Source organism: Passer montanus, unplaced genomic scaffold (genome assembly GCF_014805655.1).
Source record: "Passer montanus isolate IOZ18808 unplaced genomic scaffold, ASM1480565v1 scaffold26, whole genome shotgun sequence".
NCBI lineage: Eukaryota > Metazoa > Chordata > Aves > Passeriformes > Passeridae > Passer > Passer montanus.
Window position 1 is genome coordinate 1 of NW_024367261.1, and position 118,440 is coordinate 118,440.

General features: G+C 43.1%; 1 protein-coding gene across 3 annotated transcripts; it reads right to left on the minus strand.

Annotated features, from left to right (window-relative positions):
- Nucleotides 1-6,664: 6,664 nt before the first annotated feature.
- On the minus strand, nucleotides 6,665-117,644 carry SLC22A23 (solute carrier family 22 member 23). Of its 3 annotated transcripts, XM_039711975.1 has the most exons (11): nucleotides 117,051-117,644; nucleotides 100,377-100,480; nucleotides 94,994-95,148; nucleotides 41,763-41,931; nucleotides 36,279-36,406; nucleotides 29,776-29,865; nucleotides 24,039-24,141; nucleotides 20,903-21,135; nucleotides 18,243-18,275; nucleotides 16,322-16,445; nucleotides 6,665-11,026 (listed from the first exon to the last, which is right to left on the minus strand). In XM_039711975.1, exons 1-11 carry the CDS (start codon nucleotides 117,579-117,581, stop codon nucleotides 10,675-10,677), a joined length of 2,022 nt encoding a protein of 673 aa, XP_039567909.1. In that variant the 5' UTR covers nucleotides 117,582-117,644; the 3' UTR covers nucleotides 6,665-10,674. The 3 variants fall into 3 exon arrangements, with proteins under 3 accessions (XP_039567909.1, XP_039567910.1, XP_039567911.1); XM_039711976.1 differs by lacking the exon at nucleotides 29,776-29,865 and having other exon boundaries at nucleotides 10,675-11,026; nucleotides 117,051-117,581; XM_039711977.1 differs by lacking the exons at nucleotides 6,665-11,026; nucleotides 16,322-16,445; nucleotides 18,243-18,275; ... (1 more) ...; nucleotides 24,039-24,141; nucleotides 29,776-29,865 and adding an exon at nucleotides 35,560-36,054.
- Nucleotides 117,645-118,440: the final 796 nt, after the last annotated feature.

Below are 118,440 nucleotides of genomic sequence, written 5' to 3' on the forward strand. Positions count from 1 at the left end.
GGGCCGGGCCGGGGCTGCGGGGATGCGGTGCGCGCTGCCCCGGCCGCAGAGCTGCACTGCTGCAGGCCGCGCCTGCTTCCATCCCATCGCCGAGTCACTCGTGTTTTCCCATCCCTGTACGAGCCTGCGGCTCCTGAGTCAGCGGCCTTGCGCACGCTGTGCGCTACCAGAAGTGAATTGTTTGGTATCCTTATCCTGGCTTTGGGTGCGAGGCAGGGCAGCACATGCTGCACCTGTCGAGTGGGGTTTCAAGTGACCTCCTCTCCGTAAAGCTGTGACACTGCTGTGCTGGTGGCCGTCATGCCAGGCACCTGCGTTTTACCTGAAGATGAAGCCAACCTTCATCACGTCTCGCACCTTTTAGCCCCCACATTCCAAGAAGTTCTGGCCTGGGAAGCCCAGGGTTGTCTCACACATGCCTGGGCTTGATGTGACTGGCCCAAATGGGCACTGCTCAGGATGCTTCCTTTTCCATCATGTGCAGTGTGCTACAGCTACTGCAGTAGCTGAAATCCCGAGTCTTAATGACAGCTTGCAAAGTCCCATGTCCATACTAAAAAGATTAAAAATACACGGCCTAATCATCCTTGCTCCTTCTCAGCTCTGACGGCTGTGTCATGCTGGTTGCTCATCATCACCCACCAGTGGCTGATGCAGCTCCAACTGGTGAACTGCTGATGGTCTTGTTACCAAGTTTTAAAAGCAACATGCTGAGCTGCTCGGTCTCACCTTACTTCCTCTGTTTCAGATGGAAAGGCCGCAGAATTATTAATGATCTGTGTGCTGATCTCCATTTCAGACAGTATGTCCTGAGTTTGTACTGTCAGGCACTTTCATGAGTCTACACCTTCTTCTCCATAGCCTCATATAAAACAAGGAACGAGAGTTCTGATTAGAAACTTTTTACGTGTTAGCATCTTTTCTTCTTCCCAGTAACTTCTCCGTGAAAGAGACTGTTTTAGTCAACCCCGGTGGCACAACTTTCTCTACACACTGAGTTCAATCCATTCCACCTGAAGTAATAATTTTATGGGGTACTGTGTAACACAGCTTCTTTATGTGTAATTAGTGCCTTATCCTTAGGAAGTCACCAAAAGTGCAGTCAGAGAGGATTTATTTGGGATAAAGTATAATAGTTTATTCCACTTTCCATTTGGTCTCCTTGTCACTCCTTTCTTTGGAATCTCTCTCTAATGTTCTGTGTAGCATTGCAGCCCAGCTGACAGCTCTAAGTTATCTTAATGATTGCCATACTCCTTTTGGGTTTTTTCTCTTTGTACATGTGCTTGCTATCTCTCTTAAAGGATTTATTACACGTTTCATAGCTGAAGTTCATAATAACTTGCCATTTCTTCCATTAGCTCTTTCAGTGTTCTAGGACAGAGTCTGCCTGAGTCATCTGACTTTCCTCCTAGTGAGTTGTCTCAGTTTTGCTGCCTTTTCTTCTTTTTTTTTTAAGGTGCTTTTATTATTTGCACTCCTAATTTCCCATACTTTGTTACTGAGAACTGATACTGCTGCTTGGTACTGGTCTATAGGTTACTCTTTATCCTTGGACCATAATGCACCTTCCTCTTTTCTTTTTCTTTGTGTGCTTTAGGTGTCTTTTGTTATTTCATTTTAAATTTCTGAGCCAGTTGTGGCCCAGCTAGGCTTTTGGTCCGTGTTCCTCTGTGTCCATGACATCTATCCACTGGGTTGCAGGTTTCCTTGCCAGTCAGCTGCTTTCATATTATTTTTATATACTGTTCTTCCTTGTGTGATCCTGGTTAAAGTATATTATTTTGGAGAAGGCCTATAGACCTTTTTCACCTTTGGTTCAAAGGGGAAAGTCAGTAATACACTTATGGAGTTGAATAATTATGTGATTGCTCTTTTCCTGAGCTTCTGGGAAAAGAAATATGTATTTTTGAAATCTTACACCAGTCTTTAGGCTGGCTTTTGACAGTCCAGCAATTTAGGTCAACTCATGATCACTTAATCCAAATTTATTTATTTATTAATCTATTTTATTTTTTATTTATTTATTCTGAGAGCAGTGGATCTGAAAGATCATCAAGAAGCATCCCTTATCTTTGATTCACAAAGTGCTTGGTAAGGAAATCTGTGCTCTGCCTCAGCTAGAAATACCCAGCTTTGCTGTTGTTGGTGTTTAGTTTTTCTCTGGGGATTTAAATCCTTGTTACTCCCACACAATCTGTAATAGCAGAGATGCTATTCACAGCCAAGTCCGACTTGTAGTCGTACTTCCAAGGTAGCCTTTTAACCATCCTGACATGTGATAACCTTCAGGCAGGCAGTTTTTCTCCCCTTTCCTCCCCCCATGCTTGTCACCATTTTTTCCGTGCAGTTCCTTGTCTCCACAGGCACTAGCAGGAGTAGCATGCAGTGCCATTTGCACAGAACTATTTCTGTTTCTTACACTTGCCAGTCACATTCCATCATCTGCCCTGTGTTCTGCAATGCCAGGTTTCCTGCCCTGGAGCAGGAGTTCCAGTGCTGTTGTGCATCACAGTGCACATATTCTACTTTTGTTTTCTGGGTAGTTTGGTAGGGGTCCTAGCCACAACAGCTACATTTTGTGTGTTGGCTTTATCTCCTTCCTTATTTCTGCCTTTATTTTTTTCCTGTTGCTGAAGACACATGCACTTCATTCTTATTCCTCTTTCTACAAATGTCTATATCTGCATTTCGTGTGTCGGCTCTATCTCCTTTCTTATTTCTGTTTTTTTTTCTCTTGCTGAAGACACATGCACTTCATTCTTATTCCTCTTTCTACAAATGTCTATATCTACTTTTATGGGGTGCAGTTTCCCACCACCCTGCCCGATCACTTTGGCACAAGATGTGTCTCACTAGTCAATGAATCCAAATTCTAAGAGTGTTTCCTGTAGGATATGGGAGGCCAATTCTTGAGAAAGTCCTTGTCCATTTGTGTGCATATCCTGAAATCACAGTGCTTTGGGCTGCAGTACTGATTAGTGCCTTGTCTTCAATCTTCCTTCTGTAGGGACTGGCAGACTCTCGGTGAAAATCACCTCAACCTTTTCTTTGAATATTTCTTGCCTGGGCACTGGTCACTGTCATCACCTCTTTTCCAGCATAAATAGTCTACAAATATATGTCTTACATTTGTCCTGCCTCTTCTGCTCGTGCTGGGCTCCTCTTCAAGTTTTGGTGCTCTGTACATGAAGTTGTGGGAGCAGATCTGTGCTGCTGTAGTTTCCCCTGGCACTCAGCACATCCTGGACAATGGCTGTCAAAGATGATTTTCCTTCACTTTGAAGAGCCAGTGGAACAGGGGTTATTACCCAGGCTGCACGGGAAGCAGACCTGCTGGAGGGCTTTTTAGGTAAGCCTTGTCCTTTGCAGTTTTCTGCTTTACTCTGAAGCTGCAGATGGTCTTCCACAGGGACATAAGATCTGCCCTCTTTTGTCCTTCCCGCAGGAGTGCACGTGTCCAACTGAATCCTCAGGAAGCAGGGACAGAAAAGGTCCCCCTGCCCCTCAGAGCTGGGCCAGAGCCCTGGGAGCAGAGGTCCTTGGCACAGGCAGCCCAGAGGGACTCCCAGATTCACACTGTTCCTGGGAACTGGAGCAGCATCCCAGAGACTCTATAGGCAAACAGAATTAAGAAAGTTGAGTTTTGACACTGCAGTGCACTGTGTAGTTTTGTTAGCTAGGATAATGGCATTAATTAGTTCAGAATTAGCATTGCATTCATTTAGGGCATGATGATGAAGCACTAGTGCTTACAAAACATGCTGCTTTGTACCACAAAAATCTAGTGCCAGGTGCTAATTTTTGCAATCAGAGCACCATGCTGCATTATATCAGCATTTTGTAGTGCCAAGTCTTAAACAGCAAATGAATCCTTTCATTGCAGAAGCAGTTCTGCTTTCTAAGTCAGGAAGCTGGTAACCTGTTAGGACAGAAAATAATAAAAAAATCATTTGCATAATGACAATGCCTTAAAGGAGTTTTTAACTATATTTTATACATACATACATATGTAAGGGTTTCTGTTTTTAACTGCTTAGTTCCCTATTTAGAAAGGATTAAAATCTTAGAAGTCTGTGTCTCTATTTTGAAGTGTTAAAAATTCAGATGACTTTTTTGAATATTGAGCAGAACAGTCTGATTTGTGTCTGGGGTCATTAGCTCCCAGCTCATTCCCGGACAAGAATATCTCGTGACCCAAATACTATTTCTTGTCTTGTATTTTACACAACTCAATTTAAATTTAGTGCCTAATTTTCCTGTATGGTGCTTACATTTTTCAAAAAAGTTTAGCTTCAGTAATATATAATGAGAGCCACAAATTTGCCATATTGCCGTGGTAAAATTTAAGTAGGGTAGCATTTTATTTATAAAACACTTCTTGGTGTTATCTCTTCTACTCTGATAATTAAGTCTTCTTGTCCCATTGGACAGTTTTTTTGTCACTGTTAATTAGCTCTGTCATGGAAGGCAGATCTTAATTTTGTAGCACCTCTCTCTAGGTACTTGTCATTACAGTAGCCTGGAACTTGTGCTTGGCTTCATCTTGTTCAGCAAAGGCTCTCCAGCCTCTTGGAGCATTCATGGACACAGTATGGAAAAAGGTTAATAGAAACAAAATTGATAGCAAGCTTAGAGCTGGTGAATAGATTTTTGGGGCCTTTTAAGGCTTATGAGCCTTTCAAGGTTCATTAAAAAAACAGAATTAATTTGGACCCAATGACTTTCTTGAGCACTTTCCCTCTAATGTTTTACACAGCACAGATTTACAAACTCTGAATTTCAGTGCTAAGGGTCCAGTACAGTCTGCGGTGTCACTTACAATGTAAGATTTAAGAAGTGTCCAGAAATCCACTACAAGCTCTGCAAGGCTCTCCAGTGGCTAGTGGTGTCTTGTGTCAAGTCAGAAACTAGTTGACAGTCACCAGTCTTACATTGTTCACTTCTGTGATGTGCAAAATCTTGGCCAACTCCCCAGTGGTCAGAGACTTGTTCTGCTTTTCATTTATAACTGCACCCAGCACAGCAAGAGTGGAGAACATCTTAGAAATCTGCATGATGTGGCTTTTCAAGAGGCTTGCTCAATACCATAATCGCTTTTATGTAAGAATAAACTTTGGCTGACTACTCTGTTTTGTGTTTTAGCCAGCAAGACCAAAAAGCAGATATTTGTCAGCTACAATCTTCAAAACACAGACAGCAATTTCACCTTACTCATAGAAAACAGGATCAAAGAAGAAATGACAGCTTTTCCAGACAAGTTCTGATTGTGCATCATTGTAAAAGAAGAAGAAAGTTTTGTTTCAGAAAAACTGATTGCAATTGTCATTCACACTGACATTTAGTATATTTCTTTTGTATTGTTTTGATTGAATTTGTGTTTGTTATTAAATATAGATACACTTGACTAGGATTTTCTTTTTTTTTCAAATAGAATTTGAATTTTCAAAGCAATTTTTTTTTTGCTACCCTGCCAAGTAGGATAGCAAATGAATGCTGCAATGGATGAACATGATTGAAAAAGTGCATGTGGTGTGTGGCCTGCACACAGTACTGGGATCTGATGGCAAATCAGTTCCAAATGCTACCTGTACAATTAATCTCTTGTGTACTAGGACTGAACATAGTATAGCAGCTTTTAGTGTTCAAATAAAGAAACCCCACATTTTTGTATGGTAAAGCTGTGACATGGGTGTTACTTCTGTCCTTTTAGCCCCTTTGGTTGTAGTACTGGTGCTAAACAATGGATTTCCTCCCATCCCTTGGGCACTTAGAACACGAGAAGGGTTTCACAAAGGGTTATTTATGCATCCCTGAGGACTACATAGCAGGAAAAAGCACAAGGCAAGTTCTGGAGCAATAGATAAATCTGTCATGCTGCTGGAAGAGCATCACATGCAAATTGAGCATATACATAAAATCAGAGAGGTCTACTACCACGACCACCAGTGAAAAGCATCCTGCTGCTACATCTCTGGGCTTGCTTTCAGGTAGGATGGGTATCTTTTCAAAGGCAGATCCATTGGCTGTTTTGTTTAATGAGATGGCAGCCAGGAGTTAACTATCCAGGTTTTCCAGGGTTTTGGTGTTTGTTTTTTTTTCTTTCATTCTGAATTTAGCCCTGACTCGAGCTGAAGCATCAGCTGCTGATACAAACCAAAACTACTAAATGGCTGGTCCTGCCCTAGACAAGTCTGTCCTAAGCACCTACAGAAAGTGATGGATTTACCTTGCTGTGGTGCCACAATCAGCAATTAAAACCTGTAACTGAGAGGCTGCTGCATATGTAGAAGGCACGGTGCAAAAGGGTTTGAACACCCAGTGGCTTCAGTGTCTCAGATTTGGTGTGGATGCAGAGGGCCCCTCCTTACCTGGTGGGAACAGCTGCCTGTCCTTGGCTGCAGTTCAAGATCAGAATAGCAAAAAACAACTGTTGAAGGGTATTTTCTTTTTAATTCACACCACGAGGAAACAGAGTCAACTATGCTTCTGTAATTGACTGTAAAGGATAATTACTTGCAAATCAATGTGCTGTTTTAATTAGCCTGATTTACAAACAGCTCATTCTGTTTGTAGAGCAGGGCAGGGCTATTTGCTGAGGCATCAGCTGCTGCTGGGTGTTTGAGAAGTCACTGCAAGGGAGCCAAATCAGGGAGAGCAAATGGATGGGACAACGTCATTTTATTCTGTACATTTACATACAAAGTTCTTCTCAGTAGGTACAACAGATGTAACATCATGCAGACATTTAGCTTGTAAGACTGTTTTCAGTACTTGATTTAAGCTTGTGCTATGAGGAAGCACCACCAGACTATTCATGATCAAAACATACAGTAACACGATTCTTTAAAACTTCATCAGAAACTGAAATGGGGAGGGAGATCTCGCCCACTAGACAAAACACACCGTACTCCTTTCCCGAAACATTTTACACAATACATTTAAAATGAGGTTTGTAATTTCATTTTTGTATTAAAAAATAAAATAAAAAAAAGTTACAGTGGGGGAGATCATCTCCCCACTCAATAGTGTTGTCTTATGTGCCAGCTACAGGCGCAACTTGACTTGACATTCACAGAGTTCAGTTAATGGCACTTCTGCTTCCAATTTGGTGACCAATAACGTGTTTGTCTCCAGAAAGTGGCAACAGTTAAGTACTTCCACTAAAAAGGATGACAACAAAAAAAGCCTACTCAGTGAAACCCAAAAGTAAATCACACAACTCCCTTTCAGAGTGGCCACAAAACACTTGCAAACAGGTGTTATCTGTTTGCAGCGTGTCTGGCAACAAAAGCAGTACTGAAATCTTACAAGGGCGACAAAACCCCCAAGATCAAGCATAATGTCACTTCACATTTTTGTTGGAACTTACAAAGATGGAGAAAGCCCTTAAATGGTAAACCCAAAGAAAAATCTACTGATGGGCTTAGAGGTTACTGAAGGTTCACAGAAAAAGGCCAAAAATGGACAAGACAGCCTGGACTGCTTCCCCTGTTGTGGTGGCCAGAAAGAGCCGCCTGAGAAAAGCCTTTCCTGGTGATGGCTGCAGAGGAGACATGGCCAAGGAGCCAATGGTGCAGCAGGCTGGGACCGCAGCAGAGAACCCTGCCCCACTGCAGGACTAGACAAGGCAGGGCAAGCATCCCCATGCTTCCTTTCTGCCCTGCTGCATCCCCTGGTACCTGGCTCCTCCACACTAGATAGGTTTAGTGAAAGCTTTCCAACTCCATGAGCATGTGTGGAAGAACATAATCATCACAGAAGTGTTCATGTTTTCAGGAGCAAAACTAGAACTGCCAAGGCAGGAAGTTAGTTTTTTCTTTATTGTTGTGACAGAGGCAGAGGACCAGACTGACTAGAGAAGATGGGGCTTCTTTCACTGCAGATCAGTACCGACTACCTGGTTTCAAGCAAAAAAGCAGCAAACCAAATCAACTTCATAAGACTTTTTTCTTAACAAAACAAAAATTGCTGCATGTTCCTGTCACCTAATGTATTTATTATCTAAATGTTGATATGTTTAAATATTCTTTTCCCTGTGCCTGTCTGTCATCGGAGAGCAACCACCAGAATAGGAACCGATAAAGCGCTGTGGACATCAGCGGTGAGCTGACCAGGAGCACTGAGAGTGCTGGAAGCAGCTGGGTGTGCAGGCCTGTGCATGCTCTGCGGGAGCTGTACCGCAGCTGGAGCCACCAGAGGACCACGAAGGAAGGAGCCACCAGCTCCACAGCACGATGGATGGCAGGGCGCTGCTTTCTGCCTCTGAGCTCGCACCTTCTCCTCTCTCAGGCCCTTTCTCTCTGCCCTGAAGCCTCGTTTTGCTTCTTCAGCTTTTTGTCGTGAACCCATTTCTTTCGTCCCCGAATGTGTGTGGCTTGCAACAAGCATCTCACATCGAAGGCAAAAGGCATTGCACAAATTTAGTGTGTGAATACTGCACGAGTGGGGGAGGGCTGGGTTCTTTCCTCAGGTGAACACAGACTGCAAAGGTCTCGGCACAGAACAAAAAGAAGCAGCCGCACTCAAGCCTGACAATAAAACTCGAGTGTAAGGAAGATCAGGCTCTTGCTGTCACAGCAAGTTTAGCAAAGGTGAAAAAAACCAGTAGTGTAACTCTGGGCAAAACTACCATCAACTGGTCCAGTGTTTCTTACCAGGCTCAAGAAGAACCCAAATGTCCACATCATCCTTTGTAAAAATTAGCAGCTTTAGGACAACATTGTTACTCTGAACACAACCCCCTCTGTTGCTTCTGCAGGTCTGCCTGTCCCCTTGCATCCATCAGCGTCTGAGGCTGTGCTACCTTACTGCATGGCCTGCCAGGGAGCACGGGTCTCTGATTTATTGGGAACTGTAAGAGGACATTGGCAGCCTAATGGAGGATGGAAATTGTTAGGTACAGTAGTTAATCGACAATATATACAGCAAGGGAGGAAGGGAAGGGAAGGTAGAGGAGGAGAGTGCGAATGAGCACTTCCCCTGCATATAAACGCAAGATGTACATCAAACAAAGTGGCAATCATACGGACAGTCAGTACAACATTGACATCCTGCTGCTCTGCTTGAACGGCTGCACTACTGAGCAATCACAAATGGATGGCCTGAGTGAGAAAGGAGAAGAGGGAGGGACAGAGGGGAGAGTTAACTACAATGCAAGAAAGGTATTCACAGAGTCCTTGCATTGAACTAGATCCTCACGTTATTCTCTTGAGTGAGAACCAAAAGCCAATGGCCAAAGGTAATAATTTGGGGGCTGGAGGAGAGAAGTCAAGTGGCCACTATCAAAGTGCCATCTGCACAGCGGGAGGTAAACTGGCTGTTCACTTTGTGTAGAATTAATCAAATTTAAGTAAACTTTTTTTTTTCCTGAACTAAAATCTTACAAGAGCAGTCAGGAAAGTGAGGAAATAAGGGTGAGTTCATTGCATATTCTTGGGTCAGAATCAGAGCACATCTCTGAGAGCCCAAGACAGCTCAGTAAGCCATTATTCACAGGCTATCAATTAATTCCTTTCCAACAGTCATTTAAGCAGTTTTCCCACTTAAATTGAAAACCCAAACCCTGGTTCTAAAAACACTTAAGACAGTAAATACCAGGACACTCATTTCTCAGGAACAGATATCCCAGCTGTGCTGCCTTTTGGAATAAAGGTATATATAGATCATTGCCCAAGCTCCTTACTGTTTATCACTGCTGGTCTGTGCTTTTTTCCTGGAGCAGTCAGAGATCCTGGGCCACCTGATAAGTATGACCATTCTAGACAAAACTCATTTTTGCATCATTAGTCAAATCATTTGCATCATCTACATTACAATTAAGGACCAGTGGCAACCACCCAAAATAGATTAATATATTCTTAAAATGCAGAAAGCTGATTGAAAAATCAGCTTGTTAGGGTAGGATTTTCTCCAATGCATTCAGTGAAAACAAAAAGGGACTAATTTAGAAAGTAACTTTTAAGTGCATATGGGCTATAAAGACAAATAAAAGCTGCCTAAAATGCAGTCAGAGTTTGAGTCACAACAGGTTTTGCTTTTTCTTCTTTTTTTTTTTCCTTTTTCTTAGTGTATACAAACACAGCAGGCGATCTGGGCACTTGGACTTTCTAGACAGGCAGAAGAATGTTGCACAAGTCTAAGTTTAAGTCAATTCAACTTTGCAGTGAATCCCTCTTTCCTTTAAAGAAACACAAAAACAAAACAGAAAACAACACTCCCCCTCCCCCCATGGTTTCTTTCTTGGAATGGCTGCACCTCTTAAAAGATGGCTTCATTTTTGTGATCTATGAAAGGAAAAGGAAATAAAGTGCTTCTTGAGAATAAATCAAAATAAATATACATATTTAATGGCAGGAAAAAAAGAGTTCTGAAGGGCTACTGCCAGCCAGGTCTTTTCTCAAATGAGTCTTTTTCCCCCAAAACTTTTCAAAAGTAATCTGCACAACTGTTGAAGATGCCAAAATTTGCTTTAGTAGCAGAGTTGAATTCCTCTAAGTTTGTGTCTGCTCCATCACTGGTTTGTAAAATCTGTGCAAAACACCTTTGCCCAAAGTGCAACTCCTCCCGCACAACAGCATCAAATAAAATACAAAAGGAAGAGAAGAAATAGAAGAAGGGGAAATAAAATAATTAAAAAAAAAAGGAGAAGGAAAAAAATCCACCCAGTTCCATCTACTTCATCCCGTTGGCAGTGGTGTTCTCGGAGATGCCGTCACTCACAGCGGCTGAGTCATGGAGGCCAGAGTAATCCTTGAGTTCAGAGTTTGTCAGCAGCAGCGGCTGCTCCCCCTTCTTGTGCGGCAGCAGGGGCTGCCGGGTGTAATGTTCCCCATCCGGGATGTTCTCAGGCAGGTGCTGGTTCTTGCTCTCGGGCAGCAGCAGGATGCAGATGATGCAGATGAGTGTGCAGCAGGCGAAGATGACGTGGTGGAGGAAGTAACCCTTCTGGTTGTGGAGCTCCATGATGGGGGCGGTCAGGCGGCCGAAGCCCGCGCTGGCCAGCACCAGCCCCAGCCCGCCTCCCCTGCAAACACAAGCAGGGGGCAATAATTACACTCAATATCATTTCACACCCATTTAACTGCCCCCACATACTCATGTGAGTGTGTAGACAGAACTCTAAAACACTCCCAGTTCCAAGTATTCCCACATTCAGTGAGGGAAAACCAGGTTTTTCTTAGCATGCCATCCTTCTCCACTTAGACAAGACGCACCAAGGAGCAGAAAGTGCAGAAGTCAGTTTTGGCTGCCTCTAAAGTATCTGGCACCACTCAGCACTGGAGGCAGGAGATTAGACTTTACAAGCCACTGCCTTGATCCATTATACCAAACACTGAGTGCTGGAATATTTTCTACAAAAAAATCATGTTATGGCTGGAACTTCTCAACACAGTGGAGATGTAACAAAATGCATAATTTTCAGGAAAAAAAAAAGTGTGAAAATAGACTCATCTTCCTCTAGCTAGAGGCACAGAAGCTGCTTGTGAAAGGCCAGTTCAGTACTGTCTCCTGATGCTTGGCTATACAAGCAAACTCTCTTGCAATTCCTTGTCTTGCTCATCAGCATCTCCAGAGCCTGGAGCAGGAGGCCTGGCACACCTCACAGTCCTGGTCTGTCTCTGCTGGGTGCCCCCACACAGAAGTGGCACTGCAGGTGTTTCTTTGGGGCAGGCTATTCCCTCCTGCTGTGACACGACTGAGGTCTCCTGCCAGCAGAGGGCTGTCCTTAAATGACTCATTTTAACAAAATGTGACAGTCACAGCTTGTCCTTCCTTTTCCAAAGACTCTGCTGCCTGCAGAGGGAGATCTCCTTGCACCCTGCTTCCCTACCAAGCCTGTGAGGGCAACACACTTCCTACACTTCCTCTGGGAGATGCCATTTATTCCCAAACCCTCTGGAGATCAGAGGGGTTCAGTTCCTGGCCCAATGCACAGCTGTTACTATCAACACAAACTGGCCCTTACAGAAGGGCAAATGGACTGCTTTATGCCAAATATTTGGCATAAAACCAGTTTCCCTGACTATTAAGCATCCTGGAAATCACTGTACAAATAAACCTACAAATGCCAAATTCACTCAGCCAACCACAGTGTTAAAGCTAATCTTCACTCAATCCTTTCCAAAATCCACTGCTGCTTACTTGACAGCTGAGGGACAGCAAACATGGGCTTCAAAAGATGCTTTTGGGACACTGACTGGATCAAAAATTCACGTATATATGTTCCAGTTCTTCAGACTCAGCAGAGCATCTTTCACAGACAACAGTGACTTCCCCAAATGCTGCAAAAGCCCTTATTAAAAACTTGCCAGCTTTCCGATGGCAATTTAGAAACCCAGCTGAATGCAACTATTGTGCCACTGGCCTCCCTGCAACTTCATTAATACACTCACATGAGTAATTGACACAGCCAGTCCCAAATGCATGGCAGATCTCTCTCCAGGCTGGCTCTGGAGCAACAAAAGCCTGGCTCATTTACATCAGTGATTGCAATGGCTAAATTGTATCTCAACCCCCCTGAGAAGGACCTGAGGTGAGTTTTAAATGCTGCTGTAGAAGGACATCAAGCAAGCTGAAAGAAAACGGGAAAAGGCAACAACAAAGACGGCTCTGTCATTTATGGGTCAAGTGGCTTCAGATTTACAGGGGGGAGAAAAAGTTTTTCCGTATGACGTCAGTAATTAGAGTAGGCATTACTTTTTCCAGTGCCATCAAAACCTGGCAGAGGAAGGCTTGAAAGTACATTTTGGAGTGTCCTAAAAGGGGTTTCTTTAAGGTTTAACTGCACTGCAGATGTGAAAATGTGAAGGGATAAAAAAAGAGAAAACTGAGAATACTGTCAGGAATTTTTTGTTTCCATGCACATCAGGAAAACAGCTACAGGGCAGAAGAGGCAGCACGCTCATGATTCCCACTGTTTGTGCAGGTGACAAGGGTCAGCAGGTGGAAAAGAAAATAATTCTGAGTGCTTTGGGGCATTGCTCCTCCTCAGCACAAGGAACTCCACGGCAGGGGCCAGCGTCTGTACTTCAAACACTCTCCAGATGCAGAGTGGAGCCTGGAGAGGGAGTGTGAGTGCTGCTGGCACCCACAGCGAGTCCCAGCTTTCTCCTTTGCACCTCTGCCTGCCAGTGGCTGCTCTGGGGGGGCTCTCCTATGGCATGGCCCCATGGATGATCAATCAGGACCACTTTTCCAAATCCTGCTCCCCCACTGACAGTGGGGAGGGATGGTTTGCATGAGGTTTATGGTCCCAACGCGGCAAATCGCAAAATTCAGAATTCTGTCCTCAGAAAGGTCCTGCTTGTTCATGGGGTAGAATTTCCTTGCTTGCCTCCTCAGTGTTTTGCCAGAGAGCAGCAAGACATCCTCAATGACATTCTATGGGAAGGGTCTTGTCCTCAGCACTCCTCAGGAGAGCAGGGAATTGTTACTCCTGTCCTCAGACAGCCACATCTGCATTGAGCAAATGGGTCAATACACAACATGGCTCAGAGTACAAGGGAGCCAGAGAGATGCCCAGGCTAAAGGAGGCTTTGGCAGAGCACCTGGTCCAGCCTCCTGCAAAAAGCAGGGCCAGCACTGAAATCACACCAGCTCAGCCACTTCTCAAATTCAGCCCCTGAAAACCTCCACACCTTTTACCTGCCTGTACATAAGGGATATTTTGTGCACTCAGTCCTACGCCAGAGATTGAAGTAATACACCAGCACATCCTTGGCCTCATGGAGCAAGCACCACCTTTGAGAAGCCAGGCCTTATTCAGGTCCCAGTAAACAGTCCTGCATCCCACTGTGTGAGGAATACATTCAGTGCAGGTAGCTGGGTGGGCAAGGTGTGCTGTCAGCTGCAGATAGAGCTCTAGGGGGTGGGACCCCAAGACAAGAGGAATGGGTTCAGAGCCTCTGTGTGAATGTGACTGAGCCAGAGGCTCCTGGGTGGTCAGAAAGGAAAGTTTCCTCAACAACTGGAAATTTGGCTTGAGACAGCTATTGATGGGAAAAAACCCTAATTCAGCCGTCGCTGCCCCGTCTTTGGCTGTGTGGGCACAAAAGCAGGACACTGAGAGAAAAAGCCAGAACCATCTTCCACTTGATAGTGACTGAGAATGTGGAGGATGAGGAGAGGACATGCTGTATTTTGTACAGCCTATTCCTATTTAGTAGACATGCAGGCTGTAGTGGTATGAAGATTATTCCATGTGGATTATCAGTGACACTTGGTGCTTTAATTCAGCATTTGCATGGAGGTCTGCACTGAAGTCCTGGGTACAAAGAAGAGTAGCTCCTGATGAAGCCCCTCTGCCTACTGCCAGGAGATTGGGGTGCAGTGCACAGATCCCAAAGACCCCTCTGTGACACATGACAGTGTGGAACATTCATATTGCTGAGCAGATGTGACCTCTTGGTGATGAAGGTCTGGCTGCTCTCCTCCTGGAACTGTTCATCTCAACACCACAGCAGCAGAGATGGGTGGGTGCTGTGGGTTTGCTGTCATGCCACTGCCACCCTAGGTAATGGCAGTGCTGTTTTCCATCTCAGGGATTTGCAGACAATGGATTTGGATCAAGGAAACCCCAGAGAAAGCCACAGCGCTCTCTTTGCCTTCCTTTTCCTCACGGTTCCTTGAGATCCAACAAAAGTATCATACAATGGTTTGGGTTGGAAGGGACCTTAAAGATAATTTAGTTCCAACTCCCAAAGGGCATCCAGGGTGGCATTTGGGAAAGCAGGTTATGAGGGAGTAGCCAGATCCCACCAAAAGGCAAGGCAGAAGGGAGCTTAACCACGTCTCTGCATGAGACAGGTTTATGCACTATCCTGACTTACACCTCCTAATTACAATCCTGAGGGGATCTTACTGTAGTGGTAGGATCACAAAGCAGTGCAGAGTGTCATCATTTCTATAAATAAACAGGGACCCTGAGGCATATCTAGCTGTTGTCACTTGCCTGGTGTCACCCAGCAGAGTCAGGGGAAGCAGAATTTTGGCTCCCAGCCAGGACTTTGTCCCTCTCCCTGTAGCAACTTAAGTGATTTAAGGGAAAAAAGCTTGCTAAGTTCAGACTGCACATCTGACCCTACTTGGCAGATTCTCTTCTGCCTGACATGGTCAATTCCTTATCTGCGTGTCTTTCAAACAGAGGCAAGAAGAAAATTAAAAAGGCATAAATCCACCAAAGTGATTGACACACATATAAATAAATAGCTGTTGGTGTTTCAGGCTGCTGTATAATCTCACTCCTCACACTGCCTTTTCCTGTGGAAATAATGTTATCCATAAAATACATTCACAAATTTAGACAGTCTGCAAAAAAAGACCATGGAGCAAGGAGACTCTGGCTACTCAGATGACAGTTCTGCAATAATACTTTTGCAAAGTAGTTGAAAAGGCATATAATTTGGAGGGGACAAAAAAAGAGCATCCTCTTTCTTCCACTCCCTCTCACCCATTTGACCTACATTCCTGGGAAATTTAGTGAAGTCAGAGCAAACTCCTGAATTGCTGTGGCATTGCTGAAAGCATAATCCAGAACACAGAAGCACAGCCTTTGTGCTGTGAAAGATAACAGTGCATGTACAAAACGATACAAACCCCTGACCACACAAAGATGTGCTATGGGAAACTCTCCAACAAAGATAATTTGTCTGATTTCTTCTATTTCCTGGGATGAAAGTGCTGCTCTTTAGAAAAACTTTGAGTCTCTGCTAAGATAGGTCTTTATATGAAGAGAAAGACAGCTTTATCTGCAATGAAGGCAGAGAGGCAGGCTTGCAGAGGGCCTCTATGCACCAAAAGCTTTTACACCACATGTCTCAACACATTCCTTCCACTGAAGCACCCCTGCAGCTGTCCTGGTTAACCTGCCCTATGGAGGCAGGGATTGCTGGCACCTATGCCCTCCTCTGCACAGTCATGGAATTCCTCCTTTAATATCAAGTTGCAGACTCACCTGACTCACCCCTTGAACAAATCCTGCAGAGTTAGTGAAGCAATGACAATGTTCAACCACAAACTGCTTCAGCTGAGTATTTAAGACCCTACCAAGCTGCAATTCATGTGCTGCCAGGCCTGCTGATCATCACCACGATGGGACACAAGGTGGAGCCGTGGAAAACAAAGCCTCTCTATACACAGACACGCATTTACTTGCACAGACAGACTGCAGCCACTGCGAAAAGCAGCCCCCAAGTTGCTGTGAGCTCTCCAATTACATGGGGCTTCCCCTCCCATACAATGTCTTAAGTTACACAGCCCATTATCAATTAAATGAGGATAATTTTGTCCCCATCTTTTGAGGCGGGCTCCAAAGTCTCACCTGATTACTGTGGGTGTGATTTCAGCACAGAAGAACACGCTGAGGCTTCCAACAGCATGCGAAGAAAACATACCCACGATGGAAAACGCAACAGAGAATTTGTCTTTGACACTGTCACTCATACCTGGCAAGACAAGTGCATTGACAAAAGGTAAGAATGAGGTCAACCTTCCAAGGAAGAAAACAATCAATGAAGTTTATATTACTCTTCTCCCTTTTGAGTAATTTGAGTAATTTGAGTAATTTGAGTAATTTTGTAATACTAATTTAAAACCGATATTTATAAAATCCATTCTCCAAGCACCTGAGATGCAAACACACATGAAAAAAAACCCATAATGTCATGCCAAAAAATGGCAGTGATCTCTGATTTTTTTATGCTCAGACACCACAGAAAAGGTAAAACCCATGAAAAAACATCTTTGGCCAGTCTTTTAGTCACTAGTCTCTTCCCTCTCATATTTGACCGATAAGTGGAGGCAGAGAGTGTTCCTCAAGCTGCCAGATTTCCTGTACAGTGGGGCTTGGGCACTGGAGAGGCTTCCAGGACAAGAGAGGAAAGAACTAGAAGTGCTCCCATCTCTGTGCTAAGCCTCTGCATGTGATCAGTCTGCAAACTCTGTTGTAGCTCCCAGCTTGACAACTCCAGGAGAACACAGCCGATGCCAAGGACGGCGAGGCACTCCTTAAGTCAGGGCTGTTTGCTCAATCATTTCACAGCTGGATGGCAGCAAGGTTTCCAGGAGCAAACAGCGTCTATCAAGCACTTGCAGAAACCCCAGTAAATCTAAACAAAGTTCAAGGAAACTGTCTCTGGCCATGATGACAGTACATGTCTCACTGGATCCCTGCTTGTCACCTTCTGTGGGCAGGGCTGGGATCTCTGACCAGGGCTGTACAAGCTCACGTGGCCTGTCCTGGCCACATCACTCACAGGCACTATTGCACCATACAAGGGGAACACATCATGCCTGACAGGAGCACTGGGGAAAGGCCTGGAACTTCGCAGCCAGTGCTCCCTCACCCTTCTACACACGCATCCCAAACCCTGCCTGAAGAAAGAACTGCTTTGTGCAGTCCCAAGCAGGCATACTGTCTGGCTTGGATCCAGTGAAAATTAATACCTGCTTTTGTTCTTGTTGAATATATCAGCTGTGAGGAGAGCAAAAGGTATTTGGGAGCTCTTTGGTTACATCTTCTGAAACATGCTACAGCCTGCTCCGGGCTAAGCTCTTTCTGCTACACACCCCAAGTCTGGGGGAGAGAGCAAATTCTGCCAGCTGATGAGGATGTGGGCACAGCACCTTGCAAACCATGGGTCTCTGGCCACTCTTGCATAGCAGGTGAGGCTACACCATTGACCCCCTCAGGGAGTCGTGGCTGCTCAGCAGAACAGACCTTGGAAAAGCTGGGCAAGGACAGGTCCATCAAATCTGATACACAAAAGTAAGTTTTGTTCCCCTGTAGTTTACTGCATTGCTCTTACAGTACTTCAGCTGGGGAAAGTATGTTTTAAGGTGTTTAACTCCCCTTATCTAAAGTGTCCTTAAGGTGTTTTAGTCCCCTTTTCTTTTCTGGAAAAAAAAAAAAAAAGAAAAACTGAGATTCTCGAACTGGGAATGCTGCTTCTCAGAAGGAGACTTTCTGAGAGAGCCTCACTCTGTATGTCAAACTTTGGGGACCTCTGCACCCTCCCTTGACATGCAGCCTATGTGGAGGGGATGCTAGACGAAGAAGCTGTGCATAGATGAGCAGGCCTGCCTGTGAGTGGGGTCTCAAGGCACTGCACAGAAGGGAACTTTCCCCCTGCACCCCTTTGTGGCAGCAGCTCTGCTCTGGGTGCTTTGGCCCAGGCCTTTTGGATCTACCTGCTCCTGGGGGAGTGCTTCCCACATGATGCAGATCTGTCTGTAAACCGTACCTGAGTCTGGAAGTTGACTGTATTTTCCAATCACTGGATCCAAGACCATGGAAGTCAGAGAAAGATAAAAAAGAGAAAGGGAGAGAAAACAAGAACACACAGTTTTTATATGTTTATTTATCTGAAAAAAAAAGGGTAAATCCCACATGCCACCCTAGCCCCAGCCTCTGACTCCCAATTCTTTCCCATGCCAAAACCATCACATCTTTCCCTGGCCACCAGACAGGACATGCTGTTTCCAGGCACATCTCAGCTGGAGGACAGCATGCTAATGAGACAGTGATAACAAACCAGCAGTAAAGCATATTTAAAAGCCCCAGAATTACCACTGGGTATAACACAAAGGCTTCTTTGTTGTTAATGAAGGGGGAGAAGAGAAAATGCCCTCCTGCTGCAGCTCTGAGGGAATGGCCAACAGAAGCTTGGGTTAGAGACCAAAATCTAGGCATCAGTGCTGTCAGACTGGTGGGAGACCTATTCCTCTCCAAAACCACAAGCTGGTGGTCCATGTGCCACACTAGCCACCAATCCTAACCATACAGGAGCACATGGCAGCACTGGGCAGCAAGTGGAAGAGCATCAGCACAAGCTGGGCACAGCTCTGCTGGTCATCTCCCACCCTGATTCTGTGACTTTCCAGAGTTCTGTGACACTCCAGAGTTCAGAGGAGGGGTCAAACAAGGAGAGCTTCAAGGTCTGCTGCAGGTTTGTGTCTGCTGGAAAATACCCTCCTCTCTCTCTCTCTCTCTCTCACCATTCTCAAATTCTGATTTCATTTTCTAATTCCAAATTCTGCTAAATTAAAACATGTGAGATGCTGTGACAGATTTCATAATAAACAGGGTCACTGCTCTCCAAACAACATCTAGTTCTTCTGAGGAAGAGGTGTCCATGGTCAGAAGTGAGGAGAGCTGCTCTGAAGTTTGAGGCTGCCTTTCCCTCCTCTTCTCACAAAGAAAAGAGTGGAGTCAGAAGGGCTGACGAGCACCGCATTGAGAGTCCCAATATAGCACAAAGCACCTAAATCCATGCCTGATCTTAGTTTTGGGAACTTGTCTCACAAAACCACCTAAACCTGTTATGGAAAAGGTTGTAATGAGTCCTACAGGGTGCTGCCTCCCACCTCCCTCATAAATTTTTTTTGGAAAAAATGCAACCAGATTTTCGTGGCTCTGGAGCACACTAAGTGCTCTGGCATGCCATCTATCTCTCAACTAAGCGTGTGTTTATTGCCTCAACAAACATCTCCCATCCTTAAAACAAAAATGGGCAAATTCAGTGTAGAGAGACCCTGATGGACACCCTCAGAAGAACACGGAGTTTTGGGAGGTTGCACACGCCCACAGTGTGAATCTGCATGTGAATGGTCTCAGTCCATCAACAGACATGGTGAGGTGCAGCCATGGGGCTTCTCCCACCCTCAGCTGGGATTGCTGGACATGGTAAATATGTGCTCAAAGGGAATGTAAACATCTGTGCCAAGCTGGGAGCAAACACACATGATGCTGGAGTTTCCTCCATGTCATGAAAGAGGTTCCCTGTTTCCCTCCTACACTCCCACAAATAGCTTGTTTGCTAAAGGCGAACTCAGTAAATGCCTCCAGGAAACAAAGTCTGTAAATATGAACAATTCCTGTTGGCTCGGAGCTGCCCTCAGTATGCAAGAATGTGAAAGCTTTCCATCCTCAATGTGAAAAGCTCTTTCTTATTAAGGTTCTCAATTACTTCTAAACTTAGAAATTAAAACCAGCAATAGCCACTGTTCTAGTGTTTGTCTCACATCCAGTTTGTCCAAAGTATGTCTCAACCCTCTTCCCACTTCCTTGGGGTTTTATGGGACAGGGGTCTAATGATTGGCAACTGTGAGAGTGGCAAAGCACATCCCATATTCCCTCTGCTTCCACACCTCTCTGATTGCTCAAGCTCAACCTCCTCAACCAGCAAAAAATGAAGAGAATGAAATAAAATTGAAAAAGGAAAGGGAATATTTCTGTAGAAGTTTTAATAGCTGAAGTGGCTCAAAAGGGCCAGACAAAAGTTACTGCCTGCAAAGGAAGAGGTGGGACACTCTCACTTTTTGCAGGAACAGTCATTTGAAATGCTGTGTCACTTCCCAAAATCATGTGTATACATTCACATGGACACTACATACACAGCGTGTTAAAAGTGGGGTCTCTCAGCTGCATGATTTCTGTGCTACCTTTTTATCAGATGTTCATAGCAAGATGATAAGAGCAGGCAGAGGACATACATCTACTGCTTTAACTTCTGCATGGTTTAGAGGCCACTTGAGAAGCAGACTTGGTTAGGAAAGTTTTCCCTTCCCAATCTTGATACAGCTCTTTCCCTGGCGGAAGTTTCACTAAAACAAAATTGAAAGCGTTTCTTGTTTCCTTGCTTGTTTTCTTGGTGACTACCCCGGATATAGCACCAAAGCTCAATAAGCTTCACCATGGGAATCATCCAGAATACAATGCCTTTTGTTAATGAGCCTGAGAAACAAGTGTTTGGGGAAACCGTCAAACAAATTCAGATTCTAAAACTATGCAGGTGTATCACATGACAAATCTGGGAAAGGCAAAGGAAATGCTAGTATTTCCTGGTCCCTTATTTGCATGTGAAGCTTGCATGGTCCCGAAAAGCTCTCAGCTCCAACTTACAGTTGAGAAGGCCCAGCTGCAGAAGTGATGCCAAAGCTGTAAGTATCATGAAGAGCAGGAGTCCTCCTCTCCTCCCCAGAAACCCGACCACAGGGCACATGGCCAGGCAGGATGCCAGCGCAATCCCAGCCATGGTGTAGTAGTCCGCATAGAAGTTGTGGGTAATCGCCATCTTCGCTTCGTGCCCCATCATACTTTTTGCAAAACAGTGGTGTATGCCATAACCAGTCAGCCTGGGGGAAACAGGAAAGGGCAAGAGAGACTATTGCTGAGAGGGCAGAACACACACTGCAATGTTATTCAGTGTGGGGAGGCATTAATGCAGGAATACAACACCTTATGTTAAGAAACTTATCTCTAGGTGCCACTGTGAAAATAAGCATTGATAAAAAGAAGCAAAAGAAAAAAAATCTCCATTCAACCAAATATTTCCTGACTTTATTCATACAGCTGCTGCTCATGGTATGATCAAGGCATGGGGAACTTCGGAAGAACTCCTAGTGTGTGGCAGGTTTTCCCATTTTATTTGAGAAATCCCATTCCCAGAGGAGCACATCTCTCTGTTCCCCGTGCACCTGCTGACAGTACAGAGCCAGCACTGCTGCGATGAAGTAGCCTCTGTGCTTGGACAGAAAAACACCAGGAACACCCACCTGCCTGTGGCACTTGGTCATACTAAATACAAGCATTACGCCTCACTTCCCAAGCTAGCCCATTAAAACTGAAAGCCCCTGAGAAAGGAGTATTTGAAATTGTATGTGTTGCAATGATTATTACAATTATGAAACGATAATCTCTAATTCAGTCTACACATTTACACCACCCTTCATTGTGATGTGTCTTCTCCTCTTAAAAAAAATTTCTTTGAGATGCCACTGGTCAATATCTCACCATCACATTTCACACATCTTTCTCCTGTCTCACCCTGTGCCTCCAAAAAATAGAGAAGAAAAAAAAAGGAAGAATGAGAAGGGGGCTGAAGGTACAAAAGTCTGATGAGAAGCCCCAGCTTCACCCCTGATGTGGTACAAAATAGTGGCAGGGGTGCAGCAGGAGAGGTCAATGCTCTCAACTGCACCCATCACAGCTCAAGTACCTCTGCCAGGAAGAACCTCCTGTCCCTGGCACTTATACAAGACAAATCTCATGGCACAAATTAACAGTGCCTGAAAGAGTGGAAGGCACAGATCCAGGTCTCAAAAAAAAAAAAAAGGCAGGTGCACTACACTGATACACTTCTATACTTCTGAAGTTCAGGAATTTGAAGCTGTCAGTGTAAACTGGATATCAAAATAAGCATAGAAACAGCTGTGGGGATATGCAGACCCGAGTGCATGACAGCCCACAGCCTGAGGAGCTTTTCTTTCAAACTTGTGAATCAATGCTCCAGTTCAAAACCCCACACTCAATACCAAACACATTGCCCCTGATAAAAACCTAATACAAGTCCTTCCTGTTACACAAAAATGACATTTTCTTCGTATAACTAGATTATAGCTGACTCCTCCCATAAGAGAAATATTAACCAGCAAAACAATAGTAATTAAAAGGGCAGAGTTAACCAGCTTTTCTTCTGTCTTTCTTTTCTATGCATGCAAACACAGTTGCAGAAGTTGCTATTGAGACCATGACCTATAAAGTAAATTATTCAATCATTTGTACTTTGCTTTCCAGCCTGTTCCCTAAGAATTACTCCATTCTCTTCACTTGGTGAGCAGCTCAAAATAGTTACTTTTAAAATTAAATCCTTGTCTTCTTTAGTTTCTTTTTTGTTCCCTGCAAAAGGTTCTTTCTCCATGAACTAAAAATTTAGCACAGCCCTGTCTAACAGGAGTAACAGAAGTAAAACTAAATATTTTTTTCCACCTATTAAAAACAAACATGAAATCTATTTCCTCAGATGTACATCTGCTTCATGCTCTGCTTGGATGCAAACTGCTTTCATGTGCTAATGCCAGAAGTTATTTTTTGGACTGTCGAGATATGATTTAAGGAATTTCCAAATATGCAAATTAATGTGGGTGAGGGAGAAGGGGAGAATCCCCCATGCAAACAGTTTTCACAAATACATTTAACGTTGTCTACTAAATGTACTTGGTGAGCCTTAGAAGAAAGCACTCTTTCAGAACAGAGGTAGTCCCTCACTGGTGGGTGGAAGAGAGACACAAAACTCATAAAACCAGATTTGATTCTGAAGCCAGTAACACTGGAGACTGACCCCTGAAGTCTGTGTTCTCCTGGGGACTATTTGCCCAGCATGGGGGCTGTCCCCTCTGGGTGATGACTGATCCATAAGCCTGCTAACAGAAGTGAGGGCTGCAGAGCAGTGTCCTGAAGTGAGGAAGAAAAAGCCACAAGAGAGCTACATACTTTGAAACCCAGCACAGAAAGGGGATTCCCAGCCTTCTCCAGCCCCACCTTCCATTTGAAAAGAAAACCATGAAAAATTCAAATGGGCATTTTGCAAGATAGAAAAATTAGAAAATGCACTGCTGGCGCCCTTCCAGAATTTGCAAGCCAGTGTATTTCCTCTTTACAAGGTGTTCTGTTCTGGACAGAAGATCTCAGAACCTGTAACCTGCAAAACCCTCAGGCTGATGCTTGTTTTTGCCCACATGAGCATGTCCAAACTGAAACCTTAGGAGGCGAGCATCCCATTGTCCTGTTGGGGACTGCACGTTCTCCCTGTGGCCCCCTGCACACAATTTGGGAGTGCTGAGACACTTTGTAATCTGCCTTTGAAGACCCACCAAGCACAGCTGTTACACAAGGGAACAACTTGTATTTACTGGCAAGCAACCTTTTCCTCTGCACCACAGCCCTGTCAGATGTAAACAACTTGAACCGGTACTCCTGGGGCATGAATGGTTTCAAAGCTCCCACCTGGGATGCCAAGCAGGTGTCAGCACGGTGCCTGAGAAGATGCGGTTCTGCTGCCTGAAACAGCCAGCGAGCTCCTCCACGTTTGCCATAAAAAATACAGTTCCAAGCAACGTCTGGTGTTTTTCCAGTATCATTTATCAGAGATGTTAGTGAAGGGTCCCACAGAAGGGAATAGTGGAGCTCCCTCATCACTTCCCATTGCTGCTCCAGTTCACTGACCACACAACTCTTTAAACAAAGAGATTGGACTTACGAGTTCACGCACAACACTACGATGTTTTTCCACAGGTTCCTTGTTCCCACCACTTTAACAATGCAGACTTTCTTTGGTCTCCTGGTGATTTCCTTTTCCAGCTCTGAAACAAACCAAATTAGAATTATCACTTCACTGAGGAGAATGAGAAGATTTACTTTTGAGCTAAGATATTCTGAGGGATGTTCTGGAGAGCAGAACACTATTGATTACATTTACAGGAGTTATAAAAATGCTGAACTACCTGCCTAAAGTCCAGCACAGGTTCCTCCTTTTCTTCCAGGCTTCCCTTCATCTTCTTGGGGCAAAAGAACTAAGAACTCCTTCATACTCCAAGCCTCCTCCCAGTTAAAAACGTGTATGTAAAGTGGGAGCAGTATGGAGCTTGACCCCAACAAGCATGATAGCAAATTTCTGGAAGAACTTCAGGATTCTGTTAATTTTTAGAATCCTCCACAGGGAGGACTGCACTTGTGCAGCTACAGGCTCTGCTCCCATTGTGCAATGCATACATAAAAAGTAATGGAAAGGACTAGAGCTCAAACTCATTTTTCATGGGTCATCTTTTGAAGTTTGCTCAAATGCAAGTTTGAGAATGAAGTGGCTAGGACATTATGTCAGCTCATCCATCTTCCACTCCACTCCCTTTTCAGATATTTAAAATTTTTCTGATGGATGTCCTAAACATTAAGACATTTTCTTAAAGAAAAATCATGGGGCATCAGCAGCTGTGATGTCTTTGCTTTTCAGAACTAAAGCCCCACCATGTCCTTCCAGTTCTGGGCAGCTTCAGGCGATCTTTTCTTTGCAATGCTGAAATAACACACAAACCTTACAAATGTTGCCTCTGATACCCTTGTTGGCACGGGACAATAATGAAGGGCACTGTTTGTTTTCCAATTACTATTAAGCTGGAGCTTGAACACCTACCTAAGCATGCCAAAGCAGCCACTGTTTCCAAGCTACTGGATCAGTGGGCAACAAGTCCAATAAAAGCAGGAGAAGCTGTAGCTATAAAGAAGCATTACAAAAATTATGCCCTCCAGGAGCACAGACTAGGTCTGTTTTCTGGGGTAAAGTCTCAGTGCTGCTTTCTAGCCTGACTGTGTTTAAAGGCAGCAGCGTGGCCCTGTTGTGCATGAGTTCTCTTCGTGCATATGCAATGAGCTCGGGTGTCCTCAGCTGCCCAAACTGGCCTGGCCTGGCCTGACCTCTGCCTTACTCTGCTGAATAGCAACTTCCTAAAGAGATACAAGACAGGAGAAAATAAAAGCAAGCTGCGGGAGGTGGGGGACGGGGGTTTAAAAAAGCCAGCCACTTGAATTTACAAATTAAACAAAAGCCACATTTGCCAGCTATTATTTGAAAAGTGCATCACAAAAATAATAAATGAAGCAAACACTATTTACATGCAAATACTTGATCTATTAACTGCTCACAGGTCACTCCTGGTCTTCTCTCTAGTGTAATTACTGGGAAGGCTTCTGACAAAAGCAGCAAAATGTATCTTACATTAGTGATTGTATTTAGGCAGAATATTGCTATACTACTTTCCTAACAACTTGATAATGGCCATTTCTCCCCAGAATCTATGCAGCATGAAGCACACAAGAGCAGAAAAACTAAGGTGGAGGAAAAGAAAAAATTAGTTAAATTAATATTTGTATTACAATCCCTCTTCAGACTCAGCAATGGATTTGGGCCATATTAAAATATAAGCAATAAAAAAATTGGAGCCTAACCTCAAAGAACAAGGTCAAAATAATTTTTGTTGCAAGATTCTTGGAAGGAATAAGTGGGAACAAAATAGTTCAGAACATTGGAAGCAGTAAGATAAAACATAATTGTAAAGGCCATGATTGAGCCCAGGTCAAACCTTTTACAGCAAAAAAAAAGTCAAAGCAAGCACTAGAAGAAGCACAAGGGTTCTGAAAGGCTGTTGGTGCGTGTTTATTATTTCAGCTGAAGGGCGACAATGAAAATCATAACCCAAACAACACATATTCCAAACCTTATACAGCAAAAAAAAGTCAAAGCAAGCACTAGAAGTAGCACAAGGGTTCTGAAAGGCTGTTGGTGGGTGTTTACTATTTCAGCTGAAGGGCGACAATGAAAATCATAACCCAAACAACACATATTGCACACATTTCATGTGGACAAAAGGGTTTACTCAAACTAAGAATGACCAGATCTGGACTATAAAGTAAAACATCTCATCCTCTGTCAGCAGAAGGTACATATGCCATATTCTTCAGATTTTCTTAATCTGATAAGGTTTTTTGTTTGTTTATTCCTCAGAGAAATTTTTACTTTTTTCTTTCAAGACAGAGAGTAGACTTACTTGTAAATACGTGCTGTACTGAGCCACAACTCAATAAAATCAAGAGAAGCAATGATCAACTTGGCTACACTTTTCTTTGCAACCAAACATTATTTTGCCCTCCACTCCTGCTTTGTTCATACATTAGGTCTTCCTATAATCCATATGTTCTTGGTTTATTGTCAAGCATCCTTCTCACCTGCACTCAGGCTCCCCTTTTAACCTTTCTCATAAATCAGTGCTTCTGAACCAGTTCCCACCAGTGTTTTTCACTGAACTGTTGTTCTGCCCTCAAGTAAAGGCTCACTTGGTTATGTGAACTGTCAAACAGCTCCTGTGTCAGCTGCAGTGAGGATCACTCACGACAGGGGAGCTCACCCCTTCTCTACCTTACTCATGCAGCAGTCTTTCTGCAGTGGACCCTTAATCTGCTTTCATGAGGGTTATGCTCCATGGACAAATCACAGCATTATACAAAAATGTCTCAATTCCAGCATTACAAGCACTAAACAAAACAAAACAAAACAAAACAAAAAAAAAACAAGGAGGGGAAAAGAAAAAATATGAGGGGAAAAAAGAATCTGGTCTCAAACCTTAAACCTTACACCAAAGAATGCAAACAGAACCTGGCTTTTTATTGAGAGCCTTGTGACTCTACCAGCTATTTACACCTCCATGCCTCTATGATATTGTTAAAACTTCAAATCTAAGTCACCTGCTTTAGATGAATGACTTGTTTCCAAGTCTCCAACACAATTCATCCTACTGATGGCTTTCTCCTTCCTTTGCTTCTATGAATACTAGTGAGATATTCACCAAAACTCCCCACTGCACTGCAAATTCAATTACCTGCAATAACTAAAATATCTTTACAATAGGAACAAATAAGCTATGTGACTTGCAAAAAGGTCATAGCTACAGAACAGGCCCTCGTGTAAGTGACCTGCTGTCTTTGGAGCGAGCCTGTCTGCATGCTCTGACCGACTTTGATGAGCACCAGGAGAGTGACAGCTCTCAGGCTGACTGACTTCATAGGTCAAAGTTAAGATATTAAAAGTAAAGCCAAAGCCTATTAAAACCTCATAGAAGCAAAGTATTTCTCTCTCAGGACTAACACCAGAAAAACTCCCTGTACCCCCAGCTTACTCTTTGATTTTACACTGAAGTCACCAGTACAGAAGGAATTTGCATTAAATGTTTCAATTTTGATTTACCAAAAGGGAGAGTGTGGAACATAAAAATATTTCTATCCATTTATTCAGAGGCCCCTAATAAGTTTTCCCATACTCCAGAGCCCACACACACTCTAGGCTTCCTATTCAGGGATTCAGTAGGAAAACTGTCAACAAGCTAACTCTTTATATCTCAGTGGAAATTAGAACTATTCACTGGCAGACTTTAAAAGTCTCATGGGAAGGGGAACTTTACCAGCTCCCAAAGCTCCTGAATTCTCATGGGACCCTCTGCATTTCAGGAGCATGCCTTTCAAAATCAGAAAGTATCTTTAGAGCCTTCAGATGAAGCCACCCATCTCTGCATCACTTGGCACAGACAAAACAGACAAAAGCCCAAATCAAGCCACATAAAAATTATGTCCAAAATGACAAGTGTCCTGTGGTGATGGACTTCTGCTGGATTTTTCTGGCTGCTAAACGATACTGTCAGTAGCTCTTTGAACATGAAAAGATCTATGGAAGCCTAGCACAGAGACTTGATCAATCCTCGGAGCATGACAGCTCTGCAGCAGGAGGTGGACCAGTCTGAAACACAGGGGTGAAGCAATCTATTCTCAGGCAGGCAGAGTTACTGGCACACAGGTTTATTTATACCTTCCAGGACTTTTGTCCAGCTCTCAAGCCATATATAGAAATTATGAGGTAGGTAAAACACAGACTGATGGGCAGAGAGTGATAAGGGATAGAAAAATAGAAATCATCAGCGGATGGCAGGACATTAGTAGTGGGATGACTCACCTTATTAAAAAAAATAAATTGTTTAATAATCTGAGTAGGGAGCTTGGCAAAAACCTCCGAAACGTACCAATAAGGTCTGCTGGTGATAAAGTGAGGCACTACCTTACTATCAAAGGTAAGTACAATGCAAATGGGCCATTGGAGGGAACTGGGTGAGCTTGAGATCCAGCATGTGGCAAAAGCAAGTGAAAATGTGAAATACAATGCAAAATTCTCAGTGATTAAGGGGGAATGTTCCTGGCGGAAAGTAAGCAAAACCTGTGTTGGACTTGGTTATGTACTACTTGAACACACATGACTACATGACACCAGTTCAATGCAGCCATGAGGTGTTTGCAATTCACACAATGAAATACTGGAATTCTTTTACAATTCTGATCATCAATATTTGAGAAACTAAAGCTCTGGCAAGCTGGAGTATTGTATTTATAAAAAGAGAGGAGACAGAGGAGAACCTCATCTCAGTACAGGAATAGGGCTGCTCTCTTTGCATATAGCATGAGGAAAAAGAAATTTAAGATAGGCACAGACAGGACCAAATGGGAAAACAAAAAAAGAACAAACCTAGACAACTATAGTGTATTTGAATTGAATGCTAAAATGTATCTGTAGTACAAGAGGAATATGGAGACTGGAATGGCTTTCTAACAAAAGCACTGGACATAAATACTAACAGCATTTAAAATGAACCTCCTTTCAGGAGAGCAACTCTGTAACTCTAGGACTATAACAGCTAAGGACTGACTGTAATAATTTATTTCAATCATCTATTTCTAATTACTTTCATAAAAGATTGAAAAGTAAGACCTAAGGTTGCTGTTGCAATCTTCAATTGCTCATGTGCATTATGATAGAGCATTTTGATGATCACACATTAGTTTTTCCCCTGGAATGTTCACTGCAGTCATCCAAGGGGCAGGTATTAAAGACATCTCTGCCTTTCCCATTCAACATGTACCCCTCAGCCTCATTAGCCAAACTTCCCAGTGAGTACAAAAACTCATAGATTTCCTTAGAGACATTCCTACAGTGCTGTCAGAATACACATGCATTTCATAAATGCAAACGAAATCATCCCTACCACCTTCTTTTAAGAGTAAGGGCAAAGATTACTCCTGTTTTGCAGGCAGGGAGATAAAATAGAGAGGACTTGTGTCCAGAATGAGAAAAAGTCATGCAGCAATAACCCTTGTAGGAGTTGATATAAATGCTCCCATCTTTCTACAAATCAAGCCCCACAATTACATGCTAGAGACAGACACTGAAGAAATTGTGATTAGTGACAGCACTGGAGGGGCCTGATTCCAGGGAAATCTTCATCATCGTACAAGAACATCCCTGACAATCCCAGAGAATGAGTACAGCTCTTCAGGAAGTATTCAGCTTCATTTCCCCAACACTGTCCTTTTGCCTTCTGTAACCTTCTGCCTCATTCACTACACACCTTCCAAATTCTGCAACAAATGAGGAACAGACAACAGCTTCATTCCCACATCATCGTCCATCCTATGCACTGATTCGTCCATCCTATGCCCTGTGGAAAAAATAGGTTGTAATCATGTTATTAAAGGCTGTATCATCATGCCTTCATGCCAGGAGGCCAAGCAGGGGTTGCCCAGGCAACCTGACTTCTTGCATTTCCCAGAGCATGACTTGTCAATGCTTTCTAGCATCATCAGTGTTTAAAAAACCCCAACAACAACACAAAGAGCACCTCCAATGTCCTTGTGTGGAGCTGAGGCCATCAGGAGGTTGCAGGTACCCACACATGCATTGCTGCTCTCTGTTGTGGGAGCTACGGTGGGAACCTCAGCAAGCTGAGCAAGCGAGTTGGGCAGCAGGGAGGGGTGAAGCAAACATTTTAGGAGTGGATTTTGCAAAAGAAGAGTTCTAAGAACGAATGCTTGGGCTTGACAGCTTGCTCTGGAAGGACGGGGAAGCATATGATTGCAGCCCCTTTAGTCTCCATGCTCTAGCTCTCTTCTGTTCTTCCTCTACAGAATGTTCTTCCTCCATTGCTTTCCCCCAGGCTCTTGCTGCCCTTGCCTCTCTAAATCCTCTCCAACTATGGTCCCACACTTTTTCAAGTGTCTTATTTCCTCTCTTCTCTGGCCACTGGTCCCCTCTTACTGCTCTCCACTTCCACTTGGTCCTCCAGGTCTCCCTCCTACCCTTCACATCCACATCCAGACTCACCAGTCCTCTCCCCTCTGGTGCCCGTGGGCTGGGGAAATGCCAGCAGCACCAGGGCTTGCTGCCAGCCCTCTGCACATGGTTCCTGCCCTGGAAAGCTGGCTCCTCTGGGAGCATAGGTAGCACTGTGCACAAAGAGCCAGTGTGCCAGCGGGGCACAAATCAACAGGCTGGAGTGCAGCCAGCAAGAGTCTGCAGAGGACTCAACTAGTGAGAAAGAATCATTCAAACTGAAATAGAGGATGACAGCCACCTCTTCTTTCTTTCTTTTTTTTCCCCTTTAATTTTTTTAGCATATTTGGCTTTTCCCAGTGGCATCAAAAGGCACATTCTCAGTAGGCACATTCTCACCCTTTTCCTCCTGATCCCTCCAAAACCTGATACTGTCAGATATCACTGCTACCTTTGCCAAGGATACAGTCACAGCATGCATGGGCTCTCCTCTTCCATTGACATAGACCCAGCCAGGAGAAGACAGTTAGGTAAGGACCTAACTGACCAGTTTTGCTCTTGTTAATCACTATCATGTACAGCACATCCTGAAAGAGTTGCTCAAACTCCACAACTGCTACTGAACAACAGGGGTCCAGCAGGAGAAACCCAGACCCTCCTGAAACTGATTTACAATATAAGAGAACCACAGAAATTACTGGCTGGGTTTTTTATTTATTTATTTATTTTTATTTTGAGATAGAAATCTCTGTGGCTGACACACAGCCTTCAAGCAGCACCTTGAACTGTTTTAACTGCATTTCCCACATTTACCTGACCACCCACCCTCTGTGAGCTGCATGGAGCATTTAAGTTTAACACCATTAAACACCCAAGAAACAGGATCTGGCAAAGGAGGTACTTCACTATCACATGGAATCACCTGTATTATAGATCCAGGAAACTTGTTTTTCTTCTCCAGCTAATACACTCTTTATCTATCACAAGCTTTAACCAGTAGTGAAAGAGGCCGACTTTCAGACATAAGGCATTTTCACCCTTCCCTCTGCTATTTTCCCAGTGGAAAAGGAAAATGCATATGATTACATAGATTCAAGGCTCATGCTTTGGGAAACAATATACATAGCAAAACAAAACAGAAAAATAGCTTATGTTTAAAGAAAAATAATGGCAGCATGTTGTTCAGCAGCAAGAAAGGTGAAAGAGAATTAAATTTTTTTCTTCAAAGGGAAACTCCTTGAAAACCACACCTTTCCTGACTGCAATCCACACACATACACACACAGAGTACTTATCACCACCGTGCCCCTGCATCTTCTCCATGTTGTGCCCTGCATGCTAAAGTACTGGCATCTATTTGGATGCTTTACTTTTGCTGCCCACCTTTTGTGATTACATCAGTGTTATTTCTCTAAGCTTAGAAGGGAATTTTGGGAAGGAACAGCTATAACCTCTCTGCCCACAGGAGTGCCACTGGTTTGTGTTTCCATCCAGAGACAAGCAAAAAGGGAGCTTTGTTTTTTCAAAGCTGGCCAAGCAGTTATTTTCATGTTAGGGAACACCTGAAATGTCTCCCCACACAGGGGAAGCCAAAGAGAACTGCCCAGGGCTGGGTTTCCAAGGGAGCATCACATGTGACACTTGGGTAGCTGCTGACACAGTAGTGTCTCAAGTGGAGCATTTCCCAGGACACCCAAACATGGCAGGGCTGGGTGCTGGTGCAGCCAAGATCAGCTTGCAGCAGAAAATCTGTTCCAGGCAACAAACAGCCCCTTCAACCCCACACAAAGAAAGAGAATGCATTCCATAAAAACAATGAAAGCTACCCAAAGTGTAACACACCTCTAAAAGGTGTAAGGATAGTTGCTGCTTTAGGATTTCCAATTCCCCTGAGCACTCTTTTCTCCTGTTTGTTAAACAATCTTCAATATCATTTATGATGCTAAAGTCAAAATTACTGTTCCACAGCTTCACTGAATTGTATGTTTGCTTTTCGTTCTACAGAGAAACAAGGAAGAGATGGTGAAGTTTGTGGAGAAACTGGCAGGGAAAATCTGTACTGAATTAATATTATCAAAATATTTAATTTGCTCATGATTGAAGCTGACTTTTTTGGATAATGCTTTGAAACATTTGTCAACAAAATTCAGCAAGCCTGTTTTAAAAATGAAATTTCAATACACAATAGAATAAAAATAATTTCCTTGATGCAAAAACAGATTTAAACTTTTATTTCTAAAAGAGGGCAAAGTTTAAAGCCAATTGGTGAAATTTTGAGTCAAAACATCCTAGGGACAATTTAACCAGGTCTAATTCACCTATATTTCTTAAGCATTAAAGAAGAAAACGCAATCAGATAAACCTAAAAATCTCATTATAAAGGCAAATTATTCCTGCCCAAAATCACAAGGTACACCAAGCACTCAAAAATAAAGCTACTAAAAGCTGCTGTGGAAAAGGGTCCCTTCATGCAACCAACATCAGCCCTGGGACAGGCTGCTTGAGATAAGGGCAATGTATATTTACAACACTGTAGATTGCTATGAACACCCCTTGTCTCACTTTAATTTGTTTCCCATGTAAGCACACTCCCACTCCATCTTGCTGGCTGGGCATTGCCCATCAGCTGCCCATCCTCATTTTCTCCTGGCAGGGTTTGTTATGGCAGCTGCTGGACCTTTCAGCTGCAGCTGGATCACTGTCTGGAATTTCAGTTGTTGTCTTCAGAGACATCTCCCAGGAGAGCACTGGCAACCACTCCAACTCAAAGGACTGTCAAAAACAACAGATAAATTTTGCTTCCTTTGCCCCCCGCCCCACCTCACACATGGGCCACCTCCCCATGGAGCAGAGACCCTACAGATGGTTAGTGGCACTCTCCACTACAGGCAGTGTAGCCAATGGACGAGCAAAAGCCTTCAGAAGGCAGTGGAAATGGTGTAACTCTTCAGAAAGGAATATCAGCCTGCCCACTGCTCGGAGAGTAATTAGAAATTAAGTTTTCTTGCATCCCAGAAATACTCTGTCCTCTTCAACACTGCTTCTTTTTACTATGAGACTCATATCAAGTGCCATAATAGGTGTATATGAAACTCCTGCAACTCCTGCAATGATCTGTTATATCAGATACACTAATTTCATTGGTATGTATGAGCAAAATTACAGTGGGATTTTCAGCTGGAAGGGACTGCAAGTGAGCAGTTTATCATTTCAATGCATTGGGAGTAATTCAATCACAGGAGGCTGTTACAACAATGCAGCAAGGAATAATCAACAGCAACACAATGGCCCCTAACTAGAGCAAAACAGTTTCCAGCCCTTTCAGTGGAAAACAAAGAATAAAACAAATCACAAATAAAAATCCCTCCACACAGATAGGAAAGCTCAACAATGGAATAAAGGGAAAACAAGGGATATCTGCACCAGGCTCAATGGCACCCTTTCTCCCAGACAAGTACCAGTTTTTTACCCATTCCATGCTAGAGCAACTATGGACGTGTACAGCACATAAGAGCAGAGAAAGGGCTCCTCCTTCTCCTTCCTGACCCACTGCAAGATACAAGGCCTGCAGCTTGATCACATACTTAATTCAAGAATCCTACTGTTTTCCTGTCCTCATTCAGGCCATCAACACCCCCATGCACACAGAATGAGAGAGGTGGTCCTTCCTTCAGTAGTTTGTAGTTTATCTTATTTAATTCTTTTGGTACTGCTCCTCTCTTACTCTTCCTACAGAAACACAGCTTCCCTCCAGGGCTGCATCAGAAAAACCTTTAAGTGTGGGGCTGCAAAAAGAGTTTAAAGAGAAAAAGTGAGGAAAGAAATAATAAAAAACCCAACAATCTCATTGTCAACAAGGAGGCAAAAATGACCATGTTCTGAATAATTTATAAATTGCAAATGGTGCTGTACTGACAACTGCTATATCTAAATGTACTTGCAGTCAGAGGATCCATAGTATTAAGGGGTGAAAAAATGCTCTGTTTTTCCACATGAAAGGGAGTCCCCTCCTTAAACAGGAGTGTACTCCTACCATGAAACTGCTGAGAAAAGTAATCAGTCACAAGTAACAGTCATAAAGCCATTCTGACATTTAGCATTCCTCCATGGGCAATATCATTATACATGGCTTAAATAAATCCTTCCAGCAGACAGCTGTGTCTTTATTATTTTCCTTAAAGGAAACTCAGGTAATTAGTTTGTTCTTTCCCCTAAAATAGATTTTATTTCATCTGAAAATTCAAGAAGCTGACTGGCAAAAGCCAAATTTAGGAATTGGCTGGGAAACTCCAAGGCCAATTGTTGGCTCATGGACCCATCATTTCTCAAGATCTATAATTTATTCCAAGGACGACCTGCAAAAATGAGGTGGGGGGGATATCAACAAGTTAAGGACAGCTCTCACACCCCTAATGCTTTTCAAAACTTTACCATAAAAATGGCACTTACACTGCAAAGCCATGTGGTGTGATGCAGATCCAGGAACTGTAACCCCAGACACACAATTACACTCAAGCCAGCTAATTACCACTGGTGTATTGACTGCAACAAAAATCACACCAATGACCTGGGAATGTATAGAAACTGATCTGAACTGGGCTTTCCATCCCTCACTGATGGAGATTGATTCACTCATAAGGCACTGATGTTAATGGTGACAGTTTTCTCTCCTGGATTAAGCCTGTTCCAGTGCTGACTGACACCTTTAACACTGACTGATGGAAGCTACACTTACACCAGAGACCTTCAACAAGGATCAGACAAGTACAGAAACATCACTTCTACCCACTGGCAGAGCTACTGGCTGACGTTCCCCTGCAATCCCTGGGGTCAGAGCAGCTAGTGTTGGAAAAGCAGGGAAATGTTTCCACCATTTTCTGACAAGTGGGTACTCTGATACAGATTGCAAATGACAGTGCAAAATGGGTGTTTATGGGCAGAATCCAGCCTGTGAGAAGGAAAAGGGGAGCCTGAACCAAATCTGACAGGTGCACTAGGGAGATAAAGATCCAGAAGCTCTTTGCTTTGTTGTAGTTGGACAAACACACACACACACACACAAACACACACACACACACACACACACACACACACACACACACATGCACACAGACAGTCTCTTCTGCACAGCAATCTGCAAGACGGGATCTTGGCTTTTTCAGTGACAATTTTGGTGATGAGGGGAGCCAGCTCTTTCTAAAAGTATCAGTAAACCAAGGAATTGATACTTCAGACTCTCAAGCAAAAACTGCACCCTACCACTGTCACTTGCAGCAACCCTCCACCCCTAGATCAGCATCACTCAGATGATGCAGGAGAGGAAAGCTAAACAGCTCTTGGAGCAAAGCTTTAAAGAGAAACTCTAATGTGGTTCAAGTTTCCCATGGGGCTGGCACTTTAGAATAGGGGGTTTGAGTGCTGCTGCTTCTCCAAACCAACAGAGTAAGTGTTGGGTGATGGGCAGGATCCCAGCAAGCAGCTTCCTCAAAACACAGTTTCCAGAGGCACACAGAGCTGAAGGCGCACTCTTGTAGCCATGGTAAAATTCTTCAAGAGATGTCTCTAAAGACACACGGCACTGCAAGACAAGACTATAATTACTAGGACTGTTCAACAGGCCATGTAGTTTTTAACACAGTGCTGGAGTTTGGAATGGATTTTCAAGAGCAGAATGAATGAATGAATGAATGAATGAATGAGATGATTAACAGGCAATAAATGTATAATTTAATTCTGGGCAGTGATGCCACGTGCAGCCTTTAGAGAAGAGCTGGGGGATTTGCAGCTGTCTGTCCAACTCACCGGGCATCACTCCTTTGATGTCGCTTTCTGTGTTCATCCTGTTCTTGTGCGTGAACTGAAGGATCAGTTCCTTGGATGCCTCAAACTGTTGTGTAGCCATCAACCACCGAAGAGACTCTGGGAAAATACTTTAAAGAGGGAAAACAGGTTAGGGCTGCTTCCAATTTTCTGTTAGAAGATGAACTGGTAGAGTTTTAACTCCTCATTTAACCACTCAGAAGCTATGCAATTATTTCAAAATACAGAAGAATAACTTATGAAATAAAAGAGGGAAAACAGATTCAGAATGTGCAAATTTATGATATTTTCTTTTACCTTGATTCACAAATCATAGAGCAAGTATCCTATCACATGGAAAAACGACACATTGGAATTTTATAACATATTACAGGTGCTCTGTCCATTACTATAACTTGAAAGAAACGAGAGGAAGAGGCAGTACTGTCTGCAATAGACATCTGATGCCAAGAAGGGAGTGAATGAGATGAGCAGCTCACACATGGTAATTCAGACCAAAGGGAAAAAACAGCTGGCAGAAACAATTTGGGTTCTCTTTTAAAGACAGATAAAAGAGAAGAATTACTTCTTAGGATAATAAGCTTCCCTGACTAAAGATAATATTTTGTTAGTTGCCTTAAAAACATATACATGCATACAGTTTAAAAAGTCAATTTTCCATCCAATTGTTTCTTTCAGGTGCTGATATTAACCAGATTAATGAACTTAACTGGTCACTCTCCTTTTTTTTTTTTTTTCCCAAATGAGTTTATTTAATACAAAAGAAATACATAGCTCTTAGAACAAAACCCCCAAACCTCCCATACTTCTATAGACATGAAAACTTTCAGATCTCACTCTGTTTTTTTCACGTAAGGACCTCATTTTTACTACTCTTCCAAAAGACCTTACAGAAAACAAATTTAACAAGTGCTTTTAACTTCAAATACGAAATAAAACCTCAAATTTCCTACACAAATGACTGATCTTTGCTGTGGAAGCTGCCCAGTTCTTGTACTTCTAAGCAGTTAATTGCACCATTATTGTACTATCTCTTAGGGCTGATACAATTTGGAAGACACCTTAGCAAAGCCTCCAACTGAGACAGAGAAAGTATTTTTGGAAGAAGAAATAAAAAGGAGAGAAATCAGGCAGACTGCAATCTAAGTGATATCAGCCAATAAAAATATATAACAACTATGATGACAGCCATTCAGCTTGACAGCTTATTTACTACCCCTCGCGCTGCACAGATGATTTGGCACATCTTCCAGCAGAAAGTCTTGTAAAGAAAAAGCATTTTTTTAAAGTACTACAAATTTTTTGAATGCAAAATCTCTGCATGCTTGGCCCTAGTGAGGGTACAGCCTCAGCCTCTAAACCTATGTTTTAGATTTTCAGCAGTCTGCTTACAGGTTGGAAGTGCTGAAGCCTAGCATCTTTCAGGTGCTCCATCACTCAGTGTGAGAAGAGAGAGGTTCCTTAGGGACACTTAAAAATCCGTGGGCTGCCTCAAGTCCATGTGATCAGTCCAGTCACATTCAATAAGAACTCCCATGGTCACAAATTCTCAAACAGTGTGACACACTAAGTCTGGTTGCACCCAATGGACTCTCATGGCCAGGGTAGAAGTCCAGTCACATTCAACAAATCTCACAGCCAGATGCAAAAGTGTCACTTACTGAGCAACAGGAATGCAGGTTCTTGGGTTGCTGGTGATAAATACACTGTCTGTGGAAGCACACACCAGTAATACTTACAGTATGAATTATACAGCCATTGACCAATGCATTAAATTGAGAGATGACCAAGTAGCACTAAAAGCATGATCACAAACAGAAGCTTGCTTTTTGAATTTCCTGAAGAAGCACTCAGTATTGCTCTGTTCAAGTCTTACTCAACAGGTGGTGGGAGAGGAGATAGGTATAACCCATTGACAGTCCCAGGGTACAAAGGTGAAGCCTCCTCTGACCTCTTCCCTCAATTAAGCTACATTTATAATGTTTTCTTTGAGGGAAGGGAAAAGGTAAAGTTACAGGTGATGTAATTTCATGTTTAGGTTGGAATTTGGGTGACTTCAGTAACTAGCATATGGAGGGGGGTGTGAAAAGCAATACATACTTTTGAGCTAATGTCACAAAGTTCAGCTTTAGGTCACCTTTCAGGTCGTTCCTTTGGCTTACAGTTCCCATCAGCTGCATTGTTTTAAATAGAGAATGACCACAACTCCTCTGTGCCACTCCATCCTTTGTTTCCTGTCTCCTTTAGAGCAGTACACCAAGCTCCCTCAGTGTTCCTGCTCCAAGGTGTGCAGAAAATGTGTCCCTGGTGAACAATTTGAACCTGGTGAGCCAATGCATGCACTCCTTCCTGCTGACCTTTGGTTTTCAGTATTTTCCTTGCACAGCTGGCTGATAGTCTGCTGCCTCCTCCATCAGGAAGGAAAGGGCCATGCTTTCCCACTCATGGAAAGATCAGGGGGTGGGGTAGGGTTAAACTTTCATCTCCTGTTCCACAGCTGCTGCTGCTTGGGAGAGGAGAGAAGGATGACTGGAAGGCACACTGGGGAAAAAAGATATTAAGTTTGATAAATCCTAAGAGGAGAGAAGAATCCTTGATGAAGACCAGGAAGATACCACATGTAGCTGGAAGGAGAACTGTGATTCTGTGCAGATGAGTGGAAAATGGATGCCCATGGAAAGGCTGTAATGTGTTTGTCAATTAGGGGTCTGCCTCAGGTCAACAAACACTGTTATTGTAACGTTGTGTCTTGATGCAAGTAAATCCTATGTAAAACACCAGAAAAGAACCAGCCACCTCTTCTATTTCTTCAGTTTTGGTTAGAGTGAAGCAGGAGTTTATTTCAAATTATTGATGCCTTTACTGACATTCATGGTGTCCTGTCTGGAGCTTCCCTTGTTCAAGGGAGAAGAAATAAGGTCTCTGTATATCTGGAGTTCCCCTTCCCTAAAGGCTCTAATACCCACACACACTTGAAAGGAGTCTAACTTCTATTAAATTATCTTTATACACCTGTCACAAATCCCTGTGCCCATGTCTGACTTACATGGGTACCTTTCTGCCCTTCCAGAATGACCTAAGAGCCCAGTAGGGGTATCTGCTCCATACTTTTGTATCCAAGCCCATCTGCCCATCCCTCCTAGACAAATCTGCTGCCTCCCCCTTTTCCCCTATCCATGCCCAGCTTCCCAATCCACTCAGCCATGAACATTCTGGTGACTGTATAGCCTGCCATGTGCATGGGGCCAACACAAGAGCAAAACCATAGGTGGGAAAAGGGCTAAGCCCCAGCCTGGAGGGGCAAACAGCACTCTCACAGCAGGAGATGGAAGTAAAGAGTACAGAGGAAGGAGGAGGCAGTGCAGGGGCTATTTGCAGCATCTGTTGACTCACTGCTTTGGGTACATGATAGGGAATTAGCAAGCAGTGCACTTTCCCAGTTCTTTTATTACCAATCAGTTAGTTTTCTTCCTTTATCTGTAACACCCGCTGCGGGTCCACGTTCCATTTGGAAGGAAAGAAAGAGATAATAAAATGGTAACACTTCCCAGAGAATATGCAACAGATGGAAGCGAAAAGCCTAAGAGAAAAGTACATACTGTACTGACAGTATAATTGAGGAGGCATCCCAACCAAGGTTCATTTCTGTAAATGCAAAATCCCTGGGCAACACAAATCCTGATCCTCTGGCTATTACCACTACTTCTCAAGCTGCTATGCTCCACAATATATAAGGGGGATTTATTTGCTTGGTTAGCCTGCCCTGTCCAGCTAAAAAGCCACAGAGTTCTTGCAGATTACAGAATAGTTTTTAGTATTTCCTGTCTCTTCCAATGTCACTCAGAAACGACCTCTTAACAGGAATGTGTGAGACCCTGCCAAGGCCCCATGAAAGATGTGTGGCCTCCAGAAGACTGCTGAGGAATGTCTGCTCTCCATGCCATCCTCCATGTTCATTAAGCATCTCCACACTACTGTACCATACTTTTGGACACAAATGTCTGTAAATATTCTGCTTGATATTGTGTTTTATCTAGTGGTGGACATCAGGTATTCCTGCTGGCAGCCATTACTATGAAGCTTGGAGCAGAACATACAGCAGGTAAGGGAGAGAAGAAGAGAATCATAGATTAACAAAACCCCTCTTCATTATTCATCAAGATTAACACTGTTAATCAAGAGGAGGCTATTTAAATGCTGCATGTTTGAATACAGGGGTAACCTCCCACCCCTGCTGTCATTTTCTTGTAAGGGACTTGTAACTCTCCTGAGTGCACGTTTTGCCTGTGCTGAGGCATGTCTACTTTGGGAATAAGCAGTGAAATCCCCGCTGAGGGTTACCACCATCAACACAGGTGGGGTCTGTAAAAAGTAAATACAAAAATATAACTGTTACATACTCTAACAAGTTTTTACATGTTGTAACTTGTCAGGCATTACAACTAGCAGCCTAGCTTGCCATGGTACGTAACAAGCTTGGTCCTGCACAGAGTAGTGGAATTTTTCCTCATTTTTCTCAGTGTACAATAATGAAATATTTTAGACTTGTTAGTTTTCTTATTGTTATGGTTTTGTACAACACTACTCTCATAAGCCTCTGTTGTCTTATGCCGCCACTGCGTGTCACTATTAAGACAGAACAACAAAGATAGATTTTTTGGAATGTGTATAAAGTCATGGCGATGGACCTGGCACTATTCCCAAGGTGAAAGCCATCCTACTTCTCTCAGACAGCTGTACCAACACCACAGTGCCACAGGCACAGAGGAGAGGGACCAGTTGGGAGCAGGGAATTCCTTGCAGGAACAATCCCAAGCCACTGCTTGGCACAGACCAGCCACCTTCATGCTTCAGCATAGCATGTGCTAATTTGGGCAAAATCAAGTCTAGCTCAGGGCTGGCTACCTCACGCATACAAAACATCCAAGTGTGCTTGTTCCAGGGCTGACAGATGTTATTTGTAACATTTCTTGGATCAAAGAAACCAACAGTGTCAGTCCAGAACCACAGCATAGGTATTAGGGGAAAATATAGCCATGCAGTCACAATCTGACAACAGCTAGGCTGGGATGCATCCTCTCAAGGACTATTTTAGTCCTTAAAGGGGACGTGACAGCCAGAATAATAACAAAGTACAAGTTCACCTCAGTGAAAGGGGACTCTCTCCCAGGTGCCCACCGTGTTGCAGGGTGTAGCATATGTGCATGCTACAGCAGATTATAAAGTTATTCTTTCTTATTTCGAAGTCCAGCTTTGCACAAGGTGGATGGAAGAACAAAGGGAAAGGCTCTATGTATTGTGAAGCACACACACAGTGGAGCCTCTCCCAAGTCCAGCATCAGGAGCTCGTTGGCAGGAGGAAGAAATACTTATTCTATGTATTGTGAAGCACACACACTTCCTGACAGTGGAGCCTCTCCCAAGTCCAGCATCAGGAGCTCGTTGGCAGGAGGAAGAAATACTTACACCCAGTAGAACAGCATCAGCAGGAAGGGACAGATGATGACTGCCTGGAGGACCTGCCAGTCCCTGCAGAGGGCAGCCAGCCCGGGCATGAGGAACTGCCCCGCCATCTCGATGAAGCTCGCCACCATGGTGATCATGAAGCGGTGCCCGGGAGGACAGAGCTCTATCCCTGAAACACAGAGTACACAGACAATCAGCCCCCAACAGCAAAGACACACCAAGAGCATCTCTAAGAAACTTAAAGGGAGTTCATGTCCTACAGGAGCTTTGGTCAAAGCTATGCAGAATCAAATAAGTTTTGCTTCCTCCCATATTTAGGATCTAGAGAAGCCCATTAACAGCTGTCTGTGGTGCAAACATTGCAACTTCCATATACCTGCTGTATCCTCACTGCCAGGCTTCCTTCAGTCTCTGCCTAGAGAAGCATTTTACTTAACAATAAGGTGTTTATTTTTAAAAGGGAATGTGTGGTCAAACACAAGCCAAAGATCTTGGGTCATGTTTTTCAACACTTCTCAGAAACACCACCTGCCTTTCCAGACAGTTTGCTGGGAGGCAGAAGAGCACAGCTCTCAGCAGGATTCAGGCACCCAGCTCAAATGGGATGCCACCTGCCCACAGCTTAATATGCTCTGACTCAGCCAATTCCAAGCTGGATTTTGCTGAGTGTGTTGTTTCTGGGTTTGCTTTTCCCAATAGCTTATCTTGATCAACTTTCAAACAGGCCAGCCTCCCATCTGTTTTATCCTGCCTTCCATCCTTCCTTTTGCTGTGGGGCAATTTACCACAATCACTGGTATCTTTGGTTGCCTCAGCTGTCTTGTGACAAGTGAGTAGATAAAACTCAGTTCACTAGATCAAATGTTTCCTTAAACCCTGAATTCTGGCTAACTTCATTCAGTCAGAAGATGAATTTGTCAGAATCACAGCCTAACAACAAAATTTTAAAAAGTTACGGAAGAAATAGCAAGCACAACAATGGGACTGGCTTGTGGAAATTTTTTCACCAGTGAGATTGTAATAGAAGCCTCTATATCATATTTCCCATTTGCCCACATTCACTTGCACAGACTAATACTTTAGCTCAATAAACCTGCCACAAATGTTGTGTAGCACTTATTGGAATGCTGACACAGAAAGAGGCCTGTAAACATTTGTGATATGTTGCTGTCAGCATTGTTGCTTTTCTATGGGGTGTTTCCTGCGGTGGTTTTAAATGAGAATTTAATGGTTATTAAAAATTTAACTGAAAAGCTCTAAGAAAATAGGAAGAGATGACAGCTGCTCCTTCATTCACTCTCTAACCTGCAGTTTGCATTTATCACTGTAACACAGATTTAAAGTAACTGACCAGGAACTAGCTTGTATATCAAATGTAGGATTAAACACCACACATTTTGTTCCCTTTCTTTTCAGCCAACACAAAAACTACCAATGGATTTTTGCCAATAAGAAAGGAAACTGTATCTGTTGTCAGGGAGCCCAAATTTTCATTAGCCTAACCACAAACACAGCAGCTTTGGAAACGAAAAGGGGAGAAAAAGCTCTCAAAGACTCTCACATGCTATAAAAGGCTTTTACATTTTAATTTGGTAAAAAAGATTAAAACCCAGAGCTCCTTATGACATTAATATGGTTTCATTCTTACTAATGAAGCATCCCAAGCCTAGGAATTTTTTGTTGTTCTATGCAAAGAGGTCACTTCCGTTTTATTTCTCTAATCTCCAAATATAAAGTGCTTCTGTTTGTTTTTCTAAACCTTAAAGTACTCAGACTCCAATATTCCTTCATTAAGTACAAGGTCGAGTTTTGTTGCTATAGAAACAGGAAGTCTGCATTAGAAATGTAAGGCTTTAGCATTTCAATTGCATTGCTCAGGTTAGTATCAGGTAAAAATAAAAATAATCGAGATATCAACTTTTATATAAAGTCAGGAAGCAGTGACCAAATAATAAAAGTATATTTTATTAAGTCACTGGTGCACAGTAAAAAACTCTGCAAGCAGCAGTTATTCAATGTAGAGAAAGAAAATCGCTTCAGAGATTGTTTAGCATCTGTTTTCGTCTCTGGATTATCACATGCATATGATCAGTTTCTGCCCTTTTCTCTAAAAAAGCTGGAGATGACAAGAAAATAATCCCTGCTCTAGCTGGGTGATTGTGACTTTTAAGCAACACCAGCAGCATATGAAATACCACATTTCTGTTGAAATGCTTCACATACGAGGACAGCCTACTGACTTTCCGACATATCTGGTTTCAATTTTATATGATAAAAGATTCAGCACTGCAGTTTTTAGCAAGCATCCGTCAGTGAACCCTTTCCCCTGTCTGCAGCAAAGCCACCCCGTGCAGCAGCCTCGCCCCAGCAGCAGGACAGACACCCAGCTGGTGCTCCCACTGCAGCCTCCATGCACCCAGGCACGAGGCCTCTGCGGCTGCAACAATTTCCACCCAGTTCACATGACAAAAACACCAACTCAGATAAAACCACTACAAGACTGAGATCAGCTTTACCCACCCATGGCAAATCGAACAAGCAAGCTCTAGCTCCCTGAATCAGTGAAAAAGTTTCCATCTCAATTACTTTATGGAACACGGAGCAAACCCTCGTCGTACACATGGAAATTATCATCAATACCAAAAACTCCCAGATACATGCATTTGCTCCATTTGGAAAATTTTGTGTGGGCAAGGAGACATGCATATGAAGGATTTTGCTTCCTTGCCCAGCATTCCCACTCTATGCAGCTCAGTCAGAGCAGCAGATCCAGCTCAGAGACCCAATTTCCCTAAGGCCCAGGCAAGTGATCCTATGGGCAAGCTGAAACCTGCATGGAAAACCGTCCTGCAGCACTCGGGCAGTGAGATCAGGCATGCTCAGGACACATGGGACAGACTCTCTCACAGTCAATAGGCACTCAGCAACAGGGCACAAACAAGCTGGACCCAGACAACCCCTAAGGCAAAACCGCTCCCAGCCTGAGGGCAGCTGTCTTACCGCAGGTGTGACCCAGACCTGGGCCCTATGGCCACCCCAGAGCACTGAACACATGAGACATGCACAGTGTCCCACCTCTGGCTGGGAAATGTGGAAACCTGGTCCTGCGCCACTCGTGTTATGCCCACGAGCACTCAGGCTGGCTGGGGTGTGAGTGAAGGAGCTGCTGAAGAAGCTCTGCAGCACCCTGGGCTCAGCCCCACTGCCTTGTGCAGGAGGTCACTGGGCATCAGCAGAGAGGCATGGTAAAACCACAGGTCACACAACAGCAAAACTGTGCCAATGGAGCAGGCACTGGTGACAAGAGGTACTAGGACTTTACATCGGAAAGGGCAAAATGTCTTTGCTAACAGCTTCTCTCCCTGGCACTGGGATCAACAAACTGGGCTGGTATCCTTTACAAAAGATTTTCAGGCAACCTCTTCTGAAAAGATGGGAAAGTGAGATAAAACCACCATAAGTGTGTCACAGCCTGATATCCGAAATGCCGTCCTCTCCCCTTTCCAACTGTTTTTTCTCTCCCATCCTCTCCACCTGCAGCAGAAGGAGCAGTCTAGAAACACACAGACAGGACACCAGGGTAAACTGCAGTGTCACTGGTTAGCATCAGCTCATGTAGCCACAGAGCATGGCCCTACATAGCCCACCTCCTCCAAATCCCACCAGGCAAGCTGTCACTGCCATGGAGGGACTAAGATCCACATCCTGTCCTTTCTCACTCCATCTTGCACTTGCACACTGGCAACAATCTGTTTCAGATTTCAGAAACCCTCTCATTTTTCTTAGAAGGCTGACATTTATTCTCAGAATATTTGCTCAAGGATGAAAGGCAAATACTTCCATTTAAAAAAAAATAAAGAAGTTAAGTCATTTGCAAATAGCATATCAAGAGGAAAAGAGGCTACATGGCACTGCTTGAACAACTCTCTAGCATTCACTCACCCATCTCCAGACCCAAAACACAAAGCAATTCTTCTTCTGCAGCCCAAGTTTTAGCTCCATCTGAAACCACAAGGTAGCAGCTTTTTGTGCCTTTCCAGTGTTGTCTCCCTGCCCAGTTTCCATCTGTAAGCCACCAAGACTGTAATTATATAGGAGTATCCCTTGGAGAAAATGGCCAAGACAAAGCACCTGCTGGCCAACAGCATTCACTGCCTTGTGCAAAAAAAACCCCAAGGAGACATTCTGATTCTAGATTCATGCTCACAGTTGCACATTAAAAAATGCTCACAGTTGCATATAAGAAAAACCTCAACAAAACCCCCCAGTTTCTGTCAGTTTCCCCCATATTACTGCACACCCCATACTTTTAACTCCTTCCATCTTAGCACCCCTCTGAGATGTTCCTCTTCTTCAAAAGGGAGGGAAAAAATGAGACTCAGATAAAAAACACTCATAATTTGAGAAGGATTCTCTGGCAACATAGCTTTAGGTGTGAAATGTGGGACCCCAGAAATTCCCAGTGGCAGTAACAGCCTACAGAACCAAGGCTGTGTTTGCCTCAGCCCCAGCAGTCGCTCTGCTCAGCCAAAAGTCAAGCGCAGGATGTGACCTTGAGAAAGAATTTTGCATTTGGACTCTGCTTTTCATCAGAGCACAAAAGGAAAGGAAAAAACCTTGAAGAGTATTTAGTTTCCCAAGCTGTTCAGCACCTCTAGCACGTCCCACCACCTCTGTGCTCCCTGAGGTCACGCTTTTGGCACGATGAGCTCTGCCACCTCCGTCACAGTGATCTTGAAGACTGCTGGGAGGTGACCCTGTCCCTGCTGCTGCTGTGTTTCCTAATTCCCACCAAGCTCTCTCAAACCTCTGGGACCTTGTCTTCCTCCAACACTCTCTGTGGGATTTGCCCTCTGCTGTAAACAAATCATCTCACTGGATTCTCCTAGAATAACACGGCCCCCAGGCTAGCTTTTGGCTAGCTGACCAGATAAAATTGCAGCAAAAACTATCAATAACTCCCAGACAAGTTTGCAGCTGGCTGCTAGGGGGACAGGAAAATAAAATCCAACATATCTGCTTATATACACAAATTTCCCCTTGGTTACTAGACACAAACTTCTAAGAGCTGCAAGCTCTACCCATGGGCTACATACACTTCTGATTCAGTGAAATGGCTGAAATGGCCCAGGCTAAGCCAACACTCACTCCTGCATGAATTTAGACAAGGAGCACATCATCTTGATTGCCTTTGCTGTCACCAGAAGGAAGCATCACGTGTAAATACAGTTTATTAGGGAACAGCAAATGAAGTAACTTGTGGAAGTAAAGGTTATCACACACACTGCAGTGCACAGACAACCACCAATTGATGTAAGCACAGGACAGAGACAGAGTGAAAGGGAAGGAAAAATCTAATTTCCTCTCTGGAGAAATCCAATCCACTGCCAAGAAAACAGAACAGTAATAGACTGAACCTCCAATGGCCAAGTAATAGTGTTATTCTACCCTAACTGCACATCAGGACAGAAGTTATTCCAAAATACACCTGTGAACTGACACAGGTGCTCCTTCAAAGGTACTTTTCTACACACCATCAATTTGGTGAGAGTTCTTTTAAACAGATGCTAGCCCACCATTTAATTAACACATTTAATATGTGTCAAATCAGTCCTCTGAGCACTGACATAAGCCGAGCTGACGGAGCTGTCAGGCTGGCACCAGGGCAGGCAGCCAGCACGACACCTCACCACATGTGCAGCAGCACACTTAATTTCTGACCTCAATAGATTGCCTGGATCTACTCTATGGAGCTATCTTGATAGGGAAATATCTAATCAGAACAGAATTCTTTCTTATCAAAATGAATTCAGATGACCTTTTGATATGCAAAGACCAGGACAGTGCCAAAACTGATGCCAGGCAAAATACCCTTTAGATCCACTGTGGAGCCTCACAGAGAGGCATAGCATGAAAAAAGTAAATATAGCTACACCTCTCATGCAAAATCCAACTAAAAAACAAGGTGTAACCTTCCCTCTTTTTACTTTCCACATGCCTGACTTGCTCCTGTAAGGCACAAATGAGTAACATTTCAGGCCTGAGAATCCCTATTTCAGGCCTGGTACTGCTCCACTACATCAGGGTATTTTAGGAGCTGGAGACAGCCTGTAGCTACCTACAGGTGGAGGGTTTGGACCATAGCACGGAGCCAGGTTGGATTCAATGCAGGGTGTTTACTCAACCCTCATTATCTCGGCTGCAGAAGCTGTGGACTTCCCAGGCATAATGTATATGCAGCAGAGCAGGGCAGAGCAAGGCTGACCTCAGCTCCTGCAGGGACAGGAGACTCTGAGCAGAAGCTGCCTGACCAGTGTGTGGCATGCAGAGATGTCTGCAACCATACCCTGCATGCAAGCTGTCACCCAGGGAGCATCAGTGGCAGGGAAAGAAGCATGTGTCATTCCTCTGTTCATCCCATGGCATGTGCATTTGCCAAGTTTTACATTGCACAAGACAAACAGCATCTTACAAAACAGATGGCTGACTGCATAAGAGACCTTTAATACACCATGCTGCCTGCCATATACAAAGTAATAAACCCAAAGAAATGTTAAATCACATTTGAGGTGCTGCAGTTGCCATGTATCCTACTTCCAGAGGAAAGCAGCAGCAGCATCTCTGCAGCTCCCAGCCAACACTGACTTTTGGTGACAGTTTGTGGATGTGAATAACAGCATTCTGAAACAACTCAAGGAGAATGCCCCTGGAAACCTAAAGAGCAGTGACAAGGAGCATGAGAAATGGGTAGATAGAGAACATACTAATTTCAGTATAAAGATGGCTTAATTTAAATGCAATTAAAAAGTGATTAAAAAGCTTTACCATGACGTATGTTTTTATGTATGTTAACTGATATCTATAAAAAAATTCTCCCCCACCTCCAGTCTAAAATTTCCTACCCCCTAAAGATAGTCTTCAAACCCATATAAATATTTGATTATTTCTGAAAAAAAACGGAGATTGCACAGAAATATATGGGACTCTTTCTTTTTCTGAAAAGGTGGCTCTCTCTAAAGGAAATGCACAATTGGTCACAGCAATGTTTTGCAAACCTAACACCTCTGCTGTTCACAACAGCTGTTGCCTTTTCTCTTAGCAGGATCTAAATCATTATTGACATCTTTTTGACAGGAGTGTTGTATGAGAGGAGCTGAAACAAAAACTGATGTGAGATGTATCAGAGGAGCTCATTTTCTTTGATGCTTTAGTTGAAAGGGATCTGCATCTGTATTTGTTAGTGAATTTTTAACAATATTGTAGCTACTTAAAATAAGAACAGAGAAGAAATTCAATAGCTGGAAATCTGCACTTCTCCTAATTTATCAACTGGCAAACAATATTCCAACAGCAGCTGTTTCAAAAGCTCAGTTTGTAACCTCCAGATGGATGATGGTCCTCAAAGAAGGAGGAACAAAGAAATAACAGCTAACACCTTGTTTCAGGTCTATTAAATGCTTCCCATCTCACTGAGACAGCAGGGCAGCCCCTCTCTCTGCAAGCACTGATCCCACATGAGGTGCTCCTCCAAGGAGGATTTTTTCAGCATTACCATCGTGCTGTTGGATGAGTAAATAGATGCACTGAGCCCTGGATTTGAGCACATTGTCTGCAGAACTGCATATTGCTAACAAGAATTTGACACGGGAGACTTGAGTTGGTTGCAGCCTGGCTTATCAAACAGAAGAGACAAGCATGGAAGAAAACTAAATGGAGGACCACGAAATGTACTTGGTGGTTTTTAGGTCATAATAAAGCTTTGCCTGCCCTGCACCCCCTCCCTCAGATCAAAGTGAGACAGCTTGTCTAAAGCAGCTCACATGCAGAGGCACAACCCCCAAAAAGCACCTTTCTCCTTTCACTTGTGTCAACTCCATAACAAGCCCTGCATGGGACTACATACAGAGTCTGAGCAAACATTGGGTGCTGTTTATTAAACTCCCATAAATACAGTTGTAACCCCATACATGTGTGCATAGATATAAATATACACACATATTTATTGATATAACTGGATACAATTTTTATGGATATAATGCAGATACAACTGCAAAGGCAAAAGCCCTTAGCTCCTGTTCCTCCCCTGCTCCCCCTGTGATGCCAGAAGCAATCAGTGGAAATTAGGGTGATGCCCTGAATAACCCATCCCATCTCAGGGGACCTGAATTGCTCAGGTGGCATCAGCCACGTCGGAGCAGCACCGAGGGCCAGCAGAAGTGCAGGCGATTTAATCCAAAGCAATTAGCGAGCCTCTTTGTGAAGGGCTGTCACACATTTGGCCCCCAGGGCAGCCTCGTTTTTAAAGATTTATGCCACGCACTCTGGATAGATATTTAATGAGCACTGTGAAAGGGGAACTGCGGGGATGCAGAGCCAATGAGCTGCTGTGCTCTGGGTGCTCTAAGCAGCACAAGCGTTCACTGGACAAGGAGTGCCACTCAGAATAAGGGGTGACTTTTGCATTAATAATTCTCTGGCTCCAAAGCTCAGCATTAACCCTGACACAGGTCTGGGGAAGGCAAAGGCAGGCAGACAGAATTGGGACACCCACCCAACAACAGAGAGCCATGCCAAACCCTGCACACAGCCACTGTGCCTGAATAAGAACAGGCAGGACAACCCCTGCTCAGATCTCCTCTAATTTTAAGCCCATAAGGATACAAAGAGAAAAATGAGGCTGTGGTAATGCATAGATGGTGAGAAAACGTCTCCTGATATACAAGTAGATGGTGCACAGTTAGAAGTAGTACAGATTTTTTTTTTCCTCTTCCATTTCCCAATGAGCTTTTATCTTCCAAGTAACATTTCCATAAGGAAAGAAAAAATATATTCTAGGGAAAAAAGAAGAAAGACCAGTGAAGATTTCCTTTTGGTCAATTGATTTTAAAATGAAAAAGATATGATATCTGTGAAAAATGTGTATTTTATGGTTGGCTTTTCTAAAGTATTAAAATGGATATTGTATGCGTATGTTAGAAAGTTATGCTGTATTAATTTTCTTAAATATAGTTTTAGGTTATAACATAATGTTAAAATAGAAACTATGCTGTGTAAGATATTTGTTTAAGAAAGAAGTCACACCAGATAGAAGCCACAGGACACCTAAATCTTTTCAGAGAAAGGGAATTTATTGCTCCCTTATCAGCAGAAAACTAACTTCTTCCCACCTCACTCAGACAGAAGACAGCATGAGGATTAAGTGGAAGAAGTTGACAGTGACCAGACAGAATCCTGTGTTTGAATGGAACTTATCATCATGTATGAGGTGTATGAATATGCAACAGGAGATTGTTTTTAAGAGTTAATCCTCTTTTTGTTAAAAAGGGTTAACCCTTTTTAAGGGTTAACAGGGGTCCTTTTTCGGGCTTGTCTTGCCCAGAAAAAAGTACCCGGATGTCCGTATCTCTTTGTTTTTATTGTCTCATATTGTCCTAATCTTAATTGTTCAAATTTTATTACTCTAATTATAGTACTATTTTTATAGCCATTTTATTACTATTAAACTTTTAAAATTTCAAAAACAAGTGATTGGCGTTTTTCACAACATCCAACCATGCGAGAAAACCTGCTTCCTAAAGCAATGAGAATTCTATATTTCATTCCAAATCAAGTCTTCAGTATCTGGTTACAGGCTTTTATTCCTTATGTTAAATGCATGATCCCTGTGCTGCAGAGAACACTTTCCACCACTCTGCACACACAGAGTGCTCTGTACGGTGGGGTCTGCTCATGGCTGGTTTGTGAGCAGTCCTGCAGCTCAGAGTGTGATCCAATGGGCTCAGTGATGGTGCACAAAACTGGTTAGGGAAAGAGCATTCCCTTTCCAGCCCTCTCCAAGTACATCTCTTCAAGCCAAGAGTAACTCAGCAGGTTAGCTCCTGCAGGTGCACACACACAGAGGTGAGCACAGTGGAACATACCATCCCTTACAACACAAAAGGACCTTAGCATTGCCAAAGCTTTAATTTCTTCCTTGCTATCTTTAAAAATACCAAAGATTTTGTGAAAGTTTTTTCCCTGTTAAGTACCAGAAGTCTTTGATTTGGTGAAACCTGATTAGACAGTAAAGAACAATAAAAAGGGAATTGGCATTATAATGCCTCCAGCATCTCATATTTGCATGTAAATTGCTGTGCTAAAGATGTCTGTGCAATAGCAAACCAGACCACCCAGAAACATCCACTGGGATTCAAAGTTTATCCAGAATCAACCCTGAAAAATGTTTGAGTTTGAGAGTTTCTCACAGCGAAGATGAATATGTAGCTTCATCAGTTTCAAATAATAGTATCTTGTTAAAACCGTGGTAAGCAATAAATGTTTTTGCTGAATGGATGGAAAGCCTCCTATTGCTTTGCAATAACTTAGGAAAAGTGAAAGACAATGTTTCTTCACATCTTCCTTCCCTGGAAGCTGGCAAGTAGGCTGGGAATAGATGGATCTTCCTGAGTAGAAGCCATCCTCACATGGGTATGTCCGCTTTTCTGCCGTGAAAGATCTCTTCCAAGATCAGAATCAACCCTGAAAAATGTGTGAGTTTATCTGAGAGTTTCTCACAGCCAAGATGAATATGTAGCTTCACCAGTTTCAAATAGTCGTATCTTGTTAAAACCCTGGTAAGCAATAAATGTTTTTGCTGAATGGATGGAAAGCCTCCTATTGCTTTGCAATAACTTAGGAAAAGTGAAAGACAATGTTTCTTCACATCTTCCTTCCCTGGAAGCTGGCAAGTAGGCTGGGAATAGATGGATCTTCCTGAGTAGAAGCCATCCTCACATGGGTATGTCCGCTTTTCTGCCGTGAAAGTGAAAAAGAGAAAGACAATGTTTTTTCACATCTTCCTTCTATGGAAGCTGGCAAGTAGGCTGGGATCTTCCTGAGTAGAAGCCATCCTCACATGGGTATGTCCGCTTTTCTGCCGTGAAAGATCTCTTCCAAGAAAACTCCTGCCACTTAGAGAAGAGTTCAAATACGGCAACACTTGCCGAGTTGTTCCAAATAAAACTAGAATGAATTGCTGGGCTAATTAATAGCACAACATTAAAAGGAAACCAAGCTCCCTGGAAAGAATCCAGCTGCAATTCATGAAAGCGGATTTCACTTGTTTCGATTACAACAGCAGTAGACTTTGTACACATCACAGCTACGGCTAAAATTGTGAAGATATATGCCCATACCCACACCTTGAGAAATGAATGACTCCTAACCTTCTCTAAGCAGCACCTAACTATTTCTCTATGTGATTTTCTGTATGAAATGCAAGCTGCTGTTAAGTGGTGCAGTGTTGTACCTGTGGTGGTGCAAAGCCAAAGATAAGAGCTGTGCCTAGAGGTAATGCTGTCCAGGAGACCACCCAGCAGAGCCTGGTGTAGACTTCACCTTGCCTAGGGACAGTCAAGCTGTATTCTTAAGGTCAGAGGACCTTAGGGAGGTTCTCTCTGCAGTAAGTTTTCCTACTGACTTTGAAAACAAATGCACACTGCAAGCAGTTTCTCTATTATTTGTATTTTTATTTGTGCATCCATGTTTTGTTTGCTTATAGTACATAAATGGCAACACGAATCTGATGTGCTGTTTCCTATGCAAGGGTTGCATCGTGTGTGGTGTTAGATCATCCCTGCTAAGAGAACAGTTTCAGGTACTTCAAAAAAACCTCCTATATTTACCACCCTTTTGTAGCAAGAGAAAAAAAATGTTTAGAAGGTGGGAGAGTGAGAGAGAATGACAGAAAGAAGATTATGGTCATGAGAGGGGAGAGAGATAGCTAACAGAAGGAGTGCCCCTGGCTCATCATATCAGATTTCCTTCCCACACTCAGCTTTGAATAAATCATTCCATTGCTTGACACAACAGAAATAATTCAGTTACTGTTTCCAAATTTTCCTTTGTATCTTCCTGCAGAGCCAGTAAGGGAATAAAAAAGGGCTGTACTGGAAAAGTACAGGAGGTGAGATACAATTTTCAACTCAAACACCGGTTTGCTTCCTAACGGTATTCAACCACATAAAGGAACGTGGGAAACTACATGAAAATTCCTATCCATGAGAAAAAATGCTGAAAGATGGGAGGAAAAAAGCCTTTGTGGCTGATCCTCCTGTTCTGGGTGTGATCCTCAGCACCCCCACGCAGGGCTCAGACACCACCGCCTCCCAGGGCAGGTCCCTGTACCTGCAGGCACACAGCAAACCCGAGCACGCTGTGGGCATGTGTTCCTCCTGGCATAAACAACTCAGGGATGTCGCAGGGGCTTGAGTATTTCCCAGGCCAGGTAACCACACATCCAACAGAACAGGAAACCCTCTCCACGACTCCAGAGCAGCACCATACACATGGCTCAAGGGCAAAGCATCCCCAGGAAAGGAGGGCAGAGCCCTTTGCCAGACCATTCACACCACAAGCTTACAAACTACTTTCTCAAACGCTTGTGGGAACAAGGAGGAACTGATTTCAGGCTACAAACCTATGGAACAAGTTGCACAGTCCAATTAGGAAAACCACCTTGTAGCTTATATCCAGATTTTACCAAGTTAGCAGCTAAAGAACTATATCCCAAATGTATTCCGGGTTACATGGGAAGTAAGCATAACTAAATCTTAAAGATCTGTTTTTGCTGAAACAAGGTCTGTGAACACATAATTTGAAAAAATAAAATTGGTGTTCACTTACATTTGTATATATTTACAGAAGCAGAGAAGACAAAAACTGCTTTCCCATCCTGCTGAGTGATGTTTCTAATCAAAATTAGAATTTCTCCAGATCCCTAGAGAAATCTGCTCCACAAGGCTGCCCAGCACTGGACAGAAAACAGGTCTCTTTACACATCCCTGTCCACTTGACATTCCCAGACGCAGGGAAAGTTTAATCACTGTTTTCTCATCTAAAAACAGTGGGCCACAGCCAGAGGAACTGGAAAACTTGGAATTCAGGCTGGAACCACTGAGCACTTGGTTTGCTCCAGGTGGCTCCTGAGGGCTTTGCATGGGGAAGAAACTTCCTTCAGTGTTGCCCGCCTCAAATGCAGAACACCAGATTTAAGCTCAGGTTTTTAAGAATGGGGCCTTCTGTTATTATCACTATTTGCTTATTTTAACGGCAATATGAGGCTATATTTGGCTATGCCACAATGAAATACAGACTTTAGAAATCAGAGCTATAAAATTAACAACAACAAAAAAAACTCAATTCAGTTAAGCCATTTCTTCAGCCACTTCCTCACATTTATAATTTAGCCAGATGTTTCACACGGAAGCAGGAATACCTTTTCTACCAAGAGTATGAATAGACAGAAGTAAACAAAAAAACCTCTTTTCTAAATAAACCAGCTTCCTTTCCAGCTCTTGCCCAAAGGAGAGGAAATGTCAGACATTCACAAAGGCTGGGTGACTTAACACCCTGACTTGCTCCAGATGAGTGAGGTGCAGTTATCTGCATCAGAAATCACAAATGTGGGAGCAGCCCAAGGCACACAGAAGCTGCCCAGCTTTGCATCCAATCTCAGCACGGTGCCAGGAGAGGGCACAGGTACCACCTTATCCCAGAGGAGAAGCAGGGAAGGGTCCTGTTATTTTGCTTACTCTGCCTCTTGCACTCATTGTGCAGAACCAGTGCATTGGTGGTGAAATAAAAAAATACCTTTTCATGAAGAAAAAAATTGCAAAGCAGTTAATTAGCTTTGCCCTCTCTTTCACTCTGCAGCAGGAGACTCAGCTCCCAGGGCACCGGGATGTGTTGTCATACAGTAGATAGAGCTCACTGCCCTGCCTCACCTCCCTGCTTGTATTTTCTAGCATTCACTGCCCGAGGGTAAATTGCCAGTAAATACAGTGGATGGATGCTCCAACAACACACAACCAGCCTCCAACAGTTTCACTACCACTAATGAGTTTCCCTCACCCCAAAATCCAGACATCACACACCTGTACCTTTGCCTACACAGAGTTATTTGTATAACCTTCATCCTGAGGTGGTTTTTCTTTTAACCTGACCAGGAGCTGTTGCTTAGATCACTTTGCACCTGACTGCTGTAGGGCTATAAATAACACATGCACAACACAGCCTTGTACTCACACGCATTTGATTAAAATAAAGTCAAACTAAAGGCAGGCCACCTTTGAAATGGGAACAAATGGATACAGAAGGGCCAAGGAGTTGAAAGACAGAATTTTGGATCTAGTTACTGTCAGGCTGCCATCTCCATTGCTGGTCTGGTATCACCAGCAAAGTTTCTGCATAATCACATAACCAAAAATCAAAGGAGAAGGAAAATCCTGAATTTTTGGGGGGTGTAGAATTGAGAACAACACATCAATACAATAACAACAATACCACCACCACCCAGGGACAACTTAACCACATTAATATATTCACTCATGACTGGCAGAAGGAGGTATGCCAGCCCCTAAAAGGAGAAGACAAACACTGGTAAACAAAAATGGAACAAGGCAAATCATCAGCCCCTGCCTTGCCCCAGGCTGGCAGCCCAGTTCACTGGCAGACTGGAGATGCCTGAGCCTTGTCACTTGTGGCCTTCCTCCCTTTCAGAGGACTCAACTTATAGCCGATTTTGGAACTCCAGATATGAGAAATTGGAGGCTTTGATAGGTTTTAGGCAGCATAGCTTGGTTTTAATATTGACGCAGCTGACTGGCACAGAATCCTCTGCAAACAGTAAGGAAGATTAAGATCTGATGTGTGGCAGCAACTTCATTTCCAAATCCTTCTGCAACACAGGAAAACTCCCTGTGCAGTTCACCACACAGAAGAGAGCAAGGAGCAAAAAATATCCAAGCTGTGTTCAAAGAAGGAAAAGCGTAGGCGTGCAGGGCTTGCACTGATTTATTACTGGCTTATCAGTAGCTAACATATAAAACCAACTATAAAAGCAACAGATGTAAAATATTTTCTATTTTTGATTAAAATAAAGTCAAACTAAAGGCAGGCCACCTTTGAAATGGGAACAAATGCATACAGAAGGGCCAAGGAGTTGAAAGACAGAATTTTGGATCTAGTTACTGTCAGGCTGCCATCTCCATTGCTGGTCTGGTATCACCAGCAAAGTTTCTGCATAATCACATAACCAAAAATCAAAGCAGAAAGAAAATCCTGAATTTTTGGGGGGTGTAGAATTGAGAACAACACATCAATACAATAACAACAATACCACCACCACCCAGGGACAACTTAACCACATTAATATGTTCACTCATGACTGGCAGAAGGAGGTATGCCAGCCCCTAAAAGGAGAAGACAAACACTGGTAAACAAAAATGGAACAAGGCAAATCATCAGCCCCTGCCTTGCCCCAGGCTGCCAGTTAACTGGCAGGCTGGAGATGCCTGAGCCTTGTCACTTGTGGCCTTCCTCCCTTTCAGAGGACTCAACTTATAGCCGATTTTGGAACTCCAGATATGAGAAATTGGAGGCTTTGATAGGTTTTAGGCAGCATAGCTTGGTTTTAATATTGACGCAGCTGACTGGCACAGAATCCTCTGCAAACAGTAAGGAAGATTAAGATCTGATGTGTGGCAGCAACTTCATTTCCAAATCCTTCTGCAACACAGGAAAACTCCCTGTGCAGTTCACCACACAGAAGAGAGCAAGGAGCAAAAAATATCCAAGCTGTGTTCAAAGAAGGAAAAGCGTAGGCGTGCAGGGCTTGCACTGATTTATTACTGGCTTATCAGTAGCTAACATATAAAACCAACTATAAAAGCAACAGATGTAAAATATTTTCTATTTTAAAAATCATTGCACACTCTTCCTTCCTAGAAGGCACAAAGACTAAGAGCTGACTTTTCAATTTGAACAAATGCCTGCACAAGGATAAAAGAGGGAAAAATATTAAGGAGGAAGAAAAAAAAAAACCCCAAATCTAGGCTTGCTCTCTCTTACTTAATCACAAATAATAGAACAAGGGTCCTTGCAGTCAAGTACGAAAGGTCCTAAATACACAAACTCTAAATTTCATTTTTTGGGAAGCAATTTATTGAGAGGCATGCAAAATAAATAACAATGTTTGAAATTGTTGCTATAAGGACATCTTCATGTCTAAATATTAAAAATATTTATATCACATTTAAAGCTCTAAGCCTAACCATTAATTTTTATATATCACATTCAATTGCCTCTTACAAGGATCTTTCCTTTTACACAGTAGCCAATTATTCATGAACCTCCTAGAAACACTCAAAGAAGGCACAATTTATTTCAGAGACAGATAGGAAGTTGTAATTATAAAGATATCTGAATTTAATTTTTTTTTAATTGCAAAAATAAAACATGAGGTAACAAGACACCTAACTTGTGTCTTTGGGCATGATTTTTGATATTGAAGGACCTATATGATCACAGCATCTGCAAACATTTTCAGCTAACGAAAGCATGCCCAGAAGGAGTCTTACATTAAAACCACTCCTGCAGCCTGTAAAACAAGGACCTGGACCCAATGCCTCAGTTATGCTTCCACTTAGTGACTGACCACACTATTTCTGCTTCACAAAACATGTTGGATGTTAAAGGAGCCAAACAGACATTTGTACCACTGCAGGCATCACCAAGTGCAACAGACAAGGCTTAATTAAAACAAGAACACAGTGTATCTCCAACCACCCTAAGAACACGTTTCTCTTGTTTATATCACTCAGCACCAGGTATTTCAAATCAAACAGGAGAAAGTGTCTCTGTTCCAACCCCTTCCTTCTTTATGGTTTCACACATAAACCACTTAATGACTATGTGCTGCAGCAGATGCAGTCACTTAATATTTATCCACACTTCCACTATCACCAAAGGAGCCCAAGAGAAAAACTACTGACTCTCAAAATATGCATCAGTCCTTTTGCTTAGGGGCTGCCAGCTCCTGGGACAGGGTAGAGCAACTGTGTACAAATCCACTGCAATGCTTCCTTTCCAGCTCACAATAGCAGATTCCAAAAAAACGCAAACGAAAAAAAAAAAAGAAAAAAAAAGAGAAAAAAAGAAATTAAAAAGAAAAGAACTTCATTATCTGAAATGAGATGGTGAATTTACCTAGCTATGAATGCAGCTTGTAACACACCTTCACTATGAAGTAGTCTGGGTTTTGCCAGAAAGGTGGTAGGCTGAGGAAAGAGTATTTCATCTTCATGTCCTGACTTTGCTGACTCAAGTAGGGCAACTACAACTGGTCAGTGGATTTTGGAAACAATCTATAATGCTTCAGAAGAAGGGGAAAGTACACATGCTTCAGTATCAGTAAGCATCAGAATGCAGCTGACTTATATTGTGCTCTCCAAAAACCAGGTAATTAAAAATATCCAGTCTCCTAAAGATTCACAAGTTGGGCCCAACAACAGCTGAAACAAGTTTTCTAAAGTTCAGATGGCTAGAAGTTGAGAGCAACAGGCGATATTTGAGACACGATTTCATTCTGAATTCAACAGAACTAAGATATTGTATTAATTAAAAACATGTTTGAAAACAGCTAACTGCAAAATTCTCTGGGGTGTGATTAACACGGTGCTGTTTGCTGCTGGGACACAGACTATTTGATCCCCTTTTCTGGAAAATGGACTGCAGTTCTTACACTTAAGTGAACTTCTCTCCTCTTTCAAATTTTTTTTGCAGTGAGAACAGAAAATTGTTTTGGCATTAAAGAGGGGATTTTGTTAGGTTGGTTTTGCTGCTGTGTTTTCTTAATAAAAACAAACACAAAACTACTGCAAGCTTTAAGCAGTGATAAGTAAGAGCAGCAGTGGGCAGTCTCCAGCAAGGGGGTGGCAGACCTTTCTGCAAATGCAAATATCTGAGAACACCTTGTGCACGTTAGATCTGGCACAGGTTGCCTGGAAGAAGCCGTGCACGGCCATGCATCACTCTAGCACAGGAGGTTTTGTGTATTTGCACAAATGCCAACCCACTCAGGGCTCTCATCCTGCCCCAGATCTTGGGGCTGCTTTGACACCTGGACAATGCTGGAGGCCATGTGGGGAGCAGTGCACATCACAAGAGTGGGAGCAGGAGATGGAACAGGGGGAGCAGGGATGGCAGCAACCAGAGGCACTTTCTTGAAATATAAAGAGGAAAACAAAAGCCCAAATCTGGCGCTAACCCTGCCACACCACATGTCACTATTGTCTAAACAGCAAGCTGTTATGTCAGAAAGACTGCTGCTGGTGCAGCCCTGGGGAATGATGTTTGTCACCGAAGCACCACAGGCATAGCAGAGGAGTAACTTATGTTCATGAAATATGATCCTCATCACATTCCTTGTCAGGTGAGGAACCAAAGCACTGAATTCCCAAATCCATGTGCAAATGTAGATGAGATGGGGTGAGTAAGGTCTGGTTTCCATAATGCTTTAAGATAACTAGTGATGTCTGCAAGTGCTATAGATTGTATATAGATATAGAAGTGCTTTTTAGATGAAGCACTTCATAAAAGAAACCACAGAAGTCTAATTATTACCAGCATTTCCCTCACATACTACTCCTTGAACCAACTGATCCCTATAATAAGTTACACTGAAGGGTATGAAGATCCAAAGCCCAAGATTTAATGCACTTTATATAGGATTAGAAAAAAGCAAAGCCATGGCTGAAAAAACTAAGTTGTCTGTGACCGCATTCCCCATGAGAAGCTCACTACAAAGAGCAGTACGAGCTCCAAATGCGAACGTCTGTTGGAGTGAACGTAACAGCCTGGAACACTAAGGGCTTAACATCTTTGGAATGAAACAAAGAGAGGCAAGAGAGAAATAACTTCTTAATACAGTTACAATGCTGGCAACACAGCAGATTGCTGTATCTTATATTAGAAAACAAAGGCATACCAATCTGTGGTGTCACAGACTTAGTGTCATGGGCCAAATCTGCTCCTAATCCAAAGGCATAGATCTGAGTCTTAACAAATAATTCCCCAAAACAAGACGCCTGACCTGCCCTCTTTCCCTCTTCCTATTTGCTTCTGTGTTAGATGCTTGATGGTGTTTTTTCCCAAATCTAGCCTTGCCATTGCATGCATTGCAAATGCTTCAGCAGGCACCATCAGATGCCTCTTTGAGAGAGGCCAGTCTCCTCTGGGATAGCTCTTTCAAAGAGTAAGATCTTCCTCCCTTACATATCATAAGCACATAAATGCAAGTGACCGAAGAAGTGAGAATTTGGAGAACAGTAATTTCTTTCTCAGGAAAAAGATGGAAGATGTATTCTGCATGGGAAATCATGGAGCACAAGTGGTGATGTCAAGGAATTAAGATATTTCACTTCCTTGGAGATACTAGCAAACAATATTTGCCTATTTCATTGGTGCAGTTCTGCTTATTTCCAAAACCAGGCAGCATATCAGGTCTGTACACTGACTAGAAAGATATGGAGTGAGCAAAAGGAAGCATAATTTTTCAGAGATCCTGGTTCTCTCTTCTAAAAGAACTACATCCCAAGCAGCCTGGCACCCAACCCCTTCCCACAGCCAAATTCCATACACCCCAGACATTCCTTACTTCTGGTACAGACTTAGTATCCTTTGTACCAGTTTTTTATAGATATGGCTAAGTTGTTTCCATCACCTGAGAACACTTTCTACTATATTGCATCTTCAAGGTAGACTTTGATGCAGATGCTTTTAAATCGTGTCTAAAGCTTGCTGAAATCCTAAAGTGCACTGAAGTAAGCTGGTGACCTTTGACTTGGCAATGTCATTCAGACATCTCAAAAGAAAAATTAAAACAACAAAACTAAAATCAAGGAACAGTTAAAGAATGGGAACAACACTTAAGACTGAGGCCACTTGGGTTTTTTCCCCTGGAGAAATTCAATACATAAAATCAAATATTTTTATAGTTTCTTCTTAAACTACTGCTTCTCCTCTCCCCACTGGGCACACACTAACCTACCCACCCACCCAGATAAATGCTGACCTTTCTCATTCCCAAACTCCTGACAGAGGATTTGTGCCAATCTCCCTGCAAACACCACTCAAATAGCCTTCCCCGATGCAAGAACCACCGCACAGCCCAGAGTCAGATAAAGTACACAGGTAAATTTAGAAAGTCAAATACATTGAATGACATTTTTGTTGCTGCTCTCGAACACTCTGAGGTGACCCGGGCATTCCCAAGATGGGGTGAGTGATGCTCCAAGCAGCAGCTGATGACAGGCTTCAGTTTTAACCTGCTGACAAGTTAAGTGCACTGAAGAGATACCAGACAGCCCAAGAAAACCTCACCTTAATTTCAGACGTACCCCCCTGCCACTTACTTTTTATCTCCAATACTGCACTGCAATATGTAGGGCTAGTCTTCCTTTCTAGAAAACTCTTTCAAGTGTGTGGCTTTTCATCTGGAGATAGTTCAGGTATGACAGCTGGCTGATTCTTATTTTCAGAAAAGCTTAACAAGCAAAGACAAGAGCTGCTGGGGTGGGTGGGGGTTTAGGAAGTGAGTGGGAACCCTTTAAATACAAACCACAATTTTCTGCACTTTTAAATTGGAATTATATCAGCTCTATTTACACTGGAATTATATCAGCTCTGAGTCTCTAAATAAAATAGTTTTAATTCTATATTTGAAAAACAATACCCTTACCATAAATTAAATTAATTCTAAAAAAATTAAAACTATATTAATCCAAAACACTGTTCAAGGAAACAATTGTTTGCTTCTCAAGGATTTCAAGCAAGGCAGACACTGAGCTTGCAAAAGCCATAGACCAATGCACTGAAACAAGAGTTTCCAGAAGGTCTAACTCAGTTCCTGGAAGCTAAACTTTCTCCCAAATGGCCAAAGCACAGTTTGAAAATATAAGTTGTCTTAAATTAACATATTCTATGAGCTTTGAACTTGCCAATGAAAGCAAGCTATGGGAATTGGGAAGTTTCAGGATGTGGAAAGCTTATGCTTCTCTTCCGTCCGGTATCCACTGTGTTATCTACTCTATCTCGATTCTGAAGGACATGATGACCAGAACAAAAAACCACAATGCTTCCTTTGTTTAATGGCATGTTAACTTGAAAGAGCAAAACCATATTTTGGTAAACTTCTATTTTGCTCAAAGAGAAGATCATTTGAACAAGCTTTTGTTTCACTAATAATTAGTCTTTAAATGAAGTGCTTTTTAATTCCATTTTCCATCCAAGCTCATCTTGGCAAAGACCACAAGGGAAAACAACCATTAATCAGGGATCTGAGCAAGTGTAAGCTGAGCCCTACAACTACTCCAGTGAGCACATGCACACATCCAGCATGCACCCACCCAGTTCTCCAGGAATAGTGCCAAATGAATGTGACAACCATATTTAATTACAAGTCAACACATTTGAATTACTACCAGCCAGTGACCACCTACTTCCTCCCGAAAAGCATCTTAAATAATGAAATTCTGACTTTACCTTAAAGTTTCAGCCTTGCTGTCTGAAGGCAAGAATATAAAATCTATAGCCAAATTCCTGACTTTCTGCATACTAAATACCTTGTTTACTTTAAGCTACAAAATTGGGATTTTGGAGGAGCAGGAACCACCTCATACACTGACTAGCAGACACTGCAATTTTGGGTATTACACAAAGCACTCTGCCTACTTCATTTCCTCCCTTTCCCACCAACTTCTTCTTGAATTCTGGTTGACACACAAAACATTCAAGACCTTTCCATTTTAAAACTGCTCTGGCCATCCTTTCATTACAGACAAAAGAAGGTTTTCTGGCTCAGATGTTGATGGTTGTCACCAGCCATGTTAAAAACCAATCAAGTGAAGCTTTAGACCTTGCTTCATACAGCCAGCAAAGCCTTAGTCTTAGGCCTAAGTTAAAAAAAAATTAAAAAGCATCAACATCACAGTCAAGTATGCAAAACCACTCATGGTTCTCTTACACCAGCCAGCCAAGTTTGGTGCTGGTCAGGTTTGAACAATATTGTCCAAGGCAGGACAGCAATGTCTGACAGGCAGAGTCACAGTGGTAGATGAATGAGAATGGATCAAAATCATCTTCTAGGGAGGAGGTTGGATATTACTAAAATTAAAATGGACTTCATATGTTCTAGTGCAGGCAAAAGAGATTTGTCAGAGTGAAATTGTCCTGAATAAACCTATCAAGCCCACATGGTTGCAGAGTGCCTCTGATCCCACAAAAGCCATCTTAAATCCAGATTTATTGAATCATAAACTCATAACCTTAATATTCTGGTCCACTGTAACTATATTTTACTGATGTGAGTTTTGTTGAGACTAAGTACTGTGCAGCTTTGGGGCAGCTACTACAACTCCTAAAATTTTTTAACACTAGAAAAGCTGTCCCTCAATTAGTTTGGAGAGGGGAGTGAGGGGGGCTGTTTATTTCACTTCTTTGACTTTTTTTTGTTTGGAGATATAAGAAAGACAATGTTCAGAAACAACTCTGTATGAAGCTTTAAATGTGCATTAAAGGAAAAAAACCCCAAAACCAGGCTCATATCTCAGGGTCAAAAATTGACAGCGCACATATAAACCCACACAAAAACAAACTAACAGTTAAAATGCATTTATAGAGCAACTTACACTTTTCTCAGAGAGATTAGAAAAACATATTTAAATACATTAAATAAAATTTAAATTCACTTGCATGTGGGTTCACTACAGTCTCCCTCTAAATATATCCCTAAGCAGATCCATTCCATTTCCTAACAGAGAGTCTTACTGCCAGACACATAAATTCAGCTCAGTTCAGATCACGACACATTCTTCATTCTTCACATCCTCTTGTTTAAGGGGAAGTCCAGAGATTACATATCCTCACAAACAGCCTGCTCAGGCAGGAAAAATGTGGAGTCCTGTCAGACAATGGTCTTTGCTTGGAGGATGGAGACACCTCACTGTGGCTGCTGTGCTGCCCCTGGCTCAACTCAGCTTGGATGTATTTTTTCAACAGGCACCAGCCACCTCTGACCAGCAGTTACCTCCACCTGCACCACTCACCAAACCTCCAGAAGCCTTCATACGAGCCAGGTACTCCAAGTCCTGCCCAGCATGGGTTTCAGTCTCGTTCAAAACAAGTCAGAACAGCCACCAGCCTCAGAGCTTTACACCTACTTATTTAACCTAAAAGGAGAGGCCACTTCCTTTCATCTCCAGGCTGTGCTACTTCTTTTATTCAGCTGCCTTTAGGGGACTCCTCTGCTCCAGGAGCAGGAAGTATTTCACATCAGAGCAGTTTGTCCAGGAAGCTCAGAGACACTTGTCAGCCATGTAACAAGGCTTGATCATTAGTCCACAGAGTCATTAGGTCAGTCATTGCCTTGGTTACACACAGGCATGTACAGGGTTCTAAGTGAAACCTCAATGGCCACCTACACAGGAGGAGGGCATGGGCTGAGATCTTGTTTACAGGAGCACTCAATGTTCCAAACATGTGGAAACTTGGCAATGGTGAGCAAAGCTTAAATGCCTCATGAGCTTTTACCTATTTAGCTAGCTACTTCTAAAGCACATGCAAATGCCTCCTCCTGCCCTTCAGCTGAAGCTGAGAGCCTCTGAAGGTGTCAAATGCCAAGAGTGTTAAAGTTGGTGGGATGGTATTGCCCTGAAACAAACCACAAAGTTGGGCTAATATATCTTGCTCTGTAGGTCTGCTGACCTCCCTGATTCCAGATGAACCTCCTCTTTGATTTCTCCTTCTGACCTCCCCAGTTGTCAAGCCTGGCTCCAGAAAGAAGGCCAAGGTAACGAGGAGGAGCTGCATGCCAAGTTTGTGGTGTGTTGCTGGCAGAGATCCTTGTAAATAAAGGAGGCTGAACCAAATCCTCAGAAGGGATTAATGATTCACCATGGTATATGTGGTACTTGGGGCAGCCCACGTTGTCATGTCTGTAAGACCAGCTTCCACTCCAAGTTAGGGCTTAGAAGAAGGCAGGCATCTTCTTTCTAACTGTGCTGGTCCTCTAGTACTAGTCTTCTCTCTGCATGGCTTCTGCTGACCAAAGAAGCTACCTGTACAAGCATTTTGCAGCCTTGTCGGCCATGTAACAAGGCTTGATCATTAGGGTCCAGTCCACAGAGTCATTAGGTCAGTCATTGCCTTGGTTACACACAGGCATGTACAGGGTTCTAAGTGAAACCTCAATGGCCACCTACACAGGAGGAGGGCATGGGCTGAGATCTTGTTTACAGGAGCACTCAATGTTCCAAACATGTGGAAACTTGGCAATGGTGAGCAAAGCTTAAATGCCTCATGAGCTTTTACCTATTTAGCTAGCTACTTCTAAAGCACATGCAAATGCCTCCTCCTGCCCTTCAGCTGAAGCTGAGAGCCTCTGAAGGTGTCAAATGCCAAGAGTGTTAAAGTTGGTGGGATGGTATTGCCCTGAAACAAACCACAAAGTTGGGCTAATATATCTTGCTCTGTAGGTCTGCTGACCTCCCTGATTCCAGATGAACCTCCTCTTTGATTTCTCCTTCTGACCTCCCCAGTTGTCAAGCCTGGCTCCAGAAAGAAGGCCAAGGTAACGAGGAGGAGCTGCATGCCAAGTTTGTGGTGTGTTGCTGGCAGAGATCCTTGTAAATAAAGGAGGCTGAACCAAATCCTCAGAAGGGATTCATGATTCACCATGGTATATGTGGTACTTGGGGCAGCCCACGTTGTCATGTCTGTAAGACCAGCTTCCACTCCAAGTCAGGGCTTAGAAGAAGGCAGGCATCTTCTTTCTAACTGTGCTGGTCCTCTAGTACTAGTCTTCTCTCTGCATGGCTTCTGCTGACCAAAGAAGCTACCTGTACCACTAACAAAGCCTGAACTGTGCCAGGTCCTTCCCCCACCCTGAGGAAAAACCTTGAGGATTTTGTCTTGATTTTGTGTGGCTGAATCTGGCCAACAGGCTCAAAAGTGATGCAGACACAGGGTAAAGAAGAAAGTAGTGGGGCAAGCAGGGGGATACACTGTGACTTAATGGGCTACATGAGTTGATTTTTCTTAGGATAAAAAGTTTTTTAAAAGTTAAGTTAAATGGAACAACAAGCACCTTGGCCTAGAGACACAGAAAATTTAAGGCAAAATTGCAAAATTTGGAGTACTGTTTTTGACTGTGGCCTGTGGTAGAAGCATACAGCAAGGCTTCATTCAGGATATTTACTTTACAAGGCAAGTCTCCACCTGACGCAGCCACAGAATACAAGTTACAAAGCTGCTTTTAAACTACAAAGCCAGAGAAAGGATACTGCTAGAGGAAATGCTCATTGCTTTTGTGGGAGCTGTCACACCTTCAGGAATGAGTGCTCTGCCCTTCTTGGCACATGGAGACCTGTCAGAGCATTTAAAATGGCTTGATTCTGATTAACACTAATTTACTCTGTCACCAACTTAAGTAAGCTGTAAAACTCGCCTGAGAGAACCACTTGAAAAAGTTTAGTTGAAGAGCTGTGCTGCTAAAATTAGCTACCAACCCATTAAAAATACCCATAATTTAGCCTTGGTACAGCAAAGGTGGATATTACGCTCTGATGTCCACCTAGTCCTAGCAGTTACCATAAGCTGCTCATGACTCTTCTCTTACATTCTCTACTTGTTTTCTACTGGCAGATTTTATCCTAAGAGTATAGAATCAGTTAATATAGAAAATGTATAGAAAGCTTCAATATAGCAAAAAGAAAATTGTTTTCCCTTCAGGTCAAGTTGGTTTGATATTTCAGAAAAAAATCTGGAGTTATTATGCACAATATGAGATCATATGTACTATGGAGAAGGGAGAATGTGTTGGCAGCACAGAACATGAAATGATATGGGCAATTTGGCTGACAGCAGGAATGATTGTTTGGATTAAATAAAAAGAAGTGTTGAATGTTTGCCTGTGCCAAGAAAGCTTGACCCCTGCTTTTGAGAGGCATATATAAATTAGTTCAACAATTTAACAAAGTTTCAGTTATGCAGTACTTAATGCGTGGAAAAAACCAAAAAAACAAAAAAACAACGCTTTACATTACTACTTGCAAACTGCTAAATCTCTGCAAACATGTTTGCTCAACACTCTTAGCACTGCAAACACAACACCAGGAGGAATTCTTTTTTCCTCCCCAGTTCTGCAGGGGTTCTCTGCCTTCCACAGGGTTTGTTCAATATGGTCACAGTCTATCAGTTCTGTCTGGCACAGGGCAAAATGAAAGCGAAACAAAGTATTCTCCCATTCTTTCCAAAGGCTTAGTGGTACAGATAAGCCAGCAAACTGGATTTCACTCAGCACCTGAGAAGCAGCTTAGAGAAAACACCTTACAATAACACACTGGAGAAGCAGTGTCTTTGCAGTAACTTGGGTGTGACAATACCCAAAAGAGTATGGAGAACCTATTGCACTAGACAAATCCAGTCTGGTATCTGTATTTCTGCATCAATTCTATCAGGCCCAGTCCTTCTACTGGTACAAGCAGCTATAAGCATTTACCCTGAAGGAATAACAGTGCTGCCTTACATAAATAATGAACACTTCAGGTGGAAAAAGAGCTCAAACAGGGAATCAAAATCAAGAACAAATAAAACAAAAGAAAACTCCAGTGAACTAACATACTTTGTCAAGCTGGCAGCCAAGCAATCTGTCTTCCCTGCACTCCCACCTTACTGTCAATTATCTGATTTCACTGCAGTTACTTTTACTTCACATATTCCGATGTGTCACCTCCCTGTTCACAGGCACATGATGATACTAATAAAAAAGACATGGGAAATTCTGTTAAATAACAGAGGCTCAGTATGCAACTTGCTGGTCTTTCACAAGACAAACTGTGACAATAAACAGAGAGAAATATATATTGCAGCAACAAGGAAAAAACCCACAAACACACAGCCAACCCACACGGAGCGGGAATCTCTGTTTAGGAAGCTTTTCTGTGTTTTTGTAGGGTTTCTTTTTGCTTGTTTGGGTTGTTGTGGGGTTTTTAAAGAGTTTTTTCTTTCTCATTTGCAAGTAAATAGAATTGAAGATTAGAGTTTGCTGATGCCTCTCAGTTTTCATCCAGAGCTAGTTGTCCTCCTCATATGCAAAAACTTGGGCAGAGAATCTCACCCTGAACATGAAGAAACTGCAGTTTATGTGCACCTCAGGTTTGCATGAAGCAACCTGCCAGTCTGCACCCTTTTCCTTCAGATGGCTCTTGTACTCGCCAAAGAGTGCCCAAGCTGCAGGGAGTGAGGGATTTCACACACCCCATCAGATCACTGCTTACAGGCTAGCACGTCACCTCTACTGTAATAACACTGTAAATTTTAAAGTTACAAGAATAAAAGCTATTAACTGTTCCCACAGTCAACCTGCCCATGTAATCTTGGATTACAGGTTGGACTGAAGGAAGGTAAAAAAAAAAAGGGAGAAAAAAGTTTGCTCTTCTGAATGACAGTCCATATGAAAAGCCCATAAACTTAAGGAAAGGCTTTATGTTTGAGATGAGTCTTCCCTCAGAAGCTCATCTCAGTTTTTCTGAAGGAGGAATAGAATAAACCCAAATAACAGGTAGAAATTAAGCGAAACTACAACAGTTTGGTCAAATCCCACTGATTCTTGCTTTAAAAGAGAAGATCTGAGTGACACTACAGTCAAGAACATTATCCTCCTACAAGAGGAAAAAGACATAAACAATTTAGATCCTGGTAGAAAATACATGTCTTCAGTCACAGTGTCACAGCCCTACATCCACAGAGGGATGCTTGTGGCCCTGCTGGATGCAGCCACAAGCACTGAGGATTCAGACACTTCTCTTTCACCCCATTCCTTTGGGCCATGAACAGTTATGGACTCCTGTGTAGAAGAGCTAAAAGTGACAGAAAACCAGAGCATTTTCAGATTAGCTGGAAGACAAACTAAGAGCAAGAAGCCAAAACTACATTAGATAAAGAAGTGCCTGAACTCACAGATAGTGAACAGAGGTAAATGAAGCCTCCTGTGACTTGAAAGATACAAGAAGTGGACCAGACTAGAGCAACCAACTAGAGTATTGTCCCAGGACACAAGACAATGTGAAAATGCAGAAAGACCAGAAAGATGTTCAAAGGACACAAACAGGAGGTCATCCTCCAAAACTAGAGTACTTCAGAGCTGCAGCAACACAGGATGATGAAGATAACTATTTAGTTATTGACAGAGTCAGGCATATTTTCTCAGAAGAGGTAGATAGGGACAATAATTTTGGGGAAAGGAATGTGCACTTGCTTTCCCAGTTTCACATGAAGTCTCTGCAATGTCTCCCATGCTACATATAATATACAGAACAGTGGCTTCCACTGTAGGCCCTGGATGATAGTCTTCCCCTTTGCAGAAAGCCATTCACACTTTATTTGTACATCTACCTACACCTTCCTGCTCCCCCTCCTCCACTGTATTTTTCTGGTTAAGAATCAGTTTCTCCTGCAGAGTGGAAATCAAGATACTGCCAAGAAGCATCACTGAATATAAATGAATTTATCAAAAATGAAGGAAGCCAAAAATACTATCGCAACCTGAATGCTCCAAATAAGAATTTCTTATCCCTGAATCAGCATATTTTACGTCTCTCTGTGTGGCTTTATTTTCCAGTTATTGCTTCAGATGAGCTCTGCGTCATGTGAGATATTTGTACCAAGTACACACAGAACAACTTATCAGGAAAATACTCCTTTCATGCTTCCCCCAGCCTTCCCAAGTATATCTAACACAAATCCTGTCCAAATTGTTCAGGTTTTCATTTAAAACTGAAATTGATTTTCATTCCTCAGAGAAAAGTTCCCTCTCATTTTTTAAAGTTTTTGTTAAAAACTTCTTGCACATATTTTAAAAACAGATCAAGCAAATTCTAAATTTAGAGTTTTAGCTCAGATGATCTTCCAAAAATATTCACATATATTTTTCTATTCATGTCTCTGTCAAAGTTACTTGGAAAATAATTAGCAGTATCTTTGTTGTGGCTGTCTGGGAGCTATATATACATGCACAATGGCAGAAGTTTCCTGGGTCATTTCTAGTTAATTCCATTTCTGGTTCTACAAATGCCCACCCACACAGTGATTATTATTAATTAATATAATAGAGAAAGAGAGAGACAACTGGGGTCAGGGGGAGGGGTGAGCAGAGAAAGGCACAGAGGAACATCATCATCCTAGCAAACACATCCCCTTACAGCTTCAAGCATATTAACTACTACCCTGAATGCAGACTGACTTCTACTCAAGCCCTAGCACTTCTCAGAATTAAATCACACTGCTGTAACATCTGAGCTTGTCATCAGTTAAGGCAAGACCTTCATGTTCATGAGGAGTAATATATTGCCTGAAGCACTACTAGTGACAAACAGAGAAAACAGACTAAACAGGATTTAAAAAAACCTGCAAAGACCTGGTTCTTGAACCCATCCTTTCCACAACAGCATTAAAAATCTCCAAAATAAACAAGAGGAAAACCTTGTCACTCAGTCATTCTAAAGCTCTCAACACATCATTCACCTTTGCTCTGAAATGCAGAAGATGCACACCAATCATCACACTCCAGCAAGAGAGGCAAGGCAGTCACATCCTTTGAAACAGAGTCAGAAAACAGACTGTTGAACTGAGATGATCAAAAAGAGAGAGGCTGTGAATTAAAAGAGGAAGCCATCAATTTTTAAAACACTGATGGAGACAGATTTAAGCATATATGATTAACAGCTGGCAACAGAGCTGATGCAAGAAGAGGACACAGAGGAGGCCGACGTTACAGGAAAGCCTGATATACACATTTACAGGACAAACAGCAAGGAGAAAAAACAAAGAAGAAAACCCGGGAGAGTTATAAGACAGCAGGTGCAAAGAGGTTCCAGATTTACAGCACCCTATTTTTTAACTGGCAGTGCTGTTACCTATTATTGATACAGACTAAATCCTGTTTTATTTAAGCTACTGAAAAACGAGTACAAAGTTGACAAATGCCTGGCTTCATCCTTATGCAGAAGGTCCTTATGCACTCAGGCAGCTGCCAGCACCAAGCTAATTGAGAGTGTGGTCTTTTCCCAAGACCACAGCTATAATTTTAGCTCATTACAGCCTGCATTGGGGTGTGCTCAGTTTACATCTCTGCACACTCTTCTTTTAATATTCTGATGAATAATTTAGTTCTGATGGCAAGCCCTTTCACATACAGACAGTTTTTCCTCCAGCCTGTCGATGTGGTTCCAAAGTATTGAACTGGAAGACACCCAAAGGGGGCTGTATCTGTTCCTCCCTCCTGTCCCTGTATTTCCCCTGCTCTGTAAAAAGCAGAATGCACAACACAGGGCAGCCCAGGACCTACAGCAAGATGCATTACCCTAAGGAAACTGGAAACATTGCACCATCCTGGTTTGAGTCACAATGGAGCTGAAGAACAAAGGAAAAGCAAAGGGCTTTTACCTCCCTGAAAAGCATGCTCGCATAATTCATGTTCCCTAACACCCAGCATGCATTTGAAGGTTTGCCTGAAACACGGTCAGGGGGTGTCCACAGGGGACGCAGCTCCACCAGGAGCCAAGTGACAGATGTGTCAGGATCAGCCCCGAGACAGCCAAAGGAGGCTGCGGGGTGTCCTCTCGCCGCCACTTTGCAGCAGCTCCCAGCTGTGCAGACAGGTCCTGTTAAGGAGATGTGGGTGCTCCCCTGGGTGTCTGTCGCTGGCAGCTGGCACCCGGCTCTTCCTCTTGCCTCTGGCACCCCTTTCCCAGTAGGAAAACTTACCTTGCAGATGACAGTGCACATCAGCATTTGATTTAGCAGTGAACCAGCTGATTTCTTGCACCACAAAAGCAAATTCTCTCCTGCAATGTACAGGAGAGAGTCTACCCAAATTCATATGGCCAGAACAGAGAAGGTATCACAAAGGCATTTTTTAATTTATATTTCTAAAAAAGAAGGTACTATTACAGCATATGCTTGGTATAACAAACACCCTTCCTCCTACAATCCTGAGGTAAACTTGAATTTCTCCCCTAAGTGCGTGGAAAAGAATGTCATGAATATCCACTTTGCCATCTCTAGCATGCAAAAAAAATTCCTTCACTGCTTTATTTGTCAGCCTGACCACAAGGCAGCTCTGCACTTTGGCTGCTGAAGTCCTTCTCACACACACACACACACACACTCCCTACAACATGAAAACTACACCACATTTCCAAATAGCATCACAGGTTGTTTACAGAGACAGGCTGACTAAAGATATTTTTATCCTCCGCTCCCAAGACCAATTTATAATTAGTACAGCCTTTGAACAAGATGCACTTGCCGCACAGCATCAACACGCTGACTCAGAATAGGGCCTCTTGTAGTGCCAGTGGCCTCCCCAGGGCAGCTCTGCTAGAGGGCTTTTGGTACAGAATGCTGGGCCACAATAATACAGACACGGGCTGGCTCTGGGACGCAGCATGGCCAAGGAGCTGGGCAGTGAAGGAAAACACCTTGCTGGTAGCCCTGAGAAGTTCCCCAAGAACTGGCATTCCTTCTGAGAGTGGATGATGCAGCTGCCACCACGGCTCTCTCTGGCCCTGTACCACCGGTCAGATGCCAAAGAAGCTTTTCCCATTTCATGGATATCCTCAGACTCGCTTTGCTGTGACATCAACACAGAGAAGCTGCTCTGCAGAAACACTTCCACGGCACTGACAGCCAGTGTGTTTCCATGCAGTTCACATTACAGCATCCTTCCCATGCTCCTAAAGCCTCCCTACAGCTCTGCTGCTCAGCTCAGAGGGTGCTGGCCACACAGATCCCCTCGGAGACATCCCCAAGCACAGTCTCAAACATAGGCAGCTGCCACAATGCTTTTCACAGCACTCCGGCTGAACAAAGGCTCTCTTGTGCTACTGCTGCATGGCCTGAAATGGGTGAAAAGAGCATGCCATGGAATATGACTGCCAGGAAGTTAGGGAGAGGCATGAGGGGGTAGGAAAGCAGAGGAACGCAGCCAGGTGAGGGTGAGCAACAGGCAACCTGGATCAAGCTGCCTCCTCCTGCTCCCAACAGCTTGGTTTGAGTGAAATACAAAGCACAGCACCTTCCTCCCCTCTCAGGACCATTGATTGTCAAGGCAGACAGTTTCACCCAGGAATTAACCTTCCCAAATAAATCCATGCAGAAATACACAAAAAAAGAAAATGAGTAAAGCCTATAGACTGCAGTAACATCCACCCTGAATTCTTCTCTTCTTAAAAAAGAAAGTCTGTGGGCCTAAATGCAACAGGAAATATTGATGACAATCTAACAATCCTCCCAGACATAATTAGCAGTCTCATTTTATTCACTTTTGAGGTCACAGAGACTTTCTATACTTCACCAGCTTTTGCTATGGGGGAAAAAAATAAATAAAAGCAGCAGAAACCTCATGGGTGAAGCCCACATTAAGTTAACTTGGCTTCTTGGACTCCTTTGGATTCAAATAAAATCATTGCCTAGGGACAAAGTTTGACACCTGCACTCATGGCACTCTAGGACAGTTTCAATACAAGTGAGAAACCTGATTGAAACAACCACTGCAGTGACCTGAGAAATAAACATTGTCCAGGGAGAACTGCTTAATTAGATCGACCCACACTCTAACTGAGAAAATGTCGTCCCGTGTCTGTAAAGTAGGCATTTCCAGTCCAGTGAAGGTAATCCTTGAATGCCAGCTTTGCCCTTCCACCAAGCCAAAACTTGCTTTACTCTGTTCTGCTGTCAGTGATTAGTACAATCATCTCCTACAGCACACTCTGCAATCACAAACCAGCATTGATCCCTGCAAGTAAAACCCGCATGTTTTGCAGGAAGACAAAAGATTAGTTGCATATGTGCAAGAGATAGCACTTGCTATCTGCCATGGATGGGGCAGTGTGCACTTCTGGGCTGCAAACCAAGGTTTCTGAGACCTCAGTTAGACTTTGGTGCCCCAAAACCAACTCTTGCATTGCTTTGCCTAAACCATCCTGACTATAACAACTATAACAAAGAGAAGTAATCCCATGGAAAACACTGGCCAGTTTCCAAGACAAATAAATAGTTATAAGCTGAGAACAGCTCAAATACTAATTACAGACAATAGTAAGTTGTGTGGTGCATGTGGAGTAGACAGGGAGAATGGATGAAGTCTCTAATGTGAAGGAAAGCAAGAGGGGACACTTTATTACCCCTACAATGCAGATGGACTACAGCCAGGGCAGCACAAAATAATAATTTGTTGTTTCAAAACAAACCTCTTGAGAATCTGTGGATGCTGTACACAGAGTTGGCTCCCTAAGAGAAGCTGTGTCTAATCCCAGCACAAAGTCATCCTCTTCAGCTCCTGGAAGGAAGAGTACTTGAGCCTGTGCTAACCAACTCACATCACCAACACAACTAAACTGTGAGCTATTAGGGCTTTGTTCTCATTTTATACAACTATTCCTTACAGAAAGCTAAATTTCAGAGAATGAAATTAGTAATCACTGTTCATAATGTAAAATCCATATGGCTTTACAACAAAAAAATAGTATTTCTGATAGTTTAAAGTGTCACTGTTACAGTTACCAACCAAGCTAAATTCTATAACATTGCAAATCTAGAAATTTGTGTGCTCAACCACAGTTAAAATTAAGAATCTTGTATTTCCATGACTGTCACAGGAATGGCAATGACTTTGTTCTGATGGGGCACCCTTGCATTAGAGGCAGATATTCTGCTGCAGACTGACAGAAATGAGGAAAGAAGCACTCCAGATTAAAAAACAGTACCAGTGTTCCTCCCAGCCATCAACTGTAGCCAGTGCTCCTTGTGTGTGCAGCTACAGCAGCTCCACAGGGAACCAAGCAGCACAGGCCTGGTTTAAGTGAAAACTTGCCACCAGCAAGGCTGGGCTGCGCAACCATGCTGTTCCATTACTTCTAGACAATATGTACGACATCGTTTGGAGACTGAAGAATGCCCTAACTGAATTAAAAACAGTTCAATGAGGCAGAAAACTTTTTGCCTCTGGAAACCTGGGTTAAAATCACAGCTTCAGCTATGAAGGTAAACATCATGCGCTCTTAACTGCACGGGCTGCTGCTACAAATAGGGGAAATACCACCACGCACCAAGGAAGATTCTGCTGAAGAGACCTTCAGATGCTGCTGAAGAGACCTTCAGAATTCAAACTCTGCATGTATGAAAAAATCAGGTGCAAACACAGCAGGAAAGGGATCTATTCAAAAGGCTTATATGGGCCACTAAGTCGCTCCATGAACTAGCTGGAAACAACTCTTAGAAATCAGGACTCCGCGTTTTCATCTCTCGTTTCAGTGTTTCAAACATGCATGACTGAGTCAGAATCCTGTTTTTACTTGCTTCTATCCTAAGTTTCCTTGTCCTTCCCTCTCCCCAGTACACAGATGCAGCTTCAGCAGCTCCTATTTTCATTCCTTTGGCTTCATCCACTCTCCCACAGAGGTATCCCTCTATTCATAGTTAGGAGGGCTTGCATAACTGGCTGCCCCAAAGCAATTGCCTTCAACAAAACACTTCCTTCTTAGAAGCACAAAAACTACCTTGAGATGAGTGTGTTGCCTCTGTCACTCTCCACGCTTCTTTTACCCCATATCTCAGCCTCATTTATCTTCTTCCCTTTATCACAGGGATCAGAAATACATCAAACATACCTTAAAGGATAAAAGAGGTTTTCCTTCATCCCATCTTGCCTAGCATGATGCTCAACACACAGATGGAGATTCTTCCTCCTGAATGACACACTGGAGCATGCACAACATGCAATCCATGGCAGGCATCACTTACATTTGATGGAAATTAGAATGGTGAACAGGGCAGAGCATGGCACACAGAATTGATTCTCCCAACTGACAACATCAAGAGCTCCTCATTTCAGAGAATTCCATAAGAAAACCTAATGGGCTCTTCACAAGCAAATGGGAGCAACTGAGCATCCTGCTTCACCCCACTTTCACTGTGACAGACATTATATACTAATTCAGCACTTTTCTACACCAACAAGACAGGAGAGGAAAAACACAAAGCACACAGGCACCAAAACTGCAGTGCCTGCTGACAGGTCCGAGTAACATCTCACCAAGCCAGGTCTCTCCCAAGAGAGCACAGAAAGGTCCTGAACTGACCCAGTCATTGACATGGGGAAAGGAGTTTACCCCATAGGCAGCAAGATTTGTGTTTAAAGGCACACATTTCCCCACTTCTGGCTGGGGACAGACGTGCAACAGCCCTTTCAGTCACGCACATGCCTTCTTTGATAGCCTAGTCCAGAGAAACCTGCCATTTACCATTGCTAGTTGCTAATGCACCAGCCCTCCAAGCTAATGTAGAAGAGATTTGTAGAACAGCACTAGAGATTTTATGTCTGAACCTGGCAGCAAAGAGGGATTAAAAATGCTTTCTATGAAGACATATGAACACATGATCAAAGATGGAACAAGCCCCCTGCAGCAGATTCTTGTGGTACCACTTAGCTTTCAGGATAAGGTGGTAGACATGGGGATGTTAAGAGTGCATTAATCCCAGGCAAAAAGCCTGCAGCTTCCAAAGGGCAGATTAATTATTAAACCAGCAGCAATAAAAATATTCAGCAGCTCAGAGACATATACCTATATTAGAGAGAGATAAGAGCGCCAATAACCTTGAACTTCAATTTATAGATTCACTACCCCTTGCCTGTAGATAGCAACAGTTATATTTTCTAAATTGTTCTTACAAGGGGAAATTGATAAAAATGGTGGTTTAAATTGGCTAAGAGGCACAGTGTACACAGCAGCATTTTCCTGCATCTTTCTCTCTTCTCTCCTGTCAGAACCCATAAGTAAAGAGTACGTTTGCTTCCCTGACTAACAAACCAAAACAGGGACCATGACAATGATTAAGGGCTTTTAAGTACACCTATTTTTCCTTTAAGATAATTGGGATGGCAAATACTGGGATATAAGAGATTAGGCCTGTTGGAGTTTGAAGAGACACTCCTTATCATCCTTGCCTTTCTAAAGTCAGGTTAGTCACTAGAACACCCGAAACTCAGATATTCAGAAGAGGGTTGGGCACATGTGCCCTCAAGACATGGTAGTTTTGGGGTTGTTGATACGCACATGCAAAGATCACCCAGTTTTGTGAGTGAAAGCAGAGTGTATTCTGTGTTTGAATGAAGAATAGTTGTAATCAGCTGACAGGAATTAAGTTTCATCTCAGTGCATTCAACCCTATTCAACCCTAACCACCCATTTATAGATAGGAAATGCAGAAAAGCAAAAATAATGTTTTACAGTGTTTGGCTGTGAGTCATTGAGTTGAGCAACTCCAGCTAGCAGTATTCAACATGGTTAAATGAAAATGTTGTTAGGGAGGCTGGAATCTCAGCAATTTCTCAACAGATTAATTTACTTATTGTCTCTCAAAGGGAGGAATTTGAAGTCTCTAATGTGTGTATCACTATACACTGAGTATTAAACAGGAGAGGACAAACAATGGCCAAGCTGGCTGTCCTCCAGTTAATCATCCTGCTTTGACTCAGATTCATCTACGAGCTGCTGTTGAAAACCAATTGCTTGTTTAATGGGGCAGAAAGATGAAATACATTTCAATATGCATCTCTAAAGTGTTCCTCTTATGTAAAAGTGCTGCCTGAGGGAGCAAGAGACACATACCTTTCCTTCTGCTTGTGCCAGTTTCACTTCCAATTTGCTATCCCTACAGGTACCAAATTCTAAAATGATGTGGAGAAAGAAGTTGCAGCTGAATGCAAACCGTCTCTCTTTGGTTCACAGCATTCTCAAGACACAGACAGAACTTCTCCAGGGAGGTGACAGCCATACACCCAAGCGAGATTAGTTAACACTGACTCATCAGGTGTTTCATTAAGGAGCTGTGTCAAGGAAGAAACCAAGCGCAGTGAGCAATGCTAACGCCAGCGGCGCGGCGCTCTGGGGAGAAGTGCTGGCTGCTGGGGTGGAGGACGTTTCAGGGAGAGATGACACTGGCACGGCTGGGAAAGTCAGCCCAGGCCTGTCTCCAGAAGAGCAAAAGCCATTAAGTGGCACTGCCCGGAATTAGGATCAATAGTAATGCAGAAACACACACACACATTATGTGCTTTTTCCATACCAACACTTAAAGGCAATAGCATCATTTGGGACTTCACCTTTTTTCCTCTTCTTTTTTAAACAAGAAAACATCCCTAAGCTGAGAAATAATTCAATTTCACAATCTAACTTGGAAATTACAAGTTAGAATGTAAAAGCACTAACAGAGAATCCAGGACTTTTTGATTTTGCCGTTGTGTTTTTTTATTATGATTTGACGACAGAACATCCACACATGCATAATTTATGCTACCCTTTGCTAACATAAACCAGAAAACAAAAATTTATACTGCTTTAGACCAGCCTGGACTAGAGTTCAATACACCACCTCCACAACCCACCCACACACTCCCTGTGCTTTAGAGCCACATTCCATTAGTCTGTGGCTATCATACAAGGAAACATTCTTGTGTCACACATGCCTCTGTACCCACTGGCCAGGCACTGCACATCTTAACCGCAAAAGTTGGGCTGGCACTCCGAAATTGTGTGTAATCTGGCAAGCAGGCATTCCCAGGAGCATGGCTAGCTCCCTCTGTGTCCCTCACCACAGCTCCACCAGCAGCATCAAGGTGCTTGAGGCAACGCAAGTGACAGTGGAGTTTGCCAAAGTGTTAATGTCAAAGGCTCCAGGTTCACAGCAAAGATGCTTGCTGCTTTGTGCCACCATAAGGAATTTCCATCACTCCAGACAAGCCTAAGAGATCATGCACATACAGAAAAGTTTCCTCTTATGTCACATGCAATGAATTAATATTACAAAAGGAACCAAGCACTGAGCATTCTAGAATTAAAAAAAAACTGTGTTTACTGCTTATCAATTGATTACCTGATCTCATATCAATTTTATCGTCACATGAATAACTAAGTTTGCACTGTGCTTTTTCACCACACTCTCTTATGGGGATAAGGTACATAAAGAGACTAAATGCTTCCAACTTCTGGAAAAAAAGAAGAGAAATGAAGAAAACACAGACGCCAGCACTTGGGAATTTGTTTCAGCAAATTCCAGCAGTGTGCAGGACACCAGGAGTAATGTCTGCAGATTTGGGGAGCAGCTGCCTCTCCCACCAAACGTCCACACTGCACACAAGTATCAAATCACAGAACATACTGAGCTGGAAGTGACCCACAAGGATGGAGTCCACCTGAGCCCTGCACAGGACATCCCCCAGAGTCAGCCCATGTGCCTGCTCCAGGCTGTTCTGGATTACAGTGCTTTCTGAAAGACAGTCTCTGGTCACTAGGAACTTGATGAAGAGGAAGAGATGTGAAGGAATTGAGTGGGAGACTGTGCCAACAATAGATTATACATGCTGTCTGTGTGGGATGGAGAGTTTCTATCCCATGAGAAATTTTAATATTTTGACATCTGCTTTTACCTAATCTGTCCTTGTTGCTTAAGGATTCCCATGATACAACAGACTAGTTTAGCAAAGAAAGAATCTGCAATGAAAATGTGATCCAGGAATCCAGACGTGAGGAATAAAACACACATAGCATTTAAAAGTAACACATTATTGTATTTGAAAATAACACATTATCTCCAGAGACCACAGACATTAAATGTGACCCAAAACAAAACACCCAAGCTTTCTCCAGCACAGGAAGATGCCAGAAAAGCCAAATATTTTCTGTAGAAAGTTTCTATCACAATACAGTACAGTTTTCAAAGAAGAAATATGTGTGTATGTGTATACATATACACACTCATGTGCGTATATATTTATTTTAATCTACATCTATTTATTTCTAGGCAATCTTTCCCTCCTCTAAGACACATCCTCCCATATGCCATAGTTTCCTTTTAGTCCTTCATCATGTGCCTTTGACCTGTTTGCTGCCATTCACTCACTCATCTATCTTTGCTAGGTCTGCTGCTAGTGTTCCAGAATTCCAAATGAAAAAAGATCACAACTTGCCACTAAAAAGAGTTGAGTGAGAATCTTCTCCCTGACCTTTCCATGGGAGGGTGGCCAGCTCAACTGCAATCCCTACATGCACAATTCCTCACCCATCATTTCTTTCACTTCCTTTAGGAGGAGTCCAAAGACTGTAGCCATGTCAGACAAGGTTGTGTGATGCCATTAGAAAATTCTACACTTCAAGAATTTAATTTTCCTCACAGAAGGATGCTCTGATTTTTTTCCCTTTTGATTTTGCTCCACCTGAAGTGTACTCTGCAGTACACAAGAAACTCGTCTAAGTGTAGTTCATCCTGAAAGTACAGAGACATTGTGTATGAGAAGGAAAGAGCACGCTGCTGGTTATGGTTCCCTTATTCCCAATTCCACTGCCATTGCAAACACACAGTAATCCTAGGGTGGATCTATCAAAAAAACAGAGCAGAGAAACAGACAGTGGTGAGAGTAATATTTTGAGAAGTATTTTTGATTTATTTTGTTTAAGCCACATCACCTTGCACAGTTGATTTTGAGTGCAGCTACAAAACCAGCCTAATTGGCAAAATTTAGGAGGTGTCAACACGTGGCAGAAAATTCTGACACTGGCAGTGTTTTTTGAGAGCTGTAATGTATGGCTATGTTTTTGTTTCAGATTTAGCTTCAGGAGATAATGCTAGTCAGGATGCAGATTGTCACACCATCACAAAAGTCCACCTTCCAGCATTCTCACCTCCCCTGGCATTCACCTCCAACATTTGCATATGTTTGCTGCCTAAATTGATATTTCAACAAAAGAGCAGGAAGTCAGCTCAGCAAATTGAATTTTTGTTAATTTGTTGGCTGGATTATGTGTCTGAACTAAGGCAGCAGAGAGGAAGCAGATGCAGAGTGGAATGCAGGTGAGCAGGGCTGCTGCTCCCTGCACCAGCAGCTGCTGGGATTCCCCCAGGCTGGGAGTTAAGGTGCAGTAACAAATGTGCAAACACATTTCTCCTACGTGCTGAGCACATTAACAGGAATATCCTATTAACTGCTATATCCAATAATTACTGAGCATCGGCATCTCAGTAACATCACAGTTGCAGTTGCAGCACAGTGCAGTAAGACTTTTCCTTAAAGACCTTCAGGGGAGCACCAGTACCCTGAGAAATGAGGCAGCAGCTCTGCTGGCCCCCAGAGGCACACCCCACTGACAGCACCTCTCTCCACAGGTACCTGCTGGGCAGGATTAGGCTGTTTCAGAGGTATCTGTGCTGCTGCCAAGATCTCCAGGTACAGACAACATGGAATGGCTTTGCCAACCACATCCTATTCCCATCCTCATTCACCAGTGTGCAGAACAAACAGAAAATGGAAGTTTCAACAAATGAATGTTTAGGTTGCTCAAATGTGTGATAATTTTACATTTACCATTCAGTGAAATTAAACCTAATGAATTTTACACTGAATGCCTGTCTTGAAATTGTCTCAAGGTTTAGATTTCAAAAGTACTATTTCATACCAATTACACATTGTACAATTGTAACTGCCATGCAGTATATAAAAGAAGTCAGCTTAAATATTGTTTGCTTTGGCATTTAGCCTTCTTGCAGTAGTAGCTTTAATTTAAGTCACTAAAATTCTGTTTGAAATTAGAATTGTGCATAACATTTTGCAGACCAGTATTCCAATTCAGAATCATCAGGAAAAACTGTTTTCACACAAATCTTAGTGAACACTCCTAATATATTATAACAAGTGTTGTAGTGTACCTTTCTCATAGATGTCTTCTTCAAAGAATAAACACTATTTCATTCCACTGTTGAGAAAGTGAAACTCACTTTTCAGTGAATACAGTTTTCAGTACTGCCATTTATAACAAAACAAACAGGAGACACAGCTGAAGCCTAAACAATAAATCCAGAAACTTCCTTTTGTATTTCCTACTTCACACAGTACATTTTAAAATAGAAATGGACATGCTATAGTCAGACATTCTCAGGCAGCCACCTAACTAGCAATCAAAAATTAATTCAGAAAGCAGAAATAATAAATTAGAAAACAAAACAAAAAAAACCCCAAAACAAAACCACCAAACCACAAAAACTAAAACCAACCAAACAAAAACAAAACCATCACACACTTTGACAATCCCAAAGACTTTGAAAATGTTCTGATTAAAAGACCAAGGTTATAGGAGCTTGACAGATAACTCAGCACAGAGAACATCTTTCAGCATCTTTATCCTAGACACAAGCATCATCTCAGCAGCCCCAGTTCAAGATCTAACCTTTCTCATCCCAAAGCCAAAAAATAAAATTTAGTCTCATTGAAGGGTGAAATTTACTGAGTAAAACAGATGGGACAGCAACAAAATGACCATTTCAAAGCAACTCTTTACGGTACTGAAATATCAGATTGATGGTCTGCATTTCTGCTCTTCAAGGTTAGCACTGCCAAGCTCATGATCAAGATGTTTTGGTCTGAATCACAGATTTTTTGTTGTCATCGGCAGACTGAAGGGATTTATTTATTCACTAATTTGGATGCTGCTAAGAAAAGCCAGCCAGAAATGTGGGAATCTCACAACTAGGGCCTGATCATATTTGGTTCTCCAACTGAGCTTCAGAAGTTTTCAATAAATGCAAAGCCAGTCTTCTGACTCTGAAAGCTTAAATAAATAAAGTTAAAGCCATACAGATCTCTGTAAATTATTTTTAAGAATTGCTTTTCTCAGCTGCCAGTTTATCTGCTCTTCTTGAAGTTAGTCAGTGCCTAGAAAAGGTGGAAGGACTTCCATCTGCTACTCCTTCAAAGACAGCTATCCTGAAAGGAAGCATCAACCTGGCCAAGACATATGTTTCTCAATGTATTAGACCTTCTGTCTCTGCCAAGATGCAATTAAACACTGTCTAATCTTTAAAAAGCCTGCAAGAAATAAGTTTTAAATCCCACATTTGAGAATGACCCACACTGAATTAAGTCAAACTTCACCATGACTTGCAACAGAGTAATCTGTTTACACCACGGGAATTTCCTGACCCGAGGTTGCTGCAGTAAGCTTGCAAGAATTGATTCATTTGCACTTCAAGCAAGCCGCAAGGGCTCTTAAACTGCTTCTACAGCAGGACATTATGGCAAGGCAAATTTATACCATGGCCCTTGCAGTCTCTCCTCTCTCCTTGACTCCCCAGGCACTTGGTCCTTCTCTGCACCTTTGTCTGCCTATGCCTATTCCATCCTGCAGTGAGCTTTTGGGACAAGAAAGACCAGGGGAAAACTTACTTAAAACCAAACAAAATAACCAAATCAACAGTTTTCTGCTTGTTTACACTGCTGAATCAGTTCACTGCAGGGCCAGCAGGAGGTGGGAGCACCCACCAGGGCAGGACGGACATTCCCAGACCAGGCAGAGCCAGGGCAGCTTAGGCTGTCCCTGAGCAGCTCTCAGATTCTCCTGCAGGGCAACAGCCCCAGCCTGTTCCTCCTGCACTGTCATTTTGAGATTTTAACTACTCCCAGAATCAGGGCAGAAAGGCTCAGACACATAAACAAAAGGCCTTGTCCTGCTTGGACAGGCAGGTGGGTTATTTCTGCCAGAAGCCCACTCCTGTGAGGTATTCCACCTGCACAGCACTGCCACGGGCACAGCCACACTGCAGCTGTTGGCTGGCACCTGAGCAGCACTGGGCAAGCAGGACATGCTTCTGTGGCCTGAAGGAGGGATAGAGATTACAGGCAAATAAAAGTATCCTAGTCAGAAGTCAAATCCAAAGCTGTCCTGGCAGGAAAAAGCACTGGTATGCCCAAAGCTAGTCTCACCAGGTGCTAAAAACCTCTCAGCAAAGGATAGCACCAAGGCAGCAGTGCTATTCACATCACACATACCACCACAACACGCTGCCAGCTTTGTCTGGCCATATTTTTGTTTCCAAAACAACTAGGGCACGAAATCTTTAATTGCTGCTATTATTCTTCATTGGATCAGAGCAGATTTCTTATTTTAGAAAAATATCTGCCAGACTGTCTTTTATCACAGCATGAGAGAGGAGGCAGTTGTGGTACATACTGTATAGTATGGGGTGGTTTTTTTAAATTTTTCCTCTTTGGGTTATGCATTTGCTATTCTACTTCTGTGCTTTGGCACGTGTTGCTAACCCTAGACCCATACGAAACACTTATCCTCAGGAAAGACCACCATTAAAGAAAAGGTCAGGAAGGGAGGAAAGGCACCTGCATGAATGCTTTTTTATTGAAATAAAACACTCAGTTTAAAGGGACGAAGTCTGTCTCCTGCAGAAGTCAAATCCATCAGGTTAAAGGTTTGCAAGATGCAGATTGGATTTTGCATATTTTGTTCCAGAGTTAGCACAGACACCAAAGGAAAAAAAAAGGCAGAATAGGAGAACTGATTGGACAGAATGGGACAACAGCTGATTCATTATTCTAAACTCACAAATGACACCTGAAAAGACTCATATGAGTACAGTCAAGGTTGATATAATCAAAGCTTCTCCTGCCCAAATTCCAAAGCATTGGAGTTCAGTAATTGGGTTTCTCTGTTGTACAGATACAAGAGAAACAATTTTTTTTCAACAGATGACAAACACTGACAGTTTTATTTATTTATTTAGCTTTCAAAGCAGAGTAATTTTTAATGGATCTATAATTCAAAAGCTCTTTAATTAATTTTCCTCAAGCTTCCTAGAAAGACAGATTTGGCTTTCTGCATTGAAAAACAAGTCAGTCAAGTTCCAGGCAGAGAACCCCAACCAAACCTTTCAAAGTCAAAGCTATAAATGAAACAAAAATGGGATGTTATTAAGAACACTGGTTGCAATTTCACCGCATAAGCTACTTCCAGCATTACACAATCTTTAAGTTGCTCTTAATTTTCCTTCCTGCCTTCAACCCATTTTTGTTTGCTATAATAATACTATAAAACCCCACAGAAATTCTTCCCTTATATTGCTTTTTGCCTCACCACATTATTGATTCTGCTTCCGGTGCTTTTTTTGTTACTTGACTTTCTTCTGACTCTGTTAATCGAGTGTTCCATAACCAGGAGACAGCTACAGTGCCTCCAAGTACAGGACTGAAATCTGAGTGGAAGCAACAGTGGAACTGGAAAATGTCCCTGAAGAGCTGGCAGGCTGACACTTTGTTCCTTCTGGACAGCAGTTTCACATCAAGCAGAAAACTCTAGGGATCTGTTCATTTATTTATTTTGGACAACAACTCTGAGGCTTAAATATCTGTTGAACTCAGTGCTTCATAGAGAAAATGCCCTCCTCGTTTCCCCAGGGAATTAATCTCAAGTGTCTGGATACCAGTAACAGTAAGTAACATAACTACGTCTTAGTACCAGGACACACAGGTTCTCCAGTCTGCATTTTTAACAAAAAAATCACAATTCCAGTGCACAGTGCTCCAGCAGAGCTTGCCCTCCTCCACTGCACCGCGGCACTTCTCAGGTCCCAGTCCAGCCGAGGCATGCGCAAACACTGCTCTCCCCTGCTGCTTCTGCCAGAGATTATTCTCCTCAGAGAATAAACAACAGCAGAATGAAATGTATGTCTTTAACCTAGTGCATTGATTATGGGAGCTAAGCCACTGATGGAGATGTATTTGCACTTAAATCCTGACTGCAAGGGAGAGGGCTGAGGCATCGCTGTACAAGAGGGTGGTCTCTGCCGTGGGACTAGGGCAGAAAGCTGGAAGGAGAGGCCACAAGAATTGTTAGCCTGCCAAGAATTCCTCCAAGCACAAGCCAGTTAGAGAGAAATGCTGGGACATCCAGGAGCTGGGGACATCAACCACAGAGGTGCAAGAACATGAATCCAAATGGATCCAGAATTTCTGATGCAAGTACTGGGCTGTGTTTTCTTCCACAGTTCAGCACAGGCACTTCATGAAGGGACAGCTATATTTCCAAGCAACTGAATATTCTTCAAACACCCTTTTTCTCTAGTATACTGTCTGGGTTTTTTTACCAGGCCTAAATTCAATAATTGTTGGGAAAGATTCCATACTGAATGTATTTGTAACTAAAGCAGACACATAGCTTATATATGCAAAACTGGAGTAGTGCAAAGATTGGCACATCATCCATTAGACTTCCGTAAACTGATTTCTTCTCTCACAATTCATTCCATAACCAGAATTCAAAGAATGTGAACAAACAAGTTTCCAAGATATTAGCAAGCACTTAGGTCTCAACTTATCTCTAAAAACTACAAAAGTGTCTGTACAAGTCATTTAAGAAGGGACCAGATGTTCTCAAAAGACAAAATAGCTCATACTTTTAGGTCCATCGATAATTGCAGCATATAACTTGTGAAAAAAATTAGTTCACAATGCTACACCGAGGACTTTTCTTTTAAAAGAAAAAGAATAATTAGTGATATGAGCACTGGTATGGTGTGTATGATTAAATCCTGTACACTGTCAACAAATAAAATGAAGAATTAAAACAAAAGTGAACTTTTTATTGTATCTGACTAAATAATACACACTTGCAGAATTACTGCAATGAGCACTGCCTGCAAATTTCATGCTTTGAGTGAAATTTAATTAACTTGAACTAGTAAAAATCCCACAGGGTTATATTATTTGTAAGTGAGAAAATAGGAGTCATGTCTGCGTGACTAGGGATGGGAATTTGGCTAGCCTTGTTTAATTATGGTTCCTCTTGAAAGGCACATAAATATTTATGTGAATTTGTGCACTGACATTTGTTGCTGGACTTGAACATTCAAAGTCACTACAGATAACTTCTAAATGCACCTTCTACATAGACACGGCTTTTCCTCTATGCACATCCTGTTGCTATAACTTGGCTTGTTTTCCTGACAAGCTAACCTGTAGGGATAGGCAGGAAAGGGAAGGAAAGCAGTGTTCATTCCTAGGTGATTTATGAACCTACGTGTCCTTCCTTCTGTAGCAGAAAGTTGGCACATGCACACACAAAAAAATGTGTGTATGTCTGTGCCCTCACTGGAAGAAGCATCTGGGGGAAAAACAAATCCAACCCTGAATGCTGTCTGTTTTAAGTGCAGCTCCTGAGAATGTCACTGCTCCTCTCATTTCCAACACTAGCCCATCCTGTTTTCAAATGCTGCCAAGTGCCGGGACACAGATGAGGAACAGGGCAACTAAACCTCAGTAAGCCGACAGTCTCAGCACAATGGGCTTTATATCTACAACTTCTCTCTGATACTCTCTGTAAAAAGTTTCGTTTCCTGGTAGGAAAAAATTAATAAGATTCAAAAACCAAAGTCACTTGGACATGGTCTGCATGGATGGATGCACAAGTAAAAGCTTACAGGAAGCTTTTACTACCAGCCACCCCACAGAACACTAGCTTGGATCTATACAGCAAGAAAAAGCTATTTAGCAGCTGTCTTACAGCAAGAGGGAAAAAAATCACAACAAACCAGCAGAGGGAACAGACACTTCACAATTTATTCTTACAGTGAGGCTATAACATCAGCCGAGTCAAGGAATTGCAAGTGAAAGGCAACTTTTTGGATTTAATTATCCATTTTAAACACTCCCTTATACTCTAAAGTCATTAGTTGTGTGAGCAGCTGAGACAATGCAAAGGAATTTGGAAGAGGAAGAGAAAAGCCCCTCTCATTTCCTTTCAGTGGCATCAAGCTTTCAGCTGTGCAACAGACTTATGAATCTATTTGACATTGCTCAGAATAAAAAAAAAACCCCCACCAATTAAAAAAATCCCTAAAAGTGTCATTACAGTTCTGAACAGTTACAAGTATTTGCATGACAGAAGGTAAGATTTTGCAGACTGTGCATACTCAGAGTGTTGGAGCTGGTCTGGAACAATTAAAAGACAGACACATTAAATGGTAAAAATGCTAGCTGTGTTCTGAGCTGGGGAAATTGCAAGTGTACTCTAATCTCATCTGATTGTCATCATCACAAGTGTAACAACTGCAGTTTTCCATCTTAATTGCATTCACAATTGACCAGTCATACAAAAAGTACCTCAAATAAAATTAATTCCTTAGGTTTTTTGTCACATTGACAACACACAAGATTTTCAGCAACTGAAATGGAAAAATTGATTAAAATTATATTTGCTGCAATATCTGCATCAAGCAAACATCTTCTAACCTTCCAATGAGCTTTAGGAAGAGCCTACTTTTATTCTGCTTTGGCATACTTGAAGACTTGGTATAAATTAATTTCAAGTGGGCTGCCTTCAATGGTACACTTTTTCAAGGATTCAGGACAACATGTTAGCAATGCTTCAAGGGCACCTCTGCTCCAGGAGACAGTGTACAGGGGTTAAAATAAGGATGAGGGTTCATGCCCTAATGGCAGACATTGCGTCCCTCGAAGGGCCTATACCTACTCTGACCATCAGAAAAGGGAAGGAAATTCAGCAGAAGTACTGAGGAAAAAGAGGCAAACAGACCATTATGAGTTGTGATTTGACTAAAGTGAGGGAAGCAATGGAGAACAGGAAGATTTATACTTATAAGGAGAGTACTGTAATTCCAATAACCTTTTCCACTCTTGCACAAATTGAGCCCCCAGGCACTTGATAAAAGGCATGCACAGCACTTTTTTTGAGCAGCTGGAGAGCTCCTACTGCATACTATTTTTTTTTTTAACAGCTCTCCCACAGAGCTATCGAAAATTGTAGCAGTGCTGTTTCCAGAAAATCACATCCCTGCTCAGTGATGGAACAGCCTGTGGTGGCTCTATAAACAAAGTGGTTCTGTACCATTTAACAATTAATGGTCACTTTAAGGTGAGCCAGTTAAAATTTTTCCTTCAGTGGATCCCTCTGTGATCACTCCTACCAGATCTGCTGTCAAGTGACTCAGACAAAGGAAGGCTGGTTACATAAACAGAAGGTAGGTGGCTTAACAACCTTGATCTTATCACAGACCTGTCAGTGGAGAGAACTGCACGTTACTGCAGAGCTAACTCACATGTCAATGCACTGGAGAGGAATCAGATGTTTCCCACATCCTACAATTTGGGAATGCTTTGCAGGGTTATTTATTGAGCCAGTTCAGGTTACACAGAACAGCTTCAGAGCCTGCTGTTTCCAGTGCCTCACCTGCCTTGCCAAGGCCACGCTTGCTACTGAAGAGTGATGAGAGGAAAATGGAGAATGAAATCTATTATGAACTTGGAATGCATCAGGATTTCAGAGCCTATACACTTTTGAAAAATAAGAGAGAAAAAGAAAAATACCCCATAAATCTCACTCTTTCTATTAACACCTGACTGGAAGCAAAATTATTTTACAAATCTGACATCACTGCAGCTCAACACTCAGAGCTGCTCCATTTTGGCACTTGCTCATTCTTCAGTCAGCAGCAAACTTTCTAGCACTCTGCTCTAGCTTTCCAGGACACAATTAAAAAATAAAAGTAAATCTTAAGAAGCCACATTTAGCCTTTCAGATCTGCATGTATCATTTGCAGGAGTAACAGGTTAGAGTGACCTAGCTAAAAATGACAAAGATACCTCACAGCTGGACATCCTAACTGGTCTGAAAGCCTTTGCCAAGCTTCCACAGGCTTTTGAAACACAACTTATGATTTTCAACAGTGTTTCTACCTTTTTTCTCCCAACAGTGAAAGAAACATGCCCACTCATTCTGCTACTATGCATCGGAGGGACACCCCTGCTTCCTTGCTCCAACCTTAGATGTCGTCTTCTTTCCAGCAAAGCTATTTCCAGAGCTTATTTACCAGTTCATTCAAGTCTAGACTTTCTAATTTTGCAGCATAATCTGTAGCTCAGTCACCCATGAAACTGCTGAACAGCCTGCAATTGTGTACAAATCCACACCGTGGCTTGTGCTGCCTGAGCTCAGGTACAGTCATTAGTGACAGCATACAGCACTTTAATGGGAAGCTCTTTAAACCTGCCAGGAGCATTTGCCTGAAAAAGATCTCTTCCCTTCCTCTCCTTCCCCTTAAATAGCTTAATTAATACCAAAGTCCTAGCTTTGGCTCCAGAAAGTGACAAAAGCTGGGATCCCGACCATGAAACAGATACAGCATAGGACAAGAACAGCTGGAAGGGAAGGCTTTTTTCCTTTGTTCATGAGGCATTACTCAGGCACCCGTGACCCTGCTCAGGGCTCCCACACCTCTTTGACCATGAAACAGATACAGCATCGGACAAGAACAGCTGGAAGGGAAGGCTTATTTCCTTTGTTCATTTAATGGCCCTGCCCAGTGTGACCCCCAGTCCCACTCTGTCCCCCAGACTTAGGCAGCACTGTGCCCAGCAGATTCCCCAGAGGAAGCAGGGGACAAGATCAGAGGGCACAATCCACTGACAATGGCACGCTTGGTGGTCTCCGGAGGGAAGGTAGATGGCTTGCCTGGCAGAGGGCTCAGGCAGATGCTGGCACCAGCCTGACTTGGGCAGCAGCATGTGAGAGGAGAGGGGGTGAGGGGGAAACTCCTGCCCTCAGCCATGAGAGCTCTGGTGTCAGCTGATGGCAAGGAGCCCTAAAGAAGGGAGCTGTGCTGAGCCAGCCAAAGCATCTGCCCTTCCCCACAAGCACCCAGGAAAAGGCTGCTCTGTGGTCAGGGCCAAGGCAATGACCCCGTGAGACCAAAGTGACCCAGTTGCCACACCCTCCCCACCCTCAAAGTAATCAGATTTGCTCTCTCCCATGACTTCCACATTTGCTGAGTGTACTTGCTCCCACGTGAGTTGCAGCAGCAGGCAGAGCTATCTGCAGCAAGACTGGCATGCCTCGCCTGCTGCTGCAACTCCACAGATACCAGCAGAGGCATTACTCAGGCACCCGTGACCCTGCTCAGGGCTCCCACACCTCTTCCTCTCCCTCTCAGCTGTCCAAAGGACAATTCTTCTCAGGGCCATCTTAGGGCTTTCCCCTCACTGTGTAAACTCAAACCTCCTGTCCTTCGGCTGGGCAGCAAGGCTGTGGCACCGTGCATCCATCCGTGCTAACAGGCAGAAAACCCATCTGGATGTGCACACAGCAACAAAAAACAAACAGAAGGCATCCTAGAGAAAAAAACAGCTCTTTCCCTGCCTTCTCTTAACCTGTGTTCCTCCAGTCCCCAGTCTACACTCTCTTCCATGTTTAGCTGCTGGGCAGGCTATACATGCCCTTCCAGCCACTGTGGCCAGAGCACTCCTCCCATCCCTACACCATTTCTCCCTCCAGGAGAATTTGCCACTGGTCCCAGCACCCTCCTGCAACAAGAGGTGGCCCATTACTGCAGAAATCTGCAAAGCAAGGATAGTAGGGGACCCACCCAGCATACCACAGCAGGCAGTGCCAGCTGTGTGCATCACATTGCTGCTGAGTGTGGCATATTGGGAAACACTATACCTTCCTGGGAAGAGCTTCCTGAGGATTCTTGTTGGTCCCTGACCACACAGGATATGTGCTAACTGCTGAGAATCACAGGAACCCATGAAGATTGGTAGGAAAACCCATTTCCAGGCAGGAAAGCACTTCTGGACGTCAGTAAACACTCCTCCTCTTCCACATCAGCATGAAAGAAAAGCCTTTCAAAGCTGCATGTGTTTGCTCAGTGGAATCGGATCTGCTGCCTTTCATTCTCCTGGATGATGCAAGGACCCACAGCAGCCAGGAGAGGAAAGTCCTGGGCTCATTGCTTCTCTGCCTCCCTCTCTCACAGCAAGCACCATCACCTGCACAAATCCTGTCTCTTCCTGCAGCTTCACTAAATATTTCACCTGAAACACCTCTTCCAACAAAATTATGGCAGCTGCAGGAAAAATTTTCCATTTAACAAATCAACATCCCAAGGTGGTTCCTTCAGATAAGCCCTGAGCAGCTCCAGGCAAGAAGAGGCTGTACTTGGAGGCCACAAGAAGCGAGCTCAGCACAGCACTGAGGAAAGCCCGCAGAGGAGCGCAGCATGGGAGGTAGGGCTCTTCCCTGGCACACTCTGCACCTTGGGACACACAGCTTGGAAAACAGCACTAGGTTACAAAGAAGAGTGTGGTTTGGATGGTGAAGGCAACTCAATCTTGGCAGCTCTGTGTTTTAAAGACAGCACTTTGGTTCTCTTCTCACTCCCAAAGCATCCTGAACTGTTATTTACAATTTCCCCCAGGCAGGCCATAAATCCAAGCACAACTAGCAAGCTCAACACAGTGTAAAAGGATCCCAGAGGCAGACTAATTACCTTTGCAGGCTATGCAAGCCTATGCAGTTTTCTTCTGCACAGTAGCTTTGGAAATTTTGGCTAATGGCTGCCACTAACAGGTCAAACTTTCCACTTTCTATTGTTCTGTTCAGGGCAGCCAGCTGGGAGTTCAGGGGCAACAAATCTCCAGGGGAAGAAATCAAGGCCATTAAGGGAAAGGGAAGAGAAGCTGTGAATCATATGAGTACTCCACACACTTTTCTGATTCCAGCAGAAAAGATAGTAAGGGAAGACTAAGAGGAAGCCTAAGAGATTATATGAGGACTAAAATAAAACCACCCAAACAGAAAACCCTACAACTGCCATTCTCTTGAGACTTTAGGGATTACTTCTCTCCAAGTACTCTATACCAAGGTGAGAACTTCTTTTTTGTTTAAATTATTTAACACAGTAAAAACTCACTCCCCTCATCTCTTGAGACAGAAGGTCAGAAGATATATCAGAGGCACAGGTGCTGCATCTTTCCCATTTTCTCGCCTCCACAGAAGTGTGCTGATGTTCAGCCTGCAGCTAATTTCATATGGATCTCTCCTAACAAACACCTACTAGCTCTGTTTAGGCATTGTCTATCCAGACAGCAGTGGTTATAGCAAATACCCAAATTTTTGAGGGGGTGGGGATAAAATATCAGATTCAAATCATTGCTCTGGACCAAGCAATGCATGAAGCAACCAGAATATGCCATTTTCTGAATGAAAGCCAGGGCTGACAAGCTATTGTGTGGTCTAAAGCAACACATACACTCTTTCACCCTCATCATAAAAATGTCCAGAATGAAACTTCTACTTAGTTGGCATTTCCCCATGAAAATCATCAGTTGCAATCTCTTAAAAGTTAGAAAAAATGTCTCATCAAGTAAGAAAAACTAACATGCTGCAACTGGGCTGTGAAAAATCCTGACAAGCCTATTATCCAGCTGAACATCACACTGGTAATCATTAAGCCCCCTCCCATGGGAACCACACAGGTTAAATTACTTCCAAATAAAAGTGTAATGTCTTCAGTGGTAGTTTAATTTTTTTGGTGTAAGATTCTCACTAGAGATTACATGAGCAAAAGCAAGAGAATTAAAAAAATAATGTATCTTGGGTACCATGTCAGGTATAAAAATTAAGTGCAACGCAGAACAAACTCTTGTCTGTTGCACTCAGGCCTCTTCCCCCATGGCACAGACCAAAAATAAAAGAAAAACTGTGGAACTTAACACTACAAAATACTCTGTGCAAAATAAGGATACTGTGCTAAATCTTGATGGGTTAGATACCATCCAAAATAGGAAGTAAATAAAATTTTGTGAAGATCTGTACAGCAACTTCCAGGATATAATTAGATAATACTTTTCCAGATCCATAATAAAGAGGAGAAAATTTTGTTTTCTTTGGTTGGTGTGGTGCCACCTGTTAATTACAAACAGCCAAGGAAGCAGGAGATGCTCTCTGGAGCATATCCAAGGGACACAGATTAGGCTGGTGGCATCATGGATGCACCTTCCAAAGGCAGAGGGGGATTTCAAATGTTCTGGTCACAAGTTTACTAGTCACTCCAGATGGGAGCATGTAGGTATTTCTTACAAGCTTTTCCTCAAGTTTCTCACAGAGATTGTTTTCCTCCTCATGAAACAGACAAAACCACCACCAACAACATCCAAACAAAAACTCAAAATTACCCAACCAAAAAAAAAGAGTTGATAAAAGGATTTCAGAGCCTTCTAACGTATTTTTGCTGTAACTTTACAATCCTGTGGCAGGGACACAGGATATTTCTGCAAGTAATAGAGGAAGTTCTGAAAAAGTGCCAGAGCACAAACTGCTAGAGGCTGCCAAAGTGGTCAGTCTCCCACTGAGCTCAATATTGCAGGGTGAAATCTACTCCCATTACACATTATGGCTATGACCCAGGTAACTTCTAGGTTTAAAAAACAACAGACAAACCCAAACCACTTTATAACTTTTAAAATGAGCTCTGAGACAGCTTCACAGACTGCTTTGTAGTAACCTAAAGAGACAGCTGCAAAAACCCTCCTTAGCAAAATTTGGGCTAAAACTTTTGCAATCAATATGATTCTGGTTTGATCTGCTTGAACAAAAGCAGGAAGCCAGAGAACAGCAAACCACACACTCAATAAAACCCATTTGCATGGGCGATGAAGGAATACTCACGCAGCGCGTACAGGGAGAGGACTATTCCAGCCAGGCAAAATCCCTCGAAAAACCTGAGTGTGCTGAACATGGTCACATTCACTGAGAGTGCCACAGTCAGTCCAAATATCAAAATGAATATGACAGAGAAGAGCAGTACAGGCCGTCGACCAACCCTAAAAGTAAGGAAGTGTGGAGAAACAGTGTTAAAAGCCAGGATGGACATCATGTTGGATCATTAAAACTGGCAAAGAGGGGAACAAGTCAGGCAATCTCTTCCAAATATTGCTACCTATTTTTAATGTTTGTTCCATTCTTCTCCTTTTTTCCTTACTAAATTCCAGATTTCTCTGCCAGCTTTGCATTGACAAGTCCATCTCAGAAAGGATTAAGCAGAGACAGCACATTGTATTGGAGCTTGATTTAACCAGCATTTTCAAAACAACAAATATAAATAAGGAAGCATCTAGGAACTACTGTAAGGCCATAAATAAGTCTTTTGGAGATGAAAATCAACTTCTCAGAGTTTCTTGTAGTAGCACAGAAGGATATATGGTATTATATACTACATAGCATAATATATTTTTAGCTGCAGAGGTTTCCTCTTCTCAAGAGACACGTGCTTTTCAGTCTCATCTACAAGAGCAGCCAGCTCAGGAGACTACTTTTCTTGGTCTCATTTGTTGAGGAGAAGCCTAACAAACAAGGAATGAACACAAAACAGGGCTCAGGTCACTTCACTGACCCTTACAGAATAGATAATAAAACTCACAGGAAAATTGTGAGCTCCAAGTCCCTCCACTTTGTATCCCCATAGCTGTTGGAGAGACCCACAAAACCAGCCTGACTGGAGGGTAGGGTGAGGAATAAACCACTTCAAAAACCATTACAGGCAGCAGGGGCAGAGGACTTGCAGCTCTCCTTTGCAGCTGCAACCTGCAGTTGCATGTATTGGTACAGTGCTGACGAGGAGGAAGAGTTATGCTAGCACTGAATGTGGGGGCAGCCACTGCAGAGTTTGGCTCTTTCATGTCCAAGGAACATGACATTTTTACCATCTCTTATTCATATGTTTAGTGTTTATAATTCCCTTTTCTCTCCCCTCTTTCTGTGCAAGGAGAATGATATGAAGCACCAGAGCACATGGCTATTTTTAAGAAAGAATTGGATCATTATGTGGAGACTTCCAAAATTTTTCAACTTGTCAACTCCCACAAGTTTTCCAGTGGAACTGAGGATCCCTTTTAGTCAGCTCCATATGCCATTTTCACAAAGAATACATGAACTTGCTTTTCGTAGGCAGCTTTCACAGACCCATTCAAAGCAGACTGTCAGCTGCAAGCCAGCCATCAGGTTGAATGTCAGCACAATAAAGAGCATTTAAATCTCACAACTTAGTCCAGTTTCACATGCTGTAGCATTTCTATTCAATTATTTCAGCAGATTGTCACCAGCAGTTATAAAATACATTATACATATGCATTCACAATTAGAACTTTGGATTTTGCAGTACTTAAAATAAAATAAGGAGCGAAGGGCTGAAAAAGAGACATCATTATAATTTTTTTTTAATTTTTGGGAACTGGAAGAGTGCACCAGTCATCATTCAGGCTTTTTCAAAGTCACACCTAAGAAAGTGTTGTCATGGCTCCTTGCCTGAAAACAGGTTTATTATTATTTTCATCTATAGTATCACCTGTGAGGCCCTCAAAGATTTAACTTGTTGGCATCAGCCATTCAAAGCTTTTAAAACAGAACCAACATGCAAGCTGAAGAAAGCAAGGTCAAGGCAGGCTGCTCTCCACCAGGGTACAAGCACAGACCATGGAAGATGAGCTGCAGTGGGGCTGAGGGTGGGAACACAATATCACTGGCTCTGTGATGCACAACACACTGGGGACACTCTGGACATGGGGAGTGACTGCTGTCTGTGCTTCACGTTTTGTATTTGAGGAACACAGCCCTTGGGCAGGGAGGGGAAATACCTCATGTAAAACCTTGAATACAGAAAAAAAAACCTGTGAACTTTGTGTTATCAGCTATCTGCACAGACTTTTGCAGCCCCATTTTTGTTATGCCAAGCTGTAATTCATACCAATTAGTATTTGTGGAAGTGTTTTGCAGATGAAAGGCATTATGCAAACACTCAGAATTAGGAACTTAATTCTCATCACAAGCCTGACCTGCCATTCCCTGATGTTGATTGAAAGAGACCTCATGCTTAGCATACTTCAGTTCCTTTCTTCCCCTCCTCCCACCCCCTGTACTCAAGGTTACCCATCATTAGGACACAGAATTTCTTCTACCATTGTACAAGTGACACAAACGAATGGTTGCTGCTAATGAAAAAAAAACAGAAAATCCAAGAGTGTCCTGAGCCCATAAAAACCCACTGAGGCCAGAAAAGCCCTCTTGTAAGAGGCATTTCCTCACAAGGACAAAACTAGTCATCTTCTTCACCAAGACATGCAGCACACTTCTCAAAAACCCAAGCTGCGGGGCAGCTATCAGCCATATATTTGGTGATCCAGCAGTGTTTTGACAGGATGGTGTCTTAGAGAATAAAAAAGTGCCTTTTATATGCAGACAGAATTACCTGTCTAACAGTACATGGAAATGCTTGTGAGAAATTAAACCATACACAATTTCCCTGGTAAAACAGCCCCAGGATGCTATCTGCTGCTATCCAAACTGTTCCAGAGAGAGATTGCTGCACCACAGAAGTCTCAACCTACACTGCATGCTGCTATCTAGATCAAATGCTAAATGCTGCCTGCACAGGTAAACAACCAGGGATACAAGCAACCCCAGGCTTTTGAAGCATCTGCAGCCCCCACACAGTATGATAAGCAAATACATCAAAAAGATATTCCTGATGTCAGAGTTGCACTGCAGGGGGAGGTTGAACGGGCTGAGGACAAGACCTGCTCTTCCCATACTCCTACACATGTACCTTGCCACCCTGAGATAACCAAGCTTTGCTCTCACAGCTGGTCAAATTGCCCTTCCCATGCCATCCTTTGCCATTTTTGTCTTTGGGACTGGAGCTACTCAAAGGCTCCAAAAAGCATCAGAGTAGGTGCAAAGCAGGGTCACTACAGGGCAATGAGAGGTACAGACCTCCTCTCTTGGTGCTACATGAACACCATGCCCACCTGCTCCAGGAGGAAACTTTGCACACAAACCTCAATGGGCTCTGTCCAGAGCAGGCAGAATTGCCAGCAGCACTCTCTGCCTGTGGAACAAGTAACTTATTCAGGCATTGCACACAGCTGGCCTTCCCACAGCTGAGCATGTTTGCAGACCTTCCTCCTATAGATTTTCCACACAGAGCTGTCCCAGTGTGCACACCTACTGTGTTTTGAACACGGAGCACTTGGTTTACTTAGCAAATTGCCTTAATACACTCTATGCCTTGGCCTCATTCAGCTTTAAAAGCTTCTTTCAAAGACGAAAAGCAAAGCCCCTAATGGCACAAAAATCCCAAAACATCTTCTAATTATCTGAACTGGAGAGTGGTATATAAGTGAAATGAAAACAGATTTTGAATTTTTATAACACTTTTTATGCATTACTCTGTTTAATTTCCCTGGCTCTTGCTTGGGACTGACATCCTTTTTTTCTTAATTTTCTCTTTCTACCAGGTACAATCTGTCCAACCCCTTTGTATCCATCTCTTTACACAACCCCATACTTTAGCAGAAATTCAAGCTGTGATTAAATAGCAAAGTAAATTCCATTTAAGTCTTCTTTTACCAGCCCCAAATGCTACTTCTAAATGGCAAAAAACCTATTGAGCCCAGGAGTCCTGCTGTGTCAGGTACATCAGCTGGGAATGTGGACCAAGCAGGAGTATGAGGACCAACTTTGGTGGCAGCAAACCATGTCCATTCCAGTCATCCAGAAAGGGTCACTGTTCCCTCCAGTTACCCTTTTTCTCCTTTGCACCACAGCTGGGAACCAAGTCTCCTAAATTCACTACACACTTCTAGATATTTGAAAATCAGGGTAATTTTATGCTGCATTAGCTCAGCTAAGCAGCTTGCAGAGGGGTCCAACAAGCTCATGAGGCAGCACAAAGTACACACTGGGGACAGAAATGGATGGAAGCACAGGATGCTCCTTTTGGTGGCAGAGAGCTATTAAATCCGCTTACTGCAGCTCTCTCTCCAAGCCAGTGCCTTGGGCAACAAGTTGTTCACTTATTTGTGGCTTATTTGTCAATTACAGCAGCACTTTCCTAACTTGGTAATAAGTCTGCTTTCTCCTCGCTGATTCCATTTTAGGAAAGCCAAGCAAGATCCCTCATTCATTTCCCCTCTATACTTTCTATGGGTTCTTAGAGCCCCGTTTTACTGTGGTATTTTAATCAAATTCAACTGTATTTCATGCATGCTCCCCGCTGCACTGAAAACTCATGATTTGTCTCTCACCCAAAAATTTTCAGTGACTATTCAGGAATTAAGATGCAATTCTGCTAGGAATGCTTGATCCAAATTACTGCAGTGCTGCAGGGGCCTTTTCTCTCCCAAGTGGCTGGCGAGTTGCGGAGGTTTTATAAGATTTTCCTAATAGGCAACTCTTCTTCTTTTCCTGTTTTCATGAATGGCAAAAGAGTTAACTTGAGGCCATTAAAAGCACCAACACAACAAAGTGACTGGGACAGCACTGTAGAGCTATTGTTTCAGATGCTTCAAGTTTCCACTGACTTCACTTGAGTCATCCATGTAGTTTTTTCCCTCCATCTTCAGCAGTACAAGCCCACCTTTATAAATTAAAGCTGAATCCTCAGCATCACTGGGGTATCCAATAACGTTTTAACTGCCTCAATTCAAGGAATCATGATTTACTCTTTTTGAGTTTAATACCCCAATACTAGCAGCACATAAGTCAGCGTTAAATCCTTAACACTTCATCACAATGTTTGCCTAACAAGAACTTTAAAAAAAGAACAATTGAAAGGTTTGCAAAAAATGGCCTTCAACTCACCAAAAGGTACTGTGTAAGCACAGGTTGACATTACATTAGTCATGCATTCAGTGAAATCAATGCCACTTCCAATTTATTTTGGTCCTCTCACTTCATTAAGAAAACAAAAACCAACCCTAAACTAAAGGCTTTTCTTGTATAATTAGAAAATACTTAATTCTAAACTAGCTTTACAGCTGCAATAAATTGTGTCAGTGGGAAACAAATATCAAATAGTTTGTGCTACTTAGCTTGATATAAATTACTCAGGAACAATTAACATACTTTTACACTGTTTGTCCATTATGAGCCTTTCAGAACCTTAAAAATCATTATGCAAAGGTTCCTAATGAATATAAAGTAAAAGGCAATCAAAACAACATTTGATACTGTTATTTATTTATAGTTACATTGCATTAAAAGATTTTTCACTTACCAGTCGGCTATACATCCTGTTATCAAGTGGCCAAAGATTAATCCTACAAGCAGGGAGAACTTAGCAATGTGGACTTTCCAGGCAGAATCACAAACAAGATCCCACTGGAAGAGAAAAAGAGATAGATAAATTGAAATAAATTAATATCTCAGATGTGTTTAAACACACTAATACAGTGTAGGGTTCCTTCCAAAGGTCAGTCCTGGTACAAGTGCAAGGAAATGGCAGAGGAAAGGCAGAGGAAAACTTTCCCCCTCAAGTCTAACCCCAGACCCCAAGAAGCAACACAAGCACTCTTAAACCTCAGTGAGTTTTATCAGATCCTTAATTATAAGATGACAATATCTTACAATTAAGGGTCCCCCTCTCCAGGCCACAAGAGATTAGCCAGAGGGGAAAGCTCCATCAGGTGCTGGAAGTGGCTGTTCTGGTGCTGGTGGAGTATGTCACCATCCCAGCCCCACACACCTATTACCAGAGCCCCACAGAGCCCACCAGCAGCAAACCCAACAATTTAAGAGCAACTGCTCCAATTAATCTCCTCAGGGCTGCTCGGAAACATGGGGAAAGCAGCTCCTTTGTCACAGACCCCTAATGGCCATTTGCTCCAGGCTCTCACAGTGTCACGGTGCTTTTGCTTTTTCAAGCATCTTGATTTCCCTAGGTGGTGGAAGGGAGATGAAGACTGAATAAAGGCACAGCTTGTCAGGACAAGTCCTGGCATGGAGCCAGGCAGAGCAGCTGGAAGTCCCAGTGCAACTTCTTGGGACAGCAGCCCCACAGTGACTTTTCACAGCTCAGAGACCAGACAGGATCTGAACTTCCACAATAAAGCTATGCTAATTCTGAAATTAACCCTTCTGTCCGAAGAAAGGGGAAATCACCATTTCAGGCAACCTGTCACTAGGGCACTGCTTCATTCCCATGAGAAAGATAGGAACAACAAGGTTTCTAGTGAGGCTTCCCTGAACTCCAAGCCGTTTTCCTCTGAGGCAGAGGAAACCAGAAGAACCAGACTGCATTCCTGGCTTTAGCCCAACATCCTCATTGCCCTCAGACATGAAATGTAATCTTTCTTATGTGTAAAGTGTGGATAGTTACTCTTATACCCTTGAATAAATGTAAGAGGATATGTTTGCCCGTGGTTTGTGAAGTGTTCAAATATTGATGGTAATGGCAGCCACACACTTTTCATGACAAATAAGTACAGCTAACTTTGGAGAGTCAGATACTCCAGAACTGAAACTTTGCAGAATAAATGGCTGTTTGTGTGTAATGTAATAGTAGCAGCCCTTCTAACACCAGTAACTGAGGTTTCATAGCCAAAAACAAAAAGTAAAAGTATGCAATTTATTTTTAAAAGTCAGATGCAACTTTAAAAAAAACAAAACAAAACACTTTCCTCAAAAGAGTTCAATTAGGTGCACTGCCCTTTTAAGCATTTCCATGACGTACAGTCCTTCCACAAACAAGGCAAGACTCAGCCCTCTGGTCCAACACCACAGATGTCCTTGCTACAATATACCCCTCACCAAGAGGTATAGCAACTTTGTGGCTAAGAGAAATGTGCAAGCACTCAGGCTCAGGCTTTTTGTTTAAGTTAAATGTATTTTGAGTTTCCCACTCATGTAGAAGTTAGGACATAAATGTCTCATCTTCCCCCCTAAAGACTGGAGGCACTAAAGAACCATAAGCAAGTAGGATGAGGGAGGATTTTTTCCACTTAACAGCCATGAATAATTTGCAGCAAAGAACTCAGCAAGGCACTGTGGATTGCTCTCCAAAAATGTTGACTTTTCAGAAGTAAGTAGAGGAAATGCAATTACTAATACTAGCAATTCTAGAAGCAATCTCCAGCTAGCAAACAAAAATATCTGCCCAGACAAGCTACAAACAAAACAAAATTCAGAAGATACATCTGAGGCAGAGGCAGGCTTTAAAATTCTCCAGATTAATTTTCACAATCCAGAAGATGTATATGTTGCTTAGAACTGAGAATTTTTTTTTTCAGGTAAAAAATTAAGTTAATTAAAATATCCATATTTATACAAGAAGAGATTTTAAAATTCAATCGTTCATTTTTATATTAATTGATGTCAGAGGAACAGTAGTGTCCTCCAAGTGCAAAAAGAAACGAGATATCCTGATGCCTTTCCATTTTTCCAGCTTGCTGTTGCTAGCCAGCCCTCACACAAGCCCCAGGCAGGGCATGTGCAGTACCAGATTCCACGTAGGCAAAGGCTCATGGCTGGAAGAGCCAGAATCTCATGGAGGGCTGTTGTGAAATTTCAGTCCAGGACAACAGATGTCAAACCCCTCTGGCACACTGGCACAGAGAGCAAGAGTCTAAAAGCAGGAGAAAAGTCAGCGTATCAGCTCGTCCTTCAGTGGTGCCCAAAACACACCCACTCCTCTCGATAACTTATCTGCAAGTCATCCTTTGTTTGTTTGTTTTTGAGGCTATTGTCCAACTCCCCAGCTGCTCTGAAAACAAAAACACGTATTTCCTTGCAAACCCTGCATCTGGCCCTTTCCTGCCCTCTGTTAAACCTCACTGCAGGAATCAGAGCTGATCCTCCTCCACACGGGCAGACTCTTGACAGATCAGGCAGCCCCTGACCTTCCCAAAATATCTCCCTCTGCAAAACCCTCCAAATTTGTAAATACACAAATAGTGAAATATATCAACAGTTGCCTTAACACACAATTCTGGAGAATCTGCCATGACCCCAAGTTACTTGCTCAGTACTAAGAGGTGAATGATATCCTGGTTTCTCCTCTGGCAGCTGTCACAAACCAGAGAGAGGTCACCATGAAGCAGTTACCCAAAATAAATTTGGCAGGACAGTTGTAGGTGCCACCAGGGCATTCAGCTTGCAAAGGGAGATGAGAATAAGGAGAAAGAAGAAAAATGGATGCTGGAGTCAAGAGCAGCCTCAGGTAAAGATGACATTAATAGGACAAAATACATATTTAATAGCGAGTGTATCATCGCCACATATCTTAACACAGCAGCAGAGCAAACCAGCAAAGCTGTGTCATGCTGAAAGCACAGAGATTTTTGCCAGAGACCTGCATTCCCCCTTCCATTCCCCATGGAAAAGCCTCATCTTTGAAGAGCTAGGAAAAAAGCAGGAACCTTTATACAGCATCAGTGCTGCCTCTCCCCTTGCATGCACCTGGGCTCAGCAGAGCAGAGCTGACATGTGCCCACATGGCACAGCTGTGTCCACAGCCATGGCAGGTCCTGCTCCAAGCACCAGCAGTTTCATCCTGCAAAGATGGCACTCAGATTTTCTCCTTTCTCCTTGGAGTGACGAGTTCCCATGTAGAACAAAACACTGGGTGGGCAGAGGTGATGACAGTTCAAGTGGCACTCCAAGTAAATCTGCACTGGGAGATTGTTTTGGCTGGAGACCGGACAGTAATCCTCTACCACCTCTTGCAAAGGGTAGATTAATCTGTTACAAGCAGGGAAACCATTAAATCCTATAATTGCTCTGGCTGAATCCCCTGGTATCCCACTTGGGAGCTGACAGTGTCAAGGCTGAAGAAAGAATGCTTCTAACCTGTCCCTGGGATTTCTCTGTGTGCCCCTGGGTTTTGTAAGTCTTTCTGTCCTCCATCCATCCTCCCAATACAAGAAAGAGATCAGATAAAGTGACTTGCTAAACAAAAAGAACTGTATTGTTATGCCAAAACAAAAATAACTATGTTTAAAATATGTTGGTGGAAAAGGAACATTAAAGAGCAAAAACTTCTTTTTCATAGCAGTACAGCAACATAGAGGATTTGCCACATATGCAGATGTGCAACGTATTGCAAGTGTTTTTTTCGTGTTGTGACAGGATATTTTGGTCAACGCTGAAGGAGTCACACCTTCAGCAGCCTAATGTTTAACTGGTATCAGTGAGTCACTGCCCATGCTGTGACTCACTATAATTCATGGCAAGATGAAGGACCATTTAAAACATAGGATGCTTGGGAAGACAACTGGCAATAGGTAACACACCCAAATAGTAATATCCTGTAACTTCTTTGCAAAGGGTGAAAATCTGGACAGGGCTCAAGCTGTGCACCAGTATTTGCACTGCTGTAAGTGATAAAAGTCAAGTCTGCTGCATGTTTGTAACTACAAACACAAGCTGTCTGAAATAAGGGCTCTTGTCTCGAAAGCCCTCGTGCTCTGCTGGCCATAATGCTGTCTGTGGCACCTAAGCACACTGAACACCCACTGCTAACAGGGAATGCCTGTTGAGGACTTGGCTGATTCTACCTTCACCACCTCATCATGAGATATGCAAGGCAGACCCTTCTGTCCTAAAAAGGAGCAATGAGAAAGCAGGAGATTCTCTTGTACAACATTAACCCCGAGTCTGGCACAAAAATCCCATGCGAGAGAGGCACTGGACACACACACCCTCTTCCCACACTGGTTTCACAGTCTGCTTCCAATACTCGATGACCAGGTTGCTGCTGAAAAAAAGCACTCCCTTCCCCAAACAGGTGGATTGCAGCTCTGCTGTGACTGCTCTCTGCAGTGGTTTCAGCAAGAACACACCAGAGCGTCACCAGAGCTGCTGCCTTGGAAGGCTCCAAGCCCATCAGCAGCAATGAAGCTGCAGCCTTGGTCCTTCCCCAGCCAGACAGCACCTGGCTGCTGTGTCAGCCTTCACACTCTCCATCCTGATGCCACCTACACCCTCCCAGTCCTTTGACTGAAGGTCCCACTTGGGAAGCCCTGTCCTCTATGTAACATGTATGTCACAGCAGCATCAAACCCTGCCTAGGGAAAAGCCACCAGCTTGCCTGCTCATCAGGGAAAGATTTTAGGGCAAATAAATGAAAATAACAATCAAGTCTTCATCACTGAGGTATGCTTTGTTCCTTTGTTCCTCTCCTTCCTGTTCCATCTTTTTATAACCAATTTACCCTGCACAAAACTCGAATCCATCTTCTATACAAACACCTTATCCAGTGAGACTTTAAATTTGTGATGCCTTCATATTATCTTAGAGTTGTTTTTTTTCTAAAAGGCTCCAACAACCTGAAGCAAAGTTATTTTTAAAAAGAATAAAATAATAAAAAAATACAGTTCTGTTTCTCATACAATACACATTAAAAAATGCAGAACCGTCTCCAGGTACTTATTCCTAGAGGAAAAGCTCCAAGTCAGGAGACCAAGCACTATTAAAAAAACCCCCAAAACAAACAGGAAAGCAAAGCAGTCAGTAGTTCTAATACAATATACCTACCAGTAATTCCTTTCCACAGAACTCAGATTATTGAGGACTCATAATTACAGCCACAGGACAGCACTGTACCAAGATTTCCCTCTAGACTGCTAAAGGACATAATTTCCCTCCTCCCTTTCTCAGCCCCCTGCAAAAATGACACTCTGTCAACATTTAATCTTAAAGAAAGTGCATGAGACCCAGAAAGTGGTGTGATGCTCAACTCCACAGGAAATACGTGTGCAGTAAAACCACACAAGGGAGGTTGCAGAAGAAGCCTCCAGAGGGATGCTCCAACTACAACAGCTAAAGCTGGGGGGATTTTAGTGCCACAGGCATCTCTGCATCTCCTTCTCAGCCACGGCAACATGAGAGCATTAAAACTATTTAACCTTCAAGGTTCAGAGTAAGTGTGCCTCTCCTTTGAGATCACCCCTGGGCAAAGTACTTCTGATCTGTATTTTAAGTGTCAATAAAGTGTTCTTGAGAATACATGGCATTTTTGTGACCATCAATACAATCAGCTGGGTGGAAATATCAAGATCATATTTGAAAATATGAACATTAAGTAAAAAATGACTATAATTAATCCTGGAAGACTTGAGAAGAAGGTATAAAAAAATAATAATTTTATCTTTTTTTTTACTAGCCACATTCAGAACCAAACCTCTCCCAAAGACAACTTTCCTTATGTTTTTAATCCGACACAAGTGGACTGGAAACCAAAAGAGTCATAAAAAACACAACACACAAGAAAAACAACAAGCCAGTTATTGAGAGGTTTTGTTGTTTGTTTTCTTGGAACAGACTCTCAAATAAGCCTACACCACACCTACACTGGAATGCCTCAACCCAACACACACAGTCAACACCTGACTTTCAAGCTACTTCCTCTGGCTATGATGCTAGACCTCTAAAAGCCAAGTAGATCTAACATTGCTCAGCTTTATCACAAGTGGATGCTTTTGCTGAAATCTTTGACCAGTGCCTAAGCACTTAGAACCTAAACACTTCAAAACAAAATTTTTACTGAGGAAGTACACACTGGTATTTCGAGAAGTTTATTATCATCCAGATTTGCAAGAACTTTTACTCACTTTTAGTCAGGTGTCAAGAGATATTATATTGCTGGTACCACATTATGACCTTTAGCTCAACATCTGCCTTCTTCCCACTCCTAACAAGCCTGGGGTCCTTATCCCCGTACACTGGAGCTTGCTAACTCAACAGATGCGAGGGCTTGTTTGGTTCTGCTTCTTATCCAATCTGCTTTTCTTACAGTGGAAACAACATTTTCTGTTCTTGTCACTCTCAGAAACCAGTAAACAATTTCTGACCACAGCAGACACCTGGCAAGGAAAACTGCAGACCAGAAAAATGACTTGTGAACAGTGAACACAAGGTCACGCACACAGAAATTGTCAGATTGTTTTAACTACGGACATGACTGACCACCTGGCCAATGCACCATTTAAAAAGTAAAGCAAAGAAATGACTTTTCATACTACAACAGGGACAAAGGTTTTGAGGACATGGGGAAGGAGAGGAGTGGGGAGAAAAAGAGGGGGTGGCACAGGAGCCAGGGAACATGTGCTTAGCTGTCTTCCAAGAAAGATATAATTAGATTGTGCAGCATAATATGAACCTATGAAAACAGCTCCCATCCCCACAAAATAGTACAGGACTACATAACCATGGACTTGACAAATTTCCTTAATAGTTTCTGCAGTTTAATGTATTTTAAGTTGCTGAAATACATCTCCTTCAAAACCACATCTTTCTGATATGCACGTCTTCACTGTGTAATTTCTGCATTAATTTTTTAAGTGCATATTGTTTTTAGTCAGGTATTTCAGTCTTAAAAATAAAGCACAAAGGCTCGGTGCCACACATTACTGTATGAGCACCGATAGTGAACACAGCACTTCCTCCTGGTGTGAAAACTCTTAACTCTGTCATCATAATGGGAAACCTAAGGCACAGGTTTCCTCAAGCTGCTTGAAACTGGAGAGGGAGAGACACAGTGCCTCTTATATTAATTACCACGGAGTAAGCAGGCTGTGCCCACTGTGCCCCCCAGGGAGAGGCTGTCCTGCTCACAAGCAGCATATGTGTGGCTCCATTCCCCCCCGGCAGCTGAAAGGCCTTGCTAAAGCCTTTCAGTCGTGGCTCACCTTTAAGAGACATACCCCCAGCTTGAAGAGAAGGCTCAAGCAACACTGCAGTCACAAAACAAGCTCGGAATTTCAAATATGCAAAAGGACACATATTGCCTCCATTTCAGTGCCAGTAAACTAACTTGGAAAATATTTTAAATTCAGTGTTCTGCACTAAATTGTTCCTTAGTCTATGCCATAAGATCTTCCAAGCTGTCCACTGGGCACATCAAAAGAATCCTAAGATAATGCCCCCTGAGACAATACAGAGCTGAAAAATTTCATCTACCCTTCAACTTCACACTTTAGTCAGGAACAATTAGCTCTTTTATTTCCAACTTTCTTTCATCACAGATCTGGATTTTATTCCCCATTAGGAGAGGGAAGAAGGAAGTTTGCTAGGTAAATAATAATTGCTAATATGCTAACAATTAAAATATGATTTGTTAATCATATGACAATCTTCTGAATACTCAACATGATTAAATCAACTTTAGTAGCATCCACGTACCGCCCACTTCTCCATCACTACTTCTTTTATTTTCAGTAGGAGTTCCCTTTATTCTGAGACATTTAGATCTTTTCCAGCCTTCACCATCCACAGATTAGTCAACTAACTTGTTTCTCAGCTGATGTGATCTGCTTAGTTTTTCCCAGCTCCATAATGTCATCTAACATCAAAGAGTTACAAAATCTTGCTTGCAGCTTTCCTGCACAGTATTCATAATAGTATATTATTAATTTTCCACAGAGCAGCATCAGGATATTTCAATATCTCTTTTACATCTCTGTCCTGCAACTAAGTAACTTTTCTACATGTATTCTGACATGATTAGAAGACTAATCATTCTATTTTCAATGAAATTGAAAATTTCAAATTTTCAAACTGGTCTTTGCTGTAAGACCTTGTTAGCCTCCCTCTGGCTGCATGAAAAGACCAGGAGCAACCACGCCCATCCCTAGGACTGAGACACACACACTGAAAAGTGGCATTTTGAGTACCATTCCTCAGTTCTCAGGTGACAACCACGTGTATTCTGGACGAGGTGCATGCTGCTGGGACTGACTTCGCAACCAAACAAAAAAAGTTAAACCAGCTATCAAATTTGCATTTAGAACTGGTCTAAGCACTGAAAATAGAAGCCACACGTAAAAAAACCCTGCAACATTGTAGTTAAATATTAACATTCACTATCATCTCATTATCAAAAAAAGTTAATGCTTTGTGGACTGGTATTTTTCAGGCTGCCAAAACATGCGTGCACAAAATATGCAGGCTTGACAAGGCTGACACAGCAAAACATAGTTTATTATCTTGTTGGGCTTTATTAAATGCAGGGGGAAAAAACCTAAATTCAAGCATGGCATAAAACTCTGACATGGAGAAGGGTGAAGTGGAAGACAAGAGAAGAAAGTCATTCCTCACGAGAAATACTTGCCACCTTAGATAAAAAGATCAGACACCTTAACTCTGACATGCAATTATTTCTGCCATGACCTTGCCCTCTCATCATTTGCAAACTACGGCTATTGCAACTCAGGCAAGAAGAAAAGGAGAGAGAAAACCCCCCCGGTGTCTGCTATTAATTCAGATCTAAATAAATATTAAGAATAGGAAGAAGGGGAGAAAAAAATATTCCACTTGGTTTACAAATCAGAAGGTGAAACTGGTCTGTCAAGCTTGTATTGTTCAAGCAGACAACATTTTACACAGCCATGGAAGACATAGCAGGGAAAAGGTCATACAGTTTAATTTACAGTCCCTATCCTTAATAATATTTGTAGGGTGGACATTGCAACACTGTCTGCATGATCATGGACTTTGGCCTGAAGGCCAGGAGGAAAGCAGACAGCTCCAGAGTACTGCAGACTAGCAGAGAGACAGTACTTGGGCCAAAATGAATTCTTCCACCACACTCTGGAGGCAAAGAACCTTTTTTAGGGAACCAGAGCACCCTGCTCTGAAAACAATGCACAAGGGTAACTATAAATCACTTGTTGCTGGAGAAGGCGCACATACCTCTTCTCTGCATCTCACAAGCAGCATTCCTGATTCTCACAGCTTTGCGCCTGAGGAATCTAGATAGGCATCCCAGAAATGAGGATCAGGATACATCCACTTACCTAATCTTTTGTTTTTGTTTTTCAGTGTTAACAACCGGAAATTTGGGCTCTCCCAGATTATAAGAAAAAATAAGAAATGCTAACAAAGCCTTGTACTACGCACTGAAATTTCCTACCCAGCCCATCACGCCCAGAGCACATTTAGCCTCCCCTCATCAGCTCACAGGACAGGCAGGAGGTTCCACCCCAAGCATGTCAGTCACACTGAGCACAGCACTGATCCTTCTTTGTGGGAATAGCTACAAACCTATTGCATGTTCCCAGCAGGTATGACACGGCATGGATCAGCAGGAACAACTCAACACTCACATTAATCCCTGTTGCTTGCCAGTTTTTACAGGCTGGTGTGGGGGCAGGCTTCCCAGCACCAACACTGGGTGTGGACCAGAGCAACTCCAGTAAGTTGTGCTGAGTAGTTATCAAACACTGAAATGGGGTTTGCCTGGAAACCTCTGCAACACACCCAAGATGACATGGATTGAAAGGGTGTTGAAACCCCTTTCTCCCTCCTTCAGGTTCCTTCTTTCCCCTTTGACTTTAAAAGGGAATTCAGAATGCACACAAAGTCATCTTCTGTCAAAAGTCCGCTGGTAAAAAATATGAAAATAAATTACATTACAAGAGCTAAGTACACATTTGAGTTGAGGTGACCAAAACCTGAGAAAAACTCTTTTGATGGAATTTGGTGCAAGAACTGAACAGCCGGCACTGCCACAAAGCTGCAGCTACAACAGGCTACTCTGATCTTCTACACATTGTCTGCAGCAAGCCCCAGTCCTTTGTTCTGTAGCAAGATCTCAGCCTAATTAATTCCACAGTTACTTGCGGGTAAGCCAGCGCCAGCCTGGCTGCGCTGAAGAGCGGGAAGAGGAAGGAATATGAAAGGCAGGGAGTGAGAGTAGCTGTGCTAAGCAGGGATGACAGGTAGGGAAGAACAAATAGACTGACAGAAAAAACAAAAGATACACAAAGAGGTATCCAAAAAAGCACTATATCTCTTTCAGCATTTTCTAAATCTAGCAGCTGTCTAGAACTGATTTGTTAAGACTTAATTTAAGACTTTTCACCATTAGTATGGCCAAAGTCTTGAAGTTCAAGAAAATCGTAAATCTTGTGCTATTCCAGATGTTCTTTCATTAAGAAATGAACCCCTGAAGTCTGGCTGTCCTGTAAGCCTCATCTCAACATTACCATCAGAACTGGCTCCAAATTGCATCCTTTCCTGAGTGCCAGTTCTTTTCTTTGACAAATGCCTTAAAAAAACCACGAGGTCACCTTTTATTACTGCAGTCTTGTAGCCAGGGTAAGAAGAGCTAAAACTGTTAGCGCGCTTCAGAAATTTGGGGTTAGACTGCCTGCACAGCTGGTAAACATTCACCACAGCCAGCAATTTCTGTCACAACATGGGCAGGGTCGGTATATTTAAATTACGTGACAGAGATACAGGATGTATTAGGGAGTGGAAACAAAAACAAACAGAACCCCAAGCATTTCAAACATCACGTCCATCCAGGAGGTTAAAAAAAAAAAAAAAAGGCAGTTGTTTGACATATACACAAAAAATTACTGATATGAAAGGTTCAATAGCAAGCCTTGGAAAGCTAAGAATATCTTAAAGAGATTTCAATACGGAATTACCTTCCTGAAAGATCATTGTTAGTTCAAGCAATGCTACAAACTATTTATGGTAAGCTGAAATCAGATTCCTGTAACTGAGATGCTTTATCTTAAGGGTGATAATAAACATGAACTGCATGTACATTTCCTGTAGTGAAAAAGAATCCATGCCAGACAAAAACTCAAAACTACTTGAGTTTCGATGTCAGTAAAACCAGCATCTAGGCACACTAAACAAGAAGCCTGGTGACATCACACTTGGTAATTTCAAACATCAGATTATTCACTGTTTGCAGGCAAAGGACAGTTCTTCACATGGGAAGTTGCAGGTGCTGTTCCCAAAGAACCATCCCCTCCTTGATACCCGTCACCCAGAAACTCGCCCTGTTCTTTCAGGGTGTTGCTCACTTGTGCCCTGATAATCAGGAGACTCCGTCACCACACTCGCTGTGTGCAAACTCGGGGCAGCTGCAGCAGGACAAGCCAACAGCTCCCTTTTGCCTCCTCTTTAACACAAACAATTTTCAAGTCTGTGAAGGCTCAGAGCAGTAACTACTGACTCTTTATCAGCTAACTTGCAGAGGGAAGAAGGAAAAAAAATAGTTTGGGATGCCTCACATAGCTGAGGAAGCCATGAAATAAAATAATAGTAGATGTTTCCTCTGGTCTGGCAGTATTTCTGGATACCTCTGACCACAGGGACTTATTGAGCCCTTCAGTACCCATTAGAAGCTGAGAGTCATTCCAAACCTTGGCTGAAAGAAATTTAGGACAGACTTTCTGCCCTCTGCAAGTTAGGCCTTGCAGGTCCCTACACCCCCTTCAATCTGTTCAGTGGAAACAAAGTGATGCAGTAGCTTCAATATTGCCACTTCTGACCCAACTACCGCAGTGGGTACAATAACTCAAGGTTTTCATTGATTTGGGACTAGGTAGAAGCCAGTCAGCCAGGAACTAATACTGACAAGACAAATCCTGTCAGTTGCAGGGAAAAAAAAGAAGCATCAGCATTTCTAAAGTCTCTTTGCAGAGGCCAGCCAACTGGAGAATATGCAGAAACAAATGAGATTACAGGCACAAATGGGAGGAGATAAGGGTGGTACAGTTCTTATTTTGGGAAGGACCTTGTCAGAGGGATCCCTTCAAAGTAATTAATAAATTCTATATTCTGAAATTCCATTTAAAATGTACACCTATCCTCTATCCTAAGAAATATTATTCTGAAAACTGTGCCAAATTCATAATCACTATTATCACAAAGAAATTTGTTTGTTTTATCATTTCTGGCTAATTACAGATATCAGCAATAATCCCACAAGGCAACACCACAGACTAAAGTACATGTTACTGCACAGAACAATTTAACTTCAATTAACCCAGCAAAACACCCAGGAAAATAAGAAAAAAATTCTTTTGAGAGGAAATTTTCTACCAGGCTAACAAGCTGAATCAGATGAAGGTGTGCCCTGAAAAGTGCCAGAACTGCAATGAAAGCAAGGAGAAGGAAGATCAGGTAAGCACAGATATTTCCCCTTGCAGGAGCAAAGAGCACCAGTCATAGACCAAACCAACCCAAGTTCAGGCATCCTTGCCCCTGGACCATTTGCCTCTTCTGACTTGAGCTCCACTTTTTTTGGCAGGGACAATTTGCTAGAGGCTCAGCCAAATTGGCATGAGAATGTTTGAACCAGTGGCAAACAGGTAAAGCGATTGCCATATCACTTTGGAAAGAAGATGACTCAACCCAAATCAAGTGGGAAGTTGAGAGCCAAGCAAACAGCATTGCAGGAAAACAAGGCATCTGGAGCATAAAAGCAGTCACAACAGGAATTCCCTTGTGACTACACATGAAATATTATTACATAATTGCTCCAAGTGATTAAAATGCAGCCTTCAACTAACCACCTCCCTCTTACGCCAACCCCAAGAGGTGGAGTGATCTGGAACATTGCAAGTGCACACAGAGGGATGCTGTGCCATCAACCTCTGCAATTTAATCAAGCCCAGTCCTTGCCCATCACCAGCTTTTGGTCTCCATTATACAAATCAGCATGCAGAACAGCAAACAACCCCACCACTTAATGCAATCAAACACAGAAGATGGGTCATCCTAGTAACGGAGTGAAAAAACCAACAACCATCAGTCTTGTAACCAAGTGCTTCCATGAAAATGTTGTCCCAAGATAACAGCTGGCTTTGCAGATGGTCAGAAGATGCAGGCATTGAGGAAGTTAGTGAGAGAGTTAGAAAAGTCCCTGCTGAACACCCACTCCAGCTTCCCCCTAAGCTACACGGCTACATATGTTTAGTTGCCACAATGTTGCTCATTGTGTTAATAGCAATAATTTACCTGAAGCACCACTTTGCAAACGCCTAAAAGGAGATCTCAGGCTTCTCCAAAGGAAAAGAAAATAAAAAGAGTGTTTCTCAGCACCCTTCCTTTGGACACAGGTGAGATGATATGTGGACCATTAAATAGACTTTTTTTCTAGCCTTTTAACTAAGGGCTGGTTTAGGATGTACCACTCAAGAAATACACGTGCACTATGTTTATAACAGTATGGTGATATTAATGTTGTGATAAAGACTAGATGAAAATCTCCAAAGAATCATTTAGCAGTGAAAAAGCCTTGCAAGTGAATTGTGCTAAGGGAAGATATTTATGTACAATCCAAGCTAAAGACCAAGATTTATGTGCCAAGTCAGGACATTAGCTCTGAAGGGTGATTTAGTGGCCACTGGAATCCCTGTGGTTAAATTATGCATCTGACCTCTTCACTACATGTATTTCAGCAGTGTTAAATAATAAGCACTATGTCCTTTATTACCATTTCCAGTTCTAATGACTGGCAGCACTATAAAAAGCACCGTTCCCAGTGACTCAGTCAAGCAGGTCAGGATAATGACAGTGTCTGACACAGCAATGCCAGCCTACAAGAAAGGTGCAAGGCCACTGCTGGCTGCAGCAAACACGCAGAGAAGTGGGGCTAAACAAAGCACCAAGCAGGCTGGAAATAGCAAGACCTCCACTCCAATCCCAAGCATGACATAGTCTGGGGGAAAATAGGCACCAGGGAAGGGACAGCTGAGAAAGCCTGGACAGGGATACAGCATCTGATGAAGGGCATACCATTAGAAGAGAGGCTATGGAGACAGTAGAACTTATCACAGTTTAAGGAGAGCTATCCTACCCTGAGGAATGGGGGGGAACAGTGATGCCTCATATGTAGGCACATCAAATATGCTTTGTGCTAAATAACCAGAATTGTTTCGTTGTTTCTGGATACAAAGTAATGATGGAGCATCCAGCAGCTGTTAGCTCAGACCACTGAAGGTAAGTACAAGAGGATTTACTTGCCAAACAAAAGTACATTTTTTATTAATATACTTTTGGCTCTCTTTATGATATTTCAATATAACCCCTGGCTACTACACAGATGAGCATATATTAGACTAAGATTTAATAAAACTCTATTTAGAAAGATGAGAACATTGCATAATACATTACAGAAACAAATGTATTTTTGAGGAGAGTTAAGGGTGATCTGAACATCCAGTCTCTTGAATTCATCCAGAGCAGCTCTTTCTCACAAAGGACAGTGAGATGCATGTAAGAGGAGCCAGCAGTTACAAGAATTGCTCCCACAGTATCAGAGCTCCCAGGGATTGATAAGAAATGAAGTCCACATCAAGCTATGATGATGTTCTGTCTGGGTTTTTCCTCTCTTTCTTCATTAGAATAAAAAAAGGCAGCACTCCCACCCAGAAAACCCCCAAAACAAAAACAAAGCACAAACTAAAGAGGAATCCTGACCCCAAGAAAACAATCTAATTATAATTACATGGGATTACAAATCAAAGCAAAAAAGCTGCCAGGCTTTTGGAAGTGAGCATACAAAAAAAAAAATAAAAACTCCACACTGGAAAAACCCATAGTCTCAAAAGATGATTATTATTCTTTCTAATAGAAAACAAGACAGCGGGGGCCACAGATGTTTGTTTATCCCTTAAAATTGATCTGCCCTTTACAGCAAGTTCTTCCAAAGAACACTTTTTTTATTATCTCTAAAGAAGCATGCAAGACAGCAAACTAACTCTCCCTTGACCTTTTGTGGCCAACTTGACGATGACCTTCAAAAGATTCAAACATTTCCAAATTTTTTTTTAAGTTTAGACTAAAAAAAATATTTCAAGATAATTTTTTCATGCTTAAACTTCAGTGTTAAACCCGCAAACATATGAATAGCTCAGTCTCTGTATATAAACAGAAGAAAATCTGACCATCTTAAATATCTAATTTTCTTATGTATTTCTATATCACAAACCAATCAGATCCAACATGTGCCTATGTTTCTCTCATGAAAGGAATGTAGCTGGGTTACCTTCCTTTTTAATCCGTTCTGGGTTCAAATTATTGAGGGATTTGCTTTTTCCCTGTCGCACACACTTTCAAGGGACACAAAGAGAAACCAAAATGATTTCCAATGATTCAATATAAGTGCGTGCTAGCTGACCAAAGCACAATTATGTTGCTCATCTGATTGTTGCCTCGTTTCTTTATCCCAACTAGATAAACACAGTTAAGCCAAAACACTGCTCCCAGGCAGGAAGTAATTTTTGCTGATCTTAGGAGGGGGTCTTGAGATTAAGGGAACTACTTCCCTGGTGTAACCATTTCATTTTACATTTCCAGGAGCTCCAGCTGCCTGTTAGTATCAATAAGGCCCATCTGCAGACAGCAGGGCTTTTGCAGGGCCAATACCATAAACAAGCAAATGCTTTCAAGTGAAAAGGGAAGGCGATTTTTTGATATGCACTGCTCAGCAAATATGAAGCAAGAGCAGAAAGCAGCATAGTCTCTTCACTAGAAATTTTCCACTTTAGTCATTACAAGGGGAAATACAAAACACAGCAGCATGCACTTTCTGCTTCTGGAGTAAAACAACTTGTGCGAGATATTTCTTTAATTCCTCTGCCAAGACAGTTTTCAAGAGAATAAGTACACAACCAGAAGAATTCAAGAGAACTTTTGGCTTCTTTTACTCACAACAGTTACCATTTATTCAGCTTCCCCAAAACTCAACCTGCTTTTTGACATGTAGGGCTGCTCTAGTATACTTGCACAAAGATCAGCCGGAGCCCTCTATGCAACCCTTCCCCTTTAGCAGCTGGGGCACATGCCTACAGCATCTCTCCCACAGACACCCAGAGACAGCAGGACAGTACCAGGAACTCAAAGAGACACACAGGATCTCGTTTCAGGACATAACTTTGCAGCTCAGTGCCGCAACCAGTGTGCGGGTACAAATCCACAGGCTGGACACCCCGGTGTGACACCGCGGGAGGGAAGGGGCCGCGCGGATGTGGGACTGGCTTTCTCCGGCTGGGACGCTAACCCACGGGGACCCGACTGACCCGGCTGCAGCACGCAAGGACAGATCCGTACCGTGTCCAGCTGCTCCCCTTGCCTTGGAAAGAGCGGGTGCCGAGAGGGTCGGCGAGGGTTGGACAGGGAGGGGGCCGAGGGAAGTCGCCTTTCTCACCTTGCTCACGACGTTTTGGACGAGGCCGGCTCTGATGCGGTAGTGCCACTCGCGGCAGCCGCACTCGCTGGCGTTGCCCCCCGCGGGGGTGGGCAGCCCGGGCGGGGGGAAGATGCTCCCGTTGCCGCTGTGGTTGGCGTGGATCGGCGCCAGGGTCCCGCTCCAGTTGCCCTGCCCGTCCGCCTCCCGGCACCAGAAGTCGGGCTGGTCCAGCAGGAAGGAGTCCGAGAACTTGCTGAAGCCGATGACGAGCGCCGGGACCCAGGTGAGCAGCACCAGGGTCCGCTGGTACCGGCCGCCCAGCCCCCCAAGGAAGGGTAGCACCGAGCCGTCGTAGTCGAGGAGCAGCGGGCTGCAGGCGGCGGCGGGCGGCGGCACCGGCAGCGCCTGGATCTCGGCCCCGGCGGCGTTGGCGGGGGGAGGCCCCGGGGGGGCGGCGGCGCCCCCCCCCACGGCCCCCGGCACCGAGCCGTTCTCCTCGGGCAGCGGCCGGCCCCCGCCGCCCGCCTCACGGCGCCGGTCTATCGCCATGCAGCCGCCCGCGGAGGCTCACATAGGGGGGGCCGGGGCAGTCCCGGCTCCCTCGCGAGTCCTTCCCTCCCTCCGCTCCGCGCACACACACACACACCTTGCAACGTAGGATATTGCACACACGCTCCCAGCCGGACCCGGCAGGAGACGGGTGGGGGAGGGAGCAGGGGAGGAAGGACAGGGGCGAAGAAAAGGGGAGGCACCGAGGGAGCCCCTCGCTCTCTCCGTTCCTCACCCGCAGCCTGCGGCCACGAACCGCTGCAGCTGCCGGCGGTGCCCCCCCGCTCCTCGCCCGTGCGTCAAGCTGCACTCATCCGAGCTCTCCCTTCCCCCTTCCGAGAGGCACCGCCGAAAAGCAAAGGAAGGATCCAGCCGGATCCGAGCATGCGATGGGCCAAAGGAGAGGAAGGGAGAAGGCGGGGAGGTTGGAAGAGAAAAGAGAAAAAAAGAAAAAAACCAGCCACCCTGAGAACCAAACCCTGCAACAACAAACCGAGCAAAACCGGTGCAGCAAGGCACCGAACACGCCTCCTTTCCCGGTTTTGGTGAGGAGGGGGAGGAGGGACAAGAGGGAAGGCGAAGGAAGGAGGAGAAGAAAATAACAGCTCCCGACACGGCTTCCCCGCTTCCCGCACGGCTAAGGGCTCCCCCCCGGCCGCGGCAGCAGCGGCGGCGGCAGCCCCCAGCACCTCCCCGCCGACCCTTGGCAGCGCCGCGTCCCGTACATCTGGCTCTGCAGCACGGGGCCCCGCCGGCCCCTCCGCGGCCCGGGCTGCGGACGCGGTCACCGCCGCCGCCGTGCGCCTCCCGCGGCAGCCCGCTCTCCGCGCCGTGCCGCCGGCCGCACCTCCAGAGGCGG

Bases quoted from the DNA above. Each gene is read 5' to 3' on its own strand.
- SLC22A23 (XM_039711975.1), bottom strand. From the start codon at position 117,581: ATGGCGATAGACCGGCGCCGTGAGGCGGGCGGCGGGGGCCGGCCGCTG. The intron at 100,481-117,050 runs GTGAGAAAGGCG...TTTCTCTTCCAG, and splicing joins TCCAAAACGTCGTGAGCAAG to TGGGATCTTGTTTGTGATTC. The intron at 41,932-94,993 runs GTGAGTATTCCT...TCTGTGTTTCAG, and splicing joins CCTCTCCCTGTACGCGCTGC to GGATAGAGCTCTGTCCTCCC.